This window comes from Phocoena phocoena, chromosome 7 (genome assembly GCF_963924675.1).
Source record: "Phocoena phocoena chromosome 7, mPhoPho1.1, whole genome shotgun sequence".
Classification (NCBI taxonomy): Eukaryota; Metazoa; Chordata; class Mammalia; order Artiodactyla; family Phocoenidae; genus Phocoena; species Phocoena phocoena.
Genome location: NC_089225.1, coordinates 84,999,289 through 85,118,329, shown reverse-complemented (window position 1 = coordinate 85,118,329; position 119,041 = coordinate 84,999,289). Strand labels below are relative to the sequence as shown.

Genomic DNA, 119,041 nt, shown 5'->3' with positions numbered 1-119,041 from the left:
TAATTGTCGTTAGGGTCAGTAAAACGATAGAAGCAGGCAACTCAGGAGACACGTGATATCATAAAGATCACAAGAGGGGCTGAGAGGGAAGCTGCAGAGATATGACTGGGGTGACCTTACTGGCCAGTGAGGAATGGGGATGGGGTGCACTTGAGGGCTGCCTTTTCTGTAAATTAAGGAAGGCCAACGAGTGATACAAGGTAGCACGTCCTCACTGCCTTAGAGGATCTTACCTGCCTCTCCAATCTCGACACCCTTCCCCCCCCATTGATCATGCTTCCTCTTTCATTGCTCTCCTTTGGGGTCATAGGAACACAGCAGACTCTTTTCCAAAGCGGGATCTCTATATGCTGTTCCTTCAATTGGGAAAAGTTGTCCCAGCTACTTTGCTTAGCTGACTTCCTTATCTTTTCAGGTTTTAGCTTAAATATCACCTACTCAGGGAGGTCTTCCTTGATCAATCGTTTACAGGGAGTGACCCTGGTAATTCTTTTTTTAAAAAGTTTCCAAGAGATATATTGTATTGATATTATATCAGATTCATTAGGTTTCATTATGATAAGTGTTGCCGACTATAAAACGGGTAAGTTGTATTTAATTTATTAACCCAAATCCTGTAACATCAGTAATAAATAGCCATGTTTTGCAAATATGAACTCAAGTGACACAAATATTATACCTTTAATATCTAGTAATTCTCTGTCAGAGCTACGTGTTTATTGCCTTCATTGAATTTACCATAAGCAATCCTTACCTTTTGTGCTTGGCTGTCTGCTTTCCGTCCACTTCACTGGAGTATAAGCTCCAAGAGCTTACAAAATCGGGAAGTGCTCAAAAACATTTTTTGAATAAACGATTGAACCAAATGTGAACAGAGCTTCCAGATGGGGGCAAATTCAGCTCTGGTTCACAGCTTTGAGTCTCCCGTGTGTGGGGTAGTGGGAAGTTCATAGTAAGGCTTTTCCTTCCTCATCCTCTGGAAACTTGTACTACCTAAGAGTGTACTTGACCTCCTTTAGTTTTCTCTGGCCAAAGTCTAGTTTGTTTTGCATTCAACAACCCATAGGTGAGAAGGCCCTAATCATTTTGTGAAGCCAGGCTACTTCTCCTTTCTCCTAGACCAGAGGTTCTTAAACTTGAAGGTGCCTAAGAACCCCCTTGGAGGGCTTGTTAAAATGTAAATGTCTAGGTCCTCCTCCCAGAGTTTTTGATTCAGTAGATGTGGAGTCCGAGAATGTACACCTCTGACAAGTTCCCAAGTGAGGCTGATGCTGCAAGTCCAGGGACCACACTTTGAGAAGCAATGTATAGACCTTAAAATTACCAGAGATATTGACAAGCAAATGTTTGAGCAGGAAGGCAGCAGCAGAGTCAAAAATTGCAAGGGACTGGCGATGTCTACAGAGGAGGAATGTGTGTAGGGATCACAGTCTCGGAAATCTACCAGGCAAGGCTTTGAGCTAAAGTAGCCCACCTGGCCAGGTAGTCCATGACCCATCTACATCATATTTTCACCTTATAAAAAGCCACTAGGGCTTCCCTGGTGGCGCAGTGGTTGAGAGTCCGCCTGCCGATGCAGGGGACACAGGTTCGTGCCCCGGTCCGGGAAGATCCCACATGCCACGGAGCGACTGGGCCCGTGAGCCATGGCCGCTGAGCCTGCGCGTCTGGAGCCTGTGCTCCGCAACGGGAGAGGTCATGGCGGTGAGAGGCCCGCGTACTGCAAAAAAAAAAAAAAAAAAGCCAGCTAGCCAATCTACCTACTAACTTCACATAAAAGCGCTGAGAAACATTGTCCCAAGAGAATGACCAACCATCCTGATATGGCTGGGATTGAGGGGTTTCCCGGGACACGGGACTTTCAGTGCTAAAACCCAGGAACGTCTCAGGCAAACTGGGATGATTTGGTCACCCAGAACCCAAGTCTCTTTGTCTCCAATAAAGAAACACGCAGAAAAATATCTCTGGTATAATGTTTATTTAAATAGTAATCTTAAAAAGGCTTTATACAAATCATATAAACACAGTTTGACGTTGTTTATTTTTTACATTGATGAATCACAGTAAAAGCTCTCAAGTTCCCTTGATCTGGCTCAGCCAGCGAATGGTCAAATACCTTTAACTGCAAACCTTGGAAAAGTTAACCTTCTGTGTGACAGTTTAACTTTTTCCCTTGTTTTCTTGCCATTCATGCTCATTCCTCGGACCCTCATCCCTGTCAACTCCCCACCTCCACCTAAGAGAGGAAGCAGCCCTGTGGCCCTGCTGACCGCCTAGTCCGGGAGAGCGTGGAGGTAATGTGTCATTCAGTACAAGGCAAAAAAGGAGATCAGTACTGTGAGTAGGGTTTCCCAAAGGGAAGGACTCAAGGAGAGGGGTCAGCTAGCCTACCTGCAGATAGAGACAACAAATGCACCGGGGTGTCCCCTGGTCAGGTTATAATCAGGTCCCACTGTCTTTCTGTCTTCCAGCAGACCAGCCTCCAGTGCTGGTGAGGTATCTACACGCAGCCCTGGATGCCCTGCTTTTGTTCAGCATTTAGAGCCCACGCGGGGCCTCAAACCAGCCAATGGTGAGTATGGATACAGGACTTCAGACGGATACAGGTCGAGTTGTACATAACTTAGAGGTGAACTGCAGGCCAGAGGCAGGGCTGGTCTTTGGGGAGTTGTAAAATGGCCCAAGGGACATGAGAGGGCCAGGACCTCCGGCGTCGGCTCTGTGTGTGTGTGTGTGTGAGACTGCTCCACGCCGCATGTGGGATCTGAGTTCCCCGACCAGGGGTTGAATCCGTGCCCCCTGCTGTGGAAGTGCCAAGTCTTAACCACTGGACCGCCAGGGAAGTACCCCTCACCCCACCCCGTGTTGGCTTTTGAACTCTCTTCTTCTGCAGGCTAACTCCGGAACCCCCTGGACTTGCTAGCTTCCTGAACACTGAGTTACACGGAAAGCCGAAGAGGAAGGTGGGCGAATTAACAACTTGCTTCTGCCACACGCCCAGCTCAGGGGGGCCCTGAAGCTAAAGCCTTGGGCTTGACAGCTTTACTTTTCACCTCTAACTACCACTGTGCCAACGAGTGCCGAGATCAGCGGTGACTCTCGGGCCCTAGGTCAATGTCACAACAACATCACTGAGTCCCACGTGACCATTCACATACACAGTAGATACAGAGAACTCAAAGGCTGGCAAAGACACACACACATATGAATAAATAGCTGTTGGCATGAACTCTCCCTCTCTGCATACAGAACACTGTGACATTACCACCTGAACTAGCATTTCCATAAGTTATCATGTAAAGGAACCAGCCAGGTGAACCTTCCCCTTTCACCTGGTTATGAAACAAATGAAATTGTGGGTGACCATAGCAGCAAAAATGGTCCGACAGTTTAACCACTGATAAACAATAGGCCGGGCATACTGTCTGGGTCTCAAATGTACTTCCAGCACGCAGGCAATCCTTAGGCGTTACTACAAAGTCAAGATTTGGATCCTGACGTGGACAATCTTATCCTTCACACGGTTTCATGCGATTCCGGATGCCTCCCCTTCTAGAGCAGTTGAGAGTCATCTAGGGCTATGACTAGCACTCGGGTGGCAGGGCTTACTCCATCCGGAGGATCAGCTATGCGGGGGAAACTGGGCATGGAGCCGCTGGGTCAGGGAGGAGGAACAGAGGAATGCCTTAGCTTGTATTCTATTCACTGATTTCTACGTAGAAGGAAAATACGTTTTCTTCATTTTCTTTCAAGGCACTTAATAAAAAAATACATAAATGTGTGTGTGTGTGTGTGTGTGTGTGTGTGTGTGTGTGTGTGTAAGAACACAGGTCTCTCTGGGGTTGAAGCAGAATTAGTATTTTGGTCCGTAGTGCTTGCAGACTTCTGGTCACAACCAGCTCACGGACATCCTAGTTCTGATGCTTCTGAAAGGTTGAGGTGGTGGCTGTCATCCCAAGGAGAAGTCAGTGTTTACCAGCCTGTCGGAGAGACGGATTTATCACAACGTCTCTTACGGTCCTCTCAGCCTTTGCATAATCCCAGAGGATGGACTTGTTTTGCTCTTTCCACTGTTCTCCTTTCAGGCCAGTGGTCGCCAGTTACATCTCACTGATGGAGAAACATACTAGTAGCCTATATTTCCCCAGCCCCATCTCAGAGAATATCAGATAATGCTGTTTCCTGGGGCTTAGAGACCTGACAGATGAGTGCATGTGTGTATATGTGTGCGTGCTTGTGTGTGTGTGCGTACGGTGCATGTGTGTATGTGTGTGTGCACGTGTGTATGTTTTAGAAGAACAAGGAGGAGGGAAAAGGAAAAGCAAAACCACCACCAGAGGCCCCACAAAGTAGCCTCACAGCCACAAATTCTGGGTCTAGATTGAATGAATGGCTCCTATTCATAAAGCACGTTAAGGCTTGTCCGCTTCTAACACGGAGGCGCTTCTATGGATTTTGACGTGTGAAGTTTCCTTTCTGGTTTGTTTTAAATCTCACGTAAGAAAGAGCTGTTCATGCTGACCCTAAAATGGCAACTTTCCCCTGGATACAAAAAGTTAAAGGCAACAACACCCTACTGAAATGCTAGGACTGGAAAAGGCAGCTTGTCAAGTTGGCTGGCAGAAGCTATACCACAGCAAATCCCGGAAGTCATAAGACCATCAGAGGATGGGTAAACTGAACGGCTTTGTTCTGGAATTTTTTTTTCTAAAGATGGAAAGTCTGAAAAGATCCTTTGCTTTCCAAGTGTTGATTAGAAAGAGAAAGCAGAGACTGTTGGTCCCTGCTCTGCTCTATACTGGAAAAGTCATTCTCTCCTGCCTCTTGAGTTGCTCATAGACCAAAGAAATATAACAATAAACTCACAAACAAAATAGAACTGTGACCCCCAAAGAGACGAGCTCCTGTCTTTATCCCAGCAATGATTCAGCCACGTGGTCCTCGGTGGGTCACAACCCCCCGAAAGGCTGCATCTCCCCTCCTCCCTCGACTTGCCTGTCTGTTCTGTCCACACCTTCAGTATTCTGGATCGGTTGGATCAAGATTATGGCATTCAGTTTCCAAAGGAAAAAAAACTGTCATCTTCACTAGCCCCTCTTGCTGGAATGAGACGTCAGATGCGATTTGGGTGCACATCCGTCAGGCCTCCGAGCAGCATTTCTGGTGGTTCATCTTGACCTTGTGCTTGAGGCCATCGTAGAGCTCAAAGTTGTAGTTCTCCAGCGTGGTGCAGCTGCGGGAGCTCAGGCCTGAATAGGAACACGTGCAGTAGAGCAGCAGCCCTGCACACGTGGCCCCCAGGAGGACGCCCAGCGAACTCATGGCGATGATGGTAATGAGGATGGGATCCAGGGTGTAGAGCCAGCTCTTTTCTTTCTCAGCCAGAGGAGCCCCAGACCCGGAGGTAGGGGAAGAAGAGTTGCTCCAGTCCACCTCGTACTCATCTAGGACATAAAGGACACGGGAGACTGAATGCACTGCTTCTTTCAGGGTGAAATAACTGAGGCTCCCCCAGCCCGGTTCAGAGGTTCTTCAGAGCCCAGGACTAAGCTGTAGACTCTTGGAGCTACATGGCTTGGCTTCAAAGCCCAGGCCTGCCTCATCCTAGCTCTGTAACCTTGGGCAAGTTATTTAACTTCTCTTTGCCTCAGTTCTCTCGTCTGTGAAATAGCGTTACTAATAACCTCACTGGCTTGTTAGGAGGTTTAAATGAATTAACATTTGCAAAGTGCTCGGTGACCAGCACATAGTAAGTATGGTCTAAGGATTAGATACTTAAAGAATCTGATTCACATTAGGTAAGCTCAGATTCTCACAGAAGCTTCAGGGAGCCTTTGGAGCGCCTGGGGCGGCCCTGTGTTCTGGGCACCCTTCTTTCTTTGCCTCCTCGTCCCGACTTCCAACTGCTTCAGTTTACATCAAAGAACAGGCTGAGGCTATTTTCACACAATGAGTTTCCCAAGCTAGCATTCCTGGCCATCCAAGCAGTAGATTTTTTTGAGCCACCAGACCTCTCGACCTAAATCTTAACCTTACTGCTATGTATTATGTGTCTCAACCCCCTACCCGCCCCCCAGAATCAGATGTGGAATTCTAACCCCTAGTACCTCAGAATGTGACCTTATTTGGAGATAGGGGTTTTACGGAAGTAATCAAGTTAAAATGAGGTCCTTAGCGTGGGCCCTAATCCAGCATGACTGGTGTCCTTATAAAAAAGGGAAATTTGGAGACATAGATTTCTGTGGTTGAAGTCATCCAGTTTGTGGTACTTTGTTATGGCCACCCCAGCAAACTAATATACTTATATTTCTGTAGTGTGGCCAAGGCATGACCATATTCATGGAGAATTTTGTGGGATTTCCTAATAATTCCATGAAGAAGGCAGGGTGATATTATAATTTTAAAAATTAGATGAGGAAACAGAGGTTTTAAGAGATGAAGTGAGTAGGTACCACGAGTTCCCAGAGTTCACAAGCAGTTAAACTAGGAGTATAAATCAGGCTTTCTCCATCCACATCCTTTACTCTTTCCACCCCATCTTAGGGCTTCTGCTGCTTGATCTATGGCAGCCTCTCTGTGAAGGCCAGTTGTACAGTTTTGCCCATAATAGGAACGTTAGACCGGGCTTTGCAGGGAGAGTCTGCAATCAGTTAACAAGGTGCTGTTTGGGTTAGTCACTCTGTTTCTATAGCTACACTTGAAGTGTTTGATTAAGGTCAGGTTTAAAACAGCTGCTCTATAAACTGCCCTTCTTAAAGGCATCAATCTTGGTCTAAAGCTGTTCTTTGAGGGGAACCTTGGTGATCTCTCTTGGGGATCAACTCTGGCACTCAGAGACTCCCAGAGAGACCTGCGTTGCTCTGAATCGAGGGAAGGTATTACATCTGCGTGTTTGCTCAGTGTCCTTCCAGTCAGGACTCTTGCTTCAGCCTCATGAAGTATGTGTATTTGAAGTAGGAAAATCGAGCTTGGAATAAATATGATAACATGAGATGGGCAGTGTGGACAAGAAACCTAAATCCTGCAACAAGCCCCAACTCAGAGTCACGGACAGTGTGAGAAGGGTTCCTGAAAGCCAAGGAATTGGAAACCACAGCAGGCCTGAGAGAATATTCACAGTGACGCTCATTTACTCGGCCCTTTTTGGAAGGAGGTCAGTGGGTTCAAGCAGAGACATGTGTAGAGAAGCCCGGCTTTCACTTCTAAAGGGCTTATTCAGATTTGAAGCTCATCAGTGTCGAAAGTTGCCCAAAGTAGGAGACCTGTTTCCAATTAGGCAGAGGGAACACAATAAACTTTCTAAATCGCTAAATTTGACCTTGAGAGAGCAATTGATAGTTTCTTCACTCCTCTCTGGATTCTTTTCACTTATATTCCTGGCCGATAGCTCTAAATTCTGGCCCTCCAATACCCCGGACATTATTTTTGTTTTTGTCTTTATAGCCAAACTTGACTGCCATGATTATCTTCTAAATCACAGCAATACTCACCATCAATTTCATCCTCGTAGCCCTCTCTCCCATGTATTTCTGGGATGTCCACTATAACAGAAGAGAAAACAAAACAAATCAAGTTATAACAAGTTCTACTGCCGTGGCCAAAAGGCAGAGATGTTACCTTGCTGAGATGACTCCCCAGCACTGCAGGCAGCTAGAGTCACCCTCTGCTTCTAGGTCAGTTAGTATGTACATTACTGGATGCTTTCCCCTTCAAATGATTTGTCTTTACTTCCAACGATAACCAGAAGAACAGAAACAATAAGAAAGGCCTCTAGCGCCAAGTAAATGCTCCCGTGTGTCTTTATAGTGACTGTTGTTTACAACCGACGTAGGTCTGAGTTTTATCTAAGGCACCTTCGGTGGCCTCTCACGTCCGTCATCAGTTGCCATGACTACGATGTTCATCTGAGATAGCGAACTGCCCCTCCTCATATGCATGCATCTAAGTGGGCACAAAGTATGAGTCTTTCTCCTCTGGATTTCAAATAAATGTAAAGTAATTTAAGGAAATCACATTTCATCATTACATGCTTTAAAGTAGAACTAGAACTGGAAAGAATGTTATAACGCCTGTCCACCTCCACGTCTGTGCTAATATCCCTTCTCTCTTCTTCCCAGTCTATTTTTCCCATTGGCTTTCTTCACGGTGTAGAATAGATCAAACATGGGCATCCAATCTGACTCACCCAGGCTTGAACAGAGCTAAGTTAATTTACTCTGAATTTTCTCCAGTATTATCACTGTCTATATTTTTCTTTTTTTATGATAATCTTTTGGGGAATGGGGAGGATAATTCAGGTCTCTATTCACCATGTTGTCCATCTTATAGAAATCAGAGCCAATGGAAACTACCTGTATAAAATGGTAAAACACTAAAAAAGAAAATCAAATACGTGGTGAAGAAAACAGTCTTATCATTTCTTCCTGTCTCACAAGTTAATTATACCTGTGTCTGCTGTCAGGTCAAAATGGCTCCAGTGAATGTATGTGGCCCTTCAGGAGTTTCAACCCCAAGTCAGGTGAACTACCTCGATGTCAGCACTATAAATTTATATTAAAAAAATCAAGGCTTAACACAAACCCCAAATTCCAAACAGCTAGCGTATCAAACAAGAGGAACACAAGAACTTCAGACCAGCCTGAACTTCTCCCTCATCTGCACAACACCTCGGGGAAGATCTACGTGACTAAGACCTGAACTGAGGACCAATCCATCGCTGCCGTACCTGACATTCAGTCTTTCCCTGGAGACAGTGGTTTTCATCATGTTCGAAGTCTTCTCCATTCCTGGCCAAAGTGCTAAAGCACATTCTCATCCTTTTGGTCGCCAGTAAGGGATGCGGAAAACCACTTGCTAAGACCCTACTTGAAAAGATGGTTGCCACGTGGCACCAATCCTCCAAAAATCCAGCCTGTTCCTGGCATGTTTATAGCACAACAACTGGTACCTGCAGGCCATGACAGCTTCCCCACCTCAATGCCCAGCCCCTGTGTTATTCTCCAGGACTCTACAACGCAGGCTGTGTCCTTGGAATGAAGATGTAAAAATGAATCAACAAGAGGCAGGTGGTGTCTGTCATAGGGATCAAATCTGGCTTGTGGAAATCAACCTGGAGTTGTTTTTTTTTTTTAACCTTATGAGAAAAAAAAAAACATGGAAGAAAACCATCACATTTCCAACAGTTAATCATTTTTATGGGATGCTCATATGTCAACAGCTTCACGGTTAAAAGATGCAGAACATTGGATAAGAATATGTGGATTAGCCCAGGACGAAAACCGCGGGGCTCCTGCCAGTGACTTTTGGGCCTAATCCTGTTCTTGCTTTTAGGGATTCAGTCTTTGCCAAGGATGTGACAAATTCTTGGAGGCTAGAATACCACCTTGCTCCATCTCACACCCTCAGGGAAGAACTCTTAAGACACTATTGATCATGGGCTGGAAAGGAGTAGATGTAGCATTGATCTCAGTGGAAAATGGGTAAGAGGATGGTAATGACTATGAGAACATTTTGTCCCAGGAGATCACAGAGGACAGAGGACTGGATGAGATGACCTCCCAAGAATAGGTCCATTTTTAAGGTTCTATGAAATTGATTGCCCAGATGTGGCTGAGATTTCTGCCCCTGGAGGATCAAAGCCTCCTTCAGGTGAAGAACACTTTAGAGGCTTGACTTGGCTTTTTGCGTAATCACTGCTCCCAGGAGTTTGGGTGAGTGGGAAGGGATCAAAAAAAGGATAAGTTAATCAACATTTTCAAAAGAGCATCTGTTCACGAAGGCTTAAAGAAAGAATGACACACTGGGGAAAACCCCAGTAAAGGGAACATTAGTACGAAAAGCAATTTACTTTGATAGCAATTTTCTCTAGTCCCCTTGCTAATATTCTTGATATCTGTGTTTGATTAAGAGCTTGCTTTCTCAGAAGCCTCTTTGCCCTGCACGGGTCACTCTCCCTTTCTGTTGAGCCCAGGAGGTAAACCTCAGCCTGTTTCCTCTGGATGCTGGCAGGGAGGGTGGATGTCCACTGGGTCCCTGTAGTTCTAGTGAAAAAAAGGCAAGGGCGGGTTGGACGGAGAAGGGGTGACCCAGGAGCTCAAGGCAAAGAGTGGAGGAGGCAGCACCTCCCTGGGAAGGGGACATGACAGCCACAGGATGGAGACCTGGCTGGGGAAGTGAGGTAGATGGCAAAAGACGGTGGGGACCAGGGACGTGGAATTAAATTTTTTTTTTAATGAGGAAAAACTTGGAGAGGACCTTCCAGGACTCTGGGTGTGTTTGTGCATGGGAAACGGATGAGGGAGAATGGAATGAGCCCCACCTTTAAGAGAACACAGATCAGGAATATGGATCTTCCCACCCACACAGACTTCCACTTTCAACCTTTGTCCTCACATGACCCTGTTTCCTTCTGGGCACCTGTTCGGATTTAAACTCAGATCAGTCTGACTCCAAAATCTGAATTCCGACACTCAGTATTGTATTAGGGCCAGAGGACACCCTCTCCCCTCGACTCCCCCAGGTGTGCACTCAAGCAAACCCCCATCATCATCCCTAACCCATTCCAGCAAGGGTGCGCCCTGTCTTCATCCTAGTGGGCTGGATGCACAGCCCCTGGCTGCTTGCCTGCATTGCTGGCTCACCACTTGGATGGGAACTCACGGAGACTTCTCATGAATGTGAGGATGCCGTGATCTGAAATTTGGGACTTCACATTTTTCCATGATCCCCAGACAGGGAAGGCTGATTTACATTGTTCTCCAAACGGCAGTTTTCACTTACTGACTAACCAATCGATCAACCAACCCTCACTTATTAAGAGGGTTGACTACGTGCCCGGAAACCACACGGAGGAGTTTGGGAAAGGAAGATGTACGGGACCCGGTGTCCACGATCGAGGCCCTTCAGTGTGATTGGGAAGCAAGGACTCACCCATGCCAAAATAGCATAAAAGAAAGTGGGGGTGGGGCTTCCCTGGTGGTGCAGTGGTTGAGAGTCCGCCTGCCGATGCAGGGGACACAGGTTCGTGCCCCGGTCCGGGAAGATCCCACATGCCGCGGAGCGGCTGGGCCCGTGAGCCGTGGCCGCTGAGCCTGTGCGTCCGGAGCCTGTGCTCCGCAACAGGAGAGGCCACAACAGTGAGAGGGCCGCGTACCGCAAAAAAAAAAAAAAAAAAAAAAAAGCGGGGTGCTGTGGAGGGGACTCTAAGTGCTGACGAGTCTGGGGCAAGGACTGGGCAGATGAGGCTGTGCCAGGGCAGGGAAAAAATGTGGGAGGGAGGAGGAGACAGCTTTGGAGTGGAGGCTGCTGCAAGGGGTGGCGACGGCCTCAAGCACGGCACCTGAGCCTTTTTACTCATACACTGATCTCTTGGTTTGGGGCTTGTATTCATTTTTATCAGATCCACTGAGGAATTCAGAGATTGCCCGGCCCGCTCACAAGTCAAATATTCTCCAGCATCCTTGTCAGTACATTGCAACACTACAGCACAAATGGGGAACAGCCATACCCAGCCATGAGCTCTGCCTACTCTAAAAAGATGTGATTCTCCCAGAAGGGTCTGGAGCACTGCCTGGCACTGTAAGATCACACATGCCATGCGAGATAAATGCCCCAGACACTCCAACCTGTAAACGGAAAACTCCCCCTGAGTGTGGTTTAGGTCTAAAACAAGAATGCCCTCTCTCATTTAGAGTTTCCTTCCCACCCTCTCTCTCTCTTTACACACACACACACACACACACACACACACACACACACTTTATCTTTTCTCTCTCCCTTATTTTCTTCTTTTTTTTTTCTCTTAAATTAGGGTCCTTTGGGGTTAGTTTGCTTTTCTGCAGTTACAGAAAAATTTCGACCTTCCCTTTCACCACATCTCCTATGCCGTGGCTGCTGTGAGTATATTTTCATCGACATTGTTCTGTTTACTTTCTACATCAAAAAAAAAAAAAAGAGCCTCTCAAGATAGTCAAGAGAGTGAGGAGTGTACCCCAAACCACTGGCTACTTTTAGATAAGTGATTTAAGACCATCCGTCCCTGGATCACTTGCACACCAATCAGGACACCAACGCATGCTGGCTTTCTCTGAAGAGTCCCTTCCAGGCCAACTCCAAGCAGTGGCTTAAGAGGCCTGGTGGAAGCTGATGACAGGCTGGCCATCCAGAATGTGTAGCGGACACACTCTAAGGCCGGTACCCGAAGGCGGGCAGCACGGAATATGGAGGAGCGCTAGACTGGGAGCAGGCTTCCTCCTTCTCCCCTGAGCTCTGCCACTTCGCCCAGGTGTGAGAGCCGGGACGAGTCTCTGACCCTCCCTGGGTCTCAGCTTGCTCCTCTGTAAAGTAAGCACTGATGTTCCTTCCTGCTTGAGAACTCATCTTTACAGGAAGAAAATGAGAAAGCTCTGATGGCCTTTCTGCTGAGGCTTCCCTGAAAAGGGCGGCTGGCTGTAGACAAGGCAACTTCAACAGAAAAGGGCTCGCCACCCGTCTTCACCCCGGGTCTGTCCTCTCCTGGAGGTGGTCACACCTGAAGGCATCCACCTATGGTGCCCGTGGAAGGAGAAGACCATGCAAAGGACAGGTGAAAGGAAGCCATGAGGTTCCATGTTTTCCATACTTGCTCGTTTAGCTTAGGAACCAGTCCTGCTAAGGGGCAGCTGAGGAACTGACAGAGCTAGTAAATGGTTCCCCAAGTTTGAAGCCTCCACCTTAGCTGAGGCAGGGCTGACAAGACCTGGTGAGAAGCCAGTTAACCCACACGTCCACTCAACCCGCCAAACTGCAACCAGCCTTTAAAGCAAGGATTGAAGAGATGCCTACAGAGGAAATCACTGAAACCATTCACTTTCAAGGATGCCAGGGGTCATCGCGTCTTCTTCAAGGAGGAAGAAATTGAGGAAGGAGGGTAGAAAAATGCAGTAAGTCATTGAAGAGCTCGGCAGTAGAACTGAGAGTCAGCCACCTTTTCGACACCTTGTTTGGGGCTGTGATTTATTTGGGATTAGCTCTTGGCCACTTAGAGCCCTTGTTGAGTTTGATTCCAAGTTCCCGAACCCCCCGAGTCAACTAAATCACACTGGACCTTTCAGATGGGAGTAGCCTTCAGAAAATTCTCTCAGTCACTTTGTTCTGGTCCCAGCAGGAGACACAACACTGTGATCTAAATAAATGAGAAATCATGAAGGACTAGCAGATATTTCTTGGCCCTTCAACGTGTTTAATTCAGTTTAATATTTAGTATTGGCTGAAGGTTCCTACTCCCCACCACACTTAATTTCCCTAATTCAGTTTGTTCATCCCCTGTTGCTAGAAGGAGCCAAAAGTTCAGATGTAGATCGAACGTTTGCCAAAGCTCCTCCATTAGAGTCAGGCTACTTGAGAGCCATTCATCCCGTGCTGGGTTTGGCTTGAGTTTAGAAACACCACCAGAAGATCCTTTACCGTGGGTTTTTTATCTCTTGGGCTATAGCCAAATCTATGCAAAGTCATGGAAAAAAGTATATATTTTTTTAAGTTTTCAAATGGTTTCAAGCTGGAAAAGAAAAGGGGGCTCGGTTTGCGATACCAGAAGACTTTGAACGTGATTTCTATTATTTTTAGTTGAATAATCAGGAGGAAACACTAAAAAGAATTGGAAATACTGAATGCAAATGAGAAGGCTGTGAAATGACCTAATAATACTTCCAAGTACAGAGGTAGATGAGCAGCTGAGGCCAGAATGGCTCCACTGAGCCCCAACGATGGCGTGAAAATAAGAAAAAGGAGGCGCCACAGAAATGCGTAGTTATAAACATAGGCTCCATGATTGTGTAGGCTGGAAAAAACCCAGTAAGGCCGAGGGAGGAAAATTCTGGAATCTTTGCTTTGCCCTAGGTCTTTGAGAAATCAGAGATATTCTCCATTGCTGTAAGTGGGTATGTCCACAAGGAAGAGGGCCTTCTTTTGTTGGCTACCTTCTCTGAGGGTATGAAGGTGGGAAAAAGAGAAGTTCGGAGAAAAGTGTCCTCCTTCCACTGCATTCTTGATTTTTTCCTGAGATGTTAGGAAAAAAGTCTCATATCTTCACATTTCGGGGAGTTTGCCAATAGGCGTTAACATTTCTCCTCTCCTCCAGTCCCAAGGTTCAAGAAGTGCATAAATGGAAACACTGTACAGGTGGAGAGGTTTGGTATTACCTGGGACAAGTGAAAGGATGGAGGAGAAGAAACAAAACTGCATGCATTTCCAATGTGAAAAGCAATGTCTTCTTGAAGATTGTCCCTCTATGTTGTAGGTCCTTGGGAAAAAACTCTCTACACACATGTATCTCACCAAGAGAGTTTGCTTAACTTAAAAGTTGGGCTCTTCTGAACACAAGGATCCATGACCTTGTGATAAGATTTTAGGGCTTCCAAAGAGGTACCTCTCTCTGCTCATTCAAGAGATGATTTCCCCCAAAAGTTTGCTGGTGGCTGACAACTGTGGTTATAACAAAAGAGAGTAATTCCTCCGACCTTAGGTTTGGTCTCCTGTAAAAATGCAGCTACTTGGAGGAAGCAAGCAATGAAGCCTCTGTGTTGGGAATCTGATGGGCTCTTCTGGCAGGAGGCCTTGGTGGAGGGAGGTGGAGAAAGTGCAGGAATGCCAGAGAGAAGAAAAGGAGCCACCGAGAGAGGGGGCAGCTGCAGAAAGGGGAGGGTGGAGGTTGAAGATGAACCACACCTGACCCAGAGGTAGATAGGTAGGTGGAAACAGGTCCTTCTTGGGGAAAGAGGAGGGGACGGTGGCCCTGTGAGGAGTTCAGAGCCCGGAAATGATGACCACGGTGAGAGCTCAGGGCTTCCCGTGGACACTATTCCCGAGCTCGCGATCCTGGTGTGCAGTTGGCCGAGGCCGGTGAGGCACCTTGGGGGCTCCTTTGACAACCCACGTCAGCCCCAGTCTCCGTCCTAGTGACTATCTTCCCACCTCGGTACTAGCTGTCGGAAGTGGCCCAGACAACGATACGGAAGACCACACGGCCCTCAGGGTCCTTGTATCCCTTCTCCCAGCCCCTTGGTGGCAGTAGGGAGATGCAAAGAGAGGAAAAGATTCGTAACAGACTGTGCTGAAACGAGCCTCAGTAACCAGCAGGCCGACTGAGAATAGGACTTCGGTCAAGGCCACCTCAGGCTCAAAGCGTTCTCCGCATTCCCTTCATCACTGGAGTTGGCTGCTCTCTAGCGAGTTCCAAAATCCAGTCCAGCATCCGGTTCATGAGTCCTGACGCCTGAGAAAGAAACTGCTGCTGCTGAAAGCCAAGACGTGGTGCCCTATCATTCCCGTTCTGGATCAGAGCCTTTGCCTTCGGGTGTGTCAGTTAATGATACTAAAAGGGTTCAATTTTGCACAATTACACATAGAAGACAAAACAAGCTTGTGTGTGTGTGCACGCCCGTGTCTCTCACCCACACCTCACTCTTGCGCTACTTTTTCCCCTGAGCCACCAAGAGTTATACCCAAGCCTCAAGCCCTAGAGGCAGCAGTCCTGGATTTCTGGCAGGCTGGAGAAAGCTGGCAAAGCTCATATATGGCCGTCACACTATCCACTACGCTCAGTGTCAAAGTCACATTACTTTGACCCCTTGGTCTAAACACACAGTAGAAACAAGGGGAGCAACTCTTAGAAGAAACGGTGTTTTGAACTAATGGCTCCCTTGGCTTCTCTTCTACTTGTCCTTCCTCTCTGGAGCCACTTGGGGCTAGCAGCTTTGCCTGCACATTGAAACCTCTCACTGGAAAGCCAACGTACTTCCTACTACCTTTCCTCGGGTCGCATTAGCCCTGACCCTCCTCAGAGAGAAGCTGCCAGGAAGGCCTGCTCCTCTCAGGGCCGTTACGGGGCCCTTGGGCACAAGGCCACAGGATTAGGGACTTCCTGTTGGCACGTGGCCCACTTGCGGCTGTTGGAATATTTTTGTCTGCAGCGCAATAACGTACACTGACCTTAAAGGATGTTTTTGACGCGAATTTTTTAGTAGAAAACATAAATAAATAACAGCAAGGTACGGCACAGTCACTCTTTGAAGAAACCAAGTGGAACTCGTTAATCATGGAGAACAGGGCTCTGCCTGCTGAACCAGGGATAGAATTAACTCCCGCGCTACGGTGGCCACAGCTCCAGCGAGCTGCATCTCATAGCCAAGGCTCACATTCTCCGCAAATCAGCATTAAAAAAAGTCCCTGTGATTAAAATTCCCTTCAACTAAAATTGTCCTCAGTCTTCCCTTTCCCTTGCAAGCACTCCGCCCACTTTACAGAAAGAGAGAGAGATAGTCACAGAGATTATGTGGTTTCTGCACATGACAGGCGATATAATGCAGGGTGTCCACTGGTTTGTTACCCTCTCAAATGGGGGCAGCTTCATTTTAAAGGTAAAACTCAGCCACCTGAAGCAGCTATTAAAATGTAAACAGGCACACCATTGGACCCAGATATTCTATCCCAGAGAAACTTGCACAAAGAGGCAACCTCAAGGATGTTCACTGCAGTATTGTTTACCATAGAAAGAAAACCTAGACACAACCTGAATGACCACCAGTAGGGGAGCAGTTAATAAACTGCGGTACAGCGACATGATACGAGATGCTAGACAATATCCGAAAAGGATGGGGTAAACCTATCAGTGTGCAACAAAGTATCCTCAGGCCTTTATCAAATGGAAAGAAGCAGGTCATCCAGCACAGTGAGCAAATGTTGATACTATTTACACAAAACCAAACCAACCCCAACGAAAGCGAACTGCGTAATTAGACACGAACAGATACGTTTGTAAAGGTATAAAACAAGGCCTGGAAATATATACCTCGAACAATTTCTCGTGGTTCCCTCTGGGGAGGGGGTTGGGACTGGTTAGCAATGAAATGAACTTCTTTTTAGAAAAATTATTTGCACTCTTTGAGGATATAGTCACGTATAACTTATAAGTTAAAAAGAAATGAAAAGAAACCTAACCAGAGACCATCTTAAAATTTTCCCCAACGGCCTTTTTTCAGTATCATAATGACTCCGGTCATGAGCCTCCAAGAATAGGTGTTTTCCCCACCCAGGGCCAGTCTTGCCTCCAGCACGTCTGTTGCTGACTCTTCAAATGGCCTTTCCTATTTCTTGGTCCGATGCCATGGGACTTCAGTTTTATTGGGAGCTTGGAGGTCAGTGACAGCAAAGCCCAAGAACAATTACTTTACTGGAAAGAGCACAGAAGGATTCTGGGTGTCCTGTCCACTGGGCTTGGGGCAAGAATGGTTTCTGCTGTCTGCCCTGAAGCACCAAGATTCTGCCCTGTGCCATGCAGAGACCATGCTAAAAGGGGGTTTTCTGTTTGGCAAGTCCCCAAATCTTGTATCTCTTCCATGCTTAAGTTTGGGGCCAAAAGGAACTCCTCCACACAGTGCAAATGTCGTCTGGCTGAGGCCTGTGGCCTGACGCCTTCTAAAGGCGCAGGTTTCTGATTATATCGAACCTCGAGACATACCCCAGTGCACCTGATCTGTGTCAGGCTTCATTAAATCCTACACTGTTCCTCGCTGTTAATTTATTTATATAAGCCGATCTTTCCCCTGCTGATTATAAGACCACTGGCTGGTGTTTCCCTCTCCCCTCCTTTTCCTCTGGTTGGATTTCTTTTGTGTTTTCTTTGGGCCGTCATTGAAGTGGATGAAAGGCAAATTACAGCTGCAAGAGCCCCAGTGATGCACACGATCAAAGAGAGAAAACAAGCCGCACCTACAGATCTGCAGTTTGGCTCGGATGTGGAGCCCATAACACGGACAAATTAAAACTTAAAAATGAAGCTCTTTTCATCAGAGATTACAGAAAGGCCAACAATGTTCGTGCAAAACAACTGCAGTCAGTGAAGAGAGGTGATGAAAACAAACACAGGGCCACGGCCGATTGGCCAGGCTGCGGGTATCTGGGCTCAGGAGGGCAGAGTCTTGCTCCAACCGCAAGAACGCACATTTAAACTATCATAAGGCCAGGTAGGAGCCAAGACAGACGATCCTGGGCCTTGACATCTGGTGCTTATGACCCATGGAAATACAATTTCTGTAACATTTATGCTTGGGTTAGGTCTGAAATACCATACTGATAACAGTGCTGTGTTTGACGCCTAAGATCAGAATCGTAACAGTCTGCTATTTTGGGGAAGAGAGAGTGCACGTAGAATAAGCCTTGGGATCAGAACCAAGGTGGGAAAAGCAATGATGAAATTCTCAAAGGTGGCTCCCAAAGCAGTAATGCTAACGAAGCATAAGCGATGGCTAATTTCATTCACTCGGGCAAGTTTGGTCCCAGGACAGCTCGTGAAAATGTTGACTGAGCCTGGCTCTTTGCTGGAAATAGATGCTTCTGAGATGCTTTCATTTCATCTTTTGCTAATGGGAACAAATGTCTTTAAGAATGGCCAAGTGTTATGTAGACAAAACGGGTAATGATGCTTGTCATTAGAGGAGCAAACAATGCTCTAAACATGGACATTCTGCTCTTTTCTCCTGCAGAGGACAGACAGTGACATCTAGACTGAGCCATCTGTACTGACAGCACTTCCTGTAAGATCTGAAAACCCAGAAGCCTGTTTCCTTTACCACCACTTGGGCAGGTTTATAGCTGTAAGAAGTACTCCTTCCTGGATCTAGGTTTAGAAAGGAAGAAAAGCAGGATTCTGACAGAAATAGGATCTCCTGGACAAGCCCCTTTTCTTGGGACCTTTAGGGATGTTCTCAGACTCCGAGGAAGGCTCCTGGGTTGATGGAATGCTTCTAATACACCCCACGAATAGGGAGTGATGGAAAATTCTTCCACCACCTCTTTTGACCACCATCTAGAAACACTGAATAGCTGGGAGGCTGTCTTTCCTAGATTTTTTGCCCCTAATACCCCTCAGATAGAAATATTTTATATAACTATATCACTAACTACTCAAGAAAGAGAACCAGAAGAAAAATACTCGTCAATAAGCTCTGGCTTTTGAGTAAGTTTCCCCAAGTCCCCCTCCTCAAAGTTGTTATAGAATTGTTCCTTTTATAAAATGTTCCGCCATGATATTTCCAGGTTCACAGTAATCATATTATTATCTTCCTTACTTGCTCCAAAGTCTGGAATATCTTCGGGCCTGAACATGCTACAAGTTCCCATTTTGTCTGGGAAAGTGCTCATAAATTGGAGATCGACGTCCCCGTGGAAGTAATCATTTGGTAGGCAAGGCGTAAGATGTCACTACTTCTTCTCCAAAGGAAGCTATCTGTCTCTGCAGAGATGAGTACATGATTCAGCTTCTCTCATCCCACCTGCCCCCCCAGGGGCCCTTTGAAAGTAGAGTCCAATCTCCGGGGATTTGCCATCAAGGGAAATTTTGTGGAATCACATCGAGTAATTTAGCACTTAGCAACTTTTGCAAAATCCCACACCAATCATAAAAATTGGCTCAGCGACACAAATTGGATAAAACTCCTAACAAGCAGTAATAAAAAATAAAAGAAGGAGAAGCTGGCATTCAGCCTCAAGGAGAACCTACCTCCCACAGAAATGCCCTGTGGCTCAGAAGGCGATGTACAAACTTTGGAAACATCAGTTCTTTCACAGCCTACGTTTCAACTTTGTTCTCTCAAGCCAAGGTGAAAAAAAAAACCCCAGATGTTTGTATAAAAATATCATCACTTTATTACATTCCACACAATACACATTCAAATAGTTTCCAACGTCCACAAGTTATTTTGACACACAGGCAACTGAGCAATGCAAGAGATGTCACAGTTATAGGGCGAGGGGATAAGAATAGGAAGTAAAAATCTTTAAGTTTTCTTGTTTTGTTGTTGTTCTTTGGTAATTTTCGATTATTCAGGTGTTTACTTGCCTGCTAGTTTCATTTTTAAAGACAGGGTCTTCTTAAAGATGGGATATCAACCTCAGAAATGTTACTGGATTTCCTATCCTATTCTGGCTTTAATCCCAAAAATGTGGGACAAAGGAAAAGACAATTTATTTTCAGCATTCTGTTTTGTCAATGGCAATGCTATGATCCTTTTTATTCTTTCTTCTGCCTTCACTGGCAATTAGGGGATAGCAATTGCTAGCGTAATACCAAGGAAGGGATTTTTAACCCAGAGGTAAGGGTTTCCCCTCCTGGAGCTGTTAACATGAAAGCTCTACTAAGGCAAATACTGTACCAGCCTGAGCTAGACCTTCAATTCATTCATTCAGTAATTTTTTAATAGTTGCCATCACCTCTTTGTCTTCTGAGAAGCAGCTCTAAACATGCATGCGTGCATTCACCTGTCCGGTCTATTTTTCTTAGAAGAGAGGGACCCTTCCCTCCCTCCATGAAATACAGATTTTGCTTTTTAAAGCTGCAAGGCATGACATTTAATAGAAGAGCTTCCCTTTTAGCATAGTACCTGGATAATACTATGGAAGTCACTTGGGCTGCAAGAGCAGAGAGAGGGAGAGACAGAGAGAGAAGTGTGACATCCCCAGCTGAAGTGCATCATGGGAGTCACAGAGATTTGAGCAGTCTCATATTCTCAACGACAGCATGTACACAAAGGTGATGCCACATGGGGCATCAGATAAAGATACAGCAAATTTCACAAAGTTGTTGTCATCTTCTTTTAAAGAAGGGAAATCCTCAAGGGTGTATGGTAACTCAGACAGTTCCTACACTGGCTAGACTTTCCAGGTGGAATTTCGGAATACCCTGACACCACGCCTCCATGGGGTGCCTATAGGGATGTCAATCATTTCAAGGGATGCCTGACCCCAAATGCATCACTGGATACAGATACCTGAGACAAAAAGCCCTTAGTGATTGGCATGGAAGTCATCACAAGGTATCCATGGTATCCTGCCACCCCTCCTCCCTCACTCCGTCTTTCTTCCTCCATCTTCAGCTGGGGTAAGACACTTCTTGAAATCTCAAGGTAGCTCATGCTCTAGCCTTTCATCTTTTTTCCTGGCAGGGCTGCTGTGGTTGAGACAGACCAGCTCTTTGAAATAGAATAAGAGTGGGAGAGCACCATTCTTTCAGGAGGATGAAACAAAGCAGATGCAAAAGTGAGTGTGTGTGTGTTGGAGGGATCTATGTGGATATCCCGAAAGAATGCTAAGAGTCTCTCTCTCCCAAGCAGCCAAAAAAAAAAAAAAAAAAAAAAAATCATTAGTATTTTGTTCTCAGAAGGTACCTGGAGGCTTTCAGCCCAGGCAACCATCTTTGGAGAGAATCTTACACTTCCTCAGTGGATTCCTAGCAGGAAGGTGAGAAATAAACACCCCCAAGACTGAGCCCCAGTACACTGAGAATCTCGTTAAAATAAGCATTTTCTATCAATGAAATTGACTTCATTATCGAATCTATCCTTCGTAAATATCATTAGGCAATTTACCTCTAATATCCCTCTCCCTGCGCTGTTTAGAGAGGACGAACGGGCAGCAAAGTATTTATCTTCATCATACCTTCTCCTGACGACGCAGCAACATCTGGAAATGCCAGGCCAGCCTATAAGGGTGTATTTGCCAGATGCCATGAACGCTTTAAGGGGTAGTACACTGGTACATTTTAGAAAACTGATAACTTTTTATTCTCTCATAATATTCAAATAAGTCAGGTGAACAGCCATATATTTTAGTGGCTATACATTCAGGTACCCATTTACACCATGAAAGGAAAGCAAATGACCCCTTTCCCCCCACATTTTACAAATGCTATTACAATGATCAATATGACACCAAAGAATACGTTTTTTAACCTTCTTGCTCTATCCCATCCTAAGCAGGGCACAATGAATGCCCAGGGGGTGAGGACGTTTTTTAAAGACAACATTTCATCCTTCCTTCTCCCCCCTCTCCTCGTGCTCTCAACAAGCTACTGCTTTTCCTGCATCAGTCTCAGATTTGTTATTCTCTATGACTTATTCCAAGATTGGACTTAACCAATAAAAGCTAAACATTCATTATGAGCTTCTCTTTTATAAGGCAACATGAGACAGATTTGCTTCAGTGCTGGAAGTAGAGATGCTTCCACACGCACCCAATGGCTGTTGTCACGTGACTTCAAAGACGCCCGAGACAGGACAAGGGGTCATGTCTGAGTGCAGTGGGGGAACCTTCCTCTTGGGTCAGGTGGGTTGGGCATGGGGATAGGAACGAGAGGGGCCACACTCCTTTGCACGTGGCCTCTAGTTTTTTAGGTACCTGGAGATGACAATGGTAGCCGACAGAAACCCAGCCAGAGCTAGATAAGGCAACAAAAAGCTTCAATCTCTTCTCCAAGTAAACAAAACTAGTACAGTATATTATTTTCTGGAACATGTACCCCCGGAGAAGTAACACAAGAGTTAAAGGGGTCCCTCTCTGAACACACCCACACCCCCCCCCCCCCCGGAATGAGCCAGTCTCTCTCTCACACCCACGCACACACAGAGCTAGTCACACGCGCAAATGTATACCATGTACAAACACACAGATCCGGGTCTCCCCTCAAGTCTCCTGGCAGACTCACTGCCCACTGAGAGGAGGGATGGGATAAGGCAAGGGGAAGAAACAGGGAACCAGTCTCTGGAAGGAAACCAGCTGAGCCTTGAGTGGTGAAGTGCTTAGGGGTGTATCTCTTCTCGTATTCCAAGATGCAGCACTGGAATCAACAAAAGGAAAACAAACAAACAAAAGAACCCAAGGAGAATGGTCGGGATGGATACGAGCGCACAGGGTTTGGGCCCCGAGAGAGAGATGTCTGAGCGTTCACACAGAGACTAGGCGAGGAGAAAAAAGTGCAAAATCGAGGCAACGTGTTTGCAGTCTTTCTTGTTTGTTTTGGGTGCCGTCCTTGCTTCGGCCCTCAGCAGTGCGAGCTGCGGTCTTGCTCTAGTTTAATGGTTAGGGTGGGCTCCACCGCCAGAGGGGCCCCGTTGGTGTAGTGGGAGGTTTTGTAGGTGATGGAGTGATCGGTCTTCTTGGCCGCATAGCGGAACCGGTGGTAGTGGAGCACCAGGGCCAGCGCGACGGAGACCAGCACCAGCACGGCGCCCCCGGCGGCCATAACGTAATACCAGTAGGCTGGGATGGGCTGCACGGGCACCGTGTCCACTGTGGGCTCGGTCCCCGGTAGGAGGGTGCCCCCTGGTGGAGAGACACAGAAGAGTGTTGCTAGGCTGAGAGCATGCAGACTAATCCAAATTTAATTAAAAAAAAGAAAAGAAAAGAAAAGAAACACACACATGCTTTGGAGTGGAGAGGAAAGGGGACAGGGGAATACGATGGTCCTGAGTAGTGTGTGCCAAACACTTTTCAATGGTTGATATTATTTCCTACTTACAACCCTATGAGGTAGGTACTGTCAGACCCATTTTACAGGTGAGGAAATAGAGGCTCAGAGAGGTCAAATGAATGGTTATACGGCAAGTAAGTGGGAAGTTCGATATTCAACCAACCAAGAGCTGTGTGATTCCAAAACTCTTTTCTTCTTTCTGTTAAACCACAATTACTGTATAATATATAGAAGCATTATGATTCACACACGTGTGTGTGCGTCCACGCGCGCACACACACACACACACACACACAGAGGAATACATGCAAGTAAGTGATGCTGATATGACTTCTGGGATTCCATAGCACTGATTCTCCGAATGCGCGGAAATACAATATTTGGTCTGGCTGGCCAGCGTTCTCAAACAATGTATTAATTAGGCTGGCTAGACTTGAAGGGGAATTCCACTTTGGTTTGCCAAGGCTTCCATGCCCACCGAAAATCAGCCTGGTCTTGTCTAAACAGGTCAATTACCACCGTCAAGCAATGAGTACCGCATCTTCATTTTTTTAATTGAATGGAGGATTTAAAAAGCTGATTGGAAGGAAGTTGCAACCAAGAAATGTGAGTGCAAAATGATAGTAGGTATGTGAGAGCGAGAGTAAGTGAGAGCAAATTCTAATCACGGAAAAGACAGAGGACGGAAGAGAAGCTAGCAGAGGATTTAGAAGGCAACCACAATCACTGGCTAGCCTCTGGTTGCCATGGAGATGATGTTGTAGATTTAAGCCCAGGGTAACTCTGGGGAACGGCTGGCTAGAGTCCCATTTGATGTAAAATGGTGCTACAGCTTGATTCTCCCAACCATTCACATCAGATGAGAATCTGGCCCAGAGTGGGGCTAGGAGATTTTGAGCTTGCCAAAACCAGACATGATCCTTACTTCTGAAAAATGGTGTATGCTTAACCTATGAAAAATTCCTCCTAGCTGCCTCCATCAAGTAGGGGTGGCCAGAAAGATGTATCCCCTCCATCCATGCGATACCCCAGGTGGGAGCCACGGGCAGGAGGTGCTGCTGCCCTCTCCGTGCGCCGTTGGTCCTACTCTGTGGGTGGATCTCTGCTCAAGATTCAGACAAGCCTCATTTATATTTTCACGCCTCCCTCACGAGATGCGGAGCTCTAAAGCAGAAGAACTCGCTCTCATCTTGGTTTCTACCTCAGGGTATGCACCAAGAAGGCTCTCCATAAATGCTCGTGATGAAAAGACTGAACTGAGGTGAAGATTCCTATTTCTCTTTTTTTTTTTTTCAGTATGCGGGCCTCTCACTGTTGTGGCCTCTCCCGTTAGCGGACGGAGCACAGGCTCCAGACGCGCAGGCTCAGCGGCCATGGCTCACGGGCCCAGCCACTCCGCAGCATGTGGGATCTTCCCGTACCGGGGCACGAACCCGTGTCCCCTGCATCGGCAGGCGGACTCTCAACCACTGCGCCACCAGGGAAGCCCTCCATCTTTTAATCATTTCATTACTGTAGCTGTGAAAGCTCCCTTCCTCCTTTCCTCCTTCCCTCTCTCTCTCTGTGACCATATTGAAAATTATGCACAGAAACTGAAAGAGAAAGCAAGGCACTGAAAATGGCTCCTTGAAATGGCCAGTTCGCGAGTCACAAGGAACTGGTGTCAACTCATTATTCAGGTCACCAAGAGTGTCTGCTGCCTGGCAACCATCCTGCCATTGGATTTTCAAGTGGGCTCAGAAGAATGCACGAGCAGCACAAAGTGTGCAGGGATGGGCTCCAAGTTCCTCTGTGCCACCGCCTCTCCACGGTGAAACCCATTCTCTAATGAGGCTGCAGCTCACCGTGAGAGGAAAGGAAGGCAGTAAATCCGCAGGGATTAACTTTCCCTTCTGAAGCGCCTGACTAGACCACAGAGCAGGAGCACAGATTTTTGTCAAGCAGGAAACTGTCACAACTGCTCACGTTCTCACCCACACCGCATAGCCTCGGTTCAAAGGTTTGCTTTCCCTCAGCCAAAATGCTGGTTCTCAACATTAAATACATCCCCTAGGGCTCAACGCGCCAGGGCTGGGGCCTTCGTGTGACTCCTAAAGTGTGGCTTATGATAGAGACAAAGTTGGGGCACGGTGGGGAGGATCTAGGGGACCCGCTGGAGAAGAAGAAATCGCATTCTGTGCATTACAGACTCAGAATCAGAGACAGACCCCTTGCCTCAAGTTCTGCTCTGCTTTGGAAGACAAACCCCACTTTATTATAAAGCCCTCTTCCCCTTTCCCGCTAACGCTCCCCTCCCCAGAAATGATTGCCATGTAGAAAATTTTAGTGACAAAAGCCATTTGGTGGACGTCATGTTGGTTCCTTAAACTTTTTCCTTGGACAGTTGTTTGGAGAAATGGGAAAACATACTATACAAATTTGTGCTTTTATTGTTAAAGGAGTCAGAAAAGAGAGGATACACCTAACAGCCCTCCTCTCACCTCCCTCAGGCAATTTTTGATGACCTGCAGTTCGGGGCCAGAGTTTCTTAGGACATTTTCCAGCTAAAGAGACTCAGCTCCCACAGGCTGGTGGTTCGCTGGTTTGGAACCTGGCTCTGTGGCAGTCTTCAGGGGCTGTGTGCTAACGAGGCTGTGGTTTGCTAGCCAGAGACAAGGAAGGTGATAGATCCATAGGGGTTAAATCCCCTTTCAAAGCGCCTTTGCAGATAACAGCAGCAATCCCAGGAATGTCTGATGGATGGATGGATGGATGGGTGGATGGGATGGATGGATGGATGGATGGATGGATGGGATGGATGGATGGATGGATGGGTGGATGGGATGGATGGATGGGTGGATGGATGGATGGATGGGTGGGTGGATGGCTGGGTGATTAGATGAATGAGTGGACAGATGAATGGAGGAATGAACTTTGGACCTACATTCAGACTCCCTGGAAAAAATGTTGATGACCTAATGGTACTTCATAGAATAGTTATTCTTGGAAAGTGTTAGATCCTCTTAGCTCATACCATGCCTCTGTGTCAAATTGCAAAAAGGTGCCCCCTTTGGGCAGATGCTGCCTGCACCAGGTACCCAGGTTGGTGAGTGGCTGCATTTTAGCCCCACTTGCCCCCCTCAGCCATACGGGATGGCTGGGCCTTTGCTTCACAACACAGGAGCCAGGGCCACGTCCCCCAGGATGGCAGAAAGAATGCAGGTGACTTCAACCTTGCCCAGCACTGGTGACGTGCGGACCTGAATGTCCCCTCTGATTGTTCTCATGTCCCCCACTTACTCACATACCTTGTTTTCCCCCCAACTGCAAAATGCTTTCAACGCCTCTTCTATTTTCCATTAATTTCTACCTTCTAATGTTCCATGAAGTTTTCTCATCGTGTGAGATAATGAGAAACAGAAATTTAAATAGTCAGTAACTCCAAGTGTATTTGCAAGGTGGAGCAGGCTTCCCCCTGCAAAGTTCTGAGCCACCTGGAGAAAGCGGTAATGTGAAGGTGGAGAATTTGAAGTTTGAGAAACAAATTCTAAGAAGCCATGCATGGAAGGAAAATATGGGGGAAAAAATGACACTGCCGGTAGCTTTCTTCCATTCCTATTGTGCAAATAGGGTTACAGAATTAATAAGCAATTGGGAAATGTGACCATAACTACAACTATAATGAACGGACACTTCCGGGGTGCCGGGCATTGGGCTATCCGGTGAATCATCTTTATTCTTCAGGACTTTCAGATGGGAGAGCTGAGAACCTGAGAGGATAAGTGATTTTTCTCCCAGTTCTACCTGTAGGAAACTGAGGCGGGGGGGGGGGGGCACACAGTGAAACCCTAGAGATGGCCCAGAGCCCTCAGAGGAAGCTCACACCGCTGGGAAGTGGCAGGGTCAGGACGGGAAGCACGTGGACCAAATCCTCCGCCTGTGCTGGAGCCCAGAGGTCAGATAACCAAATCTGGCTCACTGCCTATTTCCGCACGTCTGGGAACACGCCACCCTCACTACATATGGCTTCTGGCTGCTTTTGTGCTACAGTGGCCGCGAGTAGTGGTGACACAGAGTGTCATAAAGCCCAACATATTTACGATCTGTCCTTTTATAGAAAAAGTGTGCAGACCCCTGTTCTAACCATGTAGGGATGGAGCACGAAGCAGCCCTCCCCCTTTCTGCCTCTTACTTCTGTTGGAAGCGGTCTGAGGACTGTCTCAGTCGAGTTCTCACTGAATCACCGGAAAGAGACAGCATCTCCTACAGCTAAGTTTATGACATGTCCTTCGGACCTGGAGGAGTCACCCAAGTTTCCAAAAGAAATGTTTCGAAAGACACCAAAGGTAAATCATCTCTGTCAGAGGGGAACAAACAAGAAGGCTCGTTGGAAATCAGAACTGTTTCAGGCCTGGCCTGTCTGCGGTCTTTTATGCATAGGTTGAAAACGAAGAGCTGGTGAAGGGGCATTTCAGATGAAAGCCTTATGTAATTTGTGAGATTAAACAAACAAAAGAGAAGGCTGGCTCCTCTAGAAAAGTTTACAGAAGAGAGTCGAAGAATGTGGTCACGCCCACTGATCTGTGGGGAAGACGAATGTAGAAGTGCAAAATTTCCCTGTGAAATGACCCTTCTGGGTTGCCTTGCACTCGGTGTGTGTGGGGATCACCAGGTTTCTACTAGGTTAGCAGGAGATCTGGTGGTCTCCCACATCTGTCTAAACACCCTTAAACTCAGATCTGTGGCTGGCTGAAGGCTCAGACACTTGTCCTCTCTTTGGTGGCACTCAGGCTACTTCTTTTATTTATTTATTTATTTATTTTTAACATCTTGATTGGAGTGGAATCGCTTTACAATGGTGTGTTAGTTTCTGCTGTATAACGAAGTGAATCAGCTATACGTATACATACACCCCCATATCCCCTCCCTCTTGCGGCTCCCTCCCACCCTCCCTATCCCACCCTCTAGGTGGTCACAAAGCACCCAGCTGATCTCCCTGCGCTACGCATAGGCTACTTCTTTTAAACTAAGGCTTGTCCTTCTGGTTCCTGGAGAGAGGAAAAGTCAGCGAAAAGAAATTCCTTCTCCCCTTAGAGAAACTGACGTCGCAGCTGTTTAGATGAATGGCAAACGTGTGGGGGGAGGGAGCGCGTCAGGCCTCTGTGACTTGAACCTCACAAAGGATGCCTCGGCGTCCCCTCAGGCGAGCAGCCACAGCTAGGCAGTGAGCGGGTCACACACTTCTCATCTCCAGGCTTCCCGGCTCAGCAATACCTAGCCCCGATCTGGCAGCTGGGCACGTCAGGGGGAGGGGGTCAAGGAGAAGGAGTCACACCCCACAGCTGCCTATCTGGAGCCCTGGCAGGGTTTAGGAATACTCCGCCTTCCATCAGAGGATTACTGCAGGAACGCCATTAACCCTCAATGTGTTTCGCAACTGCTTCTAGTGGAGGGAGCCCTGGGAGGGAGGGACGCCAAAGAAAGAGGGAATTTGAGGCCAACCCCACGTCCTGTACCCTGGGATGTGGCTCATCACACTGGGGGACAAAGCCTCGGGAGGCAGGCGACTGGTAGATCAACCGGGGATGAGGGTGCGGACAGAGAGATGGGGGCGGGAAATGGCGGAGGTGGGACGGTTGGTACCAAATAAACAGAACTGAAAACCTGATTCATAGGGTCAAATCCAAGCCAGCTCTGTCATTAGCTCAAAATGGGCCCCCTCTATGCCCAGGAGATAGCCTGTGCTGTCCACTTACTTCTGGTTTTACCTGGTTGAAAACTGCCGAGGACTGCACAAGGTGAGACCCAAGAGATGGGCCCGACAGCCCTCAGAGCTGGTCTGAGGCATAAAACCCATGTTCACAGGCTTCAACAGGAGCTACTGATGTTCCTTTTAGCATCCATCAGTGGTAGACGCAGCACTTCTGAATCCTTCACTCTCACTGCCGCCCCCCCACCCCACCCCGTGCCTGGGATTTCCATGGGTCTCTGATGGGTAGGGTACCAGACTCTGTCTCTTTGCTCCTGCTTTGTTCAAAGCCCACAGCCTCTAACACGAATAAGAACTCTTGCTTCCACTGCGACCTGCTAAAAATAACTGGCTGGTTAACAACTACAGAACTCTGATTATGGGCTTTATATATTTTTACTGGCTTCCTCATTACTCTTTTTACTTTTATTGAAAGAAGAAAGTGTTGGTTAAGAAAAAATAATCCATCACCTTAATTACACTCTTTTTTGGTTTTCCCCCATCCCCCGACCCTTACACACAGTTTTTCATTTGTAAAAGCTCAAATTCTAGAACAAGATACATGACGGCACTTTGTCTATAGTCAGTGATTTAAAAGAGAAAAGAAAGAAAGAAAAAAGAAAAGCACACCCAGGCTACATTATTTAGAACAACAGCAAAAAACGTCTCTTTAAACATCACATGACAACACAGCTTATTCACTCTCTCCTCCTCGCCCCTTCTCTACGTGGCTCTCTTTTTCTCCGTGGCTTGTTTCTCCTCACTACTGACTCATACCCTGGTATGCAATCAAAGTATACACCCCAAGCAGAAGACACAAGGCGATTTGGATTAAAAGAAAATGTTCTATGGCAAGAAATGAGTAAGAGGCAGAAAATGAAAGACACTTCAAAATATAAAAGATTAAGACTATCTAATAAGCCCGGGTCCAGAGGCCACTTTTGTTGCATTTCCTTAAAGATTTACCTGGTACATATAGATCTCTCCTAAAGAACAAGATTGCTTCTGTCTCGTGGTTAATATATAATGGAAAAGAAAAACAACTCCAATTCAAAAAAACATACTAACAGTATATACGCCTGTTGATAATATTGTTTCACCATCAACTTTCCCTATCCTGCTTGCCCAAACCTGATTTCTCTGTTTCTCTTTTTGAGTGAAAGCCTGGTTTAAGCCCCAAGGAATCCACACCCCAGCAAGAGAGGGCTGCTGCTGCCCTGACCAGGAGAGGCGAGTAGGTTAGATAGAGCGAATGGTCCGCTTTCCTCGCCCAAATGGAAGGCTTCGCTCAAGTCAAAATCCAGAGGTGCCTGCTGAGGTCAGAGGCGCCTCAACCCAACAGAATCCTCCTTGGCCCTGGGTTCATCTGGCTACCAAGTCAGAGTTCCGTGCAAAACTTGCCGATGTAATTGAAACTGTCCATTGTCAACTGCTATCCTGCTCTTGACTCCTTAGCCGAGTCTCTGCTCCCCACAGCTTGGTTTCCTCCTTCCAAAGATGTTCGTTATTTCTCAACACAACAGCCGTGGGCCAATCCATGCCACTCGCGGGCTGCCTTTGCTTAACCTCCAAAGCAGCCCATCGGGAGTGCACTGGAAATTCTTACCTTCGAGTCCCTAAGCCCTGTGTTTATTTTGGCTAAATGAGCACTGAGGCTCTGAGGCTGTTTTATTTATATATATATATATTTTTTACAAGAGAACATGACTGGCCTGTGACACTCATGGTAAACACAGCCCCCGGGACAGCACGTGTGCCCTGGTTTGTTTATTCTTTTACAGAAGCAAAGCGCTTAGCCACCGTACGTGTCATTCACGGACCCAGACATGTGTGCTCACACAGCACAGCGTCTGCAGCACGGGCTGTAAGTCTGTAGCCAGCCTTTCCCGGGAGCTTTGAGTCTCAACGATCAAAGTCATGTGAAACAACATAAGCAAGTTTCACTGCCCGAGCGTCCACGTTACCTTGGGTCCCGAAAGTTAGAACTTGAATTCAACTGTACTCCAAGCCGTTCAGTTTTGATCTCAGCTTTCCTTCCAATACTTTTAGATTCACATTAACATAAATCTCACACCCAAGGAGCACCATCAAATGCACATGAATACTCTTAATACTTTAAAATGTGCAGCGGGGCGGGGGGAGTGAGGATGGGGTTTAGGAGGCGAGGGAAGGCGAAAAAGAAAGAAAAGATATTCTACATAGGTAGGTCTGCCATTCCCGGTGCTGCTGTCCTCTTCCTCAGCTACTGTCTCAGGGCTGTGGCTGAGGAGTGGCAAACTGGGTGAGATGATGTGGAGTCAGAGAGCACATCTAGGTGGCAACCCAGGAAGTCATCTCTCTCCAGCCAGGAGCTGGACAGATTACTGAGACTGAAGATAATGAGTCTAGACTTCAGACACAAAAATGACTTCCCTTACCTGTGAAATGCTGTCACCTGTGGGGTTAAGGCCAGCCAATACAAACAGGGCACCGAAACCCTCACAACGGTTTGCATAAAACAGGTTCCGTCCTTAGGTGAGGGTGAGTGTCTCTGAGTGCGCTTTCCCCCGCAGCCAACTCAAGTGAAGCATTTATAGAGTGGCTTCTAAATGCTTAGCATTGGAACCCGGGTGGAAATGTTAGCAGTGTCAGCCAGGAGGACTGCAAAGAGGGTGAAATGTGAAATCCACTGCAGTAAACAGCACAGACATTAGCATCCCCAAGTTTGGAGATCTTTCTTCCCTCCCGGGATAAGGCAAGCATCACACATTCCTATTTCTTTGCCCTGCTCTCTATTTACCTTATTAGGGATAAAATGCCCTTTTCTGTTCTTCCGTCTTGTATTTCAAGTGCTCTAACTCCAGTCACCGAATGAGCCTCCTTCTTCCCTTAGACACCAGCTCCTGAGTTTTGCAACTTTCCCCCCTTTGGATTATCATTCCTTGTGTGTTTCCCCTAACTTTCTTCCCTCACAAAACTGCCCACCAGTGTACCTCACTGAGGGTTAATTGAGACCGCTGCCTTGGTACCCTGTGACTGGAAAGAAACCATCTTCAGGCGAAAATAAATCATTGCCACCTCATTTCACTTTTAATTTACTACTGGCTTTTTTTGTTGTTCAGTCTCCCCACAGCCTCTCGTTTCTCACCACTCATGCATGTTCAGCCTCATTGCTCTCCGTTGGACAGTGCAAGGCTGAAAGGTTTATCTGTAACCTATTTGTCTCTATTACAGGTTTCTAAACTTTAATTAAAGAAGAGACAGCGAGGATCTCAATCCCCCTTTCCCTGCATCTACAGGTGTTGTTGGCGCCACCTAGCGGTGAGAAGGTGTGGCATCTATTTTTCTCTTGTGAGCTTTGTCAAATTTGGAGGCTTACTGCCTCCACCAAATTCGTATCACGTGGGGGGAAGGAAAAGGCATGCAGAAATTTAAAAAGAACTTTTTTTTACCTTGAAAATCCTCACCTGCAAAAGCTGAGATGGGTTCTGGAAAAAAAACAGAAAAAAGTTTGAGTTAGATAAGGGGAAGAAATAGGGTGAACAAAGGGTATGATGAAGATTAATTTCATCAAGGTTTTTATACTATCCCACGTAAAGTATCCCATGTCCTCCACATGCTCTAGCCCACGTCTAACACATCGTCATCATGGGGGCCGGGTAGGTGGGGAAAAGATTCTCAAAGTTGCTGGTTTTGGAACAAAAAGTCCTTTATAGAGTAATGGGTCCCTGAAGCATCGTAATCAGTCACTTACCACAGATTACTTTCTCAGAGCCTGGATTACCTTTAGACGCCTGGGGCCCCGAGAATTGCCTGAAGAGACTAGGGTGGTCCCAGGTGCTCTGACATCAGGCACACACACACCTGGGACCCACATGCCAAGAAAAGCACTTGGTGAGTTATTATAGTTACTCTGCAGACTGAAAGTAGGTCTCGTTCCTTGTCAGGATTGCCTCTTGCTTTGGGGAATGTCCATGGCTCTGAGATGCGCACATTTTACTAGGTAAAATGTGCGCATCTCAGGCGGGCCGGCCGTCTCAGCACTTCTGTCCAAGGTGACAGTGTCCTTCCTATGCTGGTCACCTGGCATGCAATGTTTAATCTTACAACTTTGGCATCTTGAGCATTAGAGATATTAGCCTCAAAGCAAAATCTAAACTCTTACTCCACATGCCATACCTTGCCCTGAAATTCATTCATGTAAAAGAGCTACTTGGGTAATTGTGTTATCACTCTGATATAACATATGTACTATTTTCGCTCACCAGTGAAGGCTTCCATTAAATCCATCAAACCTTTCCATCATGTAATTCTGACTGACAGTTGCTCTCGCCCTCTAGCATTTTCTTTGCTAAAAGCTGGAGTCTGATGATGGGGTCTTGGCACCCTCAATCTCCATATACTTAGTGCGTGTCTATTTCTGAATGGGAACGGGGATATAAGACTTCACCTCATCTCACCCCTCTCCCGTCCTGAATGCAGCCCAAGCTATAACTGCACTCACACCTCGCCTCCCGCACAGACTGGAGCTGCCCCACCCACTGGGTAAGAGCTGTGTTTGAAAACGATGTGCTCTCTCTTCTTGTACATCCCAGCCCTTGGAAGAGCCACAAAGAGACAGATATTCACGTACCCATACAGTTCTCCAGCGGGACATCGGTGCTTATCCGAATGTCATCAATGGCAATTTCTCCCGAACGTCCTTTTCCTATAACTCCCTCGAACACGATCTAGAAGCCGGAAGAAAAAGAGCCATGGTTAACTGAGCTTCCTTGTCCAAACAGTGCAAAGATTTCCAATTTTCTGTTAACTGCAGCTTAAAATGTATGTGTGTGTGCGTGTGCGTGTGTGTTACTGCACCTGGTACACATCTGTTGACCACATGGCTATGGTGCTTGAAATCTTAATTTAAAAAGAGTTGGTTCAAGTCAAATGCATATTTGAGGTGATTAAAGAATACATATATAACAAAGTGATGGATATTGTTGTCCAGTAACCAGAATGTATTGACTAAAAGGACCACAATCAGAGCACGTTTAATGGAGAATTGAAATTTCCCTAGCCATTTTTGATATTTTTTCTCATAAATCTTTCAAATGCCCAATCCGGGTATTTGGAAACTCAGAGGACACGAGCAGGTGGGGGTAAGGTGAGAAATGTAGTATACAGGTTTGTGTCCCCTTGGGGGTAATAACACTGTCATATGGCTCCATTATTACAATGAGTAGGGAAGTGATTTTCCTTCACTAGTTTACTGAGCACCTAATATGTGCCAGGCACCATGACAGTTCCAAAGCCTAATAAGAGAAGACCCTCTGACCAGGAAATCTCACCGTTTAGTGGGCGAGACAAAAATGCCAACAGGTACTCGCAACACCACGCCCTGAGGTTTATAAGTGGGAAGGCAGGTGCGGGGTTGGGGGGAGGGACTCAGGCTGCCTAACAAGCTCGAGAGTGACTGCAGGCAGCACACAGGAGCCCCTCTGCTCTGTGGTCTCCATGCCGCCCGCCCTCGTTCTCGCCCTCCCCAGGTTCTCTCTGCAAACGAGCACATGTCCTCTGGCAAGCTGAGCGTGCAGTTGGCTGCTTCACCAGCCATCTGTTGCTGTTTCTCGTCTGGGGAGGAGCAGGTTAACGCTATGGCTGGTTCTCAATCACCTCTTCCACAGTATGCCCACTCCTACCCAAGTTTCAGCCCCAGCTGTGCGTACCCATCTGTGCCTCGGGCGCTTGCCCTGTGGGGCAGAGATAATAGAACTCAACTCCGGGAGCTGCTGGGACAGATACCACTCGCTTAGGAGTCTCTCTGGTCTGCTGGCCACTAAACACCAACAGCGACCCTCCCCTTCCCGTGTTCACACTTGCTGGGACAGGGGTGGGAGGCTGTTTCCCTCTCCTCCTCGGAGTCTGAGGGGCTCCACAGGCTTCTTCCCCTTGTGTGTGGAGGGTTTGTTTGTGTTTATTTCCCTGGCTTCTGCGTCCCTTTGTCAGCCTACCTGATAGCAATCTAAAATAAAATGGAGAGAAGAAACATTTGTCGGAGAAGGTTTCAGCAATATAAAAGGCGATAGGAGGAACAAAGAACCAAGTCTGGGTGTAGAGATAGGCACATTCTGAATAACAAATAAGAGTGTCATTTGGTTGCCATGGCAACGTGAGAAACACAATGAAAACAGCGGCGCTTAACCGCGTTCCCTAAAGATGAATGGGCACGGCCCTTTGAAATATTGAAACACAGATCACAACGATTCCCTCGGATCTCCGCAACGGTCTCCCGTCGCCACCCCACCTGGTACTCCATGTCATAGCTGGGCAAGATGATCCGCCCGTGTTTCCACTCGCCGCCCTGGTCCTCGCGGATGACCCAGAGGAGCTTGCTCTCCTGGCTGGCTTCGCGCACTACCTGCAGCGCCACCCCGCGGCCTCCCGTGGCTTGGTACTGGAACTCCATGCACACGGGGCTCCGCGGCAGGTGGACGGGTGGGCTGATGAGCCGCGCGTACTGGCCCTCTCTCCCGCCATCGCTCTGCAGCCGCAAGAAATTCCTGTCATCTGGGGGGAAACAAACCCAAACAGGGGTTCCTGGTAAATAATTGGGAAAGACACCAGTTGGCAGTTGTGGTCCCTCCGGGGTGAAGCTGGGGCAGAGTTTGGGTGTCTTTTATTTATGAACTAGTTCTCCAGGCCCTGTGTCCCTTTCTTAGGGCTCTGGAACCCGGACTCAAATGCTGCATCCTCTTGAAGCCCTTTCTTGAGTCTTTCCGTCAAGAAGGTCCCTCCTGCCTATTTCCCTGCATCACTTCTTTTGTGCCTTTTACATATGGCACCCGGCGCCGCTGGCCGTAGGTCTTGGCTGGTTGTATTTGTACTTGTCTTCCCCCCCCCCCCCCAGATTCCGAGAGGCCAGACCTACGTTTTACGCATCATCGGCTTACCCAAAGGGCCAGTGCACTCTAATGAACTGGATAATAAAGTGGTGAAATGGCTGCTAGACTAGAGGATGTTTCTGGCCAGGTGGTTTATAATTCAAGCCTTTATCATCTTGGCTGGGCACTGTCCAAATGGAAGACATTTAAAAGCTTCTGTCTCCGACGGTGCTACTGGATGGTGCCTGGGCTCTAGTAACTGCAACTCGGAAGACTCACATCCCTGCTCAAGCAGAACAGGGAATGGTGGCATCACAGGGGTGATTCAGGGGGCCTGAGACCCCAATCCCTTCCCTGACCAGCCTGGGGAGGCCTGAACTTGGCCTTCCTTAGAGAGCCAGGCGAACACAGCCCCAATGAAAACAAGTGCTGTCATCATCACTAACAAAGGCTAAGTGTTTAGCAGAGAACATACACGTATTGGGAAATGAAGGTTTCACCCATCCAAATGTTTGAAGAGCGTGTCTTTTGGCCGATTAGCTTTTAGATACATCAGGCACTGTGTGGGAGGCTGAGTTCCCATTCCTGCTGGCAGACCCCATGCCTTGCAGACACAGGTCTGGGGACCCGCACCAGCAAATCCAGCGTGTGGAGGAGCATTCCGGCCACTTGCACGGAGAACAGGATGGCATCTGAGGAGAAAGTCTCACGGCCTCCTTTGGGCCCTGAAACATCTTATGCTGAACACTTCTGCAAGATGGCGGGGGCACTTTTGCACCACACACCCAGCACATCGGACACCTCAGGATCAGGTTAATCTGAGACGTGGGCACAGAGCTCTCTTACTCAACAGGGACTGTGAACCTCCTGGGCTTATCAGGGGAGGACAGGCGGGCACTCCAGAGCCCTGAATCAACAGGGTGCTCCTGGACCACCGGTTTGCTGTTGCTCTTCCTGCTGACATCATCTTTCTAGTGAGAGCAGAGCCTGTGACAGTCATCAGTGGCCCAGAAACAGCTCTTTCAACTCTCCTCCTCCTGGCCACGTCTCTCCCTGTCTCCCCTAAGTCCCTTCTGGTTAGATTCTCCAGGGTTATTGCTCTAGAAGCTACCCTCCCCTGAAGTCAAATTAGACCAGCTTAGGATGCATAGTCGGGATTCCAGTTTGGGACTCCTTAACCATCCAGAACCACGCTGGTCTAACGTCCCACAACACGGGACCTCTTCAAGGCCAAAGTCAGCACAGATAAGTAGGCAGCTGTCTGGAGCAGAGCATTTTAATGACGGCGATCTACCGAGGGAGGAGACACTGGTGCCACAAGCAGACACGCAAAGAACTCCTGAACCTACACTTCTCCTATCAGATCTCATTACTGCCACTATTAAGGGCAATAATTCTAAGTCATATTTGCATAATGCTTTACAGGTTACAAAGCATGCTGATATGCATTCATAATTTAATCACTGCTATATGCTCGCGAGCTAGGTCTTACTAATCTTCTTTTGCACGAGATGTAGAAACTGAGGCTCAGAGAGGCTCAAGTGACTTTCCAAGGGAGAGAAGCTAGTGAGTAGCACAGCTGGACTCGACTCCAGGTTTCCCCACATTCGTGCAGTAGGCCCTTCACTTCAGCTGTGGCCCCAGTACCTTGTCCCCAGTCGGTGTAATCAATCACACGCTGTTCAAGGCAAACTGGCTTCTCTGCTGAGCTCTGTTGCCTCTTCTCCATTTACCTGTAATTCTCTGCTCCCCGACCCCCATCCCACCCCTTTTGCCAGTTCTTCTCCTAACCATTCTGGCACACTTCAACATTAATTCCTCTCTTCTCTCAACAGCTCGAGCATCTACCGACCACACCACTGATTCTACCTTGCTTTAAAAAAGACTGGAGACCATTTTGCATGTGTTTCAGCGGGTAAACACCCACTGCCTTGTACTGTAATTTAACTGTTTGGTGTGTGTCTTTCCTATTGCCCTGGTTAGATGTAAGGTCCTGGCCTTACACATGGAAGGGTTAATAATGCTTCTTCTCCCTGCCCCTAGACAGTGACAAATACATGCCACCACTCAGGAAAATTTTGTTCCCGTGAATGAATGAATGACAAACACATGGATAAAGAATGCAGTGAGGCTGCCCACTGGAAACAAGAACAGAGCGGGAATCACCTGGCCTCCGGTAAGCCCTCAGGTTCATATAATCTTCTCTCACGGTTCCCTCCCGTTCTACTGAGCCAACAGCCTTTTTCAGAGGTGAGGGGATTTTTTTTTGAGATGCTCTGCTTCTTATTACGGAACATTTATCCCGCAGTATGAGTATGTGTAAAGAAAAAGGTACAATAGCTTTTGCAAAGTGAATATACCTACAGTCAATAGATAGATCCAAAAACAGGGTGACCGCGGAAGCATCCGGTCCACTGAGCTACCAGCGAGAACCCCCCAAACGCTCCCTGCTCCAGTCATTTCCAAGCCTTTACTGTTTCCACTCGTATATAAAGGAAACCAGATTTCAGAGACTTATTATTCAGCCTTCTTCCTTCACAGTTTCACAAATAAGACCCACTGGCTGCCTGAAAATTGCTTTGGCAGAAATACTGTCACTTGTGTGAATTTACATTCCTGAGCAGCAGGGGAATCATAGCATAATGGTTAGAATTTAGTAAGTAAAATGTGTGTGGAGGTGTAAAGAGCTGGGCTGGCTGGGTTTTATCCGGTCTGTTTTATTTACCCATCCTGTTGCTAAAACTTCAGGCACGATGAGGCCGAAGGTTTCACAGACTGCCTCTCCCGGGGACCTGAGCTGGCCGCCTCCCCTCTCCCTCCCTTTCCTCTCCTCTCTTCTCTCTCTCTCACGATAAGATGATAATCACCGTGCATGATTTAAAGGACCACTGGAAGACCAGGGAGTTAATGCTGGTGGCGTGCTAAGCGTGAGCGGCTGAAGGATCGTAATTCAGTGCTGACATCTGAGCTAATCCACTAGTTTGCAGAATCTCAAGACAAGCAGGCCTCTGAATTTCACTTAGTGAAATCATTTGTTCCCCACTTGTCTGTTAAGTGCTATGAGCTCGAGGGAAGAAAGATGATATGTAAATTTAAGGAATTAGCAGCAGACATCAGTCAGAGGGACGCTGAGCTGCAAAACGTCCCTGCCTGTCACTGACAGGGGACTGATTAGAAGCAGGACATCATGAAGGAATGGCTTCGGCCAGGAAAAGCCCAGAGATGGGGAGAGGAAGAGTAGGGGCAAGAGAATTGTTGTGACCTGAGCACCTCTGTGGGCCAGATATCACACTGGTGGCTTTGTTGCCTTCCGTAATCTTCCCTGTGAATTAAGTATTACGTTCTCCATTTTTACCAAAAAGGAAACAGAGGCTCAGAGAATTGAAGTCATGTGTCCCAGACCACTGCTAGAGAGTGATGGAAGTAAGATCTGAGCCCTGACTGGACTGAGAAAAATCGCCAGAAACTCGCCTCTCATCTGGGCTGGAATCCTAATGTTCGCTAGTCTTTCAAAGCCTCAGTCTTCCCATCTGTGAAATGGATATAATAACAGCAATACTGCATAGGGTCGTGAGGAGGAGGAAATGGAAAGAGCCTTGTGAGGTGCTTTGCATACGAACAACGCTCCATAAATGCTCTGATCTTCATTGCCACTGCCATCACTAAACCACTGCCTCCTGGGCTGGCCTTTTTGTTTCTTTTAGAAAGAAAAAGGGTCCAAAGAGCACCAATAACCTGGGAGGACCAATCCAAGACTCAAAGGAAGTAAGATTTGGCTCAAGGACAGTAAAGATATTCTCTGGAATAAGATGGTTCCCAGATCCATCCTAACTCCAGAAACCAGCCAGCCTCAAGTTGTACACATCAGACACTGTTTACCACATGCTTTTGGGTCAATCTACAGTAGATGAAATAAAATAATACACGATTCTGGAATGAGAGTGGGACCTCAAAAGACCATTTAGATGGGGCCAGCCCTGCTGCCCAGAGGAACCATGCTGCAAACATCCGCAGAACAGCTGTCTACCCTTCGCTTTAAATTCTCCAGAGGAGGAGTTTCCATAGGCCATGCTGGCAATGTGTCTTCTGGGTCACAGCCCTAACTGTCAGAAACTTCTTAACTTCATTTCTAAGTTTTCCTACTGTCATTTAGACACATGTCCTCCTTCTATTCCCGACGGAGTGCAGCCAATTTCTGTCCTCTGACATAGAAACATCTTCACTCGCGAAGAATTAAGACCCTGGTCTTCACTTCCTCAGGAAACACAACCCTTGCCTCTTTAAAAATCCTCTTTCCAGGGCTTTGGTTGTGGCAGGTCTCCACGTTGACCCTTCACCAAGCTAAGTGCTTCAGTTCTTTGAAGTTATGGCACCCATATATGTGCTGTGAGCGAAGCACATGTGCTATCAGTGGAGTTCTTCTAGAACATTCTAATGTATGGCCTACCACTGCCAAACACAGAGGAAGTTTTAACAGACAGTGGCTGTTGGTGACTTGATAGAGCAAAGGGTTGGCCTGGCATGGGTGGGCTACTTTATTGATTTATTTAGACTTTAGGGGAAAAGCCCTTTGGATTGTTAAGAGGTCCCCAAACACGGCCAGCTAAGAGTCAGCTCTACCTGCTGGAGGCTGTCTTCTCGTTTCTGTAGCTGATGGCAGTGATGTCGGCAATGGATAGCTTCCAATGGGAAACAATGCAGAGGAGATACATTTAGCAGCAGAAAGAGAATGAAGGAAAAATGTTCCAGAGATACAATCCGTCTCCCCCCAGACCTGACATGTTTGGGAGGCATTTTGCTAGGTTCTTGACTCAAAACATCTGTTGTTGCCCATGACGCAGGGAAAACAATCGCATGGGAATGAACAACAGTTCAAAAGGGCAGAGAGGAAGTGCAGAGAACAAGGTCATTCAGCGTCTTAACCTGCTGCTGTCTCTAGAAAGGGTCTCCTGACATTTCACCTGGCGATTTATGACCACATCTGGCTTCAGCTGATCACGTGACCACTTCTGGCCCAACAGCCATGGAATCAGTGGTGCCGACACCTTACCAAAGCCTGAGATAAATCACCAGTCTGATCCTCCAGGCTATCGCAAAGCCAAACACACCATCTGTCCAACACACGCATCTCCTGGCTAGCATCTTGCCCTCCTACTAGAACAACCATCTGAAAGAATATTTAGTGCTGCAGGAGATGGAGTCTCTTTGTATAGGTCATGCTTAAGACATGAGTCAGCCCCTCAGCTGGCCTCCCAAGGTCAGACCATCTCTGCTAAGGTCCTCAAATTAACAACCGGCTAAGGGAAACACTGACTTTGGATGAACTCTGCAGGATGTTCTCAAGGTTTGCAATTGACCGTCTTGTGGACATTTGAGGTTTCAGGCCTGGGCTTTGCAGGAGTCTATCTTGAGCTGCTTTTTTGGTATGTCGGCTTTCATGAAGGTTTGCAATCGACTCAGTCTTGTTATCACTCTGCCCCTTCATTATCAATCTTACACACTCAACCAATCATGACTTTCAGAATAAAAGGAAGAGCTTCTCCTCTCTACTGCTGTCTTTTCTACAAAGTCAGAGATGTCTTCCTTCCTACGCTCCTTAAAGAAGGGCCTCTATGCTTTCCTTTTCCAGTTGAAGTTATTCCTTAAATATGGCTTTCTTTTAGCCCAGCTGTTCCTGGCCTTTAATTATCTAGCCTGCTCTAAGCCTGAGAAGTTCCCGTCTCCCTATTTGTAGTGGCTGTGCCCCAGACACGCCACAGCACCCTCTTTCTGAAGGCAGTTCAAGCTGATGCCAATCCCGTGTCTGGATTGTTTGCTGCCATTGGTCCCACCTATGAGGAAGGTCTTTTGAGTTAAGAGAGTTGCTTTTTAATTCACAGAATCCCTGCTAACTCACCGCCCAAAATCAAGCCCATTGTAAGCAAGTTGACTCATGAGTCATTTTCACTGATTTCTTTGTGACTGTCTACTGACCATACCCACTCAACACTTAATCCTCTTGTATGTATGCCCCATAGTGAACCACAGTTCTGGTCCTCCACTCTCATGGGGTTTATTCAGTGGCCCAACCTGCATCAAAACAGCCCTACGAGAAGTCAACAGAACTACCACTTACATCTGATGGAAGGGCTGCCATTTGTAAAATTTGAATATTCCAGAACCTTGTATTCTTGACTTACTCTCACTTGTTTTTGAACCCAGAGTAAAGGTTCTGGTCTCTCAATCCAATAAGCATATAAATGCTAGGTAGCCAAAGCTCTGTCCTTTTATAAAGGCATACTATTCCAAATAGCCTTTGTCTGTTTTCTTTATGTCACTTCCATGATTTGAAATGAAGTAATATTGTAGTCATACTTCGTTATTCGTTAGGTCAACAAATATATAAAAGAACACACATTTGGGGTGACCACACACTTGAGGATTCTGAAGCTGACCTGGAACAGTTCCCTTTATCTCTAGTCTTGTCTCATTCCTGAAGATAATAATAACAACAACAGTGATAGTAAAACTACCTAACTAAATAACTAAATAAATATTAGTTTATTTAAACGATTTTAGTTTATTTAAATATTATTTATTTAAACTAACTAAATATTACTATTATTGCTATTACTTAGTATTTACTCTTTTTTTTTTTTTTTTTGCGGTACGCAGGCCTCTTACTGTTGTGGCCTCTCCCGTTGTGGGGCACAGGCTCTGGACGTGCAGGCTCAGCGGCCATGGCTTACGGGCCCAGGGCGTGTGGGATCTTCCGGACCGGGGCCCGAACCCGTGTCCCCTGCATCGGCAGGCGGACTCTCAACCACTGCGCCACCAGGGAAGCCCCAGTATAGTTCCTATACTGTCTAATAGTATGTTACTTGCTTACTTTACTATGTTACTCACTGAGGTACAATGACAGTGACAAAAAATGCCAGGCACTGAACACTCCCACCAAGGAGAAGGCACATCTCCCTAATTATTTTCTCTTGGTTTACACCAAACCAAGGAGCGACAGAGTCAGCAAGCACCCTGGAAGTTACTCTTCACGCCAAAAGGTGCTGCAGCTGTGCTGACTGTAAGACAGCATCCTGTGATAACGGACGTGTTCTCTATCTGCACCGTCCCACACGGAGTGGGCACTGAGCTCTTGAAATGTGGCTGATGTGATGGAGGAACTGAAGTTTTATCTGTATTTAATTTTAATTAAAATTAAAATAGTCACGTGTGGCTAGCGGCTACCGTATTACACAGGGCAGGTCTAGACACACGGGTTCACCATAGCATCTCAAGGCATTTTTGCCTTGTTCCTTAAAGAGCTGAATCCGATCTTCCTCAAAATTCTGTTTCTGATCAATGCACTTAAGAATATCTGTGGGAGATACAGCTGCTTCCACTAGGGGAGACATTTTCTGTGTCATTGTAGTTACAGAGCAAAGGCAAAGTGCTTTCTCAGAGAACAAGGTACTAGCTCCTCTGCAACCACCAGGGGTCACTGAATTCAGAACAGGGTCCCCAGGGGCTGGTATGAACACACTCCAGGCTCCTCAGCCACAAGCAAAGAGCTAAAAAAAGAAATTCTGAATGTCTTGAAAGACTATCTTGAAAAACAAAAACAGTGGAATAAAACCAGTGGGTGTCTTGTCAGCCTTAAGCAACTATTACCACTAGCCAAAAGAACAGAACTAATTGCTTACTTAAAAGGAAAAGAAACAAAACAAGACAAAACATGAGAAAAGAACTAAATCAGAAAACATCTAAGGAATGTAAGTAGTTTCCACAGACACTTCTAATCAAGTAGTCCGTGTATGATATTTGAACATGGCTGTTGTCTTTTTTCTTTCCTCCCTTCTCCCTCTGCACTTGATGGGGACACCTCCTTTCTTAAATGTAATTACTTTTGTTTACCTATCTAACAAGGAGATAAAACACATGGCACACTTTTCTTAAAGAGTGGAGCGGTCTCCTCTTTGTGGAGGGGCAAAGTGTGGGTGACACAGCACTTTCAGGCTTGACTTGGAAGGTCCCGGGACTCGGAACCCGTTAGCATTTGCCCTGCCCCTAACCAAGCACAGCTGTTTCCTTTCTCCCAACTGCTCTCCTCGGGGCTCCAATTTTTTTGAAGAAGAAGAAAGGACCACCCTGAACAGAAAGGGCTCTCTATCCTCTCCTGCTTAGAGCCCAGTTCATGGTGTGTAAGGGGAAGGACAATGGGAAATACAGCAAATGATTTTTAAATCATCAGAGGATGGACAGAAGCACTCTGAAGACAACATTATGATTTTGTTTTCTGGAGGCAACGTCCAAGGGCCACTTTTCCAAACTTCAGGGATTCCTTTGGAACAGGAAAATAATTATTTTCTTTTTCGATTTCTTAAGGGAGAAAAACATTAGATCTAGCAGTTCCTTATGGCCCTAATTTTCTTTCTGTCCCCATCCAGCCAGCTAAAGGTTGGACTTCTGCCCGCTCTGCAAGATTGCTCTGAAGAGCCTTCCCAAACCGCAGGGTGTAATGAATCAAGTGGAACGCGGGCAGGATGAGGATTCCCAGCCAGTAGCCGGGGTCAACCCATGGGGCATCAGGTGAGGGTGAGGGCTGGGCGAAGAGGGGGCAGAGGGGAACTGCGTCAAATGGAGAGTAGCTTAAGCTCTCCCCGAAGTGTCACTTGCTAACTGGTGGCCTTGGAGTCTGGACAGGGCTGACCTCAGGCATTCTTAGAGAAAATCTGCTCAGAAGAGTGCAAGGGAGGAAGTGGAATAATTAGAAAGAACCTGAGGATGGATGCTGAATAAGAGCCAGTAAATCTCCCCTTGCTGTATCACCTGCATCCCTTTATTCAACGTGCCTTTGCCAAGCTGCCCCCTTATACAAACACCTCACACACACACACACACACACACACACACACACATATAAACCACAAACACACTCAAACATAAACATACACACACACGCATATAAACCACAAACACACTCAAACATAAACATACAGACACACACACACAGATTCATCCATGCACACAAACTAAACGTATGCATATACATATTTACAAACACACAAGATCTACACATAAAAACAACATATGCACGTACACACAAAACCCACAAATACCTTGAGAAAGAAAGACATACACACAGCGCACAAATGCACACGTATAAATATCACACATATACACACACAGCACACAAATGCACACACATAAACATCACACGTACACCACCCCACCCCCACGGCAAATTTTCTTTACGTTTGGATAAAAAGTGGAGGTTGGGAAAACAACCAATTAATTGGGCCAAGTCTCAAAGGAGAGGAAATGAAATGAAAAATCCAGGCTGGGTTATAAAAATAAGTATTTTTTTTCCAACGTGCATGACGCTCATTATATTAATTAAACATTATTGCAGTGAGTGAGAGGGGGAGGGTGATTAACGCTGGGATGAGGGTAAGTGTTCTCTCCTGTTGCCTGAGGCCGTGGTGATCTTCAGATATTAATCTCTCTGAGCACTCAAATCCTGAAGAGATAAACACTTGAAATATGAAAATGTTTTTCTCCGGAGCAGATGCTGTGACCCTCCGGGAAAGCAAGCGCAGGAGACCGCCCGCGGAGAGCGTCCATCCCACTGCCGTCCCTGGAGACAGGGGACACGGCCAGTCCTTGGGGTGAGGGGCAGCAGAGCGGCTCTGGGGGACTCTGAAGAAGGGGAGGTCCCTCCCCCCTTTCATTCTCTAGGCAGGCAACATATGATCTACTAATTTCCAGAATTAAGCCCTTCCCTCTCAAACGCTTACAGGGGGCCCAAGATCCAGGAACACTGAAAGCTAACACGTGACGTGCTAGAGCAACGTATGCTACGTACTGGCTTGTGAGAGCCGACTGTGGAGTTTTCTGGAATTTTGCAAGCCTACTGTGAAATGCAAGCATTGTTAACAATTGAATTCTATAAAGTTGCAATGAAATAAAGTATATTAAAAAAGAAAGGAAATTCTCAAAATGCAATACTTCCTAATTATTTTATACATTTTACTGGTATGCATGATTCAGAAGTTATTTATATCTCTGTTACCTGTGTGAGGGAAAAAAACTATCTAAGGCTGTGTGGCTGTACTTCTCAACTCCACCTCCGATGATGTCATGTTGGTAGCTTGCATTCAACCACAGTGGGAGGATTTACACCACAGAGAGTGGCGAACATTAATTACAAAGCAGATTTTTTTTTTTAAACCTGGAGAGCCAGTCGTTAAACATTTACCAGAACATCACTGTAAAAGCATGCCACAATGGAAAGAGTGGACAACTCCTGCTTAGAAGGGCTAAAGGCAACCCCTCTCTACCAACAGTGCCAGGAGAGCCTCTGAAATCGGGCTCTCTGAAACCAAGAGGACGGCTTCACAATATTCAAGAGGCCAAGTGCCAGGCAGCGCTGCGAGACACCCATGGGTGTGGCAGCATTTCAGGCCCTCCACTTGGTTTTCAACAGAAGTGATGATACCCTCCAAAAAGTATCAGTCAGACTTGGGGCCAGGAGTTTCCCAATGAGCCATTTTAGGAACAATGTCCAGCTTGGAGTCACAAGGGGCTCTGTGATGGTGGCATCGAGAGCTGGCTACGGCAACAAAGGGACATTGACTCATCCCCTCTCCTAGGACCTCCTAATTGCTCTTTCTTTCCTCTTCTTTGATCTTGGCCTCTCTCGCTCCCTCCCAGCTTCCAGGCTGCTCTGTAATCACAAGAGAGGGCCAGGAACCGCCAACCAGCTATTCTGTCAGGTGACACTGTCAGTAAAGGCCGGTGGTTTGCAGGCAAAGAGCAGAGGCTTGTTCTGTGAAGTTAAGGCTGGCCTTAACTCTCTCATCGCTTAATTCGAGGCTGGCTTACCTGGAAACGTCCGGTCGCTGGGGCCGGAGCTGCTGGTCCAGGTGCTTTTGAGCCACTTGGCACGGTCGTACATCCAACCACAGGGCTCCTCGGGGAAATCAAAGTTGCAGTTGAATCCTGAAGGGAGCTGCAAATCTTTGTCTAAAAGGGAAAACAAAAACCCCGAAACAAGTCAAATGAAATGGGTTCGGAGAACAGCCACAGTGGTGCTATTTAAACGGCTGGCAGGGCCTAAGGGGAGAGCAGAGAAAGAAATGGCTCCCTTTGCTTATTCATTTAACTCATCTTGGCGATTGTTGGCTTTAGGGTCAGCCTTTGGTCTCATCCTTCCCAGGCATGAAAGCCAAGGCTGCCAGTGGTTCCCATAGTAAGCAATTATAAATGAGGCCACCAAATGGCTTCAGGCTCTAATCGCCCTCTTCTGTCCACTCTGGAGAGCAGACAAATGTGGAAACTGCTGTTCCCTAAAATGCCAGAGAAGAATGTCTCCCCATTGCCTCAGTGGAAGGCAGGATCCTGCCAACCTGGCTGTCAGCAGTGATGGACAGCCCGTTGGCATCCGGAGAGGCTGAAATTCAAAATGCGGGAGGTGCTGGCCAGGGAGGAGAAAGTGATCTTGGAAACAAGGGAGGCTTGTTTGCCCTTCACCTCCCTGTGCCAGGCCTCTTGTTTCAGAAGACCGGGTCAGTTCAGCATCCCCGGGGGAGGCACTGCCAGGCGGGTGATTTGGCATGTTAGGGCAAATTGAGGGGACCAGACCAGCCTGCCGCCCAGCTCAGCGCTGACCAGGAGGAAAAATAATTTGACATGGCTCGGGGTGCCTGAACGCCAGGATTCCAGGGACAGCACAGAATGGAAATCTAAGAGACCACACAATGGCTCACCCCTGTCTGCTCGGCTGTTCACCTCTAAGTGAACAGACCGAACCCAAAGGGTTTCTTTGCAGGTTCCACTCAGCTCTAAAAATCCAGTCTGAGCTGGTGCCGAACACGTGATTAAGTCGGGGGTGGGGTGGAGGTGGGGAAAGAGAGGAAACGGGAACCCAGATTTGGACTCTTGTCCTCAGTAGCTGCGGAGACAGCGGAAAAGTGTTGGCTAACGCTGGTAGCAGGGAGGAAGTGGGGTCTTTGGCCTTTTCACTTCCCTTCTCAGGGTTCCCAGAGAGGAATTTCCGTGGGGAAGGCAGGTTAGGAAGTCTAAAGGGAACAGTCGACTGGTGGAAACACATTGCTCCCAACCTGGGGGGCGAGGACGGATCACCTCTGAGGGGAAGGGCACTGCTGGCCTTGGCGGCAGGTTGCCACCGGGTCCTGCTCGTGTCTCCCCTTCCCAAGAAAGAATATTTAATACTTGCCCACCCTTGGCCAAAGTCAGCTTGAGCTGAGAAGAAACACATGGAATCTATTACTGAAGCGTCAACCTGTGGCTTGGAAAAGTCAGCCCTCGGCCCTCCCCATCCCCTTTTCCCGACAACTTCTAAGTTTCTATTTTTCCGTTCAAAAATATGGAGTAATTCAATATACCATAATTCCTCTCTAATGTTTATACGCATACTGTATCTCAGGAACCCAATTCCACAAAGAGATCTTTTGCAAAAAAAAAAAAAAAGCGAGAGGGGAGGAACCACCAAAGAAACCCCAAATGAAACAAACCACTATAAACGGGAAAAGTATATTAAACTTCTGAAAGTCCTTACATTTTCCTTTGGATTGCCATTTAGACAAAACCCCCTCCTTTTGCCCTGCACCAAGCAAACCCTGCTAATCCAACACCACACAGTAAATGAGAGCGCTCCACTTTTGGCTCTCCAACTCTTTCCAACATGTCTTGGAAGATTCTCCAAGTCTCTTTCTCCTCTTCATAAAACAAAAACAAGTTCATTAAAATGTCAGAATTCTGTATTCAACTATCCCTGACCAAGAGTGTCCCCTGGCCCACGCAATGTACAAAAGCACATTCCTGAGAGCATATGCATTAAATTATCATTTTGAAGTCACACAACTTCAGCATTTATTTTTGGCTCCCCTCCCATTCTTCTTTGTAGCCATGTTGGGGAGACGTCCACTGCATTCTTGCAGTTTCTCATACTGTCAAGTGGCTAAGGGTGCGGATCCACAGATTTCACCATCTACCTACTGACTCAGTGCTATGTCTTTATGTCTCCATCACTTCCCAAGCCTCTTCACCAATCTTCCCTCATTTGGTTTAATGAACGTTTAATAACGATCAGTAATTTACTGTAAATTGAGGCTGTCAAGCGTTAAATTCTAGCCCCAAATGCCAGGTGTTCCAAACTTTGTAGTTTGTTAAGGAATGTCCTCACATTCTGCGACCTTAGCAGGAAGATTGAAAATGTGATGTCCTTTTGGGCTCTTCCAATTATTGTTTTTCTCTAACTTGGATATGCTTAGAAGATAAAATGAGAATGCAGTCGATTTCCCATGTGAAGAGACGAATCGCCAATAGGTGGCCCTGAGTTTTGAGGAATGGGTGAGGTGCCTTTTCGTTCTTCTGTCTTTGTCACTGACCTGCGCTCGCCTCGTGGAGGATGCGGTGCCCTATCTTATAATCCTAATTGTCAAGCTTTCTCAACCGGTGGTGGTAAAAGACGCAGGGCAACGCAATTAAATCATGGTTAACCGCTGAGTTAACCTATCGTGCTCCACTGACAAGAGGACAGCCAGATCTTCCCTTGACTGTGCCCCGGGGACAAGCTTAGCAGGAGGGGCGATTACAGTTGTGGATTCTAAAGATACGAAGTGAGGGCTAGGAAACGAGACTACTCAAGGGAGGCATCCTCCTTGGATGGCCCCTTATCTCAGCTGATGTAAGGCTGTACTGGTTGTGCCAATATCTGAATGCTTCTAGATTGGTTGGAAATAGCCACTGCCCCAAGCCCCTAAGTACCACACTTCCCTGACCTCTGACCTAGGGGACCCCCAGGTCCCGGCCCCAGCCATGGGGCAGCCTCCACTGAGACTGGTCGGCACCCATACCATCCTGGATGAAATACGGCTCTGGCCCCATCCTCACCATCCTCAAAGCTGCAGTTCTCCCCGCACTCCGTGGCCTCCTCGTCAATGGGGTATGGGGTGGTGGTCTCTTCGCTCTTCACGGTGGGTCCCAGTGTCTCAACCGTTGGCTTTGAGTCTGCAGAAAGGCAAAGGAAGGGGAGTGAATACCACAAGCAGCAGCCTGCGTCAAAACCCAGCAGGAAGATGCCAAATACTAAGTCTCCTCTCCAAGGGTGGGCCTTTCAAGAAGGGAGAAAAAAGGAAATCCAAGATGGACACACACACACCCATGACGTCACATCTGTGTGCTGTGATGACATCAGGACCATGGCCTGTGTTAAGGAGAACGGTCCCAAGCTGTAGAAATAGCCGTAATGGAGGCAAGAACACAAGCCCACACTCTACTCCACAGCAGAGGCCCTGAGGCCGGCTCAAAAGGCCACGCGCACCAGGCAGTAATGAACGTGGGTGACACTGACCACAGGCAGGGCTCAACCATGCTCTGGGTGTTCTGTTTCAGATACAGATGTGGGTGACACACACACATAAGCAATGAAGGACACCCATCAAAAATGGTTTGAAAAAAATCAGGGTTAATGGAGTGAGCTTCCGTCCTGTGGAAAACACCTGTCTGTGCACAGCCCCTTGGGTGACTGCTGTCGTGTCTTGGGCTCAGCCCTGTTTGCGTGTGGAACGGGCCCTGTTTGCGCGTGGAACGGGCCTTCTCTTCTCTGCCTTCTCTGAGTCAGATGGAACCAAAGCTAACCCGACCTGGGGGCCCACCTATTACAAGATAATCAGAAGCACAACGGCTGAAGTCATAGCCAAGCCAGACAGCCTGGGAGGTGCGACCCCAGACATCGTTGTTCGCGTTTGCACAAAACCAGATGGAAAAGAATATGGGCTCAAAGTGACTCAGACTCCATTCAGTGGAAATAATTTGGGGCTGTGCCTTTAGGTCAGGGTGTGGCAAATTCAAATGCTTCTAGGAGGCTAACTGCTACTGTAAGGGAGGATGGCCTGCTGGGGGCTGAGAGAGTAAAGGCTGGGACAGGAGATGGCAGAGGGGTCCTGCACACCTGGTTTAAAGGAGGCCACCACGTGACTGGTTCCAGCAGGTTGAGGAACCGAGGCGAGGTGGCCCAGTGTGGCCAGATCTTGCAAAAAGATTTTTTTTTTCCCTCGCATGGAACAAACAAACAAACAAAATCTCCAGGGAAAATCTCCAGCCCTGTCAATGTTGGCAACTTATTCAAAATACAAGTAGCAGGTGACCAAACGTGGCTGGGCAGATAACCTCAAAGCGTCCTAACTTGTAAGTTCATATTCGTTACTGTGCCACAGAATTGCAAACTCCATTGTAAAGCAAACTGTGGTCAGCAAGGCAAGAAGTAATCATTTGAAATACAAACAAATGAACAGGTGAAGCAGCCCTGTCAAATTATTTAGCTGCAGTAACTCAACCCAGCCCATTATTTTCCCTGTTATCCTTTTGGGGTAGGAATGAAGGGAACAAGGATGAGTCACAGAAATGAATGGAAATTTGACAAGCAGAAAGCCACGTGGCCTGGGAGAGAGGTTCCTGGAAATGTTAGGTAGCTGGGTGGCACAGAGATAATGTTAAATCCAGGGGCACAGGGGGCGGGTGAGGCAATGAGAGGGCAGGCCGTGTGAATGAAAGTGAGGAAACGGTAGCCGGCCTCTGCGTCCACTGTGTTTGTACTGGACACTTAGAGCTAACTGCCCATCAAACTACGCTCCCCGGCAATTGAAAACAGATGTCAGAGACTTCAAAGGGAAGGAGGCTGGGCGGAGGGTATCGAGCCCCTACTCTGATCTTCCAAGGAACAGCCAGGAGGACTTTGAAATGAGAAACCTGTTACTGACCATCACCGGTGTAATTTGGGCCAGCTTGGCGGGGGGCAATAGGAGGAAAAGGCCAATAGCAATTGTCCAGCCGGTCATAAAGCAGGGCCAGCCCGGTAAGAGGCGTGGCACAGAGGACCATGGAACGGGGGGAAGTATGAGTCAGGAGCTGATCGGCCTCTGGCAAGTGGCTCCTCTCTCTGGGACTCAGTTTCCCTCTCTGTGAAGGAGGCATTGGCCTAGATCGGTGATTTTTTTTTCAAACTGTATGTCAACAGGTTGTAGATCAATTTCATGAGTCAGCACTAGCGTTTTAAAATAGGGGCTATAATATTTCAGAGTATACTCACGTGGCAAGGATGAGCACCGCTTTGGGAACCTTTCGTTTCAGTCACACTTACTTACTGTAACAAGTTTATTAGGTGCCAAGCGGCAGCCTAAGTATTTTATATCCATTATTTTATTGAATCCTCATAACCCTGGGGGGTGTAGATACACTATGGTCACCCCCCCTTCTTCAGCTAGGATAACCCAGATCGTCAGAGGCAGGACTTGAACTTGGCGATCTGTCCCCAGAGTCCAGGTGCTTAATGATACACTATATCCCATAAGCACACACGTGTATGTGTGCTTGTGTGCACGCATGCTTGTAAGTCGAGTGGCTCGTGATATAAATTTATTTTAAATTGTGGATGGTGGTCAGAAACGTTTGAAAGCCACTGGCCTAGAAGCCCTCGGGTCCCCTGCATCTCTAAGCCTCTGATTCTGGCCAGAAGAAGCCAGCTTGTGTCACTGTTGGAGGGCAGTTTTCAGCACCTGCAAGAGGACAGGTGAGGAACACCCAGCAGGCTGCAGGGAACCTTGCCTCACTCCGTGATGGGGAGTAAAGTGTCTTCCCACTAAAATATGTTCGCTGGGGCTGCCTTCCATTGAAAGGTGAGAAAGGCTAATTTGGGCCCGATTCCCAGCCTTCGTGCCTCAACGGGACACTTCCTCGGCGCCATCATAACGGAACACAGGCAGCACTTTTCGCCCCGGGAGCCGAAAGCACTTCTCCGACATGCTCTTACTAATCCTCCACGATCCCCTGCTGGGTGAGCTGCTGACAGGTACGGCACAGACAGGAAAATGGAGATACCTGGGGCTGGGGTCCTGCCTGCTGCCTCGCCCCACCCCACCCCCAGCTCCGCTTGGCAGGCAGCGAGCGAGCTCCGGCTCCGGCTACGGCTTGAGCTGGGATCCGTCCCAGCCCTGCCCCGGGGAGGAGGGCGGGGCCTGGAGGGGAGGCGGACCCGACTCGGAAGGATGGATGGGGTGCTTCCCGGGAAACCTGGAGGGTGGCCATGATCAGCGGGCCTCATCTTCGTTCAGGAGACTCGGAGGTGCTCCCAGGGCCTGCGACGCAGGGTGGAGCCCAGCGAGCCTCCTGCGGCACACGGGGAAGAAGTCGGGCTCTCGGCAGCTCCCCTGCAACAGGGTCCCTCCTGAGCAAATAAATGCCTTTTACAGATGTGGCTTCGAAATGAAAATGAAGTCTCTTAGCCACAGACATCTGGAGGCCAGATTCAGACATAAACCGATTACTTTATTATCATGAGCATTTTTTTTTCTTCCCTAAATCAACAGCCACAGCCCTCTGGCCTGAAGAGTCAGGGTCTAATTGAATTTGGGTGGGCAGTGTGTGGTTATGATTTGTTTTCGAGAGACTGGGGTTGGAGGACTGAAATGATCCTTTAAAAATGACAACGCACATCCCTTGAGGAGCTGTCCTGAGTCCAGAGGCTGCAGTGCCGGTGGTTTGAGGTAGAACAGGGCAGGCAGGAGGCAGCAGGGTTTTGAACGGATGGGGCTTCACCCCAGGGATGGCTGCCCCTCTGCCCCGTCCCCGTCGTGGTCTGACCTCCTCCCAGGCCATCCCAGGAAGCCGGGGTCATGAGACCATGTGAGTGAGACCCACAGTGGAAAGAGGGCCTTACCTGTCCAGTCACAGCCCAGCACCTCTAGTCGCATCCCAATGCCCGCAGGGGACCACCTCTCAGGGTACACCCGCACGTACTGCGCCAGGACAGGGTCAAACCTCCGGATGTCAGGGGTGTCGTAGTGCATGTTCCCTTCAAACAGCTGCAGGGGAGACAGGTTGCTCAGCCCTTCTTAGGTGGGAGCCCTCCTCACTCCTCCTTTCTGCTCCTTCCTGCCCCCTTCCCACCTCACCCCTCACATCCAACCGGAAGGCAGCTTCAGAGTTAATTCATGGTCACTGCCCGTTTTGGTCCGTGGGAGTCCCATTCTCAGACCAAGGTTTTTATTCATTTGGGAGAAACACGGCAGATGGGGAGCAGATGAAAGTGGCAATTGCTGGGTTCTGTTCTCTATCCTTGGAGTGAAACTGAGGACTCAGAATTCGGCTCTGCGTGAGTCTTAAGCTGGATTTGGCTGGAGAGGAGTGAAGGGCATTTAGGCTGTCTTGCCTGTTCTGAAGTTCTCGGTTTACTAGAAAAAGAAGTTCTTTCCCAGATGCTTGAAAGTCTAGATTTAGAAAGTCCCAGCTTGAAAGTCTAGGTTTAGAAAATGCCAGGTCACTGAGAGGCTGAAGGGAAAGTGACCATCCCTTTTCTAGGCTAATGACAATTTCCACTGGTCACACCCTGATAATCTAAGACTGTGTTCCCCCAACCTTGGTTTAGTGGAAGAAATTCTGTCAAAAGAAACCTCACCTAAAGCCACACCTCATGAAATGGATGACAGTGGGGCTGCCCCGGCTGAAGCCGGGTGGAGGACCCAACCCAGAGCATACCTGTGAACCAGTGACTTAGGGGACTGTTGGTGTGCAGGTGTGCCAGGGGCTGTAGCTGATTAGCATCTAGGAATGAGGCAGAGCCAACTCATTTTGCAGGATGCCCACAATTCCAAAAGGGGGGCACTGTCACGGGGAGGGCAGGCTCTGACCCTGGCTAAGATCATCTCCTTTCCGAGGCCCTCAGAATAGTCAAGAAGAGCCAGGGTGGGGCTGCCCTGGTGGCGCAGTGGTTGAGAGTCCGCTGCCGACGCAGGGGACACGGGTTCGTGCCCCGGTCCGGGAGGATCCCACATGCCGCGGAGCGGCTGGGCCCGTGAGCCATGGCCGCTGAGCCTGCGCGTCCGGAGCCTGTGCTCCGCAACAGGAGAGGCCACAACAGTGAGAGGCTCGTGTACTGCAAAAAAAAAAAAAAAAAAAAAAAAGAAGAGCCAGGGTCAGCTGTCCCTGGGGGAGCCAGTGGTCCAACTTCTGCTCCATCCACTGAAGGTTCCATTTACCAAGCACTGAGCCTTTCCAAGCCGCTGGAATTATGAGCTGGGAGTTTACATCAGCACTGCATAACCTCCAACCCAGACCTTGCCTCTGCATTAAGAATGGAAAACATTTGCTAAACAGAGACATGTGATACCCCTTCCTTATTAGGGGCCCTGCTCTTCTGAGGAAAATCAGGGGTAACTTAGCAATGAGGATCGGAACGTCTGGCTGATTGGGAGATTAACCTGGAGAGGGACAGGGCTGTGATGTCCTCTCCCTTTCCTGGGGCTCCTAGGTGCCTCTCGTTGAGGGCTGACCTTCACTCTTCCAATGGCGGAAGGGGGTGTTACACTGGCCTGCGCTTCTGGACTGGAGTTAGTTTCTCTTGCCTCTTCCCAGCCTCCATGTGAGAGGCAAGAAAGATCTAAGTAGTCAAGCCCAGGAAAATACAAAGGAGTGCAGCAACACTCAGAAAAACACAGTTGTTTCTGGAAGTAATTCACTAGTTTCTATAGTTGAGCCTCCAAAAACCACATCCCCTTTGGATGTCTGGCCAGTTCCAAGGACACTTTATCTGAACCAGGGTAGAAAGAGTGTCCAAGACAGTAGAAAGGCAGTGTTGAGTAGTGGTTAGGCATTTGGGCTCTGGAGTGAGACTTGTGTCTGAATCATGGCTCTACCACAGGTACTGTATGACCCTGGCATGACATCAAGCCTCCGTTTTGTTACCTCTAAAATGGGAGGGACGAAAAGACCTACCTTCTAGAGATGTTGTAAAGGCTAAAATAAGGCATTTAGCAGAGGGCTTGGCACAAAGTAATCTCTCAGTTAATATTTGTTTGACGGGCAGGGGTTGGTGATGACCATCTAGATGGGAAATCAACAACCCCCAAATCAACCTCCCTGTTTGGGGCAAGGTTAGGGAGTCCTCCGGGAACATCCTACCTTCGGCTGCTGGGTCCTGGGGTCCTGGATGTGCTCCCAGTCTTTGCCATTTAGGCTGTAGGAGACTTTGAACTTGCGCACAAATGCCCTGGCTTCCACGGCAGTGATGCTATCTCCTCCGCGGGCTCCCTGGATGATGACGCCTTTCACGGTCTTGGGCGCTCCCAGGTCTACCTGGAGCCACTCCTCGCCCGGCTGGGCCTGAGGGATCCGAGGGAACCAGCCTGAGCGGCTGCTGACCAGGCGGGCAGCACTGGGGCTCCAGAGGTACTCGCGGGTGGAGGAAGCAGAGATCTGGGAGTCGGCAATGAGGCCCGAGAGCATCCCCAGCATGTCGGAGCAGGGGGCGTCTGCGGAGAGGGTGGAAGGTACAAGAGGTCATGCTGGTACCCTGGTAACTGGGACCACCCCCAACCAGTAGAGAACTGTCAAAGAACCTGACTATCAAACACTTTTAAGTCAGCACTGATTTCTTTGCATTTCAAGGTGGGATAGCATTGTGGTTAAGAGCTCAGCTGGGCACCAGACTAGCTGGATTCACATTTGCTTTGTCACTTACTAGTTGCTTGACTTTGGGAAAATAATTGAAGTGCTCTGTGCCTCAGTTTCCCCAGGCCTAAAGGAGGGCTAATAGCAGTACTTACCTCTTGGGGGTTGTTGCATGGATTCTGTTAGTTACAATATAAAAGAACTCAGCGTGGCGCCTGGCATGGCCGAGTGTCTCATGTTGTTAGCCAAGGACTCTCACATCCTTGGTGACACAGTCTCCACTGATCCCCCTAGGGGCAGTGAGTGCAGGGGAGCTCAGCTGAGCATTGAACTGTTACCCAGGGGATTATTTCCCGAACTAGATGGAACCGTTCCTGGCACCAGATCTTAATTTCACATGTGTTACCACAGCTCTTTACTGCCCTGCATCCTGCCAGCATCCTGGAACATGCTGTTCCCTCCACCCAAAATGCTCTTCCCCTCAGTCACCATCAGACTACTCTTTACTCATCCCCGAGTTTAAGTGTCACATCGTCAGAAAGGCTGTCCCCAAACTTTCAATCAACACTCAGTGAGGTCCCCTCACTCACTCTCAGAGCATCCTGTGCTTTTCCTTCACACACGCATCTTAGTGTATAATTACCCCTGTACTTACATTTGTTTATTATCTATCTTGCCTACCCGCCTGAAAGTTCCAGCATGTCAGAGACCCCATCTGCTGGTTCCCTTCTCTTATTCACTTCCAGCTCCCAATGTGTGGCCTGGCACACAGCGGGCCTTCCATAAGTATTTGTGCAGCGAATGAGTGAGTGGGGTGTGCGTGAAGAAATGGTAGCCGGCAAGGCAGGGTCTAGAGTCAGTGTGCATTCAATACCCATACAGGGAGTTACAGGTAAAAGCCAGCCTTCTGTTAAGGTCACGTGGTGCAATCAAGCCGTTTGCAGAGGGCTGGAAGGGGGCGCAGAGCTCCCCGACCTCACAGGAGCCCCACTTCACCTGTGACCCGGCAGCCGAAGAGCTCCAGGCGGAGGGCGATGCCCGAGTGCCAGGTCTGTGGACGGACCCTGACGAAGCGTGTCAGCAGTGGTGACTGCAGCTTGTTCAGAACCACCTCCGTGGCATCGTTGTTGGCTTGGAAGACCTGTAACATCACACACGAATCCATGTTATAGCAATCCCCGTATGTAGGTGAGCCACGCAGCCTTTGACGGAGAGGGAAAGGTCTGTTCAATTTTATTTCCCTTAAGCTTAGAAATAATCAGTGGGTTTGTTGTTTGGTGCTGTTTTAGAAACACCATAAAAAAATGTAATTTCTCACACTGCTCTAAGTTGAAAACAATACATGGTCTTCACAAAAACTTTTGGAGGGAAGGAAAATTTTGCCTCTGGGCCTGAGGGCCAGCAGAGGAAGGCACCATGAAAGGAAAACACTTTCAGAAGGAGAGAGAGAGAGAGAGAGAGAGAGAGAGAGAGAGAGAGAGAGAGAGAGAGGGAGAGAGAGGGAGGGAGGGAGGGAGGGAGGGAGGGAGGGAGGGAGGGAGAGGCAGGGAGGGAGGGAGGGAGGGAGGGAGGAAAAAGAAAGTAGAATATCCTTTAAAAATGGAGCAACAGGGCTTCCCTGGTGGCACATTGGTTGAGAGTCTGCCTGCCGATGCAGGGGACACGGGTTTGTACCCTGGTCCGGGAAGATCCCATATGCCGCGGAGCAGCTGGGCCCGTGAGCCATGGCTGCTGAGCCTGCGCGTCCGAAGCCTGTGCTCCGCAACGGGAGAGGCCACAACAAGTGAGAGGCCCGCGTATCACAAAACAAAAAACAAACAAAAAATGGAGCGACAATGTCATCTTTTAGGGTTGTGGACCTCTCTCACTAGCTTGAACTTGACTTTCCCTTTTCCTCAGGTTTCAGGCCTATAGAAAGATTTCCAGGGTATTTTATAATCAGAAAGTGCTTCACAATTGTTTCTGTTAGTTCCTTAGAGGGCTCCGTGGAGGGGTGAGAGGGTGGGAGTGCTGTCCACCCCCGGTGCCCCCGTGTCAATCAACACTTGCTTGGTTCTTTCTGGTCTTTGTTGTAGGGTCAGGGTTGCAGACAGGCCGCTGGAGCCCTGCCCTGGCTTTCTCTCAACGTAGACCCTGCCCTGTAATGAAATCCATCCCTGTCCCCATCTGACCAATGCACCTCTTATGGGAGGAAAGGCTTTCCAGAGTAGCTTCTAATCCAACATGGTAGGAGCAAGTCCTAGCTTACCAGATGGCCCAAATCAGTAACTGCCTTGGGCTTTTTTGTGTTCTCCATTAAAAAAGGAAAGAGTAGCTGCAACAAGTATATGTAAGTTTCTCTTGGTTTCCCTGGATAAGAGTGAAGGGAAAGACCAACTAACCATCGCTTCTAGATCATACCTCTCATAGCTCTAACAACCATGTGACCGTAAGTCCACTCACAGGCAACTCTGCAACAACTAGCAATTTCTCCTGGGTAGGGGGACAAGCTCCTTCAGCTCCTGGCACCTATAACATGCGAGCTGTTCAGGCACTGACAGACCTGGGATAAGGGGAATGCGGAAAATGGTATATTGGAATCTCATTGAGCCAGACACTGTGTAAACATAATTAGGCCTACAACATTCCGGGAAGTAAGTACTATTATTTCCACTTTACTGATGAAAAAACTGAGGCTCAGAGATGTCTGTCCAGATCTCAAGCCCTTGCCACGTTTTTAGATTTCAGGCTTGTGGTTTTCTCCCTTGACTCTCATCTCGTCTACATCTGCAGCGTTTATGTTGGTGGCTAGGAGCCGTGGAGCCCTTACGGTCCCCAAGCATGGGTGGAATGGAAGTAGAGTTGCTCTTCAGTCGTGTGCTTGCTCCCAGGGTGTTCATAATCCCAATGTAGAATGACCCGAGTAACAGCAAAGAGCAGCACAGAAGCTTAGAGCTAACGAACAACGTGGTCCTTGCTTCCTTAGGAACTGTAACCAGGAACTCTGCCATTTGGCAACCTTGAACCTTCTATATTTCCCACTTACTAAGGTCAAAAGTTAGAGCTGTTAAGAGCACCCCACTGACAGTGGGGGTGAAGGCTCAGAGCCTTCATACCTTTTGCCAAATGAGGGGAAGTGGCCTGTTTAAGAGAAACAGAGGGAAGGAGAGGAGAAAACGAGTTTTCCCTGCACCACGGTATTCAGTTGCAACCCCTCGTTCCTGGTGTTGAGCCCACTGATTCCAGGGGAGCCCCCGCACCAGCCTTGCCACTCCTTCTCCTCCCCCGGGAAGCCTCTGCCCTGGTCCCAGTCCACCAGTTTCCTCCTCTGCTCCCTGCGGACCGCACGGAGCACCAAGGCGGGACTGCGTGCCCACCCATCCCTCCCAGCTTCGGTTTGGCGGCCCACTGCATAGTGATTGAGGACAAAGACGGGCGAGATGACAAAGCGGAGGAAGAAGAAGGGCCACGAAAGCAGAAGGAAAGAGGGTTAGTTCCAGACACCTGGGAGAAGGCCTAAGGGAAGAGAGAGGCGCCTGAACCTCTGTGATCTAATCTGGGGAGGGGCCACCGGCAGGAGGGCCCAGGGCCCAGCACGATCTCAGCCTCGCCAGGCCTGTTCCTTGGCTTCCTCTGAAGCTCTGAGGAGAGGGATGGAGGAACTGAATCCAAGGGAAAGAGATTAATTGGTTCTGCGAGAATTCAGCGTGAGGCAGAGGCTCTTTGTTTTGTTTTGTTTTGCTTTGGCAGGGAAGAAGCAAATGCAGCCCTCTGCTCATTTCAGACGGCTGCTGTGAGCAGTGGTGGGTCCCCACTGGCCTACTCCCTGAGGATGGTGACGGTGGTTGCGTGTGACCTCCAACAGGAGATGCTGAGGAGTTCGCAAGCGAGGGAGCAGGGGCGGGGGCTTGATTTTCCACGTGAATATACAATTGGAGTGTTGAGTGGATCTGAACTTTAACACAGCTGCTAATCCACAGCGTACACACCACGCTGGTACCGTTTAGAAACACAGCACGTCTCGTGTTTTTAATACCCAATTTTATCTTATCTGACCCCTTCATTTCTCAGTCTTGGCAGACAACACCAAGAAACCTTTCCTCTCCTTCCTCAGTAAGGAAACGACTTTGTCTGTGGACTGCCTTGGGAAGGCTGGCTGCCTGTGGGCACGGGGGGCACACACGTGTGGGTATACACCTGGGGAGGGGCTGGTCTTCCCATAGATGTGTGTGGCCACAGGCTTGGGTGAGCCCCTGGATCTCTGTCTACAATGGCCTCAGCCAGAAAGGGAGGCAGGCACGTGGTTGATGTCCCTGAGGACATCTACCTGGTGCTCAAATTGACCTTCATTCTGCTATTCAGTTTTGCTCACTCTTCTCCCACCCCTGGAACCCAATGAAGCCTCTTTCAATGTGACCTCAAATTATCCTTCCCGTTTCCAAGCCTACGTCCTTCTCGGTGTCTTGTTGGCTCTTGACCTTGGGCTCATATCTGCCTTCCGCTCTCTGGACCCTTGGCTGAGGGAATACCATCTTATTTTAATAAACTTTTTGTATACCTCTCACTCTGAGGTGGGTGTAGTGGGAAAAAAAAGTCCAAACACCACTGAACCAGGAACCAGACTCTGCTGTTAATTAGCTCCTAGGTGTGGGCAAATATCTGTACCTCCCCCAGGCCCCAATTTCCTCCTCCATTAAATGAGGGGATTGTATGAGCTGATTTGCAAGGTCCGCTCTGGCCCCCAGACTCTAAGGCTTTCTTCACAAGAGTTTCTCATTTAGAACTGCCCCGGAAGCGTCCACTTTCTAGCATGGCATTTTAGTTACCGTTGTCCCTTGTAGCCTAAGTGCTTTTGTGGACAAGTGAAGTGGACTTTCATATACTTCAAACAGTGCCCAAAACACATGGTGACTGCCCCACTCAGAGGGAGAAAATATCTTGTTGATGTTTTAGTTCAATAACAGTTCAAATGATTAATAACGAAGAGTCATACATAACAACACCTTAGTTCTTACATATCGTCTTTCGCCCAAAGATATCAAAGTGCAATTTAAGAAGATCCATTTTTAATGAAATATTAAGCAGTTTCGATTTCTCCTGACCCAATGGATGTCCAAGGTCTCTATTTTTTCTCCTTGCACTGCCCTATTTATAGCTGGTAAATGCTATCATACATTATACATCTTTATGACTTTTTCAATGCTTCTGTGGTTTCAGAATCACCCTTCATATGTTTTCTGATCAAATTCTCTGAGATGGAACCTTGGCTTCCAGTCCTGCCATTGCAAGGTAAGGGGTTGTGTGCTTGGGAGATGATGCCAGGGAATTGGTTTTACTCCCTATTCCCTTCCGACTCACTGAATCACTATAGGCCAATCAATAAACCTTAGATACCTTGATTTCTCCTTCAGGAAAATAAAGTCGATAACACGCTTGCAGGTAGACACACTGAACTCTACCAGCCCTCCCTGCTGGCTCCAGTGCCTGCACGATACCAAGGACAGATATTGGACTGGAAGCCACGTCACAAGCAATAAATAGGTCTTTGTTCAACTGGGGAAGTTCAAGTTCTGAAAGCCACTGACTCTCAAGTCCCACCTTGAGGCCAGGAATTTTCAGGCCATGACTTTGCAGTGAGGAGTCCATATTGCTGAGAAAACTCAGTGGCTTGTCAGCATATGGCGTACCCAGATAGACGTATATCAAACGTGGTGATCACATTTTAACATCTGCTTTGAAAGCTGGATGTCACACATGGTATACAGTTTTGTTAACTTTAAAAGAGACATGTTAATATGGTTGCTTTCCTTCCCAAAGGAAAACCAGAGGTGTGTTCAAAGTGACCCTAGCCTTCTTAAGAGGTGGGGATAGCGTTGATAATGTTGTAATGACATATATATATATATATATATATATATATGGAGCTATGTTGAACATAAAGATTTCTTCAAGTGCACTTCTATAAACCAAGTTTAAAAAACAATTCAGGACAAGAAGTGGTTTGGATAATCCATTTGGTGCCTTGCTGAATTCTGAACATAATCCAACACTTTCCAATTGATTTCTGAGACCTTTGGTTTATTTTCAGTAAGACAGAATCAGAAACCAGCAGCACGTCATGCATTTTCTGATTTGCACCTCAGGGGGGAAGGGGGCATCTGCCAGTTAAATTGGCTGCTTTCCAATATCCCAATTTGGTTATTATCTACAACTTCACCCCCCTCCGCAATCTTCTCCCCTCCACCAGGAAAAGAAAATCAACATGTTGTGACCACTCCTGTGAGCTCGTGAGGCGTGGACTCTAATACTATGTAAAAAACACATTAAAGAAAATAATATATAAACTCTAAGAAGAAACATCTAGCCAGAAAGCATCACTGAGGTCATCTTTTCTCCGTCTTTCACCCCATTTCTAGTCACACCACCTCTCCCTGCTGACCCCTCCCGAAGTCCTCTTTGAAGAGTATCAGTGACTCGGGCACTGCTGAGAGCAGTGAGTGTTTCACGGCCTACCTTGGAGGCCTCTATGTGGGGGGATTCTCTGCCAGCCCTACATCCCTCTCCCATACACCGTTCATCTGTGCCATCAACATCCGGGTGCCCAGGCCGGTGTAGATGCTCCATGTCCGTCAAAGTCTTTGAGCTCCTTGGCAGAAGGACACGGTGCAGCCTCACGGTGTTCCTGGCTGTTTAACCTCCCGCCACGAGGCAGGCCCTCATTCTGTGCACAGCCTCCCTCTGATAGGGCTTCAGTATCGCACCTGCGCATACCCGTCTCTTCATTCCCTATGCTGTGACCTATAGTTTATTTCTATTTTGCTGTAAATATCTGAACGTGGCCAGCTCCAAGGATTGCACAGAAGCAGGAAATTTTTCAAAGACAACACAGTGTTGGAGCCCTGAGGTAGAAATTGTGCAGGAGACCTTCTTCTTCCTTTTTTAAAGAATAAATATTTCTCTCCACTAATACATGTTGTATCACATCCAAAGTTCTCCTTTTCAATCTCCCTGGCACAGACACTGAAGGAGGAGAACAAAGCAGGCAGAGAAGAGAGATGACAGGAGTCGAGGGCAGAGAAGGGGGAAACCAGGAGTGCATTAAAAAAAATCTGTCTCAGAAACAATGGTACCGACTCATCCTCACTGCAGAACCTAGTCCCAGCCCTCCCACTCCCACCTCCTCCCCTTGCATTTTCTCTAAAGCTAGCCATTGGGGCTACACATAGAAATAAATTGTTAATCAATGAATGCCATCCTGTTTAATTCATTTGTTGCACCAAACAGGTGTGGGTGACGGTGACTGCTGCACTCGGGAAATGATGCTAAGGTAATGGACCTTTTTTTTCCTGTTTGTAAATCATGGTCCTGACATTTCTCTCTTAAAACTCTTCCTTAAAGACTATAAAATTTTTTTAAAGCTGCTCTTATTCTAGTGAATGTGGGAACTTAGCCAGATACAGAATCAGAAAGGATGTCTCTCTCATGTATAAATATATATATATATATATATATATATATATATATATATATATATATATATATGAGAGACAGAGAGAGAGAGAGAGAATTTAAGGGAGGGAAGGGATGCGGGTAGAGCAGAGAAATTCCCTAGCCACCAAATGCTCGTTTATGACCATGATGCCCTCCTGTCTCCTCCTCCTTTACTTCAGGGTGCTTTCGTCATCAAGCAGTTTTGCTGATGTGAGGGAGGAGATAGAGAAGCAAGCAGGAGCTGGTCGGGGGCTGTAGGGCAGGGAGACCGCTTTCTTTCTGGGGCTGGGGGCTGAGGTGCTGGGATGTGCACATCCCCCTCTGTGTGTGCCTGGCGGGGCCCGTTAGATTTACTGCGGGATTATGTTACCCCCACGAGACACTGAGCCCTGGAACACAGCAAACTAACAGGATCAGGGTTTCAGGATTTGAGACAGGAAAGCATGAGGGAGGAGAGGCGAGGAGGGCAGCTCAGGGATTTGGGGCTGGAGGAGAGATGGTGTGGGAGAGTGTGGAGCATCAGAGCAACGAGGGGCCGGAAGTCCTCCTGTGAAGGTGGGGCAGAAACACACATTCTACCTGGGTGGGAAGGGCCTCCACACTGAAAACCTCCTACAAAGACACCGCCACATTATTTAAGGAGGCACCTTTAACTTCCAGGTGGGGAAAAGAGAGCAGAAAAGCTACGGGGAATGAAGTTGCTGAATCTACCTGCCACCTGCACTCCTTTTCCGGGTGAAATCTCAGGAAAGCACAGAGCAGGGAACCAGTGATGGCAAAGAACCTGACAATCCACCGGGAGAGGTGTTCACCCCACTGCTCATCTAGGGATACTGAGGTTAGGGCAAAGCGTGTGTTTCCACAGCCCAGGCAAAATCACGGTGCCATTCCACATCCCCTGCTATCTGCTCTGCCCCACTGGCCCCTACGCACAGTGGGGCCTGGGAAGCACGAGGAATTTAGCATCAAGGCTGTAAGCACCAGGGAGGCTGGCCTCAGCTCCTGGAGACAATTCAGCACCCATGGGAATTGGGTGAAGCCAGCCATGGTGGCCTGATGGAGAAAAGGTTCCAAGCTTGTGTATAATGAAAATTTCCCTGGAGCTTCCTAAGTGGAGAGGCTAAAGGTCTGAGCTCATCCCATGGCAAATGGATAAGGGACAAACTTAATGACCGAGGGCCCTGGATTATTCTTGGTTATAATTGAGGGGAACAGATAAACTGGGGGGACTTGAATTTGAAAAGGTCCTCAGCCCGCTTCTAAACATATATAACCCTAGACGATGCAATCATATCCATGACTTCTAAAGTCTGATGCCCACTGCTAGCTGATGGTTTGAGTCATTGTCTTAATCTTATAGACAGTCAACAAAATTATTACAATAAAAAGGAAAAGGGGGCTTCCCTGGTGGCGCAGCGGTTGAGAGTCCGTCCGCCGACGCAGGGGACACGGGTTCGTGCCCCGGTCCGGGAAGATCCCACATGCCGTGGAGCGGCTGGGCCTGTGAGCCATGGCCGCTGAGCCTGCGCGTCCAGAGCCTGTGCTCCGCAACGGGAGAGGCCACAACAGTGAGAGGCCCGCGTATCGCAAAAAAAAAAAAAAAAAAAAAGGAAAAGGAAAAACCAGTCATCCACCAGGAAACTTAAAAAAAAGGTATTTTTTGAAAACCTAAAAATTTTCATTGGAGGAATAATTGCACTCCTAACTGAAGAATGAGGGGTACCGTTAATCTGAGGCAGCTCAAACACAGGCCCCATCAGATGCAGGGAGAAGTCTGGATGACTCACCAGGTCCCTTCCAGACCTATGATTTTAAAGGAGGCAGTAAATATCCCATGGGAGATCCCTTGTTACTTTTTAAATTGATAACTTCCTTCTGTTCAAGAAGAGCTCTACGGGTCTAATACATTAGTTATATCTGCAGAGAGCCTTCCATCCATGGATCCCAAAGGGCTCTGCCAACAGTAGCTATAGCACCATTCCATTAGGGCAGGCGGAAACACTGAGGCACGGAGCTGTGAAGAGAAATTTCCAAGGTCACGTAGTGCATCACCCTAGAAGGTCCGGCCACGTGGTTCTAACTGTTAGCCCACTGGTTTGGGGGTGTGGTTTTATGACACCACTCTCTCTCCTCTTAAGTCTCTGATCATTTCACAGAGGGTTTTAAATTCTCAAATGGCTTTCACAACAATTCATTTTAATTTGGAAAATAAATGTAGTACAGAGGATTTCTGAAGCGGGGGTTTATTTGTTCTGAAGGGACGTGGCCAAATCAAACGCAAAGCAGCTTCATTCAACGCTACATCTCAGGATCCTATTATGGGGCCCCAAATCCAAAATGCTGAGCCCTTGCTAGGAGCCATGCCCACCAAACACGACTTGACTTCAGATCTCCATGAATATGCACACCTCTAGACCCGTGGACGGAACATGGAGGAAGCCAATTTCCCTCTGGAGGCAAGATTGTGAGCCAGACCTGGATCAGATTATGTAAACACCAGCCTGAAGTCAAAGCCTGGTGACCGGTGCCTTCCAAGGGACTCCACGGTTCCCCATGTCCCTGGGGCAAGTTACTTTGCCTTGAGAGCTTCAATTCCACAGTCTGAAACACTGTTAAATTCTGAAGCAAATGGGCCAGTGCCTGAGGGTTCTCCAAGCCCCTTGGAAGTCATCATTACATTAATATGATGACCTTAGTACATTTCTGTTACTCATTACAGGGTAATTCTGAAAACTCTTGGACCCAAACCTTACCTGATCTCCGTCCTCACCCTCCCATCCTCAATCTGGCCATCAGGACACAGGTAGCATCCGACAGACCCTTTCTTTTAGCCAGGATTTCTTCCAAATACGTCAGAACAGCCTAGCAACACTGTGACTAAGAGCAAGGTGACCAGAGCAGTGTCAGCAAGAAAGACGCCCATGCCTACCGAATAAAGGAGAACTGAAATCAAGGCCTTTTGCTTAGACATATAAGGGCATGGCCTCTATCCTCCTGCCCTGACACCAGCCTCAGTCTCACTGCCTCCAGTGCAGACTCACGGAAGCAGCATCTCAGAGGTGAGCAGGACCTTGGCCAAGGCCTCCTGCCTTCCAGCTCCGCCCATCTTTCTCCACGCCCCTCCCTTGGTCCGTGTGTTCATAATTGTGCCTGTAATTACAGACACACACACGAACCTTCTACTACTGTATTTACAACACTATGTCTATGTTTGGGGTGTTATTAATACAGCTGGCAAAACCAAAGCAGTAGTTTTATGCTTGTGGTTTCTGAAGAAATATATGTGAAGCAATTTGTATAATGTAAGGGGGCACGTGGACTGGATATGGGCTGTAACAGGCAGAAGAGCTCTCTGCCTGTGGCTACTCCATAAATACGCGTAAGGAGGGTCCCCCCAAAGGAAAATCATAGGTTCCGTTTTTTTTTTTTTGCGGTACGCGGGCGTCTCACTGCTGTGGCCTCTCCCGTTGCGGAGCACAGGCTCCAGACGCACAGGCTCAGCGGCCATGGCTCACGGGCCCAGCCGCTCCGCGGCATGTGGGATCCTCCCGGACCGGGGCACGAACACGCGTCCCCTGCATCGGCAGGCGGACTCTCAACCACTGTGCCACCAGGGAAGCCCATAGTTTCCGTTTTTTATGGCATGTGGAGTTGGATGAGGATTTGGGGATGTGCTGTACATGTGGCCTGCGTAACTGGGCAGTGTTTTGCCAGGAGGACATCTGCAACGCTCCCGGCCACAGTGTAATGCCTTTCTCATCGGCAGCCTCATCGTTACCTGTTGGATGGAAAGAGACTAAGAAGAGGCTGCTCACAGGCTGTGGGAGACTGCAAAAGAGTTCCTCGGTCGTCCTTGCTTCCTGGCCACAAGGAAGTCTTCCCCCCATAGGCTCAGGCCTTGCCTCAGCCCAGTCTGGGTCCAAACTGTAAATACTGTTTTGCAAGGGAATAGCACAGCCATCCTCCACTACCCTGAGTGCTCATTAATCGTGTTTTCCTCTGACTTCCCCAATTCCCTGGTCTTTGGTATACTGCACTGGTGTTGACAGTGACCAGGGGATTGAAATCAAGCTCCCACATTTCTGCCCCAAACATCCCCATCCCCTCCTCACGCCCTGTGCCCTGGCTCGTGTCCGCAAACCCTCCCCCTGCCCCACGGAGTAGAGCAGCCTGTTGCCTCCACCTCTGCTGGGCTTTGCTCACGGGTCCTGCTGGCTGAATTCTGCTTTCACGCTCACCACCGAGCACCACGAGCACAGCGCCCACCATCCCGCAGCTACAAAGAGAAGCTCAGTGGTAGCGCCCGGGGCATAGACGAAGCCTCTCCCCGCACTGCCCCCAAGTCCCCTCCTCACCCTGCCTCCCGTTCATGGCATTGAATCAAACTGCAGCAGACTTGACAAATCTATTTGGCACGGTTCACTCAACTATTTCAACCCGAACAGCCAGAGAGCCGCGCTGACGCACCCTGAACGGTGTGGAATCTGCACATGAAATACAGTCGGCTGGGAGCAGATCTGCTAATGAAGGAGCAGCAGAGATCACCCCCGGAGGCGACAACCTGGCAGGTCTCCTAGCTCGCCTGCCACACCCGAGGGAGGACGAGGGAGCATGTGGGGGTGGGGGTGGGGAGCAGGCGTGATGCTTAATTGTCAGGCTTTCCATTCTCCTGCCTCCTTCTAGGGACCAAAAGAATGAATTTCTAATGGGGACAGAAAGGGCTTTTCTTCTGCCCCGGTGTCCTTTATGTGCGCAGGACTGATTTGCTAAAAAGCCAAACAACAACAACAAAATAAAAATGAAATTACCCCTTGGCTCCTAGGGAAAGAAATCTAGCCACGGTGAGAAGAGGAGGCAAAGGAGAGAGAGAGAGAGAGAGGGAGAGGGAGGGAGGGGGAGGGAGGGAGGGAGGAAGAGGGAGGGAGGGAGGGGGAGAGAGAGAGAGAGGGAGGGAGGGAGGGAGGGAGGGAGGGGAGGGAGGGAGGGAGGAGAGGGAGAGGGAGGGAGGGAAGGAGGGAGGGGAGGGAGGGAGGGAGGAGAGGGAGGGAGGAAGGAGGGAGGGGGGAGGGAGGGGGAGGGGAGGGAGGGAGGGAGAGAGAAAGAGAGAGAAAATAGAGAGGGGGACTTCCCTGGTGGTCCAGTGGTTAAGAATCCACCTTCCAATGTAGGGGCTTGGGTTCGATCCCTGGTAAGGGAACTAAGATCCCACATACCGCAACTAAGACCTGACGCAGCCAAAAATATAAATTAATTAATTTAATTAAATTAAAAAATAAAATGTAACATGTATTAAAAAAAAAAAAGAGAGGGAGAGAGAGGAGGATGTATCTGATATGAAGAATTTGAGAAGAATGGTTCTAAAGGAGCCCAGAGAGCTAAATTCTATCCTCAGGGATATCTTCCCTGCAGAACGAATACCAGGGATAAAGCCAGGGAGGACAGCATTCTATCCAAATGTGCAGTGCTAAGGTATTTCCAAAAGCAGATTTCCTGCAAATGGTGTTTTAAATAGCATCCCGGTCCCTCTGCACGCTTTTAAAATTGGCTTATGCTACAGTATCCCTCTGGCCAGTGGTGCTTAGTCATTGAGCCTAGACAGGGAGATGGTTGGGGGAATCTCTTCCCCCTCCCCCCTCCCCACCCCAACCCAGCTGCTGGCCCTCGCCCGCCTGGCTGACCTTCTGGGTTCTACCAGTTTCTTACTGAAAAGGGAGGCTGGAGAGAAAGGGTATGAAACAGAGCAGGCTGGGATGAGGACTCAGTCCAGGGTGCTCCCAACAGCCCATGCCAGACTCTGGCTTGCCATGTCCAAGTGACATTTGGTAACTCTTCCTGAAACAAAGGCAGGCAATGAGAAACCAGCCCTGGCTCAATTCGTCAAGATGGGGAAGTCTTTCAATTGCTAAGTCTCTCACTTTATCTGTGAAATGGTGTGTGTGTGAGTGTGTGTGTGTGTGTGTGTGTGTGAGAGAGAGAGAGAGAGAGAGAGAGAGAGAAAGAGAGAGAGAGAGAGACACCTGGTAATATCTAGAAGCCATGATTTCAGATGAATTGTGCCATGTTACTATGGCGATCTTAATTTTTTAAAATCCACTCCTTTAAAAACTCAAATTTCCCAAGTGAAACAGTGCCAACGTTATAGTTTAGGATTTTCTGGGTCCGAAGTTTCCAGTTACACCAGCGAGAGCAAGCTGCCTTGGGGCAGTGACAGGAGCCAAGGGGGCCCTGTTTGGAAAAGACCTTTGGCTTCTCCAGGTTGGACCACCTGTGTCACCTTTTGATAATTCACACCTGACCGACCAGGGGGCTGCTGGGACTGTGGCAGTAAGAGAAGAGACCCTTTCCCTCAGTTCCCGATTCCACTGGGAAGGATGAGCGCTCTCCTTTGAGACCCGAGCCAACCCACAACGAACGGAGTTCTTGCCCTGCCCACGTGAGACCACCGGCCGTTTCCAATAAGCCCCCCATACGCTGAGTCTACCTCACACCCAGTATGCACCTCGCGTGCGCCAGCTGCGGGCCTGATCACCGCCAGAGTGCCACATGTCTTAGGAAAGCGGAGTGCCAGACATTCATCCACATGTACAACAAAAGCCCCACATCACCCATGCAGACACACCTCCGAGAGCCCCAGACACTGAAGGCACCAGCCGAGCGAACTCAATGCCTCGCTGCCACACGACTGCCAGTTCAGATCCCATCCCCGACACACCGAATTTCTGCTCATTACTTATTATCCTCTTTCTTCTTCGGGACATCGTGATTCCCTCTCAGGATCTGTGCCCTTTTACTCCCAGACCTCGGTAACTCCTGAACGGCAGTTTCAGGACGTTTTGTGATTCTTAACCCATCATGTGGAAGGGACTCAGGCCATAAATGCTCAATGAATCCTGTATGGGGAGACTCAGACAGGGAACACATTTTCTCCTTCATTTGCAGTCAGAGAGCACCCTGCAAGCTCTCTTTCTCTCTCTGCTGTGCAATGAGACAGCAGCCAGGCTGTTGGAGAGACAAAGGTGTTTTCCAATCACTTTAGCATAAGAAAGAATATTTTCATGGCCAGCATCTCCGGTGCCTCCATCAATTATTGGAGCCTCAGGGGAACAAGGCCTCCTTGGCCATGTGGGGTGGCTCTGCAGCCCTTCTTGTGCCAGCCCTCCTGCCCCACCCCGGCGTGCCCAGGCGGTGGGGAAACGGGTTTACCTTGTGGTTCTTGCCGTGCCGGTACACCATCCAGTCTTCACCATTAGTGCTCACTTCCAGCTTGTAGGATTTGACATAGTAGCCATTCTGGGTTTCCCTGGAAATCGCTCCCTGCGTCGCGATGGCTGTGAGCACGGTTAGAAAACGTAGGTCCACCTGAGGAAGACAGGCGGAGAAGGAAGGGGGCCTTGACTCTCTGGACACAGGGCTGCATCTGGCTTTTTCTTCAAAGGACACACTTGTAATCCTTAGCTCACAACCCGTGTCTGTGATTCGCTCACAGGTGTTGGTGATCAGTATCTGTTTGTGTCCCCTGGACAGCTGAACTCAACTTATTCGAACTACACTGGGCACCTTTGGAAATTGGAACTTGATTTTTTTTCTTCTTTTCTCTTTTTTTTGCAAATCTGAACAGACAGGATTATGTTTATCTTAAAGGAATCACTGAACATCTAGAACCATGACCCCTTCTTGCTCAACCACGACCTGCCTTGGATAGTGAACGTGGATGCTGGTTTAAAGGAACAATGGCGAAATCCAATCCAATCCACTCCGCTCTGATCCAGTCCAGTTCAAGCCAATTCACTTTCGATGCTCTAGTTGCCAAAGTCTCAGCTTCGAGCTGTTTCCCCTCCCCTCAGTTCCTCACTCCATTGTGTATTTAGTGGCTCAGGTCACCAAGGGGTCAGAGGGCACGCAGAGTCTGCCCAAGCAATTAGGCTTATGCAACGAGTCCTGACCTTTTGCCCGACGAGGAGGGCCAACGTTTTGAGGCACTTCCCCTCCCACCACACCAAGCACATTTGGAAATTGCTGGATGTTATTCCTTTGCTGACCACAGTGTTTCTTAGTGGCAATCTCTGCGTGATCAAAATTTAGCCAGCACACACCGGTAAAATTTGATTCAGTAAGCATTTATTGGCTACTTAGTATGTGCTCAGCACCATTAAGCATTCTAAAGGAGTACACAATGCTGTGTATGCGTATGATAAACAGGTGGAGAGCAATCAGAGAAAGTATATGTTTAGGACCCAAAATGAGGACTACAATCAACCGGATGCGGGCTAGAAAGGAGAACTTTCTGGAAGCTTTGCAAGATGAGAAGCGTTATTGGAGAAGCAGAGGAGAGATAGTGACGGATGGCCTTAGGGTTGGGCGTTAGAACCTCTGTGGACTCCCTGGAAGTTTCTAAGTGGTCATTCTCCCTTTCCTGTCGTCTGCTCTGCGACATCCTTCTCAGAGGAGAGGTCGCCGTGTCGCATCAGAGCTAGGACGGGCTTGTCAGTGGGTCACGAGGCTGTCTGCCGTGCGTCATGAAAGCAGTCATTGCTCTAGCATGGAACTAGCAGCTTGCTCTTCCCTGGGGATGAGAGCTGGACCAGTGTGTAGTGCAAGGGAGGATTACTCAACAGGAGCTGCAAGTCTTGAAAGAAGGAAAGCAAACAACAGTCTGAAAAGATGCTGCAGGGCATCCAAGCAACTGGAGTTTCACTCCCGGCAGTGACATCTTCCCGTGTGTTCTCCTGATAGCTATAGGCAAAACCTTCCTGGGAGGGCTCCCTCCGAACAGCAAAGATCATGAGAAGCTGCTATGCTTCTCACGCCTGCCCTTAGGAAAAATGCCCCCTAAGTCTCTGATGCCTCCCTATGCTGAGAATGAGGACACTCTGTAACTGTTTATGGAAGTTCCTTGGATAACTATAGTGAAAGTGCAAACAGCTTCCCAGCCAAGCAACTTCTCCAAGGCCTGGTAATCTTCACAAGGGCAGAGGCAGTGTCCATCTGACTTGTTATTTTATCCCAGCACTTAGCACAGTGCCTGGTATAGTCTATTTGTGGCTGGAATATGGATTTCTTTGGATGGATGGATGGATGAAAGAAGTTCTCAAGTATGTTGTGTTTCTTTGTCCACTCTAGCGAAGGAGCCAGCCCCCTTGCCCACCAATGCACACACACTCTGCACACCCTCTGGTATCTGAGTCAGTACCTGGAGATACTCCTTGCTGGAATCCAAGTTGGGTGTCCAGCCGTTGTCATCGCCATGGAGCCGGCTTTGGTGAGGTGTCCACCTCCCATCAGAGTAGGTAGATGAGGCACTGATCTGTTCGTTAGCAATCCGGCCGGACTCCATTCCCAGAGGGACATTGCACTGAAAGTCTGGGGGATGGAAATGGTCAAGGGCAGAGTTAGGTCTCTCCACCTTAAACCCCTGGGACCCCCAGAACGCTGCTCCTTTCTAGGGATGAGTCCTTGCAGGCACTCCCTCATCTTAAAGACCTAATTATACACTCACATTTTAAAACCAACTACGCCAAGTCACAGAGATTGACACCCCCTCTGGGTCTGAAAGGAACTAAATTTGACCTAAAAGAAATCAGGCTGTGGATAAATAAGAATCATCATACAAATTAAAAATACAATCTGAAGCACGAGAACTGTCAGTGCTACAGGCTACGACGCTCACAGTTTCCAGATGCGCTCTTACTGAAATACAGGTAAACGCGTGATGGACTTGGGTGGGCTGATACATCGTGGGAAGCCTGCTTTATTAATAAACACCCAGGAGGCACTTTTGTTTCTTTCTTTGTTTCACTCAACTCTCTCATGAGTTCTGGCACAGAAGACAGATGTTACAAAGCAATAAATACCTGTCTTTGGGAGACCTCTCTGTAAGCAAAAGTGTGTCACTCTGTATTACCCTGCACCACCTGTCTGGGCAAATGGACCCAGGAGTCACTTCCCCTGGGCTTGTGCTGTCAGTTTAATTGCTGTCCTTCCCATGGATCCCACGGACACTGGTCAATATTTGTGTGTGCATGTGTCAGATAAGGACCAGCAATCTTTTTCAGGTATCAAACCTACTCTGTAGCTCTGTGACCACACTGGCCATTTGCAGAACTTGGTGCAACTCACAATACTGTTTTCTTGTCACTCAATCTTCATGAGCTCTTTGAGGAAAAAAACAAAAGCAAAACCCAGAACAAAACCCGTCAGTCGGCCAGGCTGCCGTGTCTGCAGGTATGCATGTGGTAAGCTGTCTACAGCCATAGCAGGATTTGCCCAGCTCCAATCATCCTGAAAGTGTTCCTTTAGTCCTTCAAGTTATCATTTGGGCTGCTTGGTGAAAATGGCAGCACATCTTAAGCACATGTCCAAGAGGAGCTGATTTAAAGATGTAGCTCAGGGCAAGAGACCGATGGTCTGGGTTCAAAGACAGCAGGTTCCATGACCACTGGGGTCAGGGTTATACTTTCTCTGTTTGCACATAGTAGAAGCTCAAAAAACTGTGTTTTTTAGAAGAATGAACTGAAAGTCCAAGCAGTGTGCCAGCCTAGTGAGAAAAACTCTAGCCAGGGCCAGAGATGTTTAATGTCAAAACATATATATAGAGAGAGAGGTTGAAAATTGCTCAGTTTTTTGACAATGGTCACTGAGGCTTCAAGAGGGAAGAAAATGGCCCCAGACTCAAAAAATGTTAGCACAGGAGGGGACTCGATATAAATATCCTAACTAACCTCCCTTTCATTCTGAACCTTGAGATGGTCCTGCGACATTCCACGGGAATAACTAATTCTTGGTATACATACTTTTTCTTTTTCTTTTTTTTTTTTTCAGTACGCGGGCCCCCCACTGCTGTGGCCTCTCCCGTTGCGGAGCACAGGCTCCGGACGCGCAGGCCCAGCGGCCATGGCTCACGGGCCCAGCTGCTCTGCGGCACGTGGGATCCTCCCGGACCGGGGCACGAACCCACGTCCCCTGCATCGGCAGGCGGACTCTCAACCACTGCGCCACCAGGGAAGCCCCCATACCTTTTCTTTAAAGAAATGAGTAGCCAGATTGACATTTATCCTATTTTCATTAATCTCTGCCTAGCAAGAGGACACAGCTCCCATCCCCTGAGCTCAGATGTCACTGCAAATTCTGGAGAATTCCCATCTCCTTCTCTTGCAGGTCAGCCTCTCTTCCCCACACACCCTCACAGCCCTGAGAGGAGGACAGGACAGAGGTTCCCAACCGGCCAACTCACTCTCTAGCGGCTCTTGGTGAACCAGGTAGTAACGTGCAGAGAAGCCATCCTTGGCCACTGCCATGTCCGTGTGAAAGGTCAGAGAGAGGATCCCAGTGGCCGAACGGAGTTCAGAAGGTGTTTTGGTCCCACAGTACTTGCCAATCAGGGGTCCGACTGGACATGCAGGACAAAGAGAGGTCACAGAAATGGAAATGCCAAAGCCCATTGGCCATACATTTTCCCTTCCCACAATTGCAAGTCATTCCATGGAGCATCACTTTGGATGCCTTGGCATAAAAGAGCAACCAGAGATTTGTTTTAAGAACAATGGCTAATGTTTTTCCTGCACATTAAAAAGTATTTTCACTGACCTGGCCTCATTCTGTTTTCACAGCCCTGGGAGATGGACTGGAAAGCTATCATTATAATGCCTGTTCTACAGAAGAAGAAATTGGGGTTTGGAGAGGGCACATGACTTTTCTTTGTTCATACAGCTAGGAAATAGCAGAGCTGGGACTCCAACCCAAGTTTCCTGACTAAATCTTATGCTTTTCTCAGGAGATGAAATTGCTTAGCTATCGAGTCTTCCTTACAGTGCAAAATACTTAGAACGACTACAAAAGTGAAAGATTGGTCCCCTTGCTGATACCAAATATACCCAAGACGTATGCTGGTCTCCACCTGAGAAGTACAGGTTCCTCTTGGCCTTGGGGGATGCACCTTTTATGCATCTATGACTATATAAATGATAATAAAATTACAGTAATTATAGTGATGATAATAGCAGCTTATTTATACAGATAAGACACAGAGAGGTTAAGGAACTTGCCCAAGGTTGCAGAGCTGCTAATATCAGAGCCAGGATTCAAACTTAGTCAATCTGGCTCTAGAGTCCTATTTGGGCATAGAGGGTGGTCACTGAGTCACTCTCTATGGCAAGCCTGATGACTTGGAGCAGAAAAGAACATTACCTATAGGTTTTCTCAACCTCATCCAAGTATCTACTCAGTCTCCTCCTATCCTTCTCCAAAGAAATATCTCCAAGAGAGAAAACTGTCTTTCTACAATGTCTCTGAAGTCATCCTTGGTGAAGGATAAGAAGAGAAAGTCATCATGGGTCATAGATAAACCCTGAGGAACTTTAAAGTCTTTGTTCTCTCTCTTTTTTTTTTTTATTGCTCCTAAAGCAATTAGCAGGCAAAGGCGAAGCTACTGAGAAGTGCCTGGTGATGGCGCCATCACTCACCATGGGGGATGCCATCCCAGATGTCCAGCCAATCGTATTTGCAGTCTCCCTCTCCCACCTGCAAAGGGTCGTGCTCCAGGTCAAAGGTCAGGAACTGCAGGATGATCTCCATCTTGGGTTTGGCCAGGATGGTGAAGGTGCAGTCCAAGTTGTGTGGGTACTTCTCGGGAAACCCGGGGGACTCGATGGTCCCGTTGGGGCTTGTGAAGTTCTTTGAACAATCTTCAGAGCCTGTATGTAAATGAGAACCATAGCATTAAGAGAGTGGAAGAGGATGCCTTTCTCCGTTGCCTCTGTCACATGGGTTATTTAAATGTTTGGGCCCAAATTTCCCTCCTCACAAAGTTTTTGTTTCCACTGGAGTGGCCCTTGAAGCAACATACTTTCCACATCAACGTTTCAAGCCATTAAGCCAGACCATCTTTAGGAGAGAAATTAGGGAGTAGAGCAGGCTTGCTCTACATATTAGAGTAACAGCAGCAATGGAGGATTTGGGAGGGGGGTGGTGTAGAAAGAAGTGTGTGTGCGATACAGGGAGGGAGAGAGAGAGATGGATTCTCTTGAAGAGACGAACAGAGTCTTCTTTCTCAATTACTCAGCTGCTTGCTCCAGAAATGTAAGTTATTTCAATCCTCAAGGAAGGCTTGCTGATTGCCAGCAGGGAAAACAATGTTACCCCTTATTTATTGCTGACCTCAACACTGGCCCCCATTGTACCAGAGCCAACTTGGTGCCCCCATCTCCCTCCAAGATCCAAGGTGCCTCAGGGGAGGGGCAAAGGGGAGCTCGGGTCTCATTCATGTCATGACTATATTAAAACTAGCGGCTCTGTAGTGGTCAGACAATTAACAATTGAGGTTTGTAGCTGGTGGATCACAGCAGGGTTTGGGGATGTTAAAGGCCGCTCCAGCAGCAAGTTTGGAAAAAATGTGGCAGTGCATTGACATTTGGAAGGCTTCTGGTTCTTTTGTGGTGGGGACGGCCTTTTTTCTCTCCTAAGCTCTTGTGTCTGCTTCCTTGGGGCTCACGGAGGCGTCTTATTAAATGCTGCGCACATTCGCATCCTGGTGCAGGCTTGGACCGCAGCGGGAGGGAGCTCGTAAAAGGATTACAGCCACTGTCTCCCCTAATGCCTCAAGGTGGAGTCACATTAAAAGGGCCCTCGCGTGCTGTAACCCAGCCACCATTTGCCAGGGTCGCCTGGGACGGTCCCAGGGCACTGCAGCCCAGACCATGGGCCCAGGGAGCTGCACGGAGCCAGAAGTTTTGCAAGTTAATGCGATGAATGTAACTGCTGCACAATTAGCATTGATTTCACTACGTTCTGATTTTAAAATTGAAAAAGGGAGCAGGATTTATGAGGGGAATAGTAGGCACTCTAAGCATGAAGAAAAAACACAGAAATACTAGATAAACTAGGTGTTTACTGGCAGGAAGTGTCCTCTGGGGATCCCACTGAAATATAACTGCGTGATGCCAATACACTGATCTTAGCTCGCAGCAATGTCTTTATCCGTGGCTCCTGCAGCAGCCCCTGGACGAGTCTCTTTATTGATGATGGCTTTCTGGAAAGCGGCAAATGTCTGACTTGGAAAAGGTGCCATGCAAATAAGTGGGGGAGGGGATGGAAACCTTTTTTTAGCATCAGACAGGAAGTTCCAATATCCCTGCTCACCCTTCCATCACCTCCGCCCTTCCAGCCAGCACTGAGCCTTGGCAGGGTGGGAACCCGGGACACCTGGGGCGAGAGCTAATCTTTTCAGGATTATTCTTCGGAGGCTCTCTAATGCTGCATCCCAGAGGCTCTGCGTTCCATCATTCTGAGGCCGGGTGGCCCAGTGGGCAGCCAGGCCTGGAGGCAGGAGATGAGATGACCTCTCCCCCAGTTTGTTTTTACTATCAGAACCCCAGCTTCTGAAAGCCTCCTCCATGGTCCAGGATGAGTCAGTTTAGCAAAGCCAAGCCAGCTGGCAGGTCTTCAGGTGGCTGAGAGGGATTTTGAAAAGGTTAGCGTTTATGGCTGCCCAGCCACTTTGCCAGAGGAAATTAACCCTATTCACAAGTTGTTTCTAGAAAAGGCATCCTGACACTCCCTCCCAGCGTTTGCCCTATTGTCATTCCTTTCCAAGGCAAGGGGAATCACCCCCCACCCCCACCCCCGGGAGTGGGGAATTTATAGTGGAATCTTTCTTTAGTCCCTGTCATCCATGGGGGACAGGCGCTTCCACAAAGGACACTTAGAAAGCCCAAGAGAGGCCTGGAGAATGTGAGAGTACCCACAGTTTCCAAGGTTCTGTGGTCCTGTAATGGACTGGAGAGATTTTTTTCAATCTGACGTCCTTAAGGCAAAAAGAAAAAAAAAAGTGTGTATCTATCTTCTGACATGGCTATACACGGGTGTATCCTGGGGCTTATTTTGAATGAAGTAGAAAAACAGTTTTATCCTTTTCATGCAGAAAAATCAAGCCTGTCCATTACAATCGTGCCTCCATCTATAATTGCACCATCTTGCTGTTTGGACTATGGTCAGTGTCAGAAAGCAGGCAGCTGAATATCAAATGTGGAGAAGAGATCTCAGGAAAGGGTGACCATCCCTGGGACAAGGGTTGAGTCTTGCGGTTATCTACCTAATCCAAGAGGCTTTTCTGCAATGTGTTAAAAGGATTAAAGGTTAAAAAAAATAGCTCAGTCAATAAATACTCAAGTTCACGCAACGCTAAAATTGTCCATAGAACCTGCGGGATTTTGGCTGCAGGGAATGATTTCATACCAAAGGACTCTGGTATGAAAAATGCCCACTCCGTGGTTTTTCACTGTAAATTGTACGATAACTCTGCAAGCAGAAGAAAAATCTGCACACATAAGGCTATTGAAAACATGGTGGATTTATCCAAAGATGAGTTGAGGCTGACCACAAAGGTAAACCCAGTTCTTCGATTTAGGAAGTGGGAGTAGGGGGCATCCCAGGTTTTCTCTGTCTGTGAATAACCCGAGATTTCAGTTTCCAAAATGTCACTGGGCACCGCGAAAGAAAACTTGATCTTGAACTTTGGTCAGAAGACAGGAAAGAAACACACAAACCCCCCCACACTTTCCAGTGATTCAGTTTCCAATGTTACTTTTTAAATTATTTTAAAATTCCTTTCTCTGTTCTGCTTATGATTTGGTGACTTGGGATCACTTAAGTCAGTGAGTTGTTTGGTTTACCCTTTTCTGTGTGGACCGTCTGGTCATACACAGACTCTTTCATAAACCACTTCATTCAGGGCAGACACGAACCTCCCTCTCCAGCCACTCACCCCCATCTGTACGGAATTGTGAGTTTATTTCTGTCAGTATAACTCTGCAGCACAGCCCCGCCTGGGCGATGTGCTGTCGAAGGCTTCCAGAGTCCTCTGTACGGTTGTGTATCTGTTTACAGTTCCCCCTTCTCTCTCTTTATGAATCTGACTAGCAAACACAACTGTGTTTGTTTAGATTTCTTCAGCATGTTCATGCGTTTCTTTCATGTTCTGTGGATGACATAACTTTGTGTGTTTTCTCTCAGGGCTCCAACAGTGGAGATCTGGGTGTGGGACGCGGCACCTGGAAGAATGCTCATCTTCCTAAACTTCTCAGTTTTGAACTTGGCACACCCCGCCCCCTGCACATATACGTGCTTTATGAGGGCTGACTTTCAGGCTGAGAGCTGTTCTTTCCAATGGGCACGATGGCATGTGTGAACAGCGCCGAGGCCACTGGGCTCTCACCCCTTTCTTACGTTCCCCAGAAGAATGGCTGTTGTTGGCCTGTTACCTCCCGCTGCTGCAGTAATCTTTTTCTTCCTTCTGTAGGCAATCCCAGGCCTTAAAGTAGACTGCCCCACTTCTCCATGCCCAAGCCACCTTCCTTGGCCGGCTCCTTTGTTTCTAGGCATGCTGCCTCATTCAAAATCCTACGTCAGCCTGTCCTCAAAAGAGCAATGCTGAGTTACGATACCCTCTGTGTGTTTTGTCTTTTAAGATCGACTCTTCACATTTGCATGACGGATAGAGCTAACATTCACGTTTTTGTGTCGATTTCTGGAGGATGTGGCACCATCCTTTGTGAAATACTAAGTTGGGAAACATGAAACAGAGATGAGCTGGAACGGTCCTCCGCACCCTTGTTCTGACTTCCGGTGGCTAGCTCCCTGGATGCCCTTGCTTGGAGCTGTTTTCCTTTCATGGTCAGCACAGTGGAGCTGAATGGCAGCTTTAGCACTGGGGACCTAGCTACCTAATAGATTTCCCTGGTAACCTACCGGCAAGCCACTCAGTAGCTCCCTCATTTTCACATCCATGGCATGTTAATCATACCTTCACAGTTATTCACTCTGCCTCATATTATAACAATAGTTTACCTTGCAATTTACCTATCAATGTACACATTCATCCAATAACATAGACTGTGCATCTGTTCTGTGCTCTGGGTTTACACACTGTCTCCCCAACCAGAAGAGGGCAAACACCCCGTTTCCTTCCTTCCTCTCTTCTCTCTCCCCACTAGTCCCCAGCAGAGGATGGCATAATGAGGGGTCCATCAGTGCCAGTGGCACTGACTAATCTGAACCTCACACAGGACTCAGGGGAATGTGGATGAGGCGATTTGGGAGCCTCACACCAGCCCGAGCCACTGGACACACAGACTGTCAGTCCCTGCGACCTCATGTAGTCAGCTGCATGACGACCCGTGGCAGACAGTCTTTCCTGGGACTCATGCCCTGGGACGCTCCCGGCTCCCACTCTGGCTCCAACCTTTCACTGGATTCTACGATCTTGTTCTCAGGCAGACAAATCTGGCAAATATTTAGACAGAGTGGATATAAAAAGTGCTTTCAGCAGCTACCACTTCCTTTCAAGAATTGTTTGGCGAAAAAGAAAATATATATGAATAGTTCCCCTCACACTGAACTCCACAGGCGCCGGACTTGGGCTCCTTGATGACAAGGCTGACAGCCTCCCCTTTCAGCAGACTCTGTCCATGAGTTGTAAAACTTGGGCTGCTGGCGAGGGAAACACAGTCGTAGATGGGGTGGGAGCCCCTGAGGTGGGGGGATGGGCAGGGGTGAAGGGAGAACTGGAGGATAAACTTCACTTAGCTTCAAGATAATGAGCTCACACATGGGAGGGAAGGGCACGCTGCTTGGAGTGCTTCCATGGAGATGCTGAACCAGCGACTTGTGAATCAAAGTTGTCTCTACCCAGTTACGGATATTAAGCATTGGCCCATATTCTCAGGATCTAAAGTAATCTAAGGGGGACCTAATGGAAAGCAAGTGGTCAACTTAAAAGAAAGGCAATGTGCTTCTCCTCTCTTTCTGCTATCTTTATCAGGGTGTTGGCTTCATCGGCATTTAGGAAGTGTGGGTTCAATGGGTAGACGTGATGCAGTGGAACAGCAACGGGAATTCCTAGGAGCCATATTTGAGTGTAAAAGCAACTGTGTGACTTTGTTGGTGGTAGTGGTGGTGGTGGATCATAGTAAGATTTTTAGAGACTCCTAACACTGAAAAGATGATGTCCTTCCGTCCCATGTAATTCCAAAGAAAGGCTGTGTTAAATCATGAAGTAATTAGGAGGACGTTTAACCAAGTTTTGTTTTTACCATGAAGATTATTGTGATTTTTTTAAAAAGACACACAAAAATCAAATTCTTTCCAAAAGTGTTTTTCTATGTAACAGGTTCTCCTGTTCTTTCGTTGCCACAAACAATGTTTACCTGCCCGACATGCTGCACCCAAGCACTAACCTGGCAGCTCGCCCTCTTAAATTGGCTGGTAACTTAAACTGGCTTTTCACCTCAGGCTGTCTCCAGGTTCACCTTGAACCTCTCTTCCCTCCATCAACTTGCTTAGGCTGGATAAAATTAGAACCCTTACCACCTGTGTCAACCCACTGGGCTCCATCTATGAGCACATAACTATTACGTAGTTCCCGCACACAGCACCCCGTGGTCAGGCACAGAGGGCAGAGTCCCATCTTCTCTCCACCCATGACCACACTGACCTGTCTTGAAGATCTCATAGCGGAGGGAGAAGCCTGCCCCCTGCCGGGCGTAGTCGGAGGTGAACTTGATGTAGAGGACCGAGCCCGAAGAGATAATGGTGGGTGGGGCGATGTTCCCACAGTGTTTTCCCAGGAGGTCTGCGGATTCGCTGTCCCCGTCCCGAATCTCAATGAAGTCATACCTAGGTACGGATGGCACAAAGGGGCACATATGAGAAAAGACCAGTTTTAGGAGATGAAAAGGACTATTTTCTCCCTCCAGCTCAGGTGCCTCCATCCACTTCTAGACATTCAGGTGTTTCGTGTTCATCAAAGGGCACTTACGTTTGCTTGTAGAGACTGGCAAACATAGATATAGGAAGTTGCATTGCTTTCTGAAAGCCACACAGAACGAGCACCTCAGTGGATGGCTAGACTTTAAGGCCTTATCTCTTGCTCACATAAGAGCAGTAGCGTCATTCTATCAAATGTCTCAAATATTTTTTGCTTCGTGCCGTAACACCATTTTTATTTCCATTATGATCTCTCTGAATCTTAGTCTTTTCTTCTTAGCTCTGTGTCTCTGCATGTTACTTAACCCCTTTGAGCGTCAATTTCTTCATCTGTAAGATGAGGATAAAAATATGCACTTCAGGGGATTGGGATGGAGATGGAATGAAAAAATGTAAGGAAGGTGCTAGGCACCGAGTCAGGCACATGGGGGCTGTTTCAGAGAGATTTGTTTATTTTCCTGCCTCTTCCCCAAGTTCAGTTCTCTCCTGGGTCATTTGCTCTTCTCTTTAACGTTTAGTGACAAAGACTCCCCAACCGTGGGCCACCTGCCTCGCTGAGATGACTCTGCGAAGCTCACAACAGCAGTGTCTATCTAGTTAACAACGTGTTTTTAAAAGGAGTCAGCACCACATTAGATAAGGCAATAAAAACCTTTCTCCAGGGGCTTCCCTGGTGGCACAGTGGTTATGAATCCGCCTGCCAGTGCAGAGGACACAGGTTCCAGCCCTGGTCCGGGAAGATCCCACATGCTGTGGAGCAACTAAGCCCATGAGCCACAACTACTGAGCCTGCGCTCTAGGGCCTGTGAGCCACAACTACTGAGCCCATGTGCCACAACTACTGAAGCCCGTGCACCTAGAGCCCGTGCTCCGCAACAAGAGAAGCCACCGCAATGAGAAGCCTGCGCACCGCAACGAAGACTAGCCCCCGCTCCCGGCAAGTAGAGAAAGCCCGTGCGCAGCAACGAAGACCCAAATGCAGCCAAAAATAAATAAATAAATAAAATTTTAAAAAAACCTTTTTCCAAAAGCAGGGGGTGAGTCCCTGGGGACCCAGCATCTCTGAGCATATAACTATTAGTCTCAGCAAGAGGCAGAGCGGGCTGCCTTCCCCACCCTGAGGCCTGAGTTCATTTCAAACAGAACCAAACTGGCTCGGGTTGGGGAAGACACCTCAAAGACATCCTTGGCTAGGTTCACGGGACGGCACACCTGCTGTGCCATTTTATCAGTACAGATGCACATTTTCAGCTTCGGTGTGTGGTCTGGCAATCCTCACTGTCCTGCGTCTGGGCTCCTTGTCTGGCTCCCAGGGAATACTCCTGTCACAACTGCTGACGTGGAACATTTCTTCCCCACCAGCTCCCTCAAATTGCTGGCCACTCTACCATTATTTACTGAAAACCATCCCCCTCTCTCTCCCTGTTTATTTATTTTGCATCAACCTGTTAAAACAACATGTCCGAAATCTCTTCTTTTGGGGTAAAGAGAGGGACCGGGAAGGCTACCCTCCCTGGGATGTGCCACACACACAGGGTCTGTGGGAGCTGGTGGCCTGCAGAAGTGGCTTGTTTGAGCTGGAGTGGCCTGAGGCCTCACCACTGCCCCTGGGAGCCATGTTTCAGATGGCTCAGCCACTTCCAAATAAATAGGCCTTCGAAGGGAGTATATGGAGCAGACCAGGGTTAGTTCATTCTTAAACCCCAGAGGGCTGGAATCCTACAGTCCAAAGAATCGCAGAAGCTGGTTAGAGTCCAGAAAAGAGGAGATGGCAGGGTTTTCCCCCAGGAGCTCTGAAGAGATGGACACAGATTGGGAAAGGCGGGGGTGGGTGGGGGAATCTGTTTAGGTCTTGTGATTTCAGTGTGGGAGATGGTGCTGACTTTGAAAATGTGCTTCCTCACTTTCAAAACAACAGTGAAAAGACACTTAGCTTGTTCTCAAAGGAAATTCCCCCAAACCTTCTGGAAAACCCCTCCTTTGTATTTCCACGATGAGGTAAGAACAGTTGGACAGTCACTCTCAGCTGGGTAATGGTGATGCCTTCTTCACCAGGGTGTACAACGGTGGAGAAGCACCTATATCCATGGAGCAGACATTACCCAGCTTGCCTGGAGGAGCCAGTGTCCCCCTAGCCCACACTCATCCCTGAATTAGACAGAACAGGGTTTGGATCCCAGCTCAGACTTATTAGCTGGGTCCCCTCAGGCAAGTCACTCAACGTTTCTGAGCCTCAGAAATGGGGAAAATAAGAGCAAAATAGGGGTACTAGAATTTTTCTCCTAGGGTTTTTCTGAAATTTAGGTGACCCACATCATCTATATAAAGTGTCCCAGCACGTGCTTCCTGAGTGTTCATGGGGATTTCTTGTATTTTCACACCCATTTCAGAGGAGAAACAGCTGAGCCGTAGTGCAGAAGTGACTTTCTCTAAGAGACAGAGCAAGTGAGCAGAGATGCAGTACAAGAGGGAATGTACATCTATTCAAACATTTTGGAAGGCATTTTGGCAAAAATGTGAAAAGAGTTAACATGTACACATCCTTTGATCCTAGCAATCCCACTGCTAGGATTTTTTCCTAGGAAAATAATCAGACAATTGTGCAAAGATGTATATGCATCTTTGTGTGTATATATTTTTAAAAGCATGTGAAAAGTGAAAAGATGCTTTGTTTATTAACAGCATTGTGTCTAAATGTCCAACAGCAGTGGCGGGTAAATGAATTTTGGATATTTATAAAATGGAATACTCCACTGCTATAGTAAAAGTGCTATAGGTCCAGTTTTTTTTTTTTTTTTGCTTTTAAGGAAAAATGTCCACGATATATTGTTATGTTGAAAAAAAGTAGATTTTTTTAAAAAGTATGCTTTAAAATATATATAGGTATATATATTTCCTTGCATATACATACAGAAAAAGTCTGAAAGCATATAGACTAAAATAGGGACTTCCCTGGTGGCGCCGTGGTTAGGAATCCGCCTGTCAATGCAGGGGACACGGGTTTGAGCCCTGGTCCAGGAAGATCCCACATGCCGCGGAGCAACTAAGCCCGTGAGCCACAACTACTGAGCCCGCGTGCCTAGAGCCCGTGCTCCGCAACAAGAGAAGCCACCGCAATGAGAAGCCCGCACACCACAAGGAAGAGCAGGCCCCGCTCGCCACAACTAGAGAAAGCCTGCGTGCAGCAACGAAGACCCAACGCAGCCAAAAAGGAAGAAAGAAATTGAAAAAAAAGAATATAGACTAAAATATTAACAGTGGTGAAATATATATATGGATGGTGGGATAATTTGTAATTTTTACTTTCTTCTATTACCTGAATTGTTTACAGCGAGCCTGCATTTCTTTAAAATATATAAAATAACGATACTTCCATAAAGAATTTTTTCCAAAGTAGAAGAGCTGAGAAAAATAATCCAGCTCTCAAAATTTTGCAGATAAAAAATACCATCGTCATCATGACAATCATCATCCATCTCACAGAATCACCGTAAGGACTAAATAAGACATAGCTTGTTGGAGCACCTAGAATAATACCAGGGACATGGCCCACACTCAGTGAATACTTAAAAAAAATGTTTTTACAGACTACCAGATAGCTCCAGTGTTTGTGTTGCCAATTTCTATAGGAAGGACAAAAAAAGGCCCTGACATCCCACTGGCTTGTTCATCAGAAGTGGAGGGTTTTATCTGGTTGCCTAAACACCTGTGGAGTAATCTAGGGGATTAACAGAACCAGAGATGAAGCAAGGCTACCCAGCACATGTCATAGCTATAAACTTGCCTCAATTTACTCAACGGATATACCACCCAAATCCTTTTGGGTAATGCGGCCAGCTGCAAATACATCCTTACATAACTACGTACACATATAGTGAAGAGAGGCATTTTTGGAAAAGGTTCATATAAATCAATCATATCATACAGTTTCTCTCTGAGCTTGGTTTTTTTTTTTTTTTTTTTTGGCGGTACGCGGTCCTCTCACCGTTGTGGCCTCTCCCGTTAGCGGAGCACAGGCTCCGGACGCTCAGGCTCAGTGGCCATGGCTCACGGGCCCAGCAGCTCCGCGGCATGTGGGATCCTCCCGACCAGGGCACGAACCCGTGTCCCATGCATTGGCAGGCGGACTCTCAACCACTGCGCCACCAGGGAAGCCCTCTGAGCTTGTTATTTAAAGGACCCCTCTGGTGAGTCCTTCTGTGAAGTAAATAATCAGTCCTTACTCCAACTTCTTAGAAAAACTGGATTTTCCTATCCAGTTTGCTTGAGGGGAAAGCGACCCAGTCACAGTTAGGCAGCTAACAACCCCCCTTTCCCTTCAGTGTCGGGGTTCTGCCCTGTAGACAAGCCCCAGCTAACCACCAGGTCTTCTGGCTGGGGTTTTTGTATGAAGGGCATATTCCAACTGACATGCTGACTCCACAAAGAATGTCTCATTTACCTCCTGTGTGACTGACTCATTTGGGGAAATTTTTTCTTATCGGGGATTTGCTACAGCTGGAGTAAATCTCCTTAGAAATTTCAGTGTTGTCAGGTTCATTTGTGAAGACCTAGCGGAGACTTAGGAACTTTGTGGCCTTGGAATAGATCTGACTTTGCCTCTAGCATCTAATAACCAGCATTTGTTTGGTAAAGGAATCTGGGCTGCAAACTCAGAGCTCACCCCCACGATAGTCATGTAGGATAACCTGAAAAGCCATCCTCTTATTCATCTTCTGGAAGGAAACAGAAGCCAGCTAACAGACATATTAACTATTGTGTTTGCATTTCATTATTCCTAATCTCCCTCAGATGAAAAAATTCCTTTCAAAGCTTTAACACTACCTTTTCTTATTTTATTTATTTACTTTCCTAAGCTGAAGTAGCCATCTCTACTCCAGTTCTTTTTTTCTCTCTAAAATGGTTCCCCGAGTACCTTTTTACTTTTCACAGATTCCGACACCTGTATGTTGAGCATTTGTCTAATGAATGCTTTCTGTACTTTCTTTCTTGACTTCTAAGTCTTAATTTCTCTCCCCAAATCCACATTTTGGGCGTGGGAATCTTGATGGTGGAATTAATTATAAGAGTCCACAGGAGAGATATGAAAAAGCAACAGTCTCATCTCTTCTTCTCATCACTAGGCAGACATGAAAAGAAGCTTTCTACTTTCCATAACTCTATCCACACTTGATGCTGCCCAGCAGGCCACCAAAGCCTGGGTCAGCCAACTGAGCCTGTGCTGGAAGATTTACCATGTGGAGGCCCCTTCTCCCAGGGCTGGATAATGTCTAGCCCCATCCAGAGCCTACCTTTATGGATGTCACATAGAACTGCTTGTGAGGGGATTTCTATATCGTAGGCAGAGTACTTAGCTGCTCCAAGGAAGAATGCTGTACTGTGCCCATTCTATGGGATTTGTCTACACATCTAAGCACCTCTGCAACCAAGTCCTGAAGCCATAAACTTTGCCAGCTAGGCAATGCCTCCTCTCATGCTACTTGCATCATGAATGTTTAAGCCATCACGTTCTGGACATGGCAAGTTCTTTCCAGCCCCTGGGCTTTGCACTTTCTCTTCCCTCTGCCTGCAATACTCTTTGTTAGCCTTTGCTCTGTCTGGTAACTTCTCATTCTTCTGAGTGCGAATGTCACCTCCTCTGAGAAGCCTGCCCTTGTTACCTCATTTCATCTGGCATGCCCTTATTTTCTACCTCACCACCCTCTCATTGCCTTTCTGGCTGTTACCATAATCTGTAAGCTTTTGTCAATATACTTTACTTGTTTAGAATCTGTGTCCTCCACTAGACAATAAGCACCACGAGGGTAAGAACCTCACCTTTTCACAGATGAATTTATAATACTTGCACGGTGCCCGGCACATAGGAGGGCTCACTAACTTTTTGTTGAGTGAATAAATGATTGAGGGACCTGAGGTTGACGTTACATGTTAAGAAGAACGAACCCTGCTTTTGAGGGGTTCGGTCCGTTTTACACTCTGCATTTGGGCACCAACACACTCACTGTGTTATTCTGGCTGTATCTGGAAACCAACATGTTGCCTTGTGACTCGAAAACATGAAATATAACATTTTGAGTGGAAGAAATATCTCAAATCATGCTGACAGCGTTTTCTCTATTAGCGGCAAACAAATCAACTATAATTAAAATGCTGTCAAAGTGATTTGAGATTTTTCTCACACTTCCAAAGTTCCATATTTCATGAGTAGATTATCCAGGCCAGAGAATTTACCACCTCCTGGAGTGCCTTTCTTACAGGAATCTCAAAGACATCTATAAACACTGTCTTATTAATCCTTGCATTAAAACCTGCAGGGACAACAGGAGGAAAAAACAACACTGTCACGCACAACTTTCTCAACAAAGAAGCTGCCCGAGATCCTAAGAGGCTGTGAGGTGGGTCTGCATGATGCCGAAGTTTCTGGTCAATTCAGGCCCAAAGCCAGGTTGCCTGGTCTCCAGCTTAGTAGGGACATCCAGCTTTTATGGAGAAATCAGCTAGCTGTCAGGTCGGGTTTTTTAAGAAGCCATTTTTATTTCCTTGAATTTTTCCCTTTCACTGGTACCACTTTTATAAGAAGCTGGTATATCAATGAGAAGCGCTCCCATTTACTGAGCATTCACAGTGGGCTAGATCCTCACTCCATGTAGACAGTATTTCATTCAACCCTCACTTAATACACACCAGGCCCTGATATGATTACCATCCATTTGCAGATGTAGAGGCTGAAGCTCAGGGAGATTAAGCGACCTGCCCTGCCCAAAGTCACACGACAAGGAAAGGCCAGAGGCAGGCTTTGCCCAGGCGGTTTCTCTCCAGGGCACACTGACCTCGCCTCTGTCCTCTGGCCTCGTTGTTGCATGAAGATTGGAGAGCAGTGGGAATGCCAGATTGCCAGAACACTAGAAGGTGCCAGGCGCAAAGACACCTCTCCGTCTCAGTTAGAGACTTAACAGAATCTCACTCGTTTTATCTAGCTGTTTTGTTTAAACAAAGCCTGTAGGACTTGCCAAATTTACTAGACAAATCACCCATAGATGCAGTGAATAGATTTGGAATTCACGGTTTCAAGACTCATCCAGTAGAAATCCAGCTTGTAAGTGTTCAGATGGGATAACATATTAATTTTTGTAACTGAAGTATTTTTATAAGTACATATATACCCACAGGCGAACATATGGTCCATTGGGTGAGAAAACAGTATCCTGTGTGTTTATACGCTCTTATAGTATCATCTAGAGCAGATATTTTTCAGCCCATGGATTTCCAGTAGGGTCCACAGATGAGTCTCAGGAGGTTGGGGAACCCCTACAATCCTACACAGAAATTTTGTGTGTTTGTGTGTACGCACATTTTCCTAGGGAAGGGGTCTGGGACCAAAAAAATAATTTTTTTAATTACACAGAAACATATCTGTCTACAGGGCTGTGCGTACTCTGGGAAATGCAGTGCATGGGTTTTGTGGACAGATCCAGCTGGTTCCTGGCACATGCTAGTGGTATGATTTCAGGCAAGGCATTGATCTTCTCTGAGCCTCAGTTTCTTCATCTATAAAATGGAAATAATAATACGCCCCACCTTGTGGGATTGTTGAAAGGTTCGTGAAGGTATATACAGGCCCAGCACAGCACGGGATGCCTTAGAGAGTGCCTGCGAGGCACTGGCCATTTTGATTGTTACCTGGGTTCTACAAAATAGGATGGCAGACTTGGGGGAGAGAAGAGTTACATACACACGATGCTTTGGAAACTGAACAGGTGAAGATGAAATGAAAAGTAATAAATTTACAGACAGTCTAAATGTTCCCCAACCTCAGTGCTACAGAGGGTGGTTTCGAAAAATCCTCCTGTACAAACCCATCAACAGTGCTTCATCACTTGAGTTTTTGAGAATTCGTTTCAGTCTCATGTTTCCGAACCCAGGCTATGGAACCAGCCAGCCAGGCTGGGTTCAAAACCACCTCCACTCCCATTTGCTGGGTCTTGAAGAGCTAGGCACTCAACCTCCCTAGATTTGGTGAGTTAATGCACGTCAACAGCTCAGCATAGGGCCAGGCACATAGTAAATGCTCAATAAATAAATGTTAGTTGTTATTGCTGCTGCTATCATTATTTGTTGTGTTGTCTAACTCCATATCATTATTATGTCTTACCTAACTTATTACCATTATTTGCTCTCTAACTCCAAGGACTCACACACCGCATCGGTCTGTATTTGTGTGGTGCCGAGTGCCTTTTTAATAGCAGCTGTTGGCACTTTCATTTTCTTCCTTTATTTCTTCCCATCCCGAATCTCTGATATTTTGAGCTTATTAGCAATACCCCTCACAGCCAGGGTCACCAGGGCTCTTTAGAAGGGAGGAAATCTGACCACCCAGCAAAGGAAGTATGCAAAGAGAACAACCCAAAACAAACTGAAGGAGTTATTCCAAAAAACCTTGAAGGCAAGAAAATGGAAACTACAAACAACATCTATTTATAATTGCTGGTGGTTTTTCCGCAGAAGCCCTGGGATGATGGAGAGGGCCCGCCGGTCTCATTGTTCCTGACGGAGCAGGCTGCCAAGAACGCCTCGCAATGTGAGGAAGGAGGCCGCTCCAGACACCGTGTCTGATAAGTCTCACTGTAGATGAACTTTCAGAGAATCAAGGGCACACAACAAGGCCTGCGTCACTTCTCCCTGACCCTCTGGCCAAACACCACTCCCTCCACTGACCGGCTCCCCAGCAAGCACGTTCCTCAGGTCCTGTGGCCACAGATCTCCTCTGCTCCTGCAGACAGGCTTGGATGGAACGTATTTGCTTCTGCAAGGAAGGATTTTCGAAGCAACCGGTGCTAATGTGACGTTTAAGGCTTTTGGGCAGGCTGTTTTCAGCAGGACTGTTGAGTGTTTCTTTCTGTCTGCTCTGTGCATCTATAAAATCCTCACCGTCTGCAGTCAGCTCAAAGGACCCCACGCTAGCGTTCTGCAACAATATAGGGCAGAAAGCAGATAAGAGTAGCTCACAGTTTGTGTCCATTCACCACTAGGCTGGTGCTCAGATGGGAAGGTGAACTGCAGCAGGGCCAGAGACTTGCTGAATTGTTCTAAGCTGGCCTGGGTCGATCGAACATGCCTCAGTTTGCCTCGTCTCATAAATGGCTACGGGGACCACGCCTCTGTGCCTCTCAGGGCTGATGGGTAAGCCACTGAGGGGAAATCAGAGTACACCATTCCTCGGCCTGGTGTGCCGGCAGCGTCCCTGAACTTGGCCAGGTGAACAGTTCCCTCTGGGACAGGTGCTCACCAACCCTGGCTCCCAGAGGGTCTAATCGTGGGAGTGAATCATAACCTCTCCATCTGTCTGAAAAAATGGGAGCCTGCTGGGAACGAGGTGTGCTGGGCACTAGGGAATCAATCACAGCATCGAAAAAGTATTTTATGTGTTTTCCTGGGATCAAGACTCCCAGTCGTTTTTCTATGCCCCTTTGCTGGCATCCAGCCTCCATAACAAAAGTCGGAAAGTACAAAACTTGTCTGAAAAACGTGCCATGCGGAAACGCAAGCAGGGGACAGCTTGGGGAGTAGGTGGCAGGTGTGACGGGCCCTGTCCTTGCATTTCATTCACCCTGAGCTTCAGGTTACAGAGCTCAGAGGTTCTCCCCGGCTCCGGGGGCAAACTTGTCACTGCTGTGCAAATGCAGAAAGCACGGTGGTGTGGAAACGATGGGCTGCACTGACGTCCAAGCAGGAAGGGGCTGCTGCCATGCCAGGGTGGAGACTGAGGCCAGCGCTCCCGGGCCAGTCAGCTGGGACTGCTTCCACCTCTCCAACGGCCGCTTGGTAAGCTTTCGCCGATGGCTGTGTTCTGAAGGCCCCGGGGCTGTCAGAGCAAAAGCAGGCCTGTCCACGCAGGACACATGAAAGCACTCGCCTCTCCCCATCACGGAAACGCCCCTCTGTTCCGAAACAACCAGCTGCCATTTGGAGAGGTGGAGTAGAAGCTGTGAAGGTTCAGAATGTTGGATGCTCCTGGCTGAAGGCTCAGTCAGACCAGAAAGAAAGATGCCTAGAAAGGACACCAGCTCCTGCAAGAAAGGGAACCAGATTGCAGGAAGTCTCCTCACGGGATGGGAACGGTGTGAGTCAGACCTTAAAGCACTTTTATTTGTCCCACAGCCAGAGCACGCTGTTTGCCCTGCGTGCAGAGCTGCTGGCTGGCGCGAAGGCCACCTCCTTGCGGTAGGGCAGTAGGGCAGTAGAGACCGACCCCCTACCCACCCCAGAAGAGGAGTCAGTACCCCGACGTTTAACCCAGCGGCCTGCCCGGAGGCTGGGACTAAATCCTGTATCTGCTTGGACCTCAGTTTCCCAGCAGATAAGACCAAAACAATAATGATACTTTCTTACCCTCCTACTGCTCTCAAAGGGATGACACAGGGATAAATCACTTTGAACATTTAGATGAAAGGTGCTCTATAAACCCGAGGTCTCATCAACTGTAATTGTTACGGTAATTATTTTAATGATAATAATGATGATACGGGGCGGAGGGGGTATGGGGCGGGAACAAAACCTCCTACCTTGAGACCAAGAAAAATCCTCCCGTTAAAACCCACTGCACGGATTCCCTCTGATCCTAGGTCTCAACCATCTCTTTCAAACCGCCAGCTCCTGGGCTGAAATATTATTTACTCCTTTCCTTTCCAACAAAACAATGATTTGTTCCACCGTTTTCCCTCTTACTCACTCCCCAGTGTGTCTGGCTTCACCCTGACAGCTCAGCCATGGGCTGTTTACAGGCCTCACTCACCCTCCACGACTCTGGTGCAGCTCCACTGACACTAAAGGCAGGAGAATTCTCTCTGTGTGAGGAATCAATTACTTCCGCTGACACTCTATTACTAGCCCTCACATCTTCGGATTCCAGACGGAGAGTGAGGTGATGGGGGAATGACAGGGAATTTGAAGAAGACGGCGAGGGGGGCTGTGCGGGACAGGGGCGGAGGTGGATGACAGAGAGGCAGAAAGAGACAACTGACCGAGAGGCAGGCCTCCAGCTCACATTTAAAGACACAGAAAGCTCTCTCTCCCTCCTTGACTGCCCTGTCGGCACCCGGAGGTGACCACGTGGCAGGAAGAGGTAAAGAAAAGGAAGAAAGAGAAAAGGAAAAGAAAAGACTTGTCAAGTATATCTAAGGAAATCAGAGAGGCCCCAAATACCTAAGCCTTGGGACAGCAGATGACAGCTCTGGGCACAAGGACACAGGTATACGAAGGCAGCTTTGGGCAGCAGGCTTCAAATCCCAGCCCTACCATTACTATCTGTGATTTCTCTGGGCCTCAGTGTCCCCATCTGTTAAATGGGAATAACAGCAGTACCAGCCCAAAAGCATTGTTATGAGAGTAACACATGGAAAGTTCTTGGTGTAGTAGCACCTGACACCTGTCAGTAGCTTAATAAATATTTGCTATTATTGTCCAACTGACAATCCCTCCATACCACCTACAAACGTACGATGGAGCCCCTAATGGGGCAGAGCAGAAAAATTTATAGAGACTGCCAAGATGCTTGGCTACAAAGCCAGGGAAAAAGCATAAAAAATCATGCGAATTTTCCTTTATCATGTGGAGTTTTTTGCTGCCGTCCTAAACCTAAGCCCAACTCACACTTCTTCTTCCTTCTTCTTTTTCAAGTTTTATTTTGAACCAGCTAACATTTTTCACGGATTTTCCTTCTAGGAAAAAAAGTTTTGATTATGTAAATTAAATACAACCATCTACTCTGCAATCAACGGAGATGAGTTGTGAGGCGAAGGTCTCATAATGAAGGACGATTATGGAAGCTCTTTTCTAGAAGGAAAGACAAGGGCAGCTAATTTTTTTTTTTTTTTTTCTGGGATGATTTATCCAGGCAAAAGTAGAAGAATGGAATTAAATATTCTGTTGAGTTTCTCTTGATCCAAAGGTTTCAACTGCCCTGCCACTAAAAAGGACAAAACAAAGAGAATACATTTTTTTTTTCTAAACGACTCATGACTACCGGAAAACACACAATCTCTTTTTAGAAAAATCTAATTTCTCTACTTCATCTATTTCCTTCTCCTGTTTATCCCCTCCACACCCAGAGCTCCCACTGAATTTCTTAAGACAGACTCTCACCCGGTGTAATTAGATGGGAGAATTACATGGAGCTACATGGGGTGAGATGCTGGGCCTCTGGGACCTCTGGGTTCAGAGAAGGTGCCAGGCTTGAGAGCCAGAACAAGTGGGATTGTGTACTAGAAAATCTCAAGTCATTTTCTCAATGAGAAGATAAAAAAGCATTGTTAGAAAGGACATCCACAGTGAAGCTTGCATTTGGAGAGTTGCGATTGCAACATCGCATATTTAAAAACAAACTGCCAAAAATAACCGTTGTCCCAACTGCTCTTTAACCTTGGTAGGCGGAGAACAATCTGGGGTGTTTTCCCCCACTTCTTCAGCGAGCTAAGCTGCTGGGTGGAGTCCCTGGTCAAGGCTGGTGAGTGTGGGGTTGGCTGCCAGCTGAGCTCGAGGCAGCAGGACTGTTCCCGTTTATTGCACCGCGTACCTGGAGGGGATCTGTTTCTGTCATTAGCAGGGTTGCTGTGATACAGAAAAGTATTGCTGCTCATTGGTTCCTTGGGGGAATCAGAATATTTCTGTGGCTGAGCGGGCAGTAAATCTGTAACATCGTCATGAGTAATCAACCTGAGGATCTCTCCTGAGTGCAAGACACCCTCTTGAACCACAGAGAACTCTTGCTCTGCTCTGAGTTCCAGAGACCAGCTGAAGCCACACGTCTAATTGGGCATTGTGCCCTCCTGCCCTCTATTCGTAGGAAAGAGCTGTGTGTACACAGGGAGTCTTGTGGAGGAGTAAACTGACGAGCGGAGCTTAATGCAGAGTGTTACCCGGACTTTCCCAGGCCATACCCCACTTTCAGGCATTAAATTGCAGGGTGGGGGGTGGTCCCTGGATATAGGGTATGAAACTGTAGAAACACTCTGACCAGGGAGAGTGGGACAGCAAAGAGTCCCCATCATCTCACTCTTTCCTGCTTCCTGACCACAGCCCCTCGCTGAGATGCTGGAAGTTTTCTGGCCAGGCAATAAAATTAAATAGCATTGCCCAGTCATCTCTTCACCGAGAAGGGGGTTTGTATCAACAAGCCACTAGGATGGCCCTACATTACTGTGGTTCCTGAAGACATCAAATTCTCTCCCCTTCTTGCCTTTGACATGATGCTCTCTGCCTGGGCCACCAGCGCTACCGCCATCCCCTTTGCCTGGCTAACTTCTTCAGGATCAGTGCACGCATCGCCTCCTCCAGGGAGCGTTCCCTGATCTCCTCAGCCAAGGGTAGATCCCAGGGCTCATATCACGTCCCTGGTCAGAATGCATGGTGTTGGCGGAGGCAATAGAGCATGAGAGTAAAGAGCTCAGGTTGCAAAGTAGTGTGTTCTGGTTTCAAATCCCTTCTCTGCACTTTTTTTTTTTTAACATCTTTATTGGAGTATAATTGCTTTACAATGGTGTGTTAGTTTCTGCTTTATAACAGAGTGAATCAGCTATACATATACATATATCCCCATATCCCCTCCCTCTTGCATCTCCCTCCACCCTCCCTATCCCACCCCTTTAGGTGGTCACAAAGCACCGAGCTGATCTCCCTGTGCTATGAGGCTGCTTCCCACTAGCTATCTGTTTTACACTTGGTAGTTTATATATGTCCATGCCACTCTCTCACTTCGTCCCATTCTCTGCCACCTTCAAGAGTGCAAACTTGGGCCAGTTGCTTACCTTCTTTGAGCCCAAGGTTCTTCATTTGTAAAATGGGAAGAGTAACAACCACTTCCCATTTCACGGTTTGCTGCAAGGATCAAATGAGATGATGTATGTAAAGCACTTGGCAGTGTCAGGCTCATATGTGGCAACTTTATCATCAGTAACCACGTATTTTTTTACTTGCTTCCTCCTTCCAAACTAAATTTCATAGGGTCAAAGAGTACAATTTACTTACTCATCACTGAATTCCCAAGGCTATCATCACGCTTGGCACACAGTAGATGTTTAATAACTAGGAACGAATGAAAGGTCTATTGCCACTTTGCTGATGAAAGACCAAGTCACAGAGAGCTTAGTAAGTTCTGTGATCCCGTGTCTTACCTTCCTGCTGTCATTATGTCACATCACAAGATGGACGACTAGGGAAGACACCTCTGTTGACCTTCCAGTGTGGGTTCGTGCCATGCTGACTTACATCCTGGCAACCCAGATGCCAAAATCTCACTGACACGATCATGTGCATGCCATGCCCCTGCTCAGCCCCATCTAGGACTAGGCACCTTAGAGGGTAGAGTTGAGACACACGTGGTCCGTGCCCTTAGAGAACTTACGTGCTCAGAACACAGGATGACCACGCACGAACAAACAGCAAGCAGATCAGGGCAACAGGCAACGCTTGGGGAGTTCTGAGTAGGGGGCCCTGAGAGAGAGCTGGAGGAATCAAGGACACCAAGGGGGAATGGAGGGGAGCGTGCCGTGGGGCACTGGAGGGGAGAGGGAGGAGAGTCTGACCCCTGGCCCTCACAGGGTCTCCTGCAGATGTAGTAAGGTTGTATGTGGAGGATGTTTATTGAGCACAGGGAATCTTCGCTGGCCCGCTGGGGAAGGGCCAGATTACTGAGGTCTGGTATGTTCCCTCTGTTGCCCGTAGTCAACTTATCAACCTGGGAAAGTGCCCCCTTCCTAAGATAGCATCCCCTACTTTGGGAGAAGCACACGTATCTTCTAAGATTTAGAGAGCTCCTCTGGCCGTAAATAAACACAAGGGCACTTTGTTTCTCCAGCACACTTAGCTAGAGGCCAAATATCCCCCCAAACCTCAAATATCCAGAATGTGGGTGGGGCGGGGTGGGGGGAGAGTTTCAGAAGAAAAGATGGTGAGCGGCTCAACTAATGCCGAGGACTCCATGCACTGATGCTCTCACACTCTGTCCCCGGGAGACCACCCTAGTACGCACTCTGCTATGAGCGTGGCTGACGAAAGCAAACCAGACATGCTGGCCCTGGGACTGCACTGGCCTGGGACAATAGCTTAGACTCCAGGACTAAACACTTCCCAACAGGCACCAAAACCTCCTGAAGCAAAATCCATACCCACAATAAAAGGGTAAAAAGAGATCAGAGGGGTATAGTCATAACAGAAGATGACAGCAAGAGTATTGATAGAAAAAAGTCACACATTCCCCCAACGTACAAAGACGCTGACCCAGTTGCGAATTTATTGTGTATCGACATAAACAAGAGACTGAAATCTTGCAAAGTAGTTATCATTGTCAAAGTTTTGCAGATGACGACACTGAGGCCTGGGAAGTTTAAAATGTCAACAAAAACTCATATCTAAATCTATCTGACCCAAACATGAAATTACCCAGCCTCTGTCAAGTTTAGAATTAGAAGCCTGAATCACTGAGAAAAAGTTGGCTCACCTTAGCATTAATTTTGTTTAAGAAGACAAGGAAGCTTGGCACATGGCTTAGAATGTTCTTAATCAGAAATCTTTCTAAAGAGGACCTTTTGGAACTTTAGAGGAGTATGTTTCAGAATCTGGAAATTTCAATGAGGCATGGTAAATGAGATTTGCTGTGCTGAACATACACATCAAATTATCAGTATAGGTTTCTGTGTGGGTTTTTCAGCCTAAGAAATGTTCTCTCAAGTCTTCCTAGTGGTTTTCGCACTTTCTGAAGCATGTTTTTCAAGATATCCATCTGGAAATAACCAGTTCTTAAAAGGACCTAGACTCCTGATTCTGGTTTCCTTTGGGCCTCTGGGATGGGGTGGGATGCTAGGCTTGTGCGAGGGCTCGTGAATAAGCTGTGTATCCTACACAGGTGGGTGTTTTCGAGAATACATATACTTTAGATCTCAGAAAGGGAAAAAAGAATATTCAGGTTTGCATGCATATGCTTCTAAAGCCCTAAGGTTCAGCCACTTGGCTGATGACTCAAGGGAAAGGCCGTAGCACAATCTTCCTGCCCACCGCGGGGAATGAAGTGGCTTCTCCCTGTTTGCTCAGATGGCCCTGAGTCCCGCCCTTTTGTCCACAGGGGTTTCTGGTTTCTCCCTGCGGTCGGTGACTAGGCCTCAGAGCAGCCTGTGGGTGCTGGGGCTTGGATTCCTGCAGACGGCCAGAGGGAGGAGTTGGGAGCTCACTGCAGATGGTGGCCTCGGACTGTACTGACTCAGGCAAAACCGGGGCTGGTGAGTGAAAGTTTCCAAGCAGACGGCAGACTTAAATGGAACAAAATTAGCAAGCGACGGTTAGGGGAAAATGTCTGTCTGTCTGGGGTTTATTCACCAACGGGCTCCACCTTTAGGATGTGGATTTCGAGGGACAAGCTGCCAAAGGCTTAGGGGCCACCAGCCAGGCTAATCCTCTCATAGCAGGGCCCATGCCCAGGTCATGGGGCCATCTTTGCAGTTAATCGTGCACAAAGGAAGAAGAGGGGAAAACAGAAAAGGGCAGGCATGCTGACCACTGCCCTTTTTGCACAGCGGGGCTGGGTGTTTTTTTTTTTCCCTGAAGCTCTTACTCATATTTCTTTTTGCAGGGAATGTTGCTGCTGCATGCTCTCCTCGGAAGGCCCTTTGGGCCGTTTTCTCTCGGTACGTGTCTACCCTGCGGGCCTTGAGAGCCAAACCCAATTGGAAACATGCACTGAAACGAAAAGAGAAAGGATGCTAATTTCCTTTGATAGTAAGTGCTTTCCAACCCGGGAGCTCCCTTGGAAGGAAAATGAGAGCGGGAGAGAGGAGAAACAGGACAGAACCTTCAGGACTGTCCCCTTCACAAGAAAGTGAAACAAGGCAGCGGGGGAGGAGGAACCCATTTAACCCTGAATACAGATGGCAGTGAAGACTGTTAAAAATACCTTGCAGGGTGAGAGATGGAGAGAACCGGATGTGTCTTTCTAAGTAGAAAAATCAATGAGAATGAGAGAGAAATGGGGAGTGGAGGAGAAACGGGGGAGGGTAAGAGAAGTAAGGATGAGGTTAAGTAGCAGAGGCGTCTTGCTGACACTTTGGCACTGGGGCAAGGAGACTCCAGAAAGATCTTTTTCTGACCTCCCTGAACTTTTCGGTTCAAGCTGGAAGCATGGAATTGGGGGAGTGGGGAGAAAAACAGGAAGCTACTTGTATGGACGGTAAGCACCAGAAGCGTCAGAATAACCTTGTAACTTACCTGCTTCCCCTACTCTAACTCCAGCCAGAGGCAACGTCTTGGTTCCTCTGTTCCCAGTGGCTTCAGAGACCTTGTGCTGGCTCCATCCCTGGGGCTGAGTCCTGAGGGCAAGGGGTATGCCACAGCCCCAGACTGGGCAGGAACATGCTTCCAACATGTTTTAAGTCATGCTCACCAGTTCCTGAGTTTTCCCTTCCCAAAGCCATGCCTTCTCTCTCTGCCACTATGAATATACATGAGATGACCTCCCAGCAATTTTCCTGGGAGATTTGCTGGCATAAGCATAACAGATTTTGGCCCTCTGTTGAGACAGGTGATTAGTCAAAGTTCTCTGAGCTCAGACCCAAGCTCTCAGTACATCGCGCTTCGGTCTGTGCCAACCTTCTGTAACCCAGCCAGAGGCACCAGAAGCTTTATACCTTATAAAGAAGCTCTTCTAACAGAAATTTTTGGTAAAGTTCACTGGCAGGGAATTGGCAGCCTTGAGGTGCTGTGCAAATATACACAGGCTGTGCATTTCACTTAGACAAAGAGGAACTGGTTAGTTACCCTATGTCATCCATGGAGTCAAGAGTGGATCTGGGATTATAACTCCGTCTTATGACTCTTTGTCACATGAGGCGACCACCCGGGAAACCCTTCGGTTTTCAACAGAGACTACCTCTTGTTAGGAAAAAACCATTATGAAGGTGCAAAGGAGTCCTAGGAGGATAACAGTGACATTGATTCACTGTGCCTCCCGGTCGAACTCTGGTTAAAGAGGAGCCTTGTTCTCCTCCACAAGGTAGCACGGGCCCAGACCTAGACCTGCTCCCCTGTACGTCTCCTGCTAGCTGATCCCTTTATTAATTTTTCAGCCTTCACAATGCTTTGCTCACAAGGAATGCTCAGACTATCTATTAATCATAAGGGGCCACTGAACACCCATCAGAGCAGTGGCATGTTCTAGGCACTCGTTTGGAGCAGGACACGATCGCTGGCACATTCTATCCTGTATAGAAAACTCTCACTTTGGTTTCAGCGAGGAAAGACTTTAAGATGGAGCCCACTAGACAGTACAAAGGGCATTCACACTCTTGACATTGCAATGCTGCTTCCTCCCTCACCTTAACTTATAGGGACCTTGGTGTTAACGTGGTGTTTCTTTTTTCTTCCTTTTTTTTTAAAAAAAAATTATTTATTTATTTGGCTGTGCTGGGTCTTCGTGGCGGCATGTAAACTCTTAGTTGTGGCCTGTGGGATCTAGTTCCCTGACCAGGGATGGAACACGGGTTCCCTGAATTGGGAGCGCAGAGTCTTAGCCACTGGACTACCAGGGAAGTCCCAACACGGCATGTCTAAAGCACTCACAGATGTCTAAATGTCTGCTTGGTCTCTCCTAAGCCACACATTTCCAAGATGGCAGGACCAATGTTGTGAGCCCAGCTGAGTCACCTCGGGTGACTTAACTTCTCTGGACTTTGGTTTTCTCATCTGCAAAATGGAGGTCATAATGGCACCAACTTCCCAGGGCCATTGTGAGAACTGAATGGATTGATATTTACAAAGCAATTAGAAGAGTGTTTGTTAAATAAATCCATAGCACCCGCTTTGAGACTCTAACCTGTACAGCACCGATACCAAGAATCAATGCGAATCTCAGACCTACCAGCATAGACTCAGCTTTTTAGCTCTCTCCCTATAAGGAAACCTGCTGCTGCTTCATAAAATAACGGCCTGATCGTCCACGGTTGGAGACACAGGAAGTCTCCACTTGGGGAATCTGGCTACTGTTTTATTTAAGGAAGCTGCTGGGGTTTCTACATGTGGGAGAGGCAGTGGAAATGGGGAGATCTCCAAGGGGAAAGTCAATCTTAAAGTCAAGAGCTGGCGTTGTGTACTCCCCGCCCCTCTGCCCCTACGTGGAATTCTCCTCCACTGCCAGCCTTTGAATTTAGGGTGTATTCTTTACACTCCTCACTCAGGAAGGCGCTTTCCTCCATACTATGGGATCAACTAGGCTTTTATTTCCACTGAAAGAAATAAATCTCTTGAGGTTTCCCTCTGGGGCCAGGATCCACCACTGCTCAGCAGGTCCTAGGGCCAGGGGAGCTGCCACGAGGCGGCAGGTATGGCAGAAGCCTGGGGAGCGGGTGGGGGGGTGTGTGTCTCGTGGATGTACATGGTACAGGATGGTGCTTACTTGCAGTCGTGCTTCTCGATTTCGAAGTGAGGGTTGAAGTTGAGGACAATCTTCTGGTTGGGTTCGGGGGCATAAACAATCCACTCACAGTTCTGGTGGGATGGATAATCCTGGGGGTACCCCGGGGAGGTGATATAGCCAGCGTCTTTGGAATTCAAACGACCTCCACAGGGTTGGTCTGGAAGAGAAGACACACGAAGCAAAGAACTTCAAATATGTTACAGTCTGTTTTTTTCTTTTTCCTTTCCTTGTTTCTCCTCTCTACCAGTGGCTGATTAAAACAGTTTTACAGACCTTTTATGGCAGTCCAGAAGACTAACCTACTTACTCATTCAGTGGAAGAGATTATTTCAGCTCGTCCTACCCCCACTCACCCAACCACACACGCGCACACACACACACACACACACACACACACACACTTGCCAAACGAAAATATTCCAGAAAATGCTCATAAGTATTCCCAATTACATGGTCTGAGATTTTAAAAAAAACAACAAAGCTGAAAACTTAACATGCCTCCCTGCCTGTTCCTGTCTCCCCTGCTTGGCCCATCTTCTCCTCGTTCAAACCTCGCATCTCTATCTTTATCTCATAAATCCTTCACGTTATTTGGTGTTCCCCAGCCCAGCCCAGGGAGCCAGAAGTAAAGACTCCGGGAACTGACAATAGTGGTTTTGTGGTGCCGACCCACAAGTGAGCCTGGTAACAATTATATGTGATGCGGAGGAAGCATTTGCAGTTTTGGGCCAGAACAGACCCTGGAGGGTGATTTCAGCTATTTTTTTTTTTTTTTTTAAGAAAGAAAAAGCAAAAGCCCCCAAACACTTAATTCCAAATACACCACAAATTTGATTTATTATTTCATTATACACTGAGTGGAAAAATCTGCATTAGAGAATCCACTGGCTCTGACCTCAGAGTTTTGACAAAAGTGCTTTGTGCTGAGTGGACGCCTGTGTTTTCTGTGAGCTTTTTGCCGCTGTCCCTCCTGCCTGGTCACCACCACCAGAGTGTGCTGCTGCTTTGTCCAGCGGTGACCAGCCTTGGAAAGGAGGCTGCAGGGGAGTAGCTGCTCCCCTCCCCCTCAGCAGTGCCCAGCTGGAGGTAAACAGCTTCATGTGGGCCAGGAGGGAAGGGGGCGATCTTCAAAGGCAGAAGAGGTGGGTGATGACATTTGAAGCATCTCATATTTGGGAGTGAAGCTCTGTCATCCCCAGGAGGGGTTCCTGGGAAATGGAGGGGTTTGGCTCAATACCACGGTAGAACAGAAGATGGGAAGGCACAAGAGACCTGGAAATATTCAGAAGCCTCTAGGAGAACTTCCTAAGATGTGTGCCTCTCTTAGCATCAATCACGATTTAATATCGCCATCTGCATGGAGCAGCACGGGGTCCGTGAATTATGCATTCTGGCTCAGCAGCTACCCTACAGGACGGGGCTTTCTCCTGTGCTCACTCTTTGAGGGAAAGGGTCATGCATTTTTTAACTCTACAGGTGCACTCTCCTATATAATGTTGGCATTACTGTCGCCCAGACCTCTGCTTTAGATTACCAGCCTGACAGGCTTTAAATGCATAAAAGATGGGCACACTGCGCAGTGATGGTTGGGACACACAAATCCACACAAGTAGCCTTTTAGGCATCACGTCTCTAAGAGCTCAAACTGTGCCGCGTTGAACTGCCCAGAATCTAATGGATTCGGGTTCCATTTCCTACTGGGTGGAAAACAAAAGCAGGCCGTTTCCTCTGGTTTGCAGAGACCACATCATCCTCTAACTAATGACCCCGCACCCTCCCCAGTCCAGAAGGACAATGGGCTCAGCCTCCCCGCCCAGACAGAGATGAGGCCAGCAGTTAAGCCGGGTGCCGCCCGTTCCTCTGCGGCTAGTCCCGCAGTCTTTCCAGGTGTCCACACCACTCCACCATGCTGGGCACCCAACGACTTCCAGCAAGTCAAACTGTGGCCCGTTGGTCCTGGTTCATGGGCACGAAATAGGGCTGAGAGTGGTGGCCCTCTGAAAAGGTGGAGGTGTGGGGATTTGGATCACCAGCTGCTCGGACCAAGCTAACGGGAGAGGAAACTTTCTGCTAGGTACAGCTCCTCTGCCAGCTGTTTTGCTGAAAACTGCAGCCTTGCCACCAACTCACCCCAAACCACATTTTTCACCTTGGAACTCAGCAGATGGAATCTGAGCTGAGCTCCTGTCTTGTAACCAAGTCATCCAAACTCCTTCTTTATCCCTTCCCTGCTTCCCTCCAATTACTCTTGAAAGAACTTCTCTCCCTCAGTTCCCTGCCCCTCCCCCGCCCCAAGTTTAAGCTTTTAGTCATTAGACCAGGCACACATAATCAGCAATAAAGACAGGAAACTTCCTCATAGGAAGGTTTCATTTCTCACCCACACCAGGAGTCATCATTTCCTCACTTAAAAAAAAATTAAACTATATATATCCCATAGCAGACAGTCTGCATTTTCGGCTGTTAAAACTCACTTAGCCAAAGGAAAAAGGAGTAACCCCTTTCTTTTTTCCTGTTCTTTCTTTATCTGAAGAAAATCAAGGCACTTATTAAAATATTTAAGAACTCATTAAAACATCTGCTTTGCTTGCGTGTTGTTAACCTTTTCAATATCCAAACATTTATAAACTCACACTCTTGTTTGGATGGCACTCACACTCAGAAACACACACAAACATAGATATCGAGCATATATCCGGTACGTATACATATTAGAAATTCACACTTTAGTCCTGTACACACTTTCACACCCTCTCATAAAATATCACACATCATTTGCACAGACATATATCCACCAAGATAAATACTAGAATTTCTGTCTCTATTTTTCTTGGAGAGGACTGAATTCTTGAAATCTATCATCAGTAAAAATTGTAAGGAAAACACACTTAATCCTTCTACACTTCCTCTTAATAACTGATCTTTCATTTCCAGGTTTGGGGACCCTTCCATTTCTGAAATACAAACATGTTCCCAATAGAAATGAGCTAGACTTTTTTCTGAAGAGCTACACCATCCAGGGCTTGGGAGGTCTCTGTCGTGTTCCAAAAGGAATAGCATAAGTGCTCTCTATCGTGTTTCAGAGGAGTCCAGCCCAGCCAAAAGGGGGCTGAACTCAAGGGCAAACGCCTTTAGGCCAATCTCCACATACAGAAGGGAAGCTGACCCTGTTGAATTTTTAGCTACTGAGCCTGTTTGGCAAGTTGACAAGCGACGGACTTCTTTCTCTATTTTGTGAAAACCTTTCACATGGGGCAAATTCACTTCCCAAAGAGAAGTAGGCAAACCCAGGCCTGGACAGTTCAGAGCGGATTTTCTCCTACATCTGGGAAGGAAACCTAAGGAATGGGCCAGGTCAGGTCAGATAAAGAGGCCCACGGATGAAAGGATTCAAGTGACACCTCTAGACATAATTTGAAATCAAGGGGATGCTAAGTTCTAAAGTCACAAAGTTTGATTTTTTCCCCCATAATGACTACTTAGGTGTTTTAATTTGACATATGAAAGGTCAGATTATTTCTGACCTTCATATCTTTCCCTTTTTTTGTTTGTTTTTCGCACATGCCCTTGTTTGCTGGTGAGCTAGGCACCATCTGATGCTGCCTAGGGGTAACCTGGCCCGGGATCAGGTAAAGGGATTCAGGACCCATCCACTTACAATTCTAAGGCCAGTTTCAGAAGGAACTCACCCTCCCATAGAACCCAATTTAAGACGAAGCACTGGTTCCTTCGTAATATATGATATTTAGGAAGTACTTACTAAGAAGGAGTAATAGATCTTCTTTAAAAATCTGGTCTGCCTCCTAAGGAAATTCAGCTGGAGCTGTTTTAAAGAAACACTGGATGGCCAGGACTTGAAAATAATCAGATTACAATGGCTTACTTTGCGATGGCCAGAGACACCAGGTGACACCAGGCAACAGGCTGTGGGCTGTCCCACAGTAGAAGAATCAGATCACTCATTTTAGCTGAACTGAAAGTAAAAGTCCTTGGCAAAAACAGGAAACTTAGGCTGGCTGGATAGGGGATTGGAGAGTCAGGTGATGTCAAAGGTGGGTCTGGGGTAAGGGGACCAGATTACTAGGAGGGGAGGGGGGCTGACATTAGCAAGAAGAGGGGATGCAGCACTCGGACTCTCAACTCCCTGTGACCTTCCTGTGTCTCAGCTTCCTAAACTGTAATTCATTGAGAGGATTGAATTAAGTGCGTAGTTTTCAAAGTTATTTTTAGAAGTGTTTGTGTTTTCCTTGATCAGAACTCTATCCAGAACTCCAATGGGCAAAGCAGCTAAAAGTGGAGCTCTTCTTGGGTGTGGGGATGGAGGGTGACCAGAATCAGTGCAGTATCCCCACCATTAAGTCCCTCCCCTCCTCTCTGATGGGGCTTCTCTGTAAGAACATCAGGACTTCCTGGAACTGGGTTTGAAACCCACTAAATCTCAGTTCCCTAGTTACTTTAAAATGCCAAAGAAAAGAGAAAGAGTAGAAGGATTAGAAGACATCAATTTCACATATATACCTGAGGGCACTTGGTGGAGAAAAGCAGTCTCATTTCCCCAAAAAATAATATGCTTTATTTACTTTATAATTTATCCTTTGTTCACAACACAATCCCATCCTGTTCCTATTTCCACAGCATTGTTTTTATTTAATTATTGGTAGCAAGGAAAAGAAGAAGCGCTTTCTATGATTTCAAAAGAGAAGTCTTGCCACTTAACTAGTAAGAAGCCTTGTATTCAAGTATGGTCTCCCCACTGACAAGCTGTGTGACCTTGGGGAAGTTAGTAAACAACTCTGAGCCTTTGTTTTCTCATCTATAAACTGAGGGGAGTAGTTCTAAAGGTCAGTTGCAGTTCTGAAATTCAAAGCCTGTATAATGAGGAGGGGGTAAAAATTCTGTAACCCATAGATGAACCCGAAATTTAAAAGATTCTCTACCCTCCTAGACAATAAGATATTTATGCAAGGTGTTAATTTCTGTTTCATTTGCTTAGTAAGCCTGAAACAAAACTCCAGGATTCTTCAGGTGAAAGTATCTGTCCTGCATTATGGAGAGTTCAAATGTCTCTTTCAATCACAGTAGCTCTACTGACGTGGGTTTCTTTTCTTAACTGAGGCTGTGGCTGTATATTTATAAATATTAGGGATACACAGTTCTGTGTGTGAGCATCTCAACAACAGTGATGCATGAAAAGAAAGACAGAAAAAAAGAGTTTCTTCCAATCTCTCACTCAAATCATCTAAGTCCTGTGCTCAGGGTTTGAACCAAATTTTGCTCACTAACCTTGGATAAGCTGCTTTTAAAGAGTGATTTCTGTGGGCTGAGGCTGGATTTTGTTTTATTCAAAGCGACTTCAGCCTGTCACAAGACAGTCTCATAAAATCTGTATCTTGGCTTAAGCTGGGAAGAAATGAGCCAATCCATCAGCCCAGGAATGTGGCTGTTTGACCACTTCCTAAGGCAACTGGGAAGGGATGCAATCTATTCAATTTATGGGGCTGGGCGGCAGTGAGTGATCCACTCCTGAAGGCGCAGCAAATGCAAATCCCTGTGAACTTCTGCAATGATAAGGTTCAAAATCTGAATAAAAGAAGCGTCTGGGGGGGGGCAGGATGGAGGGAATCAGAGAGGGGGACAGGAAGCCAGCAGATGAGCATGGAAAAAGAAGTGAGGAACGAGGCAAACTTCCTCTTCTGAAACACCTCCGATGAATTCACCAGGGAGAGAACTGGAAGTTGGGTCTGGAAATAGGGCCTTTGGGAAGTCTCTTCTCCTCAGTCTGGATGCGAAAAATGAACCTTCATTTAATCGTTAAAATGTAGTTTGAGGCGATTACCTTCCCTGACCTCAAATCATGCCACCTGTGGTAACCTCATTATTTGTCATCTTATATCATAAGCAAACACAATTCCAATAGGGCAACCAATATAATATCATTAGTTTATATTTATGTCCACTCTTTCCCGGCCCTCATTGCAAATGCAATTTTGATGCCAATCATGAGAGACCTGGGATTACAATTTCTGACCCTTTCAACAGACATTTGGGGAAGGAAATAGAAGAAGAATAATTTTAGGGCCTCTCCAAAAGGTAATATAATTTTTTTCATTTATTTTGATTAACTAAAGGCTTCTGTTGAAACTTTCATGGCTCCCCATTGGTTAGTAAATGAAATCCAAACCCCCTGGCCCAGCAATTTGGGCCTTGCATTTGGCACAAGCTACTATATCCAACCTGATTTGCAATTATTTGCCTCCACACCATCTAAACTGCAGTTTCTGAGTGTTCCCCAGACAAGAAGTGTTCCCTTCTCTGCTCCCATTTCCCCTTCCCCTGGTATGCCTTTCCCAGCTCTAACTCATCTATACTCTCAATCCAGGCTCACACGGCACCTCTGCCCTCCCTGATCTCCCCACACCACGAGTGACCTTTCCCAACCTCTGAGGCTGAAGCTCTTTAGCATCTTCTACGGTGTGAGAGAGCCTTATCCATGCTGCTGGACCACCTGTTCATCTTTGGCAAACCACACAGCATCAAATCCAGAGTCTTTCCCAAAAGTCAGACTCAATGAGGCTTGATGAATTAATAACTGACTGGCGTAACACCAAAAGTATCCATAGGTATCACAAATGCTAAGAAAGCCTCGTCACAAATTGTTCTGCTTATCCAGCTACCACCCTTCCTTCCCCACCCACAGCTCCTAGTAAATGCAAACGTTTTTTAATTGGTGAACCGAGAGTTTAGAGGACTTGTCTGGGATAATAATACCTAGTCATAGATCAAGGTAGAGCTAGCGTGAACTATATCTCATAGGACACAATAACCTCAGATAATAATGATGAAGTTCAAAAGATATTACATTTTAATTCTAATAATGGTAAAATTAATTTATCTGAGGGTTTTCTTGCCCCCTCACTCCATCCCCCTACCCTCCCAAAGGCAAGCTCTAGATATTTGTTTTCAGTAGTGCCAAGAAGGTTCAAACTACTGCTTCATCACTAGACTCTTGCTGGGTGTCAGTTTAGTTCTCTACCCATCCCTCCCCGGCTCCCTTCCCCTGGCCCCCAATATGCCTTTTAGGCACATCTGTTTTATTTTTCCCCTTTATCAAAACAATTATTATCTCCGCTTGGTCCAGTAATTTGCAATTCCCTTTATCTTCTTCGCTGAAAGACTGGCCAGAACCTGGATCCCTGGCTATCACGGGATCTTGAGAGGCGGTGAGCAGGGTATCACTGGCTGTGTGCATTCAGCTGGCCAGCAGCCCTACCCACTGCACGCCTTCCTTTTGTTATTCCCAGCCTCCTCCCTTTTCTTTCTGGATTAGATCATGACTCCTTTATGAAGACCCAGAGAGAAATGGGATCATTAAGAATCTTGCTGGGTAAAAGCTATTTTGTCTTTATGACGACTTTTTTGAGTTCAGCTGCTGAGGGGCCTTAATGCCAGAGTAGAAGTTATTACACGTTCAGGGAGCCCCTTCCACGCAGCACTCCCTGCTGAGCACACTTTCAGCGATGAAGGATGGAAGAGGAGGGAAGGGAAAGAGAGAGATTTAAACAATCAGTAGAGGCGAGAACACTGAAAGTAGAAAACCCAGGTGAGAAAAAAAATGCAAAGAACAGACATAAATCTAAGATGAGAATCCAGCAGAGAACATCCGTCTCTGAAGAACAGTGTGCTGAGAGATCACCTGATGCTTATAAAACCAGACAAAGGTTTAGTGGGGTAAGAGCTGAGAAGGCGTAAATTATCTGTTTATTAAAAAAAAAACTCATAAAAGTAACATCAACTTACCACATGGGTGTTAGTGTCCTTTCTATCTTTCTATGATCACCAGATACTGTTAACCCCACTGAAGCTGTTTTGAAGATTAAATGACTTCCGAATAGACAGCTTAATATGTACTAAACAGTACTCTATGTAATCTGACATAGCCCAACAGCCCTAGAAATCAGCTATTATTATCAAATACATTTTACAGACGAAGACACTGAAGTACAGAGAGATGAAGGATTCTGGATCACCGAGCTGTCAAGTGGCTGAGCTGGATTTTAATCCAGGTGGTCTGGCTCCAATGCTTCAGAAGCTGGGAAGTCCGATGAAGGTCTCCCCAAAACATTTCAGTGACAAACTTATTTAGTGGCATTTAGGGCAAGAAAAATGTTTTGCCTGTTTGAAAACTCCTTTTTCTCCCCCGTGCCAGGAATCTGTGTGTGAACAATGAGAGATGTGTTTGAGGCTGGGGTGTGAGTGAGCTGGAAGCACTTAACACAGTTTCCACTCCCGGCACCTCAGGTGCTTGCCATCCTGGCCCTCTTTCCTGGGTCCTGGAAACCAGGGTGTGTGTCTGGGGGAGGGTGTGGCAGGGGTGTGACTAGATGGCTCAAGTCTGAAACTGTGTCACAACATCAGAGGGTTTTTTTCTCTGCAGCTGCCATTTCTCTCCTGTCTCCTCAACCCCATTCTTCCCCATCCTAAATGCCACGTTGGTATTGTTCTACTTGAGAGGAGCAGCATTTTCAAAGATGGGGGATTTATTTTTACCGCACAGCTGGTCTGCCAAAGGTCACATAATTTGGCAATGTTCCCAGTGGTTAAAAATTAATTTCTCCTTATTAATACAACCAAGGTCCCCTAGGATCAGAGCTCAGCCTTATCTAAACTTGACAGCTTCCTAAACCTTTAGAAGATGCTTTCTCCTGGAGGGCCAGCCATGCTACAAGGCCACTGTGTCCTGGAATCCAACCCCACTGAATCCTGTTAGGTAATGAGACCATTAAGCCTTCAGCCATTTCTCATCGAAGCAGACAAAGCTTTGGAAAAGGCTGTAGGTTCTCTAGGACAAACTTCCGCAATACCAGGAATGGGTTAATTAAAAAAAAAAAAAAAAAGTGAATGCCTTACCTGGAAGGAACCACACAAAGACAAACTTCCAGGGATCAAACACAAACCTGACACTCAGAGAGGGTGCCTCACAGCTTACCCAGTGGCAAACGATGGTCAGATGATAAAATACCTCAAATATGTTAATGATACTACAAACAACTGCCCAGATGTCACTTTTCAAGTCTTTTCTCATCAGTGCAAGAAATTAAAAAGATATTATGCTTCTGCTCCTAAAGTCTTCCCAAACTGGACTTTGGGGGAATATATTCTGAAAACTCTTTACCGATGAACCTGGCTCTGAATTCTGTCAACTCAGAACTGTCTCACACTTGGGTCACCCAAAGTCAGCTCCTTCAATAAGTAGCTGAGTCAAATGAAAAACACCAGACAGGGTCCTCAGAACCATCCAGTCTATGGTGTCTCTCCCCACTGATCCCCGGGGGGCCTCTCCCCAACTGTTATTTGCTTTCATGCCTCATTGCATATGAACTGGCATTTCGAGCCCTAGACTCGACTACACTGTGAAGATAGGAACTGACCTTTTGGGTGCAGAATATGAACTATACATTCAACAGCAGGAGATGAGAGCCATTTAGTAGACAGCAGGAGTCCTGCCTGGATAGCCTGGGGTTCTCAGTCACTGCAGCCTTCCAACATTTCATTTTGCCAGTTGGGTGCTCTGTGGCTTAATCTGAGGGCTCCACGGCATGACATGAAAAGTCCAGACCTGCGGTGCTGCCTGGGCATACACAATTCTACCAGGCACAACTTGGACAAGAAGGAGCTTGCCCTGGAGCCCTCATGGGGAACTCTTCTCTTTCCACTGTTTTGCACTGTGTGCTCTGTTGGCAACTGGCGCTAGCTTCACTACCTCCAGTGGCTGCTTATGGGATAAAGTTGACTGGGTACCCACTGAATGCGGGCACGGGACCAGTCCCCAGAGCCTAGAGCAGGCTGTCTGTGCCGAATCCAGGAGTTTATAGATCTGCTTGCAAATTTTTATGCCTGCCCACAGCCATCCTGCCATTCGTGGAGACAGGCTAAAAAGGGAACCCTCTTCAAACTCTTCTCCGGAGCCTAGACTGCCGTTGCTTCGCTTTCAGCATTTGTTTGAACCAGACCTGTCTCCCACAGCTAATTTACACCTCTTATCTGATCATCCAGTCCAGACGGAAGGTTGAATTTACTGCGTTTGCCAGTGTCCGTGGCAATGGTGTTAAAACTCAAGCACAGATCAAAGTTCTCCAGGCAAGGGGCGGGCGGAGGCGGGTGTAAGGGAGGGGCGGTTTTTGGTTACAGGGTCCGGGCTCTTTTGGCCCCAAGCAGTGTGTCCCGGAGGTGCGGAAACGTTAGGGCTGGGAGTTGCCACTATCTGAAGAAACCCATTGTCAGGGCCTGATGATTTCCTGAGCAAAACCCCGTCCCCCGCTGACCACGAGATTAAGTCCAGCAAAGGGGAGTTTCGCGGCCAGGCGCTGACCGGGGAATGGCTAGCGCCAGGGGGCTCTCCTCTCCGTCTGAAACCCAAAGGAAGGGAGGTGGTGGGAGGGAGGCGAGTGGTGAGCACACGCCAGTAAACCAGAGCGCCGATCTCCTCCCATTCCAGAGAAATTCAACCGGAGCCGCAGAAGCGGTGACACGGTTGAGCCAGATCCCCTAAGCTTGGCCCGGAAAGCTGATTCCCACCCCCATACCGCAGAGGTTCCCGGAGGGGCGAGCGGTTCATTCCACCCCATCACCCCCGCCAGCCCCTGGACATTAGCTTTGTGGATGCCCCCCCACCCAGCCGCCGGGCGCCGGGGACCTGGTGGGGAAAACGGAGGTGCGCTAGCCCGAGGCGAAGGCTGGGGGCAGCCGTTTAATCACAGCTCGCCCCGCCTCCATTAACTTCTGTTGATATTAAAGAGAAATCAATCAGTGAAAATGAAGCACTGGCCGTGAATATTTCTTTTTCCCTAGCGGAAAAGCAAAGAGCGAGATGGCGGGGGAGGGGAGGCGGAACTCGCCGGCGACTGCAGAGGTTTCTCCCAGGCGGAGAACCGCAGCGGCGACTTAACTTTCTGGCAATGGGCAGCGTTGAGGAAATGCCGCAAGCTTCTCCCTGGAGGTGTCCTCAGTCAGGAGGGGGAGGGGACAAGGCTGCAGGAGCTGGAGGCGGCCCACTTAGCCCAGGCTTGAGCTTCGGTTTTGCTTTCGCTGGGAATATTTTTGCCTAATAGAATGTTTATGGATCGCTCGGCTCTGTTTCTGCTGCGTAGCCCAAACAAATCGATGCGGCGTTAGAGACTGCGCGGGGTAGGGGGGAGGCTGGGGGGCCACCACGTCCCCACCACGTGGAATGCCCGCGCGCCGCGTGCTCTTCACCTGTTCGCGCGCACCCGCGGGCGCCCGGCGCGCAGCGCTACTAGAGGCCGCGCAAGTTGCTCTCATTCCCGCGGCTCAAGCTGCCTCCTTTGCGCCTCCAACTTCCGCTCCGAATCCCACCCAGTCTTCCCGCCACCCAGCTCGTCCAGCGCTCGGGCCCCCAGCCCCTCAAAGCCGGCTCTCTGGGGGCAGCAGGGGTAATGCAGCGCAAAGTGGAGTGCGCGAGGCAGGAGGGGGCGCTCCGGGCAGGGCCCTCCGAGCGGCCCCGAGTCCCCGAGCCCCCGAGCCGGGGCAGGAGGGAGACAGGCGGGCGGCGGCGCTGCGAGCTGGCAAGGCGGCCGGCGTGTCAAGGACAGCGGGAGCCTGGTGCGCGACGCCCACTGGGCCTCCCAGCCGCCCGCCAGTGCAAGAGGCTGCCCGCCTTGGCCACGGGGTTATTTGCTCACTTGCTCCCCGGCACGGCCCCCTCCCGGCCGGCGCGCACCGGGTGAGTCAGAGGTCTAGCTGGGCCTCGCCCTTTGCCACCCGCTGCCGGCTCCCCCGGTGCCAGTCCGCTGCTCCGACGAAAAGCCGGAACGGCCCGCGGCTTGCGATCGCCTTTTCGGGTGAGAATACCCACCCCGGGCGGGTCCCAGCTCCGCGTCCCATTAGGAGGTCCCACCCTGGGTCCGAGGCTGCCTGAGGCCTCACGGAGGGCGACCAGCCCTGTGCTCCGCGCCTCTGGGCTTCTCTAGAAGTGACGCAGCGCGGCCCGGGGCTGGGGTGGGAGGGGGGCTCTGCAGAGAGCGCGGAAGGCAGGTGGCAGAGCGGGAGTGGGTTTGAGCGGACGTCGCACACACACATACACACTCCGCGCAGTGCTCGGGGACAGATGCCAGAACATCTGGGGTAGGAGATGGCCCCCGAGTCTTTATTACCCCTCCCGCCCCTCAGAGCACACGGAACCTGAAGTTGTGTGTGTGTGTGTGTGTCTGTGTGTGTGCGCGCCAGTGTGAGCGCGCTCGCGCGCCGGGGCCTACCAGAGTCCGTGCCTGAATACATAATGTACCGTGGGCATCCTCACCGCGCGCGCACGCGGGCACACACGCGCACACACACACACATATATACACACAGCGAATCACACATACATAATTTATGCAGCTTTCAGGTCTGTGGGAGGTAATTTAATTTCGCTTCAAGCTGGGAACTTAGAATTAAGGCAACAGGGAATGGGGAGCCACAGGAAATCTCCCCAAGTGGGACCTGCACCCATCTCTTTGATACGATTTTCAACTGCTTTGAAGACCAGTTATGGCAGAGAAGACGCAGCAAACGTGTGGATTTGGATAACAAGGGCATTCGCGAATCTTTCTCCCCCTTAAATAAACACCCAAGCTTCGAGTGGGGTGCGTGCCAGTGCTGAGGAGTGAGAATCAGAGTCCCGGGGCCCCACAGCGGGCTCCCACTAGTCCGCTGTGATGGGGGAGGGCCCGGGAGGCTGCAAGGGGTTAGTGCTATCGCTGCAGTGGCAGACTTCGAAGTGTCTGCGGGTAAGGGCACTTCAGGAAGGCTTTTTCTCCTCTCTTTCTTTTCCCCATTTCCTCCAGGGATGGTTTCCCCACTCTCAATCACCTGTAGCAGCTTTTAAGAGTTTTGTCAGACTGCGACACTGTTGTCAGAGGGGAGAGAGGCTCACCCGGGAGAGTGGTATGCGGAAGCGAGAACATGCCCCACTGGATTCCCTGGAACCAGCCCTTGTCAGAGAGTGTGCCCCTAGCTCACAAATACCGGCCCCACACTGCTCTGGGCCTTGCAGTACTTATCTCTGCAGTCTGTCCACGCACCCTTTTTGGCAGAACAAATTCCACTCAAAAGTTTCTGACCACTTCACAAGAATGAGAGACCTTTGAGGGCCACATAGTTTGTGTTACCTAATGATAATTTTTAAAAGAACACATGATTTTCTTCCCCAGAAAATACAGCAGGAAAGAGAGCTGAATGACCAAACGCTTGGTTGCCAGAAGCACCCAGCCCCAAGCCCCTAGCTCAGCCACAAGACCGCTTGCTCCATCAGCCTAAGCCCGGTGATGCTGAGACTCATACACACATTCTGCAAACAATCTACAGCACTGGAAAACCCAAACTAGCCTCTTGTAGTTCCCAAGCCCTTCAGTTAACATCGCTCAATGTAGCTAAGCGGAGGGAACGCAAATGATTTATATTTCACTGGCTAGGTTGAAGAAACTCAAGGGAGATGTGTTCTGCTTCAAGACAGGGGGAAAAAAATTCCCCAACACTGTAATGCAAAAGCTTTGTAGTATTTTTAAACCTTTGATTCAGTCCATATGTGACATCTGAACACCGCCAAATTCTGTCTATGTTTCAAAACACACACACACACTCACACACTCCTAGCGGGAGAGAAAAGTTGGGTTTTAGCAGCGGTGGTGGTGTAGGGAGGGCCGGCTGGGATCTCTCTCTAAATTATTCAGTATTGAGAGATCTTCCTTCTTTGCCATTGCGTGTGGCCCCCTGCATTAGCAGTTGCTTTTAAAGGTAAGGGCATATTGAAATGAATAGAAAAAACAAAAAACAACAACTTTCAGGGGCTTACCTGGTTGGCCTCTCACTTCATGTCCTGAAAAGTAGAGAGCTAAGAAAATCCAGGTGAGAGGAAACATATCCATTTTGGAGAAGGAAGCTTTCTCCAGAGCTGTTTTTGTAGATTTCCTGTTTAATTACAAGTCTTTGTATTTTTCTCTCTCTTATGTTCTTCCTTACAGTGTCCTCTGCAAAGGTTTCTACTGGTCAGTGTTTCCCTCCTGGGTCCTGGTGGCCCGTCTTCACCTTTATCCTTGCTGGATCTCCACCTCACCAGGAGGAGGGTAGCTCTTCAAATCAGCAAAGAGGGAGCAAGCCGGGAAGAGAGGACGGGTTTCCTCTCTTAAAAACAAAACGCATCTATGCCCTCTCCAGTTCCTCAAAGTATCATTTCCTTTATCCTACAACATCACGAGTATTTCCCGTAAGCCAAGCGTAAAAAAAAAAGGAAAATATAATAAAAATAAAAGCCAAGACTTGCCTTGGGCATCACACGGCCCCCAGGCAGCTGTGTGATCTCAGAGGCGTAAACTGACACACATCCCCCGGCACTCGGGACCGACACGCTGGTGGAGGCACCGACCACCCGACGGCCCGAGCGGGAGGCGGCCGCCCAGCTCTTGCCCTCACCGGGTTCCTCTAGCGGGAGCCTCCCCCAAAGGCTACACCCGCTTGGCCAGCCTCAAGAGGGGTGTCTGAGGAAGGAAGCTGCTGCTGCGGCGGCTGCTGCTGCTGCTGCGGCGGCGGCGGCGGCGCCGGCTGGGATCGCCTGGGAGCGAGCGAGCCCCTCTCCGAGTTCGCTCGCGCCCGCCCTCACCTCCACCTCGCCTAGCGCCCTGCCGAGTGTCTGCGCGTCTGAGGATGTGCTGGGGGCGGGCTGCGGGCTGCTGCCTCGCTCGCGTTCTCTGCTTCCCCTCCGTCTCCCCCCTGCCTTTTCAGGCCGAGCAGCGGGTGGATGTCAGAGCCGCGGCAGAGCTATCCGATTACGCGCCGGCTCAGGGCCCGCCCCTTCTGTGTTCCTGATTAAAGAGGCAGCCGCGGAGACGCGCGGCGAAGAGCAGAGCGCGGCGGCACCCGGCTCGGGCGGGGCGGCGGCGGTTTCCCCCTCGGCCGCGGCCGGATCAAAGTTAAGGCAGCTCCCACCCGGCCACCACTCTCCCACCCGGCCACCACTCTCCCACCCTGGGCACCTCCGCGCCTGGCTGCGCCGGGCCGCCCGTGCGTAATGCCCTGGAGAAGGAGAGCCCCCGGGCACCTCCAGGGCGCGCTGCCTTTGGCCGTCTGGCCCCCGCCCGAGGAAGACTCCGCGGGAAACGGAGGAAATTCTTGTTCTCCCCCGATTCCCCGACTCCCGCGCCACACACGTAGAACCCAACACCATGCCACGCGCAATGGCGTTACAAGAGGAGTTGGGTGGCGTACGGTGTTTGGAGTAGGGAGCCAGGCGGCAGCTCAGCCATGCGTTCGCACAGGCAGCAGTGCGTGGCGGCGACACACACGGTCAGCCCCGGCTGAATAAAACCCCAAACACTCCCTGCGTTTACTACTCGGATCCTTTGTTGTGTCCCAAACATACTCCTCTCCTCTCTGGGTGAGGATGTAGTTTCCCCTGCGCTCCTAACTTGTAACTATCAGAAGAAGAGGAAAGACATTCTTCAAAGAAATTTTTCAGGTAAATAAATTGGATTCCCCCAACTTTCCAAAAAAAGTCCAGGTACATGAAGGTTTCTCGAAATGCTACTGTAACTACTTCTACTCACACTTCCCCATGGAAATGTGGACACAACGTCGAGAGAAAGAAAACAGCATTATGCCAACTATTTTTATGCCAACAGGCGTGAAGCCTGTTTAGAGGGAGCCTCGAGCTAACAGTTGGGAAGACACTTGTATCTTTGTTTCTAAGGATGGCTTTGTGGATTCAAACTGTCTTGCTTCGCTAGGCACCTATTACTACATTATCATAAAGACTCTCAACAGGAACAGTCTAAATAACACTTTGCGATACCTTTTCTGCCACTCTGCAGATTAAGAAAAATAAAGTTTCGGTGACAAGAAACACACACGCATCTGACTATCCCATTTATTTCTTTGCTTGTGCTTGTGGATTCTTCTGGGTGGTTTTCCTCCTTATCTGGACTTGCCATTAGCTTTGTTTATCACTTTTAGTGTTTGAAAGATCTGTAACTCCCACTTAACTGTTATTTACACTGAGATAACCAAAACAAAATTGAATCAGAAGCCATTTGCAAATAGTTGAGCCAAGCCGTGCAAGGATTTTACAGTGCTGTGTAGATCCACTGGCTGCCTATCACACTGTTAATCTTAGATGCCTGGCGTTTAACAGAGGCCTGGTGAGTTTTTCCAGTGAGCATGTTCCCTGGCGGGCCTAAAGACTACCTCTCACTCCTTTCATTTTCTCTCTCTCTCTCTCCTGTCCTTCTTTCCCCCCTTCCTTCCTGGCCTTGAGAGCACATCCGTATTATTAAAAACTCCAAGTTTACTTTTTTTCCTGTTTAAATGTCAGTTGTAAAGGAAGACCGCTGCTCCCCAATATTTAATGGAGTAAAGAGGCAGTCTGGATTTTGAAACTTAAATGGTGACCTCGGCTTCTATCATTGCCAAGGTACTAACTTAAGGACAAATAACATTATCTACAGTGACACAGGTTCAATAAAGAGAGTCATTGAGGATCACCCCCCCACCACCAACCCATCTAGCAAGTGCCGAACATGGAAGAATTCTGTTTCTGAGAACATTATAGTCAGAGTTCAGGTGAAGGGGAGACAAAGAAAAAGTAAACTGAAGCCCATTGGGAAACCATAAGAAGGAAACTCTGGACTTCTGCCCTCAGGTTCTCAGGGTTGGAGGTCCCTATCAGGATGCTTCGAGGGTCTTTGGTCTGGTAGGGAGAAGGGTCAGTCTCAGTGTTCCGTTCCTGGACCTGATTCCCAGCATCATGGATTTTAATTTTTCAGAGGAGTCATTAAGAAGGAGCTAACTTACTTCCTGGGAGTCCTCAGTATGACTGTTGCAAGAGTTCTAATCAGTCCACTTGAGTCAAGTCCTGATTCCCTGCAGTTGGGTAGAGGGTGAGTCTTTGGTTCAGAGCCCTGGGGACTCCCAGCGGCCAGACCATTTTGAATCCTCTAGGGGGCAGCACTCAATAAATAATGGTAACAGTAACCGCAGTAGCACTTCTGGCGGTGCTTTTACTTCCAGGAGCTCACAGCCCT

At 48.0% G+C, this 119,041-nt stretch overlaps 1 protein-coding gene across 5 annotated transcripts; it reads right to left on the bottom strand.

The window, feature by feature from the left end:
• Positions 1-5,139: 5,139 nt before the first annotated feature.
• NRP2 (neuropilin 2) lies at positions 5,140-116,245 on the bottom strand. Of its 5 annotated transcripts, none has more exons than XM_065881121.1 (17): positions 115,822-116,245; positions 101,952-102,129; positions 82,248-82,429; positions 76,222-76,452; positions 74,994-75,149; positions 72,954-73,123; positions 70,967-71,122; positions 57,290-57,434; positions 55,805-56,154; positions 53,565-53,709; positions 49,742-49,858; positions 46,709-46,849; positions 35,275-35,537; positions 33,619-33,715; positions 32,453-32,473; positions 7,491-7,541; positions 5,140-5,444 (listed from the first exon to the last, which is right to left on the bottom strand). In XM_065881121.1, exons 1-17 carry the CDS (start codon positions 115,892-115,894, stop codon positions 5,140-5,142), a joined length of 2,781 nt encoding a protein of 926 aa, XP_065737193.1. In that variant the 5' UTR covers positions 115,895-116,245. The 5 variants fall into 5 exon arrangements, with proteins under 5 accessions (XP_065737193.1, XP_065737192.1, XP_065737194.1 ...); XM_065881120.1 differs by having other exon boundaries at positions 32,438-32,473; positions 115,822-115,894; XM_065881122.1 differs by lacking the exon at positions 7,491-7,541 and having other exon boundaries at positions 115,822-115,894.
• Positions 116,246-119,041: the final 2,796 nt, after the last annotated feature.

Coding starts and splice junctions, on each gene's coding strand:
- NRP2 (XM_065881120.1), bottom strand. CDS start 115,894: ATGGATATGTTTCCTCTCACCTGGATTTTCTTAGCTCTCTACTTTTCA. Junction 49,859..53,564: donor GCTGGGCTGTGACTGGACAG/GTAAGGCCCTCT, acceptor GCCTTTCTGCAG/ACTCAAAGCCAACGGTTGAG. Junction 35,538..46,708: donor CAGCGACCGGACGTTTCCAG/GTAAGCCAGCCT, acceptor GTTTCCCCCCAG/ATGACAGGAATTTCTTGCGG.